We start from the raw sequence: 121896 nt of genomic DNA, 5'->3' as shown, positions 1-121896 counted from the left end.
TCTGGAGTGATTTCATTGAGCTCAGTGGGGTGGGACCGGGTATTGGGTCAGACCAGAGTCGATCTGAAGTGATTCCCCAAAGCTCAGTGGACTAGGGACCCTGGGTTGGGTCAGACTGGAGTGAAACTGGAGCGAATCCACTGAGCTCACCCGGTTGAGACCCTATATTAGGTCACAGAGTGAAACTGGAGCGATTCCACTGAGCTCAGTGGCGCGGGACCCTGTATTGGGTCAAACTGGAGTGACTCCAGAGTGACTCCTGAGCTCAGAGAGCAGGCCCTTCACTGGGTCAGTGCAGAGTGACTCTAAAGTTATTCCAATGAAGCGTGGGGTGGAACCTGCTCTGGGTCAATCCAGAGTGAATCCAGAGTGACTCCACTTAGCTCAGCAGTGTCCTTTGGGTCACTCCAGATTGACTCATAATTTGCCCCCACCCCACTTTGAGGGAAGTGATAAACCTCAGGGATTTTTTTGGGGGGGTGGGGGGGATGGATTCCCTCCCCCCCCCCATTCCTATGCCCTCTGTGGGCAGGCAGGAGCTGGGCAGCGGGAATTTAGGATGAAGTAATTGGCTTCAACTCCTGTCAGTCATTGAGTCGGTCCTGAGGTAATTCATGATCTGATTGGTTCTCTTTCCTGTCCGTCACAACCTACCTCCCGCCTCCTCCTCGAAGGTAGGAAACCTGCCGGGTCCGCTCCATGCTAATCAAAAAAATTCCCGCCCCCGGGGGAAGATTCGATGGCTGATTGGCCTCGAGACACGTCAATCACTGGCTGTTGCCTTCGGCATGCGGGAGGCGGAGCCTTATTAACCGACCGTTCTGAGGCGCCTTCCACGCTCTACTCAGGCAGGCCTGCCTCGCCTAAAGCGGATTCGCCCTCACCTCCTGTCAGTCTCTACGTATTCTGCGGGCTCCCGGCAAACGGGGGAGCGGATTGGCTCTCTGTCTTGTCATTCCTCACTCCTCCCCCACCGCCCCCCTGCCTAAGCCCCGCGATTGGCATCAACTTCAATCGATCGTTCTTTCTCCAGCCCTACGCCGAACGTAGGGAGACGCTCTCCCCGGATTGGCCGGCCGGCCCGACTTTCACCTTGCTAAGCCCGCCCTCGTGGGCTATTTCAGCTCCGATTGGCCGTCGCTCTCTCCCTGTAGGAGGAGCGACGCCAAAGCAGGCAGGCGGGTTTTCTGCTTTTCTCTCCCCGCCTCCCTCCCCCCTCTCTCTCTCTGTCTCGCGCGGCGTGCGTGTGCGCGCGCAGCTCCCCTTGTCTCCCAGGCTTTGTGCAGCGGGGCCGTGAACGTTCCATCGCCGTTAGCGGCGCGCGCGCGGCCCTCGCGGCGAACGTCCCTCCGACTTGGCGGCGCGAGCGCGTGCGGGCGCCCCTCCCCCCTCCGGCGACCGTTGCGCTAGCCTCGCGGCGACCCTCCCCCCCCCCGCTTCGCCGGCAGACGCGGGAAAGGAGGAGGAAGGGGGGCGGCCGCCATGTCGGGCTCGGCGGCCTCGGCCGAGGCGGGCGGCCCCGGCGGGGAGAAGCGGCCGGAGGCGATGGAGCTGCTGGAGAAGTGCGGCGTGTGCCGCGAGCGGCTGCGGGCCGAGCGGGAGCCCCGCCTGCTGCCCTGCCTCCACTCGGTCTGCCGGGAGTGCCTGCGGGCCGAGCCGCCCGCCGACGGGGAGGCCGCCAACAATAAAGAGGGACAAGGTGAGCGCGCGGGAGGTCAAGTGGGGGGGAGGGGTCTTGCGCATTGTGGGGGCAGAGAAGGGCTGTGGGGGGGCAGGGGGAAGGGCACTGGGGGGCGTGTGCATTGTGGGGGGGAGGGGGAAAGGGCACTGGGGGGGCCGTGTGCATTGTGGGGGGGAGGGGGGAAGGGCACTGGGGGGGCCGTGTGCATTGTGGGGGGGAGGGGGGAAGGGCACGGGGGGGCCGTGTGCATTGTGGGGGGGAGGGGGGAAGGGCACGGGGGGGCCGTGTGCATTGTGGGGGGGAGGGGGGAAGGGCACTGGGGGGGCCGTGTGCATTGTGGGGGGAAGGAGGGAAGGGCACGGGGGGGGGTGCGTGGGGGGAAGGGGGGGGCACGGGGGGGGGGGCCCCGTGTGCATTGTGGGGGGGGGGAGGGCACGGGGGGGCCCCGTGTGCATTGTGGGGGGGAGGGGCACGGGGGGGGCCCGTGTGCATTGTGGGAGGGAGGGCACGGGGGGGCCCCGTGTGCATTGGGGGGGAGGGGGAAGGGCACGGGGGGGACCGTGGGGGGAAGGAGGGAAGGGCACGGGGGGGGGCCGTGTGCATTGGGGGGGAGGGGGAAGGGCACGGGGGGGAAGGGCAGGGGTGGCCATCTCCCTCTTGCAAGGGAGGGAGGGGGTGTGCATTAGGTGTATGGCCTCCACAAGGCGGCGTCCCTTCTGTAGTAGGTGGGATTAGGAATGGAGGGTGTGGGTTGAGGGCAGGAGAGCTGTGTAGTGGGCGTGACACTTCTTCCCCTGGAGTGAGATGGGTGGGGGAGGAGGTCCTTCCAGGGGGGCCCTGCTTGCCATAGTACCTAGGCACTTCCCTAGGACAATGTCTTCCCCCAAACCACTGTTTCAACAGACCTCCCTGAATGTCTGCCTCACCCCCTAGCAAGTCCTTCACTATCTCCAGGGTCCCATTCATGCCTCCTCAGTCTCCTATGGCAGCACACTCCTCCCTAAGTGCATCAGAGGAGTGCTCCCAAACTTCCTTCCCTGACTTGCTCTGTCCCCCTTAGTGCCCTGAATTAGTGGTCCTGTCTACCAGATCACTGTGTCCCCAGATTGGTTCTTAGTCTGCCACTCCTACCCCACCCCATGTGCTACTTGCACTAGCTTCCCTAGCACTATTCTCCTCAACCCATGCATCCATACCTGTCTGTTACACTACTAACCCAGTGCTTACAGGATTCTGACTAGATAATGGGGCAAGGACTTGGAGGAAATTCCTATATGTTAGTGAATACTTTTTGGCACAGGAAGCCTCAGGTAAGTGCTGGGTGAAAAGAGTAGCACTCCAGAGGGTTTCACACTTGTCTGCTCTTGGTAGGGAGCAGGGTTTCCATGAAGGAGGGAGACCTTTCCAAAATGCTCAAATGATTTAGATGCTCAAATGCTGTAGGTTTTCAGGCCTAATCTACACTGGGAAGAGTTGACTGGTCTTGTTTCACAGTAAGACTTCCATTATGAGGGAATGGAGATGTTCTGAGCATTTTGATGGTTCTTTCAAAAGTTTACAGGTGAACATTAAGTAAATATAACTTTGAAACTTAGGTATGCAGAAGAGATGCTGCTTTTTAGCCATGTCCGTTTAAATGAAGCAAGGATGAACAGTTTCCATACCTTGTCATAACTTTTAAAATGGTACTTTTTTAGTTCACATTTAACACATACAGTAGTTTATTTTGGTTTGTCTGCTGCTGCCTGATTGCATACTTCTGTTCCAGGAGAGGGGTGTGGTTGACCAGTCAAATTGTAACAGTTATATATAATTCTTAGAGGTTCTACTCTATTGGCAAACTCTCCTAAATACAGATGCACCTCATACCAGTTAACTATAGTTGCATCATATGATTTCCCAGTACAGAAATCATACCCTCAGCCAACATTACTATTCCAGTAAAGGTTTCTAGTGTGGACCTGGCCTCAGTGGGATTAAACTGATGAACTGCCAATCCAGTTCTGTTCCTCTAAGGGACTACCTGTAAAAGTGGGAGAGATGATTCAGACCTGATTTAGGCACTTGTTTTGTATGAGGATAACATGGAGATGGTGATGATTATTTTAAAGAACACTGATGCAGTTTCCTCATTTGTGTACAGTTATACCAGTATAATGGTGCCTTACTCTGCCATAATGTATTCCTGATTGGCTGTGGAGGTACAAAGGACCTTTACACTAGGTATAACTGCATGCAAACGGGGGGAAGGTGGTGTTCTGCTTTGTAGCAACGTAATGCCATGGTTACAGCAACTCTGTCCTCTTTTTGACATCTAAGTGCACCCATTTTATTTATTTTGCTAGAATAAATAGGCCCCAGAATGTTAAAGGTGTTAAAATAATCATCTCTCTGTCCATTAAGGAAACATGTTTTGGTGGTTTGTATGCAGAGATCCTGGGACTACTTAGTCGTATGACAAACAGTGCATTAAATTCTTTAAGAGAAGAGAAACTACTAAAGCATTAGAAATGTTAAATATTAAGTCTGTACAGGCAGTCCCCGACTTACGTGGATCCGACTTATGTCAGATCCGCACTTACAAACGGGGCTTTTCTTGCCCCGGAGTTCACGGGCGGCGGGTCGCCACCCGTATCCTCCGGGGCGAGAAAAGCTTCTCCCGGTCTCTCTGGTCTGCTGGGGGGGGGGGTCCAGTGGCTTTTCTGGACCCCCCCCCCCCAGCAGACCAGGGGGACAGGAGCAAAGCCGCCCAGGCGGCGGGGGTCCCGCTGCCTGGGCGGCTTTGCTCCTGGGCAAACGAGCAAAGCTGCCCAGGCAGCAGCTTTGCTCGGGTGTCCCTGGTCTGCTGGGGGGGGAGGGGGCGCAGCTAGTGCGCCCCCCCCCCCCCCCAGCAGACCAGGCTTTTGTTGCGGAATGCCTCAGGTAGAGCTGTGGGAACCTACCGGGCAGTGCCCCAGCTGTTCTGTCCCAGGCTCCAGATTCAGCAGCTGTTGAAACTGATCAGGCTGATTCCAGGAAGCTGGGGGCAGAGCAACTCTGCCTCCGGCTTCCTGTAGTCAGCCCCTGGTCAGTTTCAGTGGCAGCAGCTGAATCTGGAGCCAATTCCGACTTACATACAAATTCAACTTAAGAACAAACCTATAGTCCCTATCTTGTGCATAACCCGGGGACTGCCTGTACTAACAAAATTCCTTGTTTACTTGTGCTGTAGAGTTTTTAACGAGGAAACTTGTTCATCTTTTTAGTAGATATTAAAGATGGTAATTGTCTTTGAGGACAGTTGTTTGCCAGGTTGGAGGTGTAGGTAAAATCTGATCCTACTTCCAAAAACAAGACAGACAAATGTGGAAGGAGAGAAAAATAGGGAAGATAGAAAATGCAGCTACTTTGGTGCTGACTTATATATACAACCACATTGCTGGAGAAACACAGGACTACTCTGGTGTCTGATCAGCCACTTTGAGAACAGGCAAACTTGTAACAGCAATCAGGCTAGTTAGAATATGGCATTGCTTTCAGTTGCCTCTGTGGTCAGGGGCATATAGGTATTAACAGGGCTTGACAAATCTGCTTATCTACTTGCCCTTGATGAGTAGATTTGAGCTGGTCGCCCATTCACTGGTTCGCTCATGCTCAGTGCGGGGCTGGTGAGTGGTTTTCACCGCGGTTTCTCGAGCCCTGGGTTTTAAAGATGGTAATTGTCTTTGAGGGCAGTTGTTTGCCAGGTTGACAATACAAAATATGTTGCTTTGATTAATCCAGACTTACTAAACGGGGCAAAAGGAAAGAGGAGAAGTTGAAAGGAAAAGGATACCTGAAAAAGGGGGATAGCAGTAACCAAAGTCTTAAAACTCAAGCAGTGTTTGTGTTGAAATAGGTGAGAGATAGAAATGTTATCTTTGTTGCAGCCTCTAGCCTGGTCAGGACATTGAGTTCCCAAGAGACAGTGGGGGTGGCAGCCATAATGGTAAATTGTGCCCATTACATTGTCTCTTAGGCCATGTCTTCACTAAACAATCTATCTTCTGGAGTTTGATTTAGCAAGTCTAAATCAAATTCTGACAGCACCCCTGCTGGCTGCCGGTACTCCTGCTTCTGGGAGGACTAAGAGAAGCAGATAGAAGTTTGCTTCTGTCCACTTCCCACTGTGAGGACAGCAGGGAAGCCAAAACAAGGTATGTTGACTTCAGCTATGTAATTAACATAGCTTGAGTTGCTTCATATCTTGGTTCCACGTTCCCTTTCAGTATAGACCTAGTCTTAGCTAGCAAGCTGACTTCCCCTTTCCTGAAGTCTTTTTAAGGACCCCAAAATGGAAGTGGTGGATGTCATGTCCCATCTTCCCTATTTTGTCACTAGCTAGGTGTGACTTCTGACATCCCAATTTTGTTTTGATTTCCAGTCCTACACTTGTTTTATCAGAGAGGTGATCTTCAGTGCAGTCTGGCCTTGTCTACCCTGGCAAGTTTTGTTGCCACAATGTCCTTTTGTCAACAAACCCCAGAGAGTGTTCACATTGCAACACAACAAAAGTTGCAAAAAGTGCCCAGGTTTGGAGACAAAACTTCCACCTCTGAAAGGGACATTTGTGTCTTCCCCTCCCTTTGGTGCAGACAGTCATGCAGTGTGTACTACAGTAGGTTTTTTATCAAGTTTATTGACCTCTAGCCTGTTTCCCTCAGTGCCCGCTTAGCGACATAAACAGATATGCCCCTCCCACCTCTGAACCCTGGGAACTTTAAAATCTATTTCCTACTGTCTACTTCATTGTGTGGTGGTCCCTCATGGTATCACCTTAGGGAGTGCTGTCACTCAAGACACTTTCCTGTTTGGGGAACCCCAGAGCTTTTGGATCTTATTAGTGAGTGGTGTGAAGAATCTGCAGTCACAGCTGCAAGTGACCCCTAGCAACTGGGATATGCATTTCTCGAGCCCTTTGCGCAAAGGGGTACAATTGGAATACCTTACAGTGCAGAGCCAAGATAAATTCTGGCAAACATACCAGAAGGCTAAGGAGGGAAACAGCCAGTCTGGTGCTGCACCCAAAACATTGTTTTTATAAATCACTGAACACAGTTCTGGGTGGGGACACCACATCCACACCCAAGGAGAACATGGATACTTCCTGTAACAAAGAAACAGGAGTTAACTTCTCTCTGGGCTATTGATGAAGAGATGGAAGTGGACGAGGAGGTGAAGCTTAATCCAGTGACAGCCTGCATGCCAGGCAGCAAGGAATTGTTCTCCAACCCCTGAGGTTTGAGGACTCAGCAATTGGACGTGGAACATGAAGCAAGGGAAGAGATGCCGGGTAAGTTGTGCAGGTTGGGGGGAGGGAGCAGCGACCATGCAATTGTTGTAGTGTAGCTGTGGAGAGGAGTGGTGGTAGCATGGGGTGGGTAAGTTGCTGTGTATTGCAGTGCGGTGGGTGGCGCTGGCATGGGAAGTTGCTTTTACAGCTGGAGGTGCTGATGGCAGTGATGTGGGGCAACTGGAGCCTGTATTTGAGTTGGCTAAGCTCTGCTGGGTCTACATTATGTCCAAATAGAGTATTGATGTACACAGATAGCCATAGAATCTGTTGGGAGATTGTGTTGAAACTTTGCCTGATGTCCTTTCTCACAGAGAATGTGGCAGGGCTGCTGTTTCCTCACTGCCACCATGGTACAACACTCTCCAAACCATTACTCCTACTGTGCTGCTGGAACCAAGCTGGCAGAATTGACTGCATATGGATTGTGGCACCTTCCTCCCTCTCTCCCTGCCTCTTTTACATCCAGAATCAGAGTTCGGGTTTGCCAGTTTACCTTCTGCAGTGATATGTCAGAGTAATGGCAGCCTGTGGATAAGTTTAGGATTATTACAGATGGTTTCCATGTACGCTCGCTGCACAAGTGCAGACTGTACTTCCTTGGGGTCCCATGCCCAACCCTCTTCTCTTTTCCTCACCTTTAAAATTCACTCTGATCAGATCTCTGCAGACATTCTGAATTTGCCTCTAGGGCAGGTATGGGCAATAATTTTTGCCCGAGGGCCACTTCAAACTTTTTTGAAGTAGCCCCAGGCCACCTGGAAGGGGCGGGGCAGGGCCTAAACAGGAAGGGGTGGGGCTATCCCACCCCCAAACCATGATTGGTTTGGGGGAGCCCCTTTGCTTCCCCTTCCCACTATGCACCCATGTCCTAGAAGAGGCATGGCATGCTCCCCCATCCCCAGGCCAATCAGGGTCTGGGGGTGGGGGAGCATGGGAAGCTGCCTCCTGCCCTGCAAGGAGCATGAGGTACTTCAAAGTGCTGTGCGCTCATGCAGGGCAGGGGCAGGGCAAAGGTTTCATGCAGCTCCCCCACTCCCAGGCCCTGATTGGCCTGGTGGCAGGGGACCGGCAGGGCCTCTGCGGGCGGGATCCACCCGGTTGGTGGGCGGGATCCAGCCCGCAGAGGTGCTTTTCCCCACCCCTGCTCCAGGGTAACAAGAAAAGTGGCCATTTTTCCCAGAGATGTGCATGTTACTGAAATGTTACAATCTTTATCAGGAAAAGTACAGTCACTCTATTGTTAATGGTTACTTTTCCAGAAGAGACCTTCAGGTTCCCTGCAGACAGAGGAAAAACTCTGAGGACAAGGGAGGATCTGGTCAAGAATGTTGCAGCATTCAGTGCTTCAAACAGAAAAGGGAGAAAGAGCTAAGGAGATGTGAGTCAGAACAGAAGCCACTGAGCACATGCTAAAGCTCACAGAAGATCAAAATGAGATGCTGAAGTGTCTTTGGGATGCAGCGCGAATGGAACCAGAGGCTTCCTTGTCAGCAAATGCAGAACTCTTGTCACAGCAACCCCCCCCCCCCCCCAACACCCACACACTCATTTTCACAGTCAGGTAATGCTTTCCCCCACCACATGCCTTTCCCCATCAAAGCAGCTGTGACTTTGACAGCTGGACCTTAACACCATTGTGAGGTTTTCCAATAACCCATACCATTCCTTAACCCCAAGCATCCTGATTGAAAGACCTCAATAAAGACAAATATGATGTAGGTTTCTGTGAGTTTAATTTGAGACACAACCCACACCACTCATTCTGGCTCCAGTGGAAGCTTGTAATATTCCTTGGTTTCATGGGAATGCTTTGCTCAGTATGGATAGTGGGAGAAGGCAGAGAAGCAGCCCTACCACACAGAAATGCAAGCTGCATGGAAACTTTTCAGACACCATAATAGAGGCCCAACTTAAATGTATACCCCAAATTAAAAAACATAGTAAGATACCTAAAAAGAGTCACCGTGGCTTTACCATGTAAAAAGCAGAGAGAAAAAGCATCTTTTAAAAAGTGGAAGTCCAATCCTAATGAGGTAAATAGAAAGGAACATAAACACTGCCAAATTAAGTGTAAAAATGTGATAAAAGCCAAAAAAGATTGAGCGACAGCTAGCCAAAAACTCAAGTAATAGCAAAATGTTTAAGTACATTAGAAGCAGGAAGCCTGCTAAAAAAAAAAAAAAGTGGGGCCCCTGGATGATCGAGATGCAAAAGGAGCAAGATGATAAAGCCCTTGCAGAGATACTAAATGATTTCTTTGCTTCAATCTTCATGGCTGTGGATGTTAGAGAGATTCCCAAACCTGTATTGTCCTTTGAGGGTGACGAATCTGAGGAACTGTCCCAGATTGAAGCGTCATTAGAAGAGGTTTTGGAACAAATCACCCGGACCGGATGGCATTAACCCAAGGGTTCTGAAACCTCAAATGTGAAATTGCAGGATTATTAACTCTGGTTTGTAACCTATCCTTTAAATCAGCTTTTGTACCCAAGGACTGGAAGACAGCTAACATAACACCAATATTTAAAAAGGGCTCTAGAGGTGACCCTGGCAACTACAGACCGGTAAGTCTAATGTCAGTACCGGGCAAATTAGTTGAAAAAAGTAAAGAATAAAATTCAGACATATAGAAGAATGTAATTTGTTAGGCAAAAGTCAACATGGTTTCTGTAAAGGGAAATGATGTCTTACTAATCTATTAAGAGTTCTTTGAAGGGGTTAACAAATGTGCAGACAAGGGGATCCAGAAGATACAGTATACTCTAGATTTCCAGAAACCCTCTGACCAAGGTCTTTCACCAGAGGCTCTTGGGTAAATTAGGTTGTCATGGGATTAGAGGGACGATCCTTTCATGGATTGAGAACTGGTTAAAAGACAGGAAACAAAAGGGTAGGAATAAATGGTAAATTTTCAGAATGGAGAGGTGTAACTAGTGGTGTTCCTCAAGAGTCAGTTCTAGGACCAATCCTATTCAACTTACTCATGAATGATCTATTCTAGAGAAAGGGGTAAGCAGTGAGGTGGCAAAGTTTGCAGATTATACTAAACTGTTCAAGATCGTCAAGACCAAAGCAGACTGTGGAGAACTTTAAAAAGATCTCACCAAACTCAGTCATTGGGCAACAAAATGGAAAATGAAATTTTAATGTGGATAAGTATAAAGTAATGCACACTGGAAAAAATAACCCCATCTGTACATACAATATGATGGGGGCTAATTTAGCTACAACTAATCCGGAAAGATTTTGGCGTTATCGTGGATAGTTCTCTGAAAACATCCATGCAGAGTGCAGCGGCAGTCAAAAAAGCAAATAGGATGTTAGGAATTATTAAAAAAGAGAGAGAAAATAAGACAAGGAATATCTTACTGCCCCTCTAAAACTACGGTACGCCCATATCTTGAATACTGGGTACAGATGTGGTTGTCTTGCCTCAAAGATATTTTGGCATTAGAAAAGGTTCAGAAAAGGACAGCTAAAATAATTAGGGGTGGCTAGAGAGACTGGGACTTTTCAGTTTAGAAAAGAGGAGATTGAGGGGGGATATGACAGAGGTATAGAAAATCATGACTGGTGTGGAGAGGGTGAATAAAGAAGTTATTTACCTGTTCCCATAATATAAGAACTAAAGGACACCAAATGAAATTAATGTGTAGCAGGTTTAAAACTAAAGAAAGTTATTCACATAGCACATAGTCAACCTGTGGGACTCCTTGCCAGAAGACTGTGAATGCTAGGACTATAACAGTTTAAAGAAGAGCTAGATAAATTCCTGGAGGTTAGGCCCATAAAAGGCTGTTAACCAGGGAGTAAGGAATGGTGTCCCTGGCCTCTGTCAAAGGCTGGAGATGAATGGCAGGAGACAAATTGCTTGATCATTGTCTTCGGTCCACCAGCTCTGGGGCCACTGTCGGCAGACAGGATATGGGGCTAGATGGACCTTTGGTCTGGCCTACTATGGCCATTCTTATGTTCTTAAATGTCAGGGCTCATTGTCAGTGGTTCCTCACAGCCACCTTGTTATTGAAGGCTACTGTGTGGGCTCCTCTAATAGCATGTGTATCTGACAGTTCAAACTCTGTCCAGGTACTGTCTCATTGTTCCATGCATAGGCGGACACTTCACCCTTACTTTCACACAAATTATGTAAGCAACAGCAAAGGCTACTACCTTGGGGCTATGATCCTCCAAAAGGTCCATCCTGCCATAAATACCTCCATCTCCTTTTCAGTCTGACAGAGGCAGCTCATGTGACATCTGTTTAGCCTGTTGAACCGCACCTTACTGCAGTCCAGCTGCCCTGTGTAAGGCTTCATGAGCCAGGGCTATAAGGCATACCGTATCACCTTGGATCATCCTGGGCATTTCTACATCTCTCACTTCCTGTTTTCTGGTCTGGAAAGAAAAGGTGTGTGCATTGTGCAACTTTCCAGACCATTCTGCATTTGTCTGTGAAATGCCCATGGTGATCCACAAGCACTTGAAGTGCCACAGAGAATCCTAGAGCTGGAAAAGTGGCGAGGAGTCCAGAGTGCTGTGGCACCTTATAGACTAACCGAAGTGTTGGAGCATAAGCTTTCGTGGGCAAAGACCCACTTCGTCAGATGCATACTTCTAGAGCTGGAAGAGACCTCAGGAGGTCATCAAGGTCAGCCCCTGCCCAAGGTAGGACCAGTCCCAATTAAATCAACCCAGCCAGGGCTTTGTCAAGCTGAGAAGTACCTGTTTGGATTATTGTACTCTGAGGCAAGGTGGGGTGGGGTATGATGGGAATGAGACACATTGATTGCCCTGCCGGAGTTTAGAAAGTCCACTTCAGAAAAGCCAGCTACAATCATCCACGCTTCCCAGAGTCAGTCCTATGGAGCAAAATGCGATTTATTGCCCTGCACACTTGCAGAAGTGCTGCCCCGACAGACTTCCAAATTGATCTGCGACTGAATGGTAGCAACTGATAGTTGACATATTCCACAAAGCAATTGCAACATGCTTCCGTACCAAGCGATCATCTCTTGTTCTTGTGGTCTTGCGCTGCAGTTCAGGGGCCAGTTCAGCACATGGTTCCAGGAACATTCCTATATGTATGTGAAAGTTTTGTGGCCACTGATCTGCAATCCACATCCACATGACAGAGCTGTCCTATCGCTCAGTGCTGGTTACTTCTGCCTTGGCCCTGTGCCACTTCTGAAAGCAGCTGGCATGTACAGCAATGGCTCCATGTGCTGGCCCTCATCTACAGACACTGACCCCCCCAGCTTCTCTTGGTGACAAAAGACATGCTCCTGTGCACATCTGCTCTATGATAGCACAATGCAGTGCCGCTTCGTTGCTGTCCTTGTCACTCATGTTTTTTGCATCAGAGTCTTCTTCCTCTACTATTAAGTGCAAAAGTAGCTGTGCTGCAATGTCCTAAGGACACCTAACACAACATGGGAGAGAAGTCTGGGATCCATGATTTGTGTCAGCAGATGGAGTTCACAAGCAAAGACTGCTCAAGTGCACAAAAGGAAACAGTAAGCCCCGGAATGCCTCCGAAGCAAACAGGTGGCTAATGGGAATGTGAAAAACATGCCAAAAGTCCCACCGGGCTTAATGACAGAAGGCGACTCCAAGCACTGTGGGATGCATATCCACATTGCTTTGATCTTTGTTCATGGGGGAAGCTAACAATGTGGCCATGATATGTTGACAAAGGGTGGCAGGAAAAAGTTTGTTTTGGCGACCGTTGCATGTCAACAGTACTTTTGTCGCCTAGTCTTTCCAGTGTAGACATGGCCTTTGTGTCACAGCAGTAGACCTATTTCTCTTTCTTTTCACACCAGTTATCAGTGAATTCTGTTTTCCACTGTCCAGCTCATACTTAATCTGGGGTTGACAGTCTTTCCCTACTACCATACCCACTTCAGGTTACTTACTTCCGGATGGAATTTTGCAGTTCTCTACTCTAGGATTGGGACCCAGTCTTCAATTACCTGTGTGTCATTCTTACCCTTATTAGGATTCTGTTGTTTTATTGTTGTCAGCTAGTCTAGTTTGTTTGTGTTCACACAGCATTGTTCTAATTACATTGGTTGCTGTATATTGGAGAAAAGGTAGGTGAGAATACCTTTTAATTTGATTAGCTTCTCTTAGTGACAAAAGTGTTTGAGTTTGTATTCTGTGTAAACTCAGAAGTTTGTCTCAACAGAAGCTGGTCCAGTAAGAGTACTTCACCTACCTTGTCTATCATCTAGGTCAGTGGTCACCACCCAGTAGATCGGGATCTACCAGTAGATCTTGGAGCCTCTGACAGATGATCTTGACTGGTTTGGCCAAGAGGCTGTCAAGTGCAACACTTCAACTGCCCCCTCTCCCCGCTGCTGCACATCTCCTGCCCTTTGCCTTGGAGCTGTTTCCTTCTCCCATCCTGCATTCTATCTCCACAAACAGAGGGAGTTTGTAGGCTGCTTTTGAGAGTGGTGCAGGGGCAAGCCTTCCATAGCCCCACTGAACCACCACAGAGGAGCCACCTGTGGTAAGCAGTATTCAGCTGGAGCCTGTATCCTGAATCCCTGTCCTAGTCATGTACCTCTCCTGCGCCCCAAGCCCCTTCTCTAACCCTGTGCCCCCTGAACTCAAACTCCCTTACAGAGCCTGAACCCCCTCCTGTACCCCAACCCTCTGCCCCTCCCTGATGAAAGGGGGAAGGATGGGGGAGGAAGAAGGGATGCAGTGAGCAGAGGCGGGGCCTTGGAGAAGGGTCACAAAGGAGGTGGGGCAAGGGTGTTTGGGTTTGAGGTAGATCCTGGATTGCACTTAAATTCAAAAAGTGATCTCATACCTTAAAAGGCTGGAGACCACTGATCTAGGTGTTCGGTCTGTCCCAAAATATGAGCAAACACTTTGTATGTCATACTTATTTCTGGTTACCAGTTTCTTTTGTTTTAATGTAGTATACCAGGAGTCACTAAAGTGGTGGACCTTTCTAAAACCAGTTTTGCAGGCTAGTTGGAGGCAGAATCATCAAAGCTGATTGCTCTGGCATTGTTCTTGTAAGAACTCTTAAGCATTTGTGAACAATAATGTGTTCACTTTTTTCATTGTATTCCTTTGGTATATATGGTCATACCAGTTCTCTTCCAGAATATGATCTGAGGAAGTGGGTCTGTCCCACGAAAGCTCATCACCTATTAAACCATCTTGTTAGTCTTTCAAGTGCTACATAGTTTTTCCTTTTGTTTTAGCAAGATCAGACTAACATGGCTTCCTCTCTATGGCTGAGAGGTGGATTGAGCATTTCTTTCCTGCTTGTTTTTTTCCAGGAAGACTCCTGTTGAGTTAAACTAATGTAGTAATTCAGAAAGTGTCCCAGTAACCAGCCTGGCATAACATTGTATGTAAATAGATTCAAGTCCCATGTCCATGAACTAGCTAATGTAGCACCACTCTTGTGTGTAAATGAAGCCTTGGTCTTAGATACCCCATTTTTTGATCATAGATTAGCTTACACAGCTGTAGTGCCTAAGGCCTAGGTTTTCAGAAGCCAAATACTGCTTTGGATGTTTTGAAATCTCATTGTCTGGTTTCCAGAGGAAAGGGCAGGTGGTTGAGTAAGACCTTTTTAAGCATCCAAAGGAGTCTCTCAAGCATCAATCAGCTAGTTGCTTTTGAAAATGTAGCCTTGAAGTGGCATTTCTAAAGTATTTGGGGGCTGTACTTCTGCAGATCAGATTCTTCTACAGCAGAGGTGGGGAACTTCAGGCCCCAGAGCCAGATGCAGCTCCCGACTTGCATGGATTTGGCCCATAAGGCTCTGGGCTGTCCCCAGCATTGGGGAGCCCATGCTGGTGCTCTACTCCCCCCCACTTCCCCTTCTGTGGAGCTGGAGTACACAGTCTACTAGCATGGGTCCCACTGTACTCTGGGGTGTGAGGAGAACGTGGAGTGTCTTTCTCCTCAATTGGGGGCCATGTCAATGTGGGTTATTATTAATATTGCTTCTCATTTGTGAGTGGCACCCAAATGATTTTTTTTCTGGGTCAGTGGCCCCTGACCCAAAAAAGGTTCCTCACCCCTGTTCTTCAGAATCATTATCCAATGCATGTTTACATGCCAATACTCTGTTTTATCTGGATGCTACTCAGTGGAATACTTATAGTTTATCCTCTTTTGTGTCTTTTTGGCTGGTTTTCTTTTGCAAATTAAAGAAGTCTTTTACCACATGTTTTAGCAGACTTACTAGCAGATTTCCTTTCTTCTAGAATCCTTCCTTAGTTCAGTGGTGTTTTTTGTCCTTCAATGCTGTGAGTTGAGATGGAGGGAGAGATTGTTTGGGGTATCTGTTTACTTATTCTTTTTCTGTGAAAATTATTTCCTACTGAGGTTTAGGGGACAGTAAATCTGTGGGGATGATCTGCTGCTTTGCCAAAATATAGATTTTGTTTTTTGGCTCATCCTTTTTTCTGACAAAGAATATGCAGGTGATATGCATTTAATTTTGTTGACACCTAGCTGAACTGTTTTGACTTTTGTCTCAAACTGATTTGTGCTTGTTTTTCTAAACTTGGAATATCTCATCAATGTCATATGGTAGATTTTTTTATTGCATTAGAAAAATTAAAACCTGTGCCCTGCACAGCAAGCAAGAGGCTCTCAGGGCTTGAGGGGGTGGCAGCTCCAAGGCAGAGAGCAGGAGCAGCACAGCAATGCTGAGAGGGGCAGGTGAAGTGCCTGCACTTGATAGCCTTCTGGCCAAACCTGTCAAGATCACCTGTTAAAGGCTCCAAGATCTACCAGTAGATCCTGATCTACTGGTAGGTGACCACTGGTGTAGCTAATTCACCTCTCCGAGAGGTGGATATGTTAATGGGAGGAGCTCCTATTGACATGTTACTGTCTATACAGGGGGTTGAGGTTGGTATAACCAGGGCTCGACAAACTGCGGTGAGAGCTACTCGCCAACCCCACACCGTGCATGTGCCAGACTGACACTAAGCATGCGTGCAGCGCCGGCGAAGGGGATGCATGGAGCGACCAGCTGGAAATCTAACTCGCCATGGGCGAGTAGAAACAGTGGTTTGTCAAGCCCTGGGTATAACAGTCACTCAGATGTAGATTTTCACACCACTAAGCAACGTAATATAAGTCTGTAGTATAGAATTGACCGTCAAAGGGGTGTTTACTACCTTTGCATCTATTTGAGATGGTTAAATTATGCTAGGTTGATAATCAGACCTCAGTGGTTCAGGCGCTAAATTAGCAATCAGCATTATACAAGAAGCCACAGAAGGGTGAATTGTTTCATTTACCGTAGTAGTATGTATTAAGTAACATGATTGGAAGTATTTGTGTAATCACAGCAAAATCATCAGGTATTACTATTTTATGAACATACATTGGTTAAATCAGTGAAATATATGCTTCAAAGAACTGCAGCACATCCTAAGTCTTCTCCTTCTCCATTGATGTAGCATGGACACTGTTTCTGCTTGGATTACTTAGGGCAGAGCTACTCAACTTTGGAATCCCTGGGGGGGGGGGGCACAATGTTACAGCACATGCTGAGGACCACAACTTAAAATGTGGTTGCATGAAGGGCATGAATACAAAGATTAAGGCAAGACTACACAACACTTAAGTCAGTTCTGCTGATATGAATAAAATGCAGTATTTACCTGATTACTGCTCAAAAGACAGTCCAGGAATTTAACTACTAAAATACATATCAACAGAAGACCATTATATTCACAACTTTTTTGTTCTGGCTTCATAATTTTAACAGTGTTGCCATTTTTAATGTTTCTTATTTAAAAAAAATCGTATACCAGTGTGTTAGGTCTTTAGCTTGAAGCTTCAGGTTGTGCATTTCTTGGAGTGATTTTACTATAAAAAGAAAAGTTTCTAAGCCAGAGCGCTTCAACCTGCGGTGGGCAAATCAGGCTGGAAATGCAAAAAAAGGATATGTGCCCAGGAGCTCTGTCCTGGATTCCCAGCAGGGCTGATGTCCCTATGTTGGAGTCCGTCACTCCATGAGAGACTGAGGCAGGGTGCCCGGCCACAGTGCCGGACCCAAATGTGGCCACCGTGATCCAGTCAGCACCTCTCAAGGCTCTGCCCACAAGGCTAAGCTTTGCAGCAGTCTCCTATTCCCCTTTCTGCCTTTGATAGAAGCAGTGGGGGGGGGGGGGGGAGGGGCAGGGCAGCACTGTGGAGGGAACCCACTTTTAAGCTGGCTCCCTCTAGCACCAGCTCCTGTTTCCCCAAGCGAGTAGTCCATATTCCAGTCAACTACTCTGGAACATCCCTAGTTATCCTTAGTCTCCCTGAGGATAGCTGATGAAGTCGACAGCTAGCTGGTGGCTGCTTTAGCTGCTGGATGAGAGTAAGGTGAGTTGCCAGTTAAGTCCAGTGACCTTGTGACTGAGAGGCACTAATATCTGTAGTTGTGGATTAATCTGTATAAATCAGTTTGCAAGTAAGGTATTCCTTTTCAATTTTAGGCAACCAAATGGAAGACTTGTGCATGTGTGGCTATTCTAGTGGTCTGTGCAGTGAGAGGGATTGGTATGGTTGATGGGTTTCTGCTGCTACTTATTTGCACTAGGTTTATTTTTGTACTATTGTAGCTGCACTAATGAAAAGCCTTTATGTAGGCATAGTGCATCAATGTAAAAGGCTTGCACCCATGCAATTTACCATGACTTGAGTCACTAAGTGTACCAGGGTAGATTTATTTAAACCCAAGTGATTTAAATTCCCCCAATTGATTTAAATCAAGTTACCAAAGCTAAGTCTGAATGCTTAGCGTGCCCTTAATTTTGGAATAAGTCTCTCTGAACTCACTTCTGTTTCTTGAGAAAATAAGTATAGAACTGGTTCTCTTGGCAAATCTTAGTTATGCTGAAGTAAAATAGGGAATCTATTGTCTTCTGTCTTAAGACAATGTATCAACTAACTCCTGCCGTGCTTGGCTGAGGTCCACCACCACATAAGCACGAAACAAGAACAAACTTATCCAACCGGTGTCTCTTTGCACATGTTATTTTTAGTCTGCTGAGAAATAGAAATTGGAACCGTAACTTTCAAGAAGCATGAGCTAATAGGTTAGACAGACCCAAGCCATTAATTCATTTTTGAGATTAAGTGTATGTATAGCATGTTTGTGTTTAAATTTAATTATAACTATTTTTAAATGAGAAATTTAGAATTTTATTGATTTTAAAATAATCCAAATGAAATAAAAATTGATTTTATTTTTTAAATCTATTTTTATCCACCCTGAATTGCACTGGTGCTGCACTTTTGCAGGATAGGGGCTTGTTCCAGTGTAGTTACACCAGTGCTTTGGGCCATACTCTGTTTTGGAAGCTAAATGCTCCATGGGTTTTTCAGCCTAGTTTAATGTCTGTCCTTTCAGGTTGGAGTGGGTGCTCATCTGCTGAATTATAGGGATGGAAATGGTTTTGTGGTGTTGAAACTGGAAGAATTTGGATGTATTGAATTCTTGCTGAGAAGCAGGAGGTTTTAGGGTGCTCTGTGTACTAAAGATCTGCTGAATGCATAGACTAGCACCTGCGCACCCAGTTCCTTCAGCAGGTTTGGGCTGGCTTTTGTGATTGTTCCCTTGTGTTCAGTTTTGGCATTTGTATTCTTGGAGTAAATATAAGGTTGGCCTAAAGGCCTTCTCTTAATTCACAGTTAACTGGTTAACTGGTGCAAAACACTGTAGGCACTCCTAATCTGATTTGAAATACTTTATATTGACTTAGCTTCAGGATCTACTTGAACTAACTCAGTACAATCCTGGTTGAAATTGGATTAAGTGTCTATACCATGCTTTGTGCTGGTGTGAGTAAATTGTTTAATACAATCACTGTCAAACTGATGCCACGCTGATTGTACACAGGACTTAAGGCAAGGGTCTCAAACTCTTACTTTAGGGCCAGTCCTAAAATCCTCCTAGCAGGCCAGTGGGCACCCTTTAGCAGGACTGGAGGAGGGGGACTTTCTGTGAATTCCTCCCCCACAGCCCTCCCACCCCCTGCCTGCTACCCCTAGACAGTTTAAAACCAGCTGGGGGCCACAATAGGGTTAGAGCAACTTCAGACTGGTAACTCCACGTGGATGCTAGCATGTCCCAATGGCCTCTGGGAGGGGTGTGCATATTGCAGAGCTGGCAATAAGATGTGAAACTATTAACTAACTTTGTGAAACTGACTAGATATCAGTTATGCCCACTTTCATGATTTGATCCCAAGCATTGATAATTGGGGCTGCCCCCCTAGAAAGATGAAGCCACCTTTTAGAATTTAGGGATGTGAAGGACTAGTCAACTTGCTTATCTGGCTGGCTCTCTACGCATGCTGGCTCCATGGACCTGCTTGCTCCCCATTGCTGCCTCTTACAGAATCAGTGGTGGGAGGGGGGAAGGCTGCCACGAAGCAGCCTCTGGTGGTGGTGGGCCGTGGGCTCACCTTGGACAGGGGCAGCTGCCACGGAGCAGCCTCTCCATGGGGAGCTCGGGTCCCCTGCGGACAGGGGCTGCTGCCACACCACTGGCTCCTGCCTGCCATCCCATCCCATCAGAGACAGCAGTGCAAGGTGGCGGGGGCTACCTGGGAGTGGGGCTGGGAGCACACTGGCTCCCACCCCTATGGACTGTCGAATAGTTGTTACCAATATTTTGTGTGGTTACATGATTCAGTTACACACTATCTCACATCCCTAGTATATGGGGGTCCAGGGCGTGCTGCCTTTGGGCTGGCAGCTGTGGGTCTCATTAAATAGCTTCCTCAAAATATTTTTCATGACTGATTCGGGAAGTGCTTGGGCTGTAGATGACCTGTGGGCTAGGGGTTTGAGACCCCTGGCTTAATGCCGGGGGAAAGGGGGGGCACAAGTACATTTCAAGCCACTTTTTTCCCATTTGCTGCTTTGACTTAAGACCTCTTAAGTGCGAGGGAGGGACTTAAGACCCTCCTTCAGTGCGAGGGAGGGACTCTGATACAGGCAGAGTCTGGCATTCAGACACTATGCAGGGAGCTGAAATAGCTAAGCCTAATGCCAGGCTGCTATGCTATTGAACAGCATCCTCTTCTGAGGGAGCTTTAGGAGGGACAGGTCTTTTGGAGAGAAGTCCAGTCATCTGGACACATGTAGCTGAATGTATCCTGTGATTTGTATATTTTTGGCAGCTGTCCCCAGGGGTACTGATAGTGTAGGGAGGGAAAAGCAGGGGTGGGGAGGAGAAAGCTCAGAGGGTAATTGCTATTTAAGTGCTAGCATAAAACTTTCTCCCCCATCCCCCTTGTCCATGGAAAACATCCATTCTTCTGTCTCAATCTAGAATTCTGGTAGAGCCATAAATGTGAAGGCATCATTCTCTAGTACAGTAATTACTTGTTTAACACATTCCTGCTTAATGTGTTTTTGCAATCGCACGATTTTTTGTTTAGGGAACTTTCGAATAACACGACCGTCCCCGAAATAACACAAAAATAATCAGGTGGGGGACTACTTCACGCGGTGTTATAAATTGGTGAAAACAGTGGTAATATGTATGAGCGGATGAATACACGTGGTCACAGTGCTCCTCCACTCACTCATGTGTTTATATTTGTGTTTATATAAAATGCAGTAACTTGTGTTGCTAGATATCTAATGTTGATGTTGACGACCCAGCACCAACAGAAAATTGACTTTGCCACCACCACCTGAAATGCAACCACCACCATCTTTTTCCATTATTTTTAATGGGAAAATTGACCCCGCATAGCATGTTTTCGCTTAGCACGAACATTTTCAGAAACGCATCTATAGTGTTAAATGAGGAATTACTGTAGTCCTACCTAGCTTCTCCATTCCTCTAGGAGACTTGCAAGTCCAGCGGGCACTCAAATGTGTTAGCTCACCAGGCTGGCCATCAGTTAGCGTGGGCAGCTGGCCTGCTTCATTCATGTAACTCAACTGTTGAGGCTGAGCACCATTCTGCAGGCAGGAAGCTTTCCATTCAGCTGGAAACTGGCCATTCCACATATCCTCCCTGTGGTAAACTCTCCCTGTCTACAGTAATTCCAAAGTAGGTAATTTAAGGAGTGTTGAATTCCCAATCCCACTTTCCCAGTAAGGTAGCCTGTCTGGCTCCTCCCTTCCAAAAATATTTTTGGGGAGACTATCTAGGCTATTGTAAATACTACTTTATTTGGTTGCTGTGCTTGTTCCTTGCAAGTCTGTAGTGTGTGCATGTGGAAGGAAGGGGAAGCTGGGCTGGCTACCACTGCTTCCTGGGATGGAGATGTGAGCAGTGTCTGTCATGGCCTTGTACTTTCAATGGCTGGGAAGTCCAGAGTAACTCCTCCCTAAAGTGCTGAGCATGTCTTACATGGTGGTTGGCTGGGTGCTGCAGGCCATGTGCTCCCATACTGTCCTGACTTTGTCTGCCTGTAAGCACATTCCCTTTGCACTGAGAAGCTGTGTGGCAGGCAGTCGTGCTGTTTTTCCTGTTAGGCTTCGGAGGGGTAGCTGAGTTAGTCTATTAGAGGAGAGGCATCTCTGCAGTGCCTAATGCCCCTGTCTGTATCTTGCAGTTTTATTAGTAGCACATAGGAGTCCAAGGCATGCTGGGTGTTGTACAGATCCAGAACAAGGTCCCTGCCCCAAAGAGTTGACTCCAGTAGGATAATAGTGAGAGAGCTAATGGAAATTAATTATACTGCTGTAATCACACTTCTATGGCAGTGAAGACATGGCCACAGATGCAGGTGAACAGGTGTAGGCTGTTGGCAAATTGGTGCCAACATGGAGAGGAGGTGAAAGTGGAGCACTGTAGGGGAGTTGGCAGTGGAGGTAAGTCAGCAGACTAGAGAAAGCTGGCAAAGTAGCTGCTGGTCTGGATCCTAATGGTAGAAGATACTCTGAGTGGGGGACTTCCAGTGAGCCCCTGACAGTGCACCCTGTCTCCCAATCTTTGATTCACAGTGCTTCTCCCTACTCTTATTTCCTATCCTATCCCATGGACCCAAGGGCAAGGAGGTGACCCTTACTGAGGTGCTGGCTATACCGAGCCCACCCTAGGCTATCTCAGCCAGATCTAGGGGCCTACCTTAGGAGTTAGAGTTGAGGCATGCTTCTAGTTATCTTGATCACCTACTTGTCAGCCCTATTGTACTCTGGAAGTAGTACCCTTAAACAAGCAAATGGTTGGGGCCCTTTTTGTCTGGATCTTGGCATCTGCCTTTGGACCTGATGCAGGAAATGCTCCTTAAAACAGTTAAAATCCTTCCCCTTGCAGAGGAAACCGCACTCATTTCTATGGCACCAATGATACTGGGGCTTCCTGCCTTCATGGTGGTCTTTCTTTCCTAATGGAAAACTAGTTTCGTGCAAATACTTAAGAGTTCACACCTATTTAATGCTGTAACAAAGTGAACTTGGCATAGTGCTGTGGGGAGGTAGAGGCACAGTGGGAAATGGCATGAGTGGGGACTGAAGCAGTCTTTGCTCACACCACTTCTGCAGGGCTTCTGCTACAGTTCAAAGGCGCTTATAGACAAATCGAATAGTCGATGGAAATCCCATTGACTATTCAATTAATCTAAATTTAACATCCCTAGTTGTCAGTAGCCTTGCAGTTGTGGTACTGGCAGCTGACTGGTTTTCACTCACCTTGGGTCTCTAAACTTTTTATTGGACCAGCTTCTGTTGGTGAGAGGCAACCTTACACAGAGCTTTTCAGTAAGCTCCAAAACTTCTCACCAACAAAAGTTAGTCCAATAAAAGTTCTCCGCCCTACCTCATAGGATCCACATGGCTACAACAATGCATTAAACTTGGTTAGTGCCTAAATGCCTTCCTGTAGGATTGTACATGTTTGAGGATTGTTTTTAAATTGTTTAATTCTACTTATTGTGATCTTTAGCAAGCTAATGAGTTAGCTTTGTTCTGAGAATACTCAACGATGGGGCAGCTGCTCATGTGAGCAGGAAATAAAACTTTCATTGGTTCTGACATACATGAAAAAGGAAAACTAAAATCATGGAAACGTCAAATGATCTAAAAGTTGAATGCTGTGTTTGAGAGTTGGGAATGTTACCACCACTGGCAGGTCCTAGACTTGGAAATGGAATGCTGACAAACGTGTCAGTCTTATGTATAGACTTTCAGCTCTACTTTAATACTTAATTCAGAAGGCTTTGAAACGGGAACTTCAGGTCCGTGGTGTGGGGGAAGATGATTTAGCTTTTAACTCCTTCACACATTTTTACTCTAACGGCCATACGGGGTCAGACCAAAGGTCCACCTAGTCCAGTATCCTGTCTTCTGGCAGTGGCTAATGCCAGATGCCCTAGAGGGAGTGAACAGAAGAGGGAATCAAGTACTTCCTTGAGTATCTTAAGGATGTGAATGAGTAGTCACTTCCCCCTCTTGCCTCTATCAGAAAGAGGGTGGTGGGGGGGGAAATGAGGGGTTGCTTCAAAGCAGCAGCACTGCTTGGAGCCCAGGATCAGCAGGGGACTCGCGCTGACCCTGGGCTCTGTGCAGTGCTGCCTCTTTGAAATGCTGTGTGGAGCCTAACACTGGGGTCCCCATGTCATTTCAAAGCAGCAGCGCTGCCCCCAGCTGACTCCAGGCTCCCCGCGGTGCTGCTGCTTTGAAATGCCATGTGGAGCACAGGGCCAGCTGGCAGCTGCCTCAGTGGCCCCATGCTCCCATCAGTGCTTTTGCCTTTGAAGTGTAGTGCAGCTCTAGGGCTGTTGCTTTACTTCAAAGGTGGAAGCATCCTATCAACTAATAAAATAGTCCAGGGTGGCCAACCCATTCTGGACAAAGAGCCAAGGTATCAGTGGATCCAGCGCGAAGAGCCGGGCCAAAGTTGTCGAGCAAAAGAAGAAGAAGAAGAAGAAAAAAGGCTACTCCTTTAATTAAGAAAATGTGTTTAGAGCAGTGTTTCCCAATTTTATTTGGCTAGGGAACCCTTTTCAGCTTTTCAGAATTTCAAGGAACCCCTAAGTTTGTCAAGCAGAAAGAGGGGCGAGGGGACCCACCAGTGTATGAAAATCACATTCCTTCCCCGAGGTCCCCCTCCTCTCTGTTCCCCTCCTCTCCATTACTTGCTATCTCCAGCCTTTATATGCTCCCGCTGGGTTGAGACAGGAGGTTTGTGGGCTCTGGGGTGGGAATGAGGGATTTGGGTGTGGGAATGGGTGAGAAGTGCAAGCTCTGGGAGGGAATTTGGATGCAGGAGAGGAGGATGCTGGCTCAGGGATGGGGCTCCAGGCTGAGGAGTGTTGGACTCAGGTGGAAGGTTGGGGTTCTGAGCAAGCCACTGGCTTGTGGATGTGAGGGTGCAGGAGTTTGGTTGGATATGTGAGGGGCTCAGGGCAAAGAGGTTGTGAGTATGATGGGCTCAGGACACAGATTTGTGATGTGTGGATGATGTAGGAGTGTTGTGGCAGAAGACTGAGGATGTGGGGATTCAGGAGTTTGGGGATGTAAGAGGTTCAGGATGGGGTTCCAGTGTATGATAGGCTCAGATTTGGGGTCAGGTGGTGTTTGGGGGCTTGTTGGCCAGGCTTCATTTTAAAATAAAATACTGTCAAACTCAAGGTTTTAGCATTGTCTTTATTTGAGGGGCAGGGAACCTGTTTTGAGTCAAGGGTCACTGACCCACAGAAAAGTCAGTTGGGGCCACACAAATGAGATGCAAAAAAACCTGCTCCAAAACCCCCAAGCCTCACAAATGTGGTTCCAACTGTGCTGGTGGGGGCAGGGGAGAGGGTGCTAGGGGGTGCTGGGGCTGGGAGAGGGTGCTGCTCAGTGCTAGGGTGGGTGGTAGGATGCTAGCACAGATGTCTGGGTGCTGGGGTCAGGGACATGGTCCTGCTGGGCACTGGGGTGGGTGGCAGGGTGCTGGGACCAGGGTCCTGGGGTAGGTGGCAGGGTGCTGAGGCCAGGGACACAGTGCTGCTGGGTGCTGGAGACAGTGCTGGTGTGGGGGCAGGGGACAGGGTACTTATGGGGGGAGGGGGAGCTGGACAGGGGCAGGGGAGGGCAGCTGGGACCAGTATCTGGCAATCCTGCAACACCTCTGGGTTCCGGGAAGTGTGTGACTGCACTTCCCCTCCCCAAACAGCTGGCGCGCATTTTCGCGATGCCATCCTGCCGGGGGGGGGGGGGGAGGGGGGGGGGGGGAGAGGCGGGTGTGGGGAGTCCCAGGGCAGATCGTGCTGCCTGCACAGTTAGAGCTGCGCAGCCCTGGGTCTCCTGACACCCCCTCTCCCTCACCACGCAGAAAGGCCACAGAACTAAGTTGCTGGGTGCCACAGCCCCAGCTGTTCAGGCAGCGCATGTTAGCTCCTTTGGGAAGAAGTGCTTCTCTCCCCACTGTGGGTCACGTGGGGTCACCCGTGTCCAGCACCCCCTAGTATGACAGCCGGGAGCAACTGTTCCCCTCTGCCCCCGCCTTACTACACATCTGTGTCACCAGGGAGAAACGGGAAACAAGTGTGCTGTTTCTTTAAGAAGTTGGCTAGCTGGCTTTCTCTCTTTCAGAGGGGGCAGGGGAGTGCTGGCTCCTCACGGAACCCCAGGGTTCCGCGGAGCACCAATTGGGAAACACTGGTTTAGAGGCTTTTTGGCCACATCAGGCTCCCGCTGGCAGATGCCATTTTTAATTCTCCTTCTTAAAAAGCTTTGCAGGATGGTACCCCTGCCCAGGTCAGCACAGGAAGTGAAGAGTAGGAGTAGGAGAGGGCTGTTTTTGGGGGTGGGGGGGGGGGGGGGGTTGGCCATGGCTGGAAAAGTTGATGTAAATTGCATTGACTATTCAATTAGTCAATCAAAATTTAACATCCCTAGTGTGTCACCCATTCTCACCCTCTGACAGGCTAGGGACACCATTCCTACCCATCCTGGCTAATAGCTATTGATGGATGTAACCTCCATGAATACATCTAGTTCTTTCTTGAACCCTGGTAAAGTACTTATCTTCACAACCTCCTCTGGCAAGGAGTTCCGCAGGTTGACGGTGCATTTTGTGAAGAAAAATTTTGTTTTAAACCTGCTACCTGTTCATTTCATTTGGTGACCCCTAGTTCTTATGTTATGGAGATCTAACTTAAAGCAAGGTCCCCTTCCAGCAGCAAACTTGAGTTTCTCTGGAGCAGTGTCTGCATGGCTAGCAGACCTAGAGCTCATGATGGGATGGTTATAGCATCACTTGTTCAGCTGAGCTGTGCAGGTCTGGAAGTTGCCCATCACACCCTGGATGTAGTAGGCCAAAATTATCCTTCTACTGTGATAGCTAGATAAAATGAGAAGGTTTGGCCAACGACAACCCATGTATCTGGAGTATATATTCTTTGCTGTATATGTGTTATGAAGTACCTGATTTCAACATGAATATTCTCATTCTGCCTCTCATCGTCTTTTTAATTGGTGGCTCTCTTCATCCTGGTATCCTTTCCCATAAGGCAGGGCTACTCAACTTTGGAAGCCCGGGGGCCACTGATATCCACAGCACATGTCGAGGGCTGCAACTTAAGCGTGGTTGCATATACATGCAAATATATATGCAATAGCTTCTTTCACAGCGACGGGCATTACTACAAAATTAAGGCAAGACTACAATGCCCAGGCCCCCCATTTAAGTCAGTTCTGCTGATATTAATAAAATGCAATGTTTACCTGATTTCCACCCATATGACAGCACTTTTAGGGTATGTTTAGACTACATGACTCTGCCGACAGAGGCATATAAAATAGGCTACCCAACATAGTCAATGAAGGTGGAATTTAAATATTCCTGGCTTCATTAAAATAAAAATGGCCACCGTGCTGATTGTCGGCACAGCACGGCAGTCAGACACGGATCAGTCGACAGGGGAAGCCTTTGTCGACTGCTCCCTTATGCCTCGTGAAACATACACTTAATGAGCAATGACAGCCCAGGAATTTAACTACTAAAATGCATATCAACAGAAGACTACTATATTGACAGCTTTTTTGTTTTGGCTTCATAACAGTCCAGGAATTTTAACTACTAAAACACATCACCTAAACTGCATAGTAAACCCAAACTGCACCGCCAGCTGCAAACAAAGGTGCCGAGGGACACATGTGGCCCGCGGGCCGCATGTTGAGTATCCCTGCCATAAGGGTTTGTCTTGTAAATTAGGAACGGAGTGTTCTGGATGGATATTTCCCAAGGTATAGTATTCATGCCAGACACTAAGTGGATAGTGGCAAACATACTGTTCCTTCTATATCTAATTCTGCCACCCCCACCAGGCTGGCAACAGAATCAAGCAGGATAGTGCACAGGCTGGAAAACAGTTGCAATGCATGTGCAACTGATTTTGGATGGTTTTGGTCACTCATTAATTTTGTCAGTGCTTTCCTGTTATCTCCCCTAGAGGGAAAGTTGTGTTGCTTAGTGGAGGAGTTCCCATTGTAGGACACGAGGTACTCCAGTTGGCTGACACATTTGATGTATGCTAAGCCTACAGTGTGCTGAAGCGTGTAGACTGACACCTCCTACACTCTTCAGGCATGTTAATGCTTGCTTCTGACTAGCTAACAGGTTCTAATTAGGGATGTTAAATTACAGTTAATCACCTAATCAGGCAGTCAATGGAATTTCCATTGATTAGGGGTGGGAAAGTGGAGTGCTTGCTATCCCAGCTGTGCCTCTGCCTTTTGAAATGTAGCAAGAGCCCCAAAGGCAGAGGTGCAGCAGTTGGGAACTCCTCTCCCTCCTCCCCCTCCCCCCCTCCACCGCCATAGAATCATAGAATAATAGGACTGGAAGGGACCTCAAGGCAGGACCAAGCTCCGTCTACACCATCCCTGACAGATGTCTATCTAACCTGTTCTTAAATATCTCCAGAGGGAGATTCCACCACCTCCCTTGGCAATTTATTCCAATATTTGACCACCCTGACAGTTAGGAATTTTTTCCTAATGTCCAATCTAAACCTCCCCTGCTGCACTTTAAGCCCATTACTTCTTGTCCTGTCCTCAGAAACCAAGAAGAACAAATTTTCTCTTTCCTCCTTTTGACACCCTTTTAGATATTTGAAAACCGCTATCATGTCCCCCCTTAATCTTCTTTTTTCCAAACTAAATAAGCCCAGTTCATGAAGCCTGGCTTCATAGGTCATGTTCTCTAGACCTTTAATCCATTCTTGTCGCTCTTCTCTGTACCCTTTCCAATTTCTCCACATCTTTCTTGAAATGTGGCGCCCAGAACTGGACACAGTACTCCAGCTGTGGCCTAACTAGTACAGAGTAGAGCGGCAGAATGACTTCACGAGTTTTGCTTACAACACACCTGTTGATACAACCTAGAATCATATTTGCTTTATTTGCAACAGCATCACACTGTTGACTCATATTCAACTTGTGGTCCACTATGATCCCTAGATCCCTTTCCGCCATGCTCCTTCCTAGACAGTCTCTTCCCATCTTGTATGTATGGAACGGATTGTTCATTCCTAAGTGGAGCACTTTGCATTTCTCTTTATTAAACCTCATCCTGTTTACCTCTGACCATTTCTCTAATTTGCTAAGGTCATTTTGAATTATGTCCCTATCCTCCAAAGAAGTTGCAACCCCACCCAGTTTGGTATCATCTGCAAACTTAATAAGCCATGGGGTGTTGTGGGTGTTGCTTACATCCCTAGTTCTAATGCTCACCTGTAAATTCCGCTCTTGATGGAGCTTCACAGGGCTCATGGAGGTATGCTTTGGTTGGCTGTCTAGCATGTTGGGGTTATTTGCTGAGTGGCCCCTAGTGGATCTAGGCTCAGGAATGTTAGGCTGTCTGCCTGTTCCCATGGAAACTTGTCTGGGCCATTTGGCTTGCTATAGAAATGCAGTCAGTGGAAATGGCTGAGATTAGAATCTTGCAGCTGCCTCACTTAAATATGCAAAAAGCATGGCTCTCCAATACTCCTTGGCAGAGGGTTCTCTGGCAGGTGGCCCTTGCAGTGTGGTGGAGATGTTGAAGAGACAGTGAGATGGCTTTTCAGCCCTGTCGGAAAGATGTAGAATCTTCTAACTAAAAGGGTTTATAAGCGCCTGCTTAGGTTGGAATCCTGTAGAGAGCGTACTTTTTATTGGCTGTTCTGTAGGAAGTCATGCAAGTCATCCTGGGAGTATGGTTTGGCTAACATGTTCCTGCTTATTTTTCCTGATAATCCCCACCACGTTAAATATCTTCATACCATTAATATCCCAATAAGCAGGTCAACACTTAACGTATTACAGAGCCATTACAGGTGCTGTGATGATGGTTTCTGTAGAAAACTGTTGTAGTTCGGAAAAATGGGTGTACTTCTACACATCTGAATTGCCTATAATGCAGTGTATTCATGCACCATATTGGGGAAACTGAACTAGTAATTATGCTGTAACCTGTTTTGTACATGCAGAATATATTAAATGTATGTTGTGGTGAAGTTTGCTAAACTGGGGAAGTTAAAATGCGATTAATTGGCATTTCAAAGGAGGAATGCTGAACTCCGTACAGCCCAGGGCTGGTGGGAAGTCCCACTGACTCTTGGGCTGCATGCGGGTGCCTGATTTGAAATGTACAAGAGCCCCCAGCAGGGGCTCTTGTGCATTTCAAGGCCATGCAGCCCTGGGTCAGCGGGGCTCCATGATACTCTGCTCAGGGCCTGGGCTCCACAACTGCCCCTTGGAAACGCATAGAGGTGGTGTTTTAAAGGGGCAACCGCGTTGGGGTTCAAAGCGGTAGCGCTGCACAGCTGTGCAGTGCTGCCACTTTGAAGTACAGGCAGTCCCTGGGTTACGTACAAGATAGGGACTGTAGGTTTGTTCTTAAGTTGAATCTGTATGTAAGTCGGAACTGGCGTCCAGATTCAGCCGCTGCTGAAACTGACCGCCAGTTCTGACTTACATACAGATTCAACTTAAGAACCCGAAGTCAGCTGCTGCTGAAACTGATCAGCAGCTGATTCCAGGAAGCCCGGGGCAGAGCAACTGTGCCTTGGGCTTCCTGTAGTCAGCGCTGGTCAGTTTCAGCAACGGCTGACTTGGGGATGTCTGGGGCAGAGCAGCTGGGGTGCTGCTGGGTTGCTCCAGTGGCACCGCTCCTCGGCGCTACTGGACCAACCCAGCAGCACCCCAGCTGCTCTGCCCCAGGAGTCCTGATTCAGCCGCTGCTGAAACTGACCAGACCAGTAGTGCCCAGAGCGGCGCTGCGGGACCAACCGGCAGCACCCCAGCTGCTCTGCCCCAGGGTCCACCACAAAAGCCTGGTCTGCTGGGGAGGGCACACTAGCTGCGCGCCCCCCCCCCCCAACAGACCAGGGACACAAGGAGCAAAGCGGCGGTGGGGGGGGAGGGTGTCTCGCCTCTGAGGCTTTGCTCTGGCGCGGGACCGCTTTGCTCCCGGTGCCCCTGGTCTGCTGGGGACCGTCTCCAGCAGACCAGGGGCACCCCGAGCAAACCCGCCGGGGGCTGCGGCTTTGCTCCCGACGCCCCTGGTCTGCTGGAGACGGTACCCAGCAGACCAGGGGCACCAGGAGCAGCGTTTCTCGCCCCGGAGGTCGAGGTGGCTGACCGCTGCCTGTGAGCTCCGGGGCGAGAAAGCCCCGTTCATAAGTGCGGATCCGACATAAGTCGGATCCGCGTAAGTCTGGGACTGCCTGTACCCCGCTCCCTCCCATTTGCTGCCTCCATCTCATACAGGCAGCAAGGGGGGGGGGGGGGGAATCAACAAGGCGGGAGTGAGGCAGGTGCTTAACAGATAGTTGACTAGTCCTAAACATCCCTATGCTAAATGTGTAGTGTGCCCTGAATAGATGTCTGTTCTACTAATAACTGGAATTCTTTTTGAAGAGATAAGAAAAGGTGGATAAAGGTCTGTGGAATTTAATTCTCTGTAAATCAGGGGAATATAAATTAGGGATGTAAATTCCTGGTTAATGAGTTAACCAGTTAAACCAGATCCCATGCAGGTGGCTGGCAGCTCAAGTGGAGGATGGGGCACAATGGTTTCTGCTACACTCCACGCTTAGGGCTGCCAGCTGCCGGTAAGGGTGATGCTTACCGAGTAACTTGGTTAACCATTCACATCCTTACTGTAAATGAGCAAAATTGGTTGGGCTCACAGCTTAGAACAGTGAGAATGTAACAGCTGCAAGACTTTTCCCCAGGTTGGTAACGTAGTCACCTTTCTGTTCACTGCTAGACTTTAATAAGATGGGCCTGGTTGTCTGCTACAAATTCAATACTGGAACTGAATCCTTGATACTTTGATGTTCCACCATGATCTCAAACCCCAGGCAGAACCAAAAATATCTGCTCTTCAGTTCCTCACAAGTACTCCAACCTTTCCATGTTAATATCTACTCCTCAGTCTTTCTGCTCCCCGGGGGCAAATTCTGCAGTTTTTTGGTACTTTATCCATTGCGTTGTGCTCAGGCACAGAGGCTATGCCCTCTGATGCGACATTTGGGAGACTGTTTTTGGCAGAGGGGAATGGCTCCATCTCCATATTGTACTACTGTAAGATGTGTAGAGCCCCTATTGCTGCTGTTGGAATATAGGAACCCTTAATATTATGACACTTTTAGACTGGAGGAACCTAACTAGTGGGAAGGAAGGATGAGAGCCTATTAGCATGATAATAGGGTAGAAGTTTTTCAGTGTATGATGCAGAAATACCCCTCATATCTCTTTCATTCCTGCAGTGGCCATTCAGACACAAGTATTAGGGTTCACCAAATGACATAAGCAGCAGTTTAAAACAAAAGGAAGCATTTCTTCACATAACATACTTTCAACCTGCAGAGCTCTGTTAGAGGATATTGTGAAGGTCAGGACTAACAGGGTTAAAAAAAAACCTTAGATAAATTAATGGAGTCGTGTGGTTATTAGCCAGGATGGTGTCCCTAGCCTCTGTGTTCCAGAAGCTGGTACTGGGCAAGAGAGGATGGATCATCCGATTACCTGTTCTGCTCATTGCTTCTGAGGCACCCTGGCACTGGCCACTGTTGAAGACAGTATACTGGGCTAGATGGACCTTTGTTCTGATCCATACATTTCAGTATCTTAGCCTTGATCTACTGTACAAATGTCAGAATACCTAGGCCACTCGGGTGAATTTTCAGTGGTGAGTGACAATTATACCAACCAAACTCCCAGTGTAGATGATGTTGTGTCATTGACAGGAGAAAAGCCCTTCCCAGTGTAACTACTGCCTCTTGAGGAGAAGGATTAACTGCACTGGGGTTGGCCCCCAAATATTAGCTACAAATCTGATGCTGCTTCCTGTGTGTGACATGTTCTCTTCTTCTCCCCTTCCCTTGCAGTTGTGGACTGCCCTGTATGTAAACATCAGTGTTACCTCAAGGATATCGTGGAAAATTACTTCTTGAGAGACAGCGGGGCAGAGGCAGCCACAGATAGCAAGGATGCCAACCAGGTAGGCATTCAATCTTCCTACCCCTTCTTCCATTGGCTCTGATTGACCCCTCTGCAGAACAGTTCTCCCCACCCTGCCATTCCCAATTTGCCATGCAACCTAGCTAGTGGTGGAGGGTGGCTTGCAGTCTTTCTGACGATAGGCCAGTTTGGTTCTCATATTGAAAGGAAGCAGTGCAGAGCACTTGGCCCTTCCTTTCCTGGCACCATGCTCCAGCCACTCCTGGCCACTCAAGTTCTAAGTGGCTGTCTCATCAGATGTCAGGGCACCCTGTGTGTGCCCTGCCTGGAGCAGGCAGTTGCACTTTCTCTGGCCCCTTTGAAAGCACATAACTCAGTGACTCCTGGGTCTGTCACCATAGTAACCCCAATGGGCCACCAATCCTCTTAGGTTCAGTAAATTGCTCATCCTTTATCAGCAATGCATTTCTAGTCATAACAATAACACTTGTATGCCAGACACTCAGAAGCAAGCCGTGGCCAGTCACACTTCTTCCATTCTCAACTCTATCCCATCTGCCCATTCTGATTAGCAGCATTGTATACATGCAGCTGTTCGACCTAGCCCCTCAAAATCCTGTCATTTATTCCTAACTATGTAGTATTTGGTTTTCTACTAATGGTGGCTGGACACAAAATGGCTTCAGTTAGATTATGTTCAGTTCTGCCATTAACAAGGCCTGCCTGCTTGAATAAAAGCCCTTGTTTTCATACTCACTTTTGAGCTATGTCTGAGCTACAATGCCAGTATCTCCTGTGAGTTATACCCACCTAAACACTGAGATAGTGTTATCTCAGCCTATTGTATACTGGAAAGTGCTCTCCCATCAGCTTGCAGCGTCACCAGAAACACTACACTGCACAGCTGCACCTCTATAAATGATGTATGGAGCTAACCTGTACTAACTTATTGTCTACTTTGCTCTAAGACTATAGCACATCTGTAATCCACCTACTTCCATTCAGGCCTACTCTACACTACCGTAGGCCATCCATCTAAGTTATGCACCTAGCTGAAGTCAACATTTATATCTACTCACCATGGTATCTTCACTGTGATAAGTTGACAGCTGACTGTCTTGTCAGCTCACCTATGCTGCTAGACCCACTGGAGTACTGGAATAGACATGAGAGCAATTAGTGGTCAATTTATACTAGACAGGATAAATCAACCCCCATTGGATTGATCACTGTCTGTTGAACAGTTGGGTAGGGAAGATACACCTGAGTTGGAAGACCCCAGGGTCATGCTCCCAGAGTCATCTGCTCTGTGCAGTACCATAACTACACTGGGAACCATCCTTGAAAATTAGCCGTCGGGTCTGCCCTTGCCATTTGCCTCAGGCTTGCCTCTCACCATTTGAAGCACTGGGGGGGGAGGGGGGGAGAGGTTGTGGGGCAGGTGTGTTCCTGGCACTAACCTTTCCTCTATCTCTCAGTGCTGCACCAGTTGTGATGACAATGCCCCAGCTACTAGCTATTGTGTGGAGTGCTCAGAGCCACTGTGTGAGACCTGTGTAGAGGCCCACCAGAGGGTGAAGTACACAAAGGACCATACTGTCAGAGCCACAGGTCAGTGCCCCATTCCTGGGAGGGAAGTTTGGAGTTAGCCTGGTACTGCATGCCCCTTACAGAGAGGTGGGAGGTGGAAGTTGGTTATACAGGTTGAACCTCCCTGGTCCAGTAGCATCTGTGGTCCTGCAGGACCATAAAAGCTGTTAGACCAGAGAGCCTGCTGCAGGGGTTGAGTGGCTGGGAGCAGAGCCTGTCTTGCTGCTGGCAGCCTGCAGAGACAGTGACCTGCAGGTAGAGAGCTGCTGTGTGGGGCCAGGGAACTCCAGGAGAAGATGGGGACAGAGTTTATGGAGCAGAGTCCTGGGAGTGGGCTGGGAGCAGCAGAGCCAGGCTGGTGGGTTGGAGGTCAGGCCTCCCAGTTCTCCCAGTGCAGCAGCCAGGAGGAGAGCCCCAGGAGAGCCCAGACACCTGACCTCCCCTGGTCCAGCAAATTCCCTTGTTCAGGACCACACTGGTCCTGAGGGTGCCAGACCAGGGAGGTTCAACCTGTACTCCATGACACTACTTCTTGCCCACCCAGAGTGCTACGCTCTGGTGTCATATGCATGAGAGATTTGCTTTAAATCCGTTTGAAACTGATTTTACTAAATCAGTTCAAAATTGTTTGCTATGTTCTGTTCAGCTCAGTCTGTCCTCTGGTGGTGCAGTCAGCTGAATGAGAGCATCCATATGGGGGTGTACTGCTTAACTGAATTAGTTGGAGTTCTGCCCTATAGGGATGTACTAGTGTAGTCGATTAACCAGTTAACCGATAAGCAAAAGCTTATAGGTTAATACTATAGACCAGTGTTTCTCAAACTGTGCTCCACGGAGCCCCGGAGCTCCGCAAGACATCTCCAGGGGCCCCACGAGGTTGACAAACTGGAAACATCGATAGATACAACACACACAATCAGTGGACCGCTGGGACTCTGCATACCTGTATGTAAAGGGCTCTGGAGCCCAAAAAGTTTGAGAATCACTGCTATAGACTACACACCTTTCCCTCCCCCAGCCCTTGCCAGTTAACTTTTTAGCAGGCTGGCCAGCAGCCTGGCTCAGTTCAGGCTTATGTCAGGTCCAGAACCTATCCCTGTGGCAGCTCTGCATTTAAAGTGTATTAGGAGCCAGGTGGGTACGCAGCCCGGCTTAGTTCTGGCATGCACTGGGTCCAGGAGATCAGAACCCCTCTTAGGGGCTGCTGCCATCCCACTCCGCTGCCTCTTTATCAGAGGCCGCAGCAGTGGGTGACAGGCAGCTGGTCTACAATGAGACAGCTTTTAAACTGGCTCCCCTTGTGGACCAGCTCCCAGTTGGCACCCTGTGCTGCTGCTTCTGATACAGTGGCTGCTGGCCCCACCACTGGGTACTATGGAATAGTTGACTAACTGATACAAATTCATGAGGTTACTCAACTATTCAAGTTAACTGATATTTAACATCCCTACTCTCCTGTGGGTAGCCTGCAACTTCCTCATGTGGACATGGTTCCAGGGGCAGAAAACTGGGCCTCTTGTCCCCATTCTGCCACTGACAAAGGGAGAGGGCTTTAACCAGGTCCCATGCAATATCCATTCCCTGGTAGCGTGAGCTCTGCTGCCCATATCCCAGATTCCCTCAACTGGGCTTCCAGTGCTGTGGCCAAGGGAGACACCTGGACATAGGCTGTAGTTGGGCATGTTGTGCCAGACAGCTGAGTAGGCTTCCTTTTCAGCTCTTCCAGTGCCCCTTAATCCAGATGTGCAGTCTCCCTGGGCCAACCCCAGCAAACAGCTTTGCCATTACCCTTCAGTCCCAGCCCTGTCGCTCCCTCCCCAGCAGCTATGCTGGTGCCCTGCAGGCCACTCTAGGCTTCTGGCTGGCTGATGTAATTGGGGTGCCTCATGGAACCTTGGTGAGAAGAGGAGGGTAACACTTGTACTCTGTTCTAGGTCCAGCAAAGACAAAGGAGGGTGAGCGCACTGTCTACTGCTCTGTGCACAAGCATGAACCCTTGGTGCTGTTTTGCGATACCTGTGACACACTGACCTGCCGGGACTGCCAGCTCAATGCCCACAAGGATCACCAGTAAGCATGCACACTTGCTGGCTGTACTCTACCATAGGCTACTAGGATGCTCTTTGATACTCCACCCCTGCCCAGTCTGGGGCAGGGCTGCACTGCCCTCTACCTCTGCTCCTAGTTATGTGGCTGGCCTGAGCCAGGCTCTGCCTCCAATACTGCTATGCTGGAGACATGGAAACCCTCTGACAGCCTGTGCCATGTTTTCTTCCAGGTGGTAAGGCCACAGCAAACCTTTCAGCTAGCCTGTGCGTCCTCTCTACTGCATGGCATGGCTCTCCTTTGTCATGTTTCTTGGCTGCTGTTGGGCTTGAGGCAGCTAGACCAGCTCCTCTTGGGGGTGTTTTGGCCCCTGTGTTAGTTCTCAGGGTAGCCTAGACTTAGTCATTTTACACTTCGCCTTCATTTCCATTACCAGCAGCCTTGCCTATCAGCCACCCAAGCAATCTCCTCTGGGCCATGGTAGCCTGCATTTTCTGTTATAGGGATAGTCTAGTTTGTGACAGTCAACTCAGAATCTGCACCTTTTGTAGTCCTGCAGCCCTGCGGGGTTTTTATTGAAAACACAATCTTATCAGTAAGGCCAACAGTGAGTGAGGAAATGGAAGCAAAAGATTACACACCCAACAAAATCCTAACATGTTTTTGAGAGACTTTGCTTAGGAGGCTAACATGCTGTCTAAAGTTCAGCACACCTTTGTGACATCAAACTGCATTGTTTCAATAGAGCAGGGGTGGGTAAAAGGGCCTCCGTGGGCTGGATCAGGCCTGCCAAGTGGCTGGATCTGGCCTATGGAGGCCCTGCTGCTCACCTGACCCCAGGCTAATTAGGGCCTGGGGGCGGGGGTGTGCCTAAAGCCTCCTGCCCTGCCAGGAGTACATGGTGCTTTGAAACCCTGTGTGCTGCTTGCAGGGCGGGGGTAGAAGGGAAGGAAGGAGTCTTCGGGCATTCTCCCACCCCCAGGCCTATCAGGGCCTGGGGCGCGGTAGCTGCATGAAGCTTCCTTCACCCTGCCCTGGCCCTGCGAGCAGCACACAGTGCTTCAAAGCACCACATATTCCTGTCCAGGGAGGGAGTGGAGGAGGCTTCGGGTGCTCCCCAGGCCTATCAGGGCCTGGGGGTGTGGGAGCTGTGAAGCTACCTTCGCCCTGCCCTGCCCTGGCCCTGCGAGGAGCCTGCTGCACTTCAAAGTGCCACATGCTCCCCTCAGGGCAGGAGGAGCTTTCCTGCGCTCCCCCACCCCCAGACCCTGATTGCCCTGGGGGAGGAAGCATGCCTAGCCTCTTCCAGGCATGGGTGCTTAGTTGGAAGGGGTGGGCAAAGGGGCTCCCCCACCCCCAAACCAATCATGGTCTGGAAGTGGGGTAGCCCTGCCCCTTCTAGGGTGGTTGAGGCTTCTTCAAAAAATTTTGAAGTGGCCCCAGGGAAAAATTATTGCCCACCCCTGCAGTAGAGGCTGTCTGGAGCACCTGTTTTCTTCATCAGAGTGCCTGCTTGCTTCCTGGTTGTCGGAAGATGGTGGGTTGCCTTTGTTCCTCATGCAGTTATGCAAACCTTTGATGTTTAACTCAAGATAAAGGTTCTCTCCCCCCTTCTGTATTCTTCCCTTTTGGCTGCCTAATGTAGGCATACCTTTGTTAGCTTACAGTGCTTAATTTACTTGGCTGGCCAAAAGAGTGCACATTTTGCAACATTAATAACCAATGCGGCCCTGACTTTTGAGTCCTCCTATAATGTACTTACGTGAGCCAAAATGTACATACCAGAATAGGAGATGGTTGTAATCCCTGGCCAGTTGCTCTTGAGGGCTCCATAGGTCACAGCCCCTGCAAATGTTCCCTGGTTGGCCAACTCCTAGCGTGTTCATTCCCATCCCTACAGGTACCAGTTCTTGGAGGATGCTGTCAGGAACCAGCGCAAGATGTTGGCCGCTCTAGTGAAGCGCCTCGGGGACAAGCATGCCAACCTGCAGAAATCCACCAAGGAAGTGCGCACCTCGTATGTAGCCTTGCAGAGTGTCCTGACCACAGGGAGGGGGGGACCCTGCCCAAGTTGCTGAGCCCCAAAGATGCACAGGGAAGGGAAGTCCTTTCTAGTCATGCGAGAGGGAGGGGATTAAGAGATTTCTTCTAGTGCTGGACCCTGTGTGCACTCTGCTGTGGAATATGCATGTGCTTAGGGCCAGAGTATCTCTGCAAGCACTGTTTGGCTGCAGTCCATCTCTCCTCATGCACTGCCAAGGGCATGAAGGGGCAGGGCAAGACTGCCTCTTCTGGTCATTCTTGATGCTACGTGGTTAGTGTTAGAAACCTTGGCATTGCCAAACAGATTCCTTTTAGCTTCTTGTATTCCCCATTAGCCAAAGAAGGGGTCCTAACTGGCAGGCATGGTCAGAATGGGAAAGAAGCAGTTGGGGTAATCAGAAAGGTGCCCCCTTCCAGAAAGCAGTTGGGGGCCCAAACTCCTTGTGAGGAGCACTTTGTGTAGTTATTGCTAAGGCAGGGAGCACGTCCATCCCTATCCAGTTTAAGGGATGGGATATGGAAGCTTGTGCTATTCCAGAACCCCTTAGCTGGATGGATACCTTATCTGGCTGACATGAAGAAAGCACAGGGGAAAGCAGTGGGTGTATGGGACACTCACCATATGGCTCTGGCTGGCTACTCAGGATTCGTCAGGTGACAGACGTGCAGAAGCGGGTGCAAGTGGATGTGAAGATGGCTATCCTGCAGATCATGAAGGAGCTTAACAAGAGGGGCAAAGTCCTGGTCAGTGATGCACAGGTGAGTGTATCTCCTAGGAGCCCTCCCAGGATCAGACCCTCTCACCTGTGGATCAGACCCTTTTGCTGCCCTGGTAGGGTTTTGAATAAGAGGAGTTCCTCTGAAACACAAGGATGTTAGCACTGAAACCTGCCCGTTACCTATTCCCAGGGCAGTAAGGAGGGGCCATCCTTTGGCTCCCCTTCTGTGGCCCCCCATTATCTTGCCTCCACATGATCTATGCCACATTTTAGCCCTTAAATAGCCCTTTGGGGGCTGGTGCACTAGAAAGGTTCTTCCAGAGGGTCCCACTCCTCAGAGGTAGGCCTCCTTGGAGCTCTTGCCTTCCTGCTCCATCCCATGCTGAGAGTGCATCCAGCTGAGACGTTTGAGCACCTGGCTGTGTTGCAGAAAGTGACTGAGGGGCAGCAGGAGAAGCTGGAGCGTCAACACTGGGCCATGACCAAGCTGCAGCGCCATCAGGAGCACATCCTGCGTTTTGCTTCCTGGGCCCTAGAGAGTGACAACAATACTGCCCTGCTGCTTTCCAAGAAACTGGTGAGTGACTGAAAGGGATATGTTGTGGGAGGGGGAAGCACAGCACAGTGGAGCCCCCGCTAATGCTGGCTAACCTTTGTTGCTGGCTGCTCTCCAAGCCTGGTTCTAGTGGGGGTCTTCTCTCCGCTTCCCTTTCTGAAAGGGATGAGGCTGGTACTGTGGTCAGTTCTTGCAGGTGTATATGGCGTATCACAGCCCAGGGCAACTGCACCTGTGTTTCTCCTCTGTGGTCCAGCAATGACAACCTACTCCAGGCTCCCCACGTGTCTGCTCTTCTGAGCAGAGACCCATGTCTCTCCCTCCTGCCTATGCTGTGAATCCCCCCAGGCAAGTTACATCTGCACTTTATCCTCAGCATGGTTGTCTCTTGTGTCCACTCAGTTCTGAAGAAGCACATTTGCTCCTAAGATGAAAACTGTAGAAAACATTGAATCTCCATCCCTAGAGGTTTTTAAGTCTTGGCTTGACAAAGCCCTGGTTGGGTTGATTTAGTTTGGTTTGGTCCTGCCTTGGGCAAGGGGCTGGACTTGATGATCTCCTGAGGTCTCTTCCAGCTCTGATTCTGTTATTCTAATACAAGAACCTGCATATGTGCTGATAGTTTTAGCAGTGATCATCCCAACTCTTGGAAGGGTTCACTGGTGAACAGTCCTTCAAACTCCAGCAAAGTGTTTTTTTGGGAGGTTGAAAGTTCGTAATAGCAATGTTCCCTCTAAATCTTCCCGTTTATGTGCACCGAGACAAAAAACTTAGTTGTGAGCACTTTGCAGAGATTTCATTTGAATCTCTGACCACATAAGCTCACAGGGAACACTGCATAACAGCTTTTGCTGAGAATAGGCTCCCCCACGTATAACTCAGCCAGTCTTTTAATACAGCTGCAGTCTTCAACCTTGAGATTCCCTAAGCACATGATCAGTACACAATGATACTTTTCCTCTGGGTGTAGTTACTTAAGTTCCTGGAATAGGTCCATCAATGACTATTAGCCAAGATGGCCAGGAATGCATCCCCATGCTCTGTGTTGTCCCTAGCTTCTGCTGGGACTGGATGGCAATGGATGGATCACTCAATTGCCTGTTTTGTTTGTTCTGAAGCACCTGGCACTAGCCATTGTGGGAAGACAGGGTACTGGGCTAGATGGACTATTGCTCTGACAGTGTGTGGCCGTTCTTTGAGTGCTTGCTCATGTCCTTTCTGATCAGGTGTACATGTGCCGCGTGCACGGATTCTGGAGCTTTTTTCCCTTAGTAGTATCCATAGGGCCAGCAGAGAGTCCCCTGGAGTGGCGCCGGTATACCGGTGCATATATACCCCTGCTGGCCCCTCCACCCCCTCAGTTCCTTCTTACCGCCTGCAATGGTAGCTGGAGCGTGTGTTAGGGCTATCAGCCTGCCCCATAGCAGTTTGTAATCTTATCTGTTGTTGTACTGTAGTTAAACTTAGTTGTTAAATACTCCCCATCCGGGGAGGGGATGCCAGGGCTCCAGGGCTTTAAGCCGTGTGGTTCCTGCTCGAAGCCTATGCCCTGTGGCGACCCGCACTCTTTCTGTTTGCCTCAGAGAAGCCCATCGAGCGGAGAGCTGCTCTATCTGTAAAGGGTTTAAGCCCGGGACCAAGAGAGAAAGGGACTCTCATTTAAAACTCCCGTTGGAGTCAGTGCTGCAGCCTCAGAGCGAGGAGCGTCCCCACTCCGTCCACAGCGCACAGTCAGCTACATCGGCGTCACCAAGCAGCCATCTCGAAGGCACCCAGGCACAGATCGCAGTTGCTGGCACCGAGGAGCTCCAAAGGCTCGAGGGGCCGGTCGACAGAGAGGCATGGTCACAAAGTGCGCCCTAAGGACGGGCATTTGACTTTCCAAGGCACCTAGGAGGAGGCGCAGCCCGAACAAGGCCCGGGGCAGGAAACTGGGATGGGAGATATTCAGTGTCCCTCTACCCCAGAAACGGTCAATGCAGCAAGGGATCACATCGAACTGACTTCAACAAAGGGGGAGGTCCCAGTGCCGCACGCACAGGCCGCACCTTCCCAGGGCACGGGTACCCTCCTACTGGCACCGCCATTGGGGTCATGGGACCCGCAGCTGACAATACAGACTCCAGCCCAGCAGCTGTTTCAAGCACCGGCATCAGGGCAGGCACCAACGCAGACACCGGCACCGGTTCCCAGCCTCATGCCTTCAGCGGCACTGATGCTGGGGCTGCCAGGGACAACTCCAGCAGCACTGGGGGTAGCACTCTTGGAGGCAGCACCGCTACTAAGACCTCAGATGGTGCTGGCCTCCGTACTGAGCCATCTACTGGCCATGCCAGCACCGATGCAATCGGCGCCTTACGGTGCACCGGCATTGATGCCTCTTCCAGCACCGAGTCAGTTCCAGATGACACCGGCGGTGCAGCACCCTTCGGTACCGCAGACAGCCATGGTACCGCAGGGGTATCTCCTGGCATACCAGATGCAGTTGGACTCTAGGCAGACCCAACAGATGCCTCCCCCGGCACTGTGCTCAGGACACGGGCAAGCCATCAGCCATGGCTGCGCACCAGAGAGCAAATTTTGATGGCCCCACCTTGGTCAGCACCAGACTATTCTTCAGAGTCCAAAGCGGAATCAGTGAGGTCTGCAAGATCGTCTTATAGATCACGATCTCTGCACCGATCATGATCAAGCCTTAGATCTGGGCACAGGGAGTTGGCTGACCAACAGTGGCAGGCACAGTGGTAGTACCAGCCGCAGTGGCCATTCTGGACACCGTGGGCCTGCCACCAGGCTCAGGGGGCCCCTCCCGTTGGGGTCAGTTGCGTGGTCATCTCAGAGGAGCAGTGCTCCTTCCGCCACCCCTTTATAAGCCCCATCACCAGAAGCAATGACATCGGTTAGGCCGCTGGTGGTTGGCCAGGGTCAAGGTGCCGCAGTCCCATCAGCAGGCTCGGTGCAGGCAGATCCATTGCCCATTGAGGATACAGGGGCACCTGTGGGTGAAGAAGAACATGTGCCACTGAGAGAGTCGTCCTCAACAGATGAGGTGCTGGCGGATCTGGCACCCCAGCTCCCTTCCATGGATGCCAGGGCTCACCAGGACCTCTTAAGGAGGTTGGCTTCCAACCTGGCAGTGCAGGTAGAAGAGGTCCAAGAGGATCTGGACCCCATGGTAGATATTCTGTCGGCGTCAGGTCCGGGTCGAGTGGCACTACCGCTAAATAAGATGGTGGATAGATTGTCAAAGACCCTGTGGCAAATGCTGGCGTCGATCCCACCAACACAAAAGGGGGATGGAGAGACGTTACTATGTGCCCCAAGCAGGGCACAAACACCTTTTTAAACCCAGCCCGTCTCGGGGTCTATAATGGTGCAGGTGGCAGAGCAAAAAGAGCATCAGGGACCTCTGGGACCAACACCAAAGGCCAAGGACCCTAAAAAGCTGGACCTCCTGGGTAGAAAAACCTATGCCATGGGAGGCCTGCAGCTCCATATTACGGACTAGCAGGTGATGCTGAGGCGCTATGGCTTTAATACCTTGGCATCAGTGCAGAAAATTTGGGGAGTGCCTTCCCCTTGAGTCCCGTCACGAATCCCGTCACGATCGTGGAGGAAGGAAAAGCGGTGGCGCGCACAACCCTGCAAGCGGCCCTAGACACAGCGGACTCTGCGGCTTGAACCATGGCCACAGCGGTAGTCATGAGGTGTAGCGTGTGGCTACAGGTGTCCGGCTTCCCATTGGAGGTGCAAACTACTATACAAGACCTACCATTTGAGGGGTCGGGGTTCTCTGACCCTGGGACCTTAATCTGGTCCTGACCAGCTCTATGAAGCTCCCTTTTGAGCCACTAGCTTCATGCTCACTAAAGCACTTGCCCTACAAGGTGGCTTTTCTGGTGGTCATTACCTCAGCTAGGAGGGTGTCTGAACTCAGAGCATTCATGTCAGAGCCCCAGTACACTGTCTTCTTTAAAGATAAGCTGAGGATGCAGCCTCACCCAGGGTTCCTCCCCAAGCTGGTCTCGCATTTTCATCTCTCCCAAGACATTTACCTACCGTGTTTTATCCCAAACTGCACTCCACACCCAAGGAACAGGCACTGCACTGTTTGGATGTTAGGAGAGCATTGATGTTCTATATAGATAGGACACGAGAATTCAGAAAGTTACCACAGTTGATTTCAATAGTAGCAAGAATGAAGGGGTTACACTGCACGGAGATGGGTATCTCTTTGTGGATCACATCTTGTATCTGGGAGTGCTTATGATGGCTCTGGTAAACCTCTGCCACCTATAACTGCTTATTCCATGAGGGCACAGGTGGCCTCGGCAGCATTCCTGGAGTATATGCCAATAATGGAAATCTGTAGGGCAGCCACGTGGTCATCCGTGCACACTTTTGCAGAGCACTATGCGATCACTCAGCTGGCTAGGGAAGATGCAGCAGTAGGTGCGGCGGTACTGAGGTCTGCAGAGATATAGTCAGGAGTCCACCTTCCAACCCCACCTCCAAAGGAACGGCTAGGGATTCACCTAATCAGAATGGATATGAGCAAGCACTCGAAGAGGTTACTTACCTTGTAACTGTTGTTCTTCAGGATGTGTTGCTCATGTCCATTCTACATCCCACCCACCTCCCCTTGTTGGAAGGAGCTGGCAGGAAGGAACTGAGGGGGGCTCCCTGCTGGCCCTATGAATACTGCTAAGGGAAAAAAGCTCTGGAATCCGTGCACGCGGCGTGCGTACACCTAATCAGAATGGACATAAGCAACACATCTCGAAGAACAACAGTTATGAGGTAAGTAACCTCTTCTTACGAAGGCTCTGATTTTGCATAGCTGCAGGAGTGGGAGTTGAGTTGTTTAAAAGCTCATTGATGTTCATGGTATGATCTACTCTTTTTTGTAATGGAAGTTAGATTCTGTGACTTCCAGAGAATTCTGCAACATTTTCCACTTCAGCCCTGGGGCAGTGGCCCTGGTGATGCCAGCTGCTGCGGGGTGTTGGGGGGGGGGGGGGGGGGAGAGGAGCTGTTCCCTTCCTTGCGGGCTTCTGTTTAACTGCATCCTAGACTGTCAGTCTTTTGTCAGTTCTTGGACTGAGTGGGTTACCCATTTCCCAGCTCAGAGCAGAGTTTTGATGATTGGTATGTGTACACTGTCCATGTATTTACTGTGTAAAACCAAAAAATGTTGTCTATCCTGTTTAATCAATTAACCTGTGTAATCATTTAACTAGTTAACCAACTAAGTGGGATCCTGGACAGAGGACTGCTCCAGCTCTGCTGGGGGCTTCCAGTGGGGCTGGAGCAGTCTGCAAGCCACGGGGGGGGGGGGGGGGGGACTGCTCTTGGTTAACAGGTTACACATTTGTATCCCTGATGTAGACACAGCCTAAGTTTTGAGCCAGGTCAGACCAAGCAGTGCTATGAGGAAGCATCCCTATTTGCCCTCATGGCTCTTGTGTGTATGTTTACAAGACTGGCCAGCAACTGATCCCAGCTAATTGGACAATGTAGTCTCTGAAATTTCTGTTTCCATAGCATTGCATCTGTTGGAGTGTCATCTTGTTGGTGATCTCATCATGTGACGATTACGGGGGGCTGGGACCAGCATAGGCCCCTCTATCCTTGTGAGGTGGGATCTCTTAGATCAGGGCAATAACTTTTGACCAGGAGTCACTTCAGAAATTTTTGAAGTGGCCCCAGGCCACTGCAGAAGGGGCAGAGCCTGGACACTTCTGTACTTCCCCATCCACAGACCCAGATTGTTCTGAAGGTCGGGGAGCATGCAAGTCTTTGCCTCCCAGAGAGAACTGCCAGCTCTTAACAGTTGGTGGTTCCCTCTAGGTACCCATGCCTCTGGCAGTGAGGGGGGAGCACGTGAAGTGCCTTGCTCTGTGCCCTTGCCGTGCAAGGGAGTGCCACTCTTAGTCAACTACCAGCTGAGCAGCAGCTGAGGGTTGACTTAGTGCTGAGTACCTTGCAGGGTGGGAGGAGACTTAATGTACTCCCCCTGTCTCCAAGCCCTGATTGGCCTGGGAGCAGGGGGAGTGGCAGGGCCTCCATGGGCTGGATCAGCTTGCTTGGCAGGCCGAATCCTGCCCACAAAGGCCCTTTTGCCCACCCTGTCCTAGACCCTGCACAGAGATCCAGAGTCCGTGGGGTTACATGGGAGGAGAGGGCAGGATAGGTGACCCAGCTTCCTGGGTTTTAGGTGTGATTATTCTGGGTAAAAACTTAAACAAATAGTCTGGTAGCACTTCAAAGACTAAGAAAACACGTAGAGGGTATCGTGAGCTTTCGTGGGCATAGCCCACTTCTTCAGATGACGGGAGACTTATTCTTGGTGTGGCCATCTGTTCCCCTCCCCTTCCCCACAATTCAGATCTACTTCCAGCTGCACCGTGCCCTCAAAATGATTGTGGACCCTGTGGAGCCCCAAGGGGAAATGAAGTTTCAGTGGGATCTTAACGCCTGGACCAAGAGTGCGGAGACCTTCGGTGAGCCATGGGGCCCAGCACCACAGAGGCTTGGAAGAGTGTGGAGGGGGGGAATCACTGGTTCTTCGAGTGATTGCTTATGTCCATACAATATAGGTGTGTGCTCACCACATGCACTGATGCTGGAAGATTTTCCCTTAGCTCTACCTGTATTGTGAGCTGGCTCAGGCACCCTTGGAGTGGCGCACACATGCTGCACTGTGTAGGGTACCTCTGGCCCCCTCTACCCTCAGTTCCTTCTTGTGGCTAGCGTTAGCTGTAGCACATTTCCCTAGTTGAACTTTGTTTTCCCTGTAAATAGTTACTGTTAATCAATTTACTGTTAGTTAGTGTGGAGGCCCACCATCTCCTGTATGCAGGAGGTCTCCTAGGTGATCAGTTTTCCTCTCACCACAAGTGGGTTCTGTCAGATCGTGGCCATGTTTTCCTGGGGCACTTCCCAGGTGACCTCTTTGCCACAGTGGAGTACAGTGTTGCAGCTTCTGCTCCAGACTGAGTGGACGAGGGTCCATGGCAGATGACTTCCTCATCCCATGGTTGGGTGCCCTGATCTACTCACTTCTCCCAATCCCACTCATCAAGATTCTGGGGAAAGTCAAGCAGGACAGGGCCACAATCATTCTTATAATGCTGGCCTGGTCCCATTGGCATTTGTATGCCCCACTGCTGAGACTTGCAGTGTGGCCCTTGCTGCTTTGCCCAGACCTGCTCTCAAGACAAAGGCTGCTGCCTTTATCCAGACCTGTTGTCTCCACATCACAGTGTGGCTCTTCTTGGATTCAGCAGGATCCTGAGGGGAAGCTGTAAGCCATTGATCAGGCAGATGTACATAGCCAAATGGACTCTGGTTTTTGGTGTGGGCGGGGCAGCAAGGTCTCACCCCTACAGAAGCACATGTCCAATCCATTTTTTACTATCTTTTGCACTTGAAGGGGAAAGGCTTGACACTTTCATGCCTCTGTCAAAACTGTTCCCCACTTTAGCACTCTGAGTGCAGGAGGTGGGGGCCTGCAAGAGACTTTATAGACCTTGCCTCTATAGCAGCGGTTCCCAACCTTTTCTATTTTGACAATTCAGGAAGACTTGATGACCCAGGGCAATTCCAAAAATGTGTGAATGGCTCCTTAAGAGCCACCTGGGGAGGAGACTCCTGGAGACCCTTTTGAAATGTAATGGCAACCCATATTTGGGTCCCAACCCATAGGTTGGGAAACCCTGCTCAATAGGCTTCTGCTCAAAGCCCCACAAGGCCACAGATCCCCTGGCCTTGGGAGGTAGCTGCCACCACCAAGTGAAACAAAAGAAAACCCCTTTCTTCTTGAAGCCAGGAAGTAAGCACTTGGACTTCTTCCAACGAGGTGCCCCACGCTCTTTTACCATGAGAGATATGGGACTTAAGAAAACAAACTGCAATCTCGGATGGCTGCCCTCAATGTTAGGCATGCATACACTGACCTTCTATTACTGTCCAAGACACAAGGATCAAATCATTGCCTTAAAAAGGTGATTTTATTAACAATACAAAAAGAAATACTTGGTAAAACATACTTGGTTGCAAGATGTTAGAGCAACTGAGAAAAGAACAGATTAAAACGCAGAAATTGTCTGGGATACAGCTTAAAACTGGGAGGGCATATGAACTTAGCACAGAAGTTTAACCAAACAACAAAACAAATAAACCTGATAGTGACTAAATAGGAAAATGTCTATCTGCTTACAATCCATGCTTCTAGGTCCAGTCCATTTCCATGTCCGGTATTCCTTGTAGGCATGGTAGCTCTGCCTGTTTCAGTTAAGTATATTCCCCCAACTTCTGGCTTAAAACTCACACAAAGAAAACAGCAGGCAGGTATGTCTTCAACACTTTTCCCTTTGGCTTTCTTGGCTCCCTGCCAGCACCCCCTAGCTACTTGAGTGTAACCCTTTAGTAACCAAATGCTGACCAGCACTCTTCCTATCTATCACATCTGAGCGCACTTGGCAGCAGTCTTGGTTTTTCACCTGCCAATTCAGGGTCAGCCAGTGTTTTCCCATGATATGATGGCTAGATTTGAGTCCTTGAGGCTCTTTCTGCTTATGTCCCCCTCCCCACTCCCTCAATGGAACTATAATCTAGTCCTCACTAGTCCGCCCTTTGAACCAGTGACCACATGGTCCCTTTAGCACCTGTCCTAGCACCCACCTTACAACTATTACATTGGATAGGGGCATTTCTGAATTGTGTGCCTTAACTACAGAGCCCCATGCATGATCTTCTGTAAGAATACAGTACAACTGCAACCACACACCCTGCCTTCCTACCCAAGGTGATCTCTGTTTCACATGGGTCAGGATACATCTGCCTCCTGGCTTTCTCCCTGGAGCCTCATGCAGTCCCTGAGGAGAGGTGACTGTATGCCCTGGATGGTCACAGGGCCCTTGTTGGTCTACATTGACAGAACAAAGCTGTTCTGTTATGCTGAGCAGATGAAAGCAACCATCTTTGTTGCTTATGCTGAGCAGATGAAAGGACTACGGGTATCCATGCAAAGCAACTCTAATTGGATGACTTCCTGCATTTGGAAAAACTTAAATTGTCTAGTAGCACCTTAAAGACTAACAAAGAATGTAGATGTTATTTCCTGGGTACAACCCACTTCAGATGGAGTATTAAAAGTCCAGTTTCAAAATAAATAGGGAATGGGGGAGAAAGAAAGGCAAAATAGTGAATTAGTGTTCCTGTTGCAAGAAGCTGATAGAGAAGGTGCAAATCGTTCTTACGTACCCATTGTTTGGTTAAGTCATTAGGATGTGGAAGGCAGTGTGCTAGCCAGGTAACGTCTTTATTCATACCTTTGTGATGGCTCCCAAACTTGTAAATGAAGTTAAGGTTCAAAGCTTAAGTTCCATAAGTTAAGTTCCTGCATTTGGTCATGCTGTCAGCTTGCTGGTGCTCAGCCACTCCTGCTCTTCAGGATTCACTCAACCAGAGCACAAACCTCCTTTGTGGCCTTCCTCTCCAGTGTTCCTATCCTGGACGTTTGTAAGGCTACAACGTGGTTGTTGGTGCACATCTTTACCACACGCTAAGTCCTGCTGTAATAAGCCAGAGAAGTTGTGGTCTTCAGTACAGCTGTGTTGCTGTCAGCATACCAGTGAACACCTCCCACCTCCAGACATACTGCTTGCAATCACCAGCATTGAATGGACATGAGCAATCTCTCGAACATTTCTGTAACGGATTTTTTTAAATGTGTTGCTCACGTCCATCCTGCCCTTCCTAGTCTGAGTTGTCAGACAAGAAGGAACTGAGGGTGGAGGGGGTACCCTATTTGTGTGCTCCAGGGGATGCCTGAGCTGGCTATCCTATTGGTACTGCTAATGGAAAATCTTCCAGCACTGGTGTACGTGGCAAACACACATCTACATTGAACGGACATGAGCAACACATCTAACACTAGTTATGGAAACAGGTAACTGTCTTTGACGTGGTGGGGTATGTGTTAGAGGGAAAGGGGATTGCATAGATCCTGGAACCTAGGAGTGTGTGTTGGCTCTTCTGTCCCTTGTCCCTGGGGAGGGATTAGATGTTGGCAGGTGAGTCACTTGTGAAAGGACAGCAGGGGAAGCTGTGTATGCAGGTCTTGAGCCAGGCTTCTGTCCCATAATGTTAAGAGCTGGGGATGGTGCAGAAGTAGCTGGTTAATTGCATGTGTGGGGAGGTGCTGCTGCATTTCTAGCCCCATGTTCGGGTTCAGCCAACCAAATGGCTCCTGCCCAGTTGGGTACAGCTGAGTTGGTGCTGGGTGGAGGTAGGGTGGTCGATCAGAGAAGCTGTTCACCCATGCCTCTTTGTGGCTGGACTCTGGGTGTGTGTGGTCTCTAGACCCCCACCCATAGTTCTAGTCCCACTGCTGCTTTCTGACTATGGGGTCCATCTGAAATCTGCTCTCTGCATTAGGGCCAGCCTGACGTGGTGTGCCAGGATGTGAGCATTAAGCTAGGGCGCAGAGCGCTTTGCTTGAGCCGTGGGAGCAGATCCTCAGCAGCTCCTTATAATGGCATTGGAGACACCCTGTTCATTGCAGATTACATTGAGGGTGGGGAGGCTGCATAATAGGTTCAGAGGGCTGTAGAAACCAAGAGGTGAATCCAACTCAGGCTTGTGTGCCCTGTTCCTGTGTTCATGTGCTTCAGTTTAAATGCCTCCCAATGTGCTCGTCCTCTCCCCAGGAACAATAGTCTCAGAGCGGAGTGGTGTCCCGCAGGCCGCGGCCCCCAACGCGCAGATCCAGCGTGCCAACGCCACCGGCCCGGCAGCGGGAGGAGGGGTGAAACAGGTCTCCGGCACTCCCCAGGTACTGGCTCCTCTTACGAATGTCCCTCCCATGGTCCCGAACCGGCCTGGGGCAGCTGTCTCCCAGAGCCAGCCTCCACCTCTGCAGCCGCCAGTGCAGCCCGCCCGGATCCTCACGGCCCCTGTGGTTAAGAGTGGTGCCGGCAGCACCTACGTACAGCCCATGCAGCTCCAGCTGGTGCAGCCCCGCGGCCTCCTACAGATGAACGGCCAGCAGCAAGTCATGGGCCAGCTGGTGCTTCTGCCCCAGGTCAATGGGACTCAGGTGGGTGCCACACTCCAGCGGCTACCTGGCAGGTGGTAGGGGGAGCCTCTCCCCAGTGGTAGTGGGAGTGGGGTGGCCCGTGCGCCTGGCTCTGCCCTTCCTGTGGAAATAACATTCCCTTTCCCTGCAGGGTGTGCAGCAAGTCGCAATGCAGTCCACCATTGTCAGCAAGGGACAGATGGCCCCAGGAGCCCTGCTTCAGCCTACCAACAGCCAGGATTGCTTCATCGGTGATGGTAACCTCTTGCAATCCTCTACTGTGCAGGTGAGCGGGGGCAAGTACAAGTTCACTTAAATGCTCCAAAGGCTAGCCAGCAGATACTGTTATCCCAATGCACATTATCCCAGTATTTAACACCCTTTCTGAGCTTTGTTGGCAGTAGGTTTACTTCCTTGGTGAAGGATCCAAAGTGAGCCTTACAGGATAAAAATCCATGGTCTTATCTTGCAAACAGGGCAATCCTACCTGCTTGTGTTTTCCCGTCTAAAATCTTACCCAAAGTTTGCTACCAGTTAACATTTTGCTCAGATGATAAGTATTCGTTGTAAACTGTACAAAAGTTATTTTTACATGTAGGCAGATGGAGAAGAACACTTGTGGTCTGAAGGAAGCTTGTTGATCATTTTCTAGTAATTGCCCCCCCACTCAGATTCAAGAATATTTTCAGTATCGCATCATACATCTCAGGGCGAGAAGACAAACTGAGTGAGGTCTCATCTTTGATTTGACCAGCTTGTGGTTCCAGTAAACAAGGCTTCTCACAAGCTTGTCTCTATCCAACAAAATGTGTCGAGTCAAGGATCTAACCTCATTTTACCTTGTCTGATATCCTGGGACTCCAGCTTGGCTCCACAACAAATCGATGCATGTTACAAGACAAAGCAGCCTGAGAGAGGCATCCAGTAGAAACCTGACATGACTCTCTGGGAAGCTAAGGAGTAAATACCTATAACTTGTGTGACGTAGTGGGGGTACCTGGCTAGTTTCTATGCTGCTGGCTCTGGGGTAACCTCCACTGGCTGCCATGGGTACCATGACCCAGCAAAACAGGATGAGTCACTATGCAAACCAGTAGGGCCAGACACCCCCCATGGAGAGGAATAAAGGAAGGTGGAATGCTGCCCTGGCTGGGGGACAGGGCTGGAAGAGGGTTAGTGAGTGGCTGTCTGTGAGCATGGAGGATACAGCCTAGGGAGAGGGGCTGGAGTTTAGGGGCCCAGTCTCCCCCCAACTCAAGGAGGCCTGAGGCATCCTAGCCCAGCTCTGTGACCAGATTCCATCTGTGCTGTGCTGTATCCTGGAGAGGCAATAAACTTCCTCTATTCCACCGGCTGGTGCAGTCTGTTTGTGCCATTTCGGGGTGCAGGAGACGGGGGACCCCCAACGCGCCGTCACAACTTGTCCCTCCTGTGGCGGTGCTGCAGAAGTTGTTTGATGCTATCTAGGTGTGAGGCCCTGTGCTACTAGTTGCTGAGTGTGAGGAGTTGACTGCGCTTGTTACAGATCAGTGTTCTCAACTGGAGGACAATGGGCCACTTGCAACCCAAATAGCACAGAGCTGCAACCCATGTGACATCCTCAGGGCCATACAGGTCACAATAAATAGCTGAGAAACTGCTATAGAGTATCCATAAGAACAGTCACCCTGGGTAAAACCAAAGGTCCATCTAGCCCAGTATTCTGTCTTCCAGCAGTGGCCAATGCCAGGTGCCTCAGAGGGAATGAACAAAACAGGTAGTCAAATGCTCCATCAGCTGTCCATTTCCCGTTTCCCCTGAAACCACTAGCCTCTAGCAACCTCCTGCTGTCCAGACAAATCTGTGGGCTCATACCAACTCTGAGGCAGAGCATATCCAGCCCCTTGTCCACTGAACACTCACCAAATCACCAGACCTGCTGGTATCTTCCAGCTTATAGGATGTAACGCAGGGCCAGTCCTTGGCTTAACACCACTGCCACTTAGATATACAGCTGTAGTGCAGACCTGACCTATATAAATAACTGTATTGCTCCGGGGTGTGAAGCTGACCTAACTTCTTCATGTAGGCAGCATGATGTGGATGGGCTGCTTCTGCTGACAAATACTGCCTTTTGGGGAGGTGTTCTCTGTGCCTCCCAGATAATACACGTCTGAATATCTGCAGATGGGGTTTCCCCAAGCTGTTGCTTCCTTCCTTCCTGTATGTTTTCTTACAAATTCTCACAAGCCTTCATTTGTTGTCAGTCCAGATTGGTGGACGGTGACCTGTTGTGAAATGCACAATACTGAATTTACATTTTAAACAGACAGCTAGATATGCGATTTGCCTGAGACAACCTGTTCACCTTTTGACTGCTGATTAATAGCTTGCTACAAGCTTTAGCAATATTTTCAGCAGATATTCATACTATTGTGCATCCATTCACTGTGTGATAGTGAACACCAATGCTGACACCAGTTTCCATTTGAGACCTTTAATATATGTGCCAGAATCACACCACCCCCTGGCACCCTCTTGTCATTTGGCATTGAGTGATAGGGTAGAGATGTGGTGGCATCTGGGAATGGGGAGGGGCTGGGATCTGTGTGGCAGGATCTGAGTTCTCCTTGATGTGTTCCCCTTTTCATTACTTTGCAGCCCATGGACACCCAGGAGGAAGGCTTTGGAGACATTGGTAAGAGGTGGTGGGGAGCCAGTGGGGAGGGGTGGCTGTATTTCTGGGCAGGACAGAAGTATCACCCTGCCCATGCCTCCTAGTTGGCCCCAGAATGAGAGGCTGGGGGCTTTGTCAGAGGGTGTGGCCTGGTACCATAGGGGAGTAGCTCCTCTGGTCTTATCCTCCCTCTCCACTTGTTGGGGACAGCCACCTATCCCATTGTTCTTTCAGCTCCCATGGGGATGCTGTTAAAGTCTCTTCAATGTTGCCCATTGGTGCCCCACTGAAATTAATTGGGGAGATGCACTAGTCACCATTTCCTGCATGTTCAGGCAGGTGGTAGGCTCCTGGAGGGCTGCTTTTCCCACCCATGCCAGGGCCAGAAATGGACTGCCTCTTCCGGTTCCTTTGGGATTCCTTGTGGTAGTGTGACTGGAGCACCTGTCACCCCAGGGAGATAGGCAGGGACACCAGGCTGCATGCAGACAAGGCCACCTGACTTGTGCCTGGCTTCTCTCTCCTCAGCCGACAGCACTGAGGCCCATGTTTCAGGAATGAAGAGGTAAGTCAACTGAGCCCTTGCTGTGGTGGGGGAAATGACTGTATATATCTGCCAGCCTGCTGCAGGCATCTTTCCTCTTTTGCTCCCGGGCATCCCCTGTTGCTGGGGCCTCCCACCCCAGGTGGTGGTCATGCCATGAGCCCCCACTGTGCTGCGTTGCAGGCCCAGGTCCTCTGACGGCAACGTCATGCGCAAGGTGCCTAGGGTGAGCTTGGAGCGGCTGGACCTGGACCTAACAGCCGACAGCCAACCGCCTGTCTTCAAGGTCTTCCCTGGCAACAGTAATGAGGACTACAACCTGATTGTCATTGAGCGTGGGGCCCAGCAGGCTGCCACTCAGCCTCCTGGTGCTACCCAGCCCGGAGCCATCGTCAAGGTCAGTGCTGCTTTGGGGTACCCGCCCGGTCTGCTCTAGGGGCTAGTGTGGCGGTGTCCTGTTGGTGGTTGGCACCTGGGCCCTGGGGAAGCCAGCCCTGATGTGTCCGTGTCCCACCAGTGCTGATCTTGTGCTGTCGTATTCTCTCCTCCCACCCCCAGGAGGAGCAGATGGAGGCGGCCATCGAATATCCAACTGAGGAGCCCAGAGACACCAAGCCCATTGTTCTGCCTCAGGACGCCCTAGCTGCCGAGGGATCCATGTCCCGCCTCATCTCCCCCAGTGGCAGCGGCGGCTCGGGTCTGGACGTGACAGCCAGCCAGAACCCGGAGGGGGGCACGGGGGCAGCGAACGCTGCCCACTGCAGAGTGTGCCGGAAGGCCGGCTCTGTTGTGATGTGTAACCAGTGTGAGCAGTGCTACCACCTGGACTGCCACCTCCCTGTGCTGCAGGAGATCCCCAGGTACTCATCCCCTTCCCCAGCCCCCCCGAGTTCTGCACTTGCCCACCCTGTGATTGCTTCATGCCTTGATTTCTGGACCACAGCTCAGGGCACTAAAGCCCAGCTGAGGGGCAGCATGAGTTCTAGCCTTTCAGCTGGGCTTGTTTGGTAGCCAAGGGGCAGCTCAGTGGTTGTCCCTGGGAGGTGGTTGGTCCTTGAATAGCTTGGGGTAGAATACAAGGTGGAGGCTGCGAGCCAGGATGGCGGGGTTCTATCCCTGACTGAGTGTGCAGGGAGAGAGTGGGCTCTAGTGGTTAGAGGAAGGGGGTTTAGGAGCCAGGACTCCAGCGTTCTTTCCCCAGCTCTTCTACTGATACACTGCAGAAACAGATGTTCCCTGCTCGCACTGTCTGGCAGTGTGTGGGGGCAATGCTCACTCCTTGTTTGCTCCCCCAGTCAGGAGTGGAAGTGCCTGCTGTGCCAGGAACTGCCAGAGGCCGGTGATGAGGATGGCACCCATTTCTCCATGTCCGAAGATGCGAGTCCCAAAAAACTCTCCCCCTTGGAGCAAAGGGTTAGTGTGTGGGTTGGGGGCCAAGCAACATGGGTCTGTTGGGAGAGCGAGCTTTCTCTCCCTGCCTCTGGGCGCCATGCAGGGGAACATGGGCAAGGCGCTTATTCTCTGCTCTGTGGGCTGAGCCAAGAACCTGGCCAGCCTTGAGACTGGGCCTGGCCTGGTGCCCCACAGCCTGGCCTTGCCACCTGCATTATTCTGTGGGGTTGGGGTACGGGATGGGAGCGTCTGGTCTGACCCCAGTGGGAGGGTTGGTGTCAGGATCCCGTCTCCCTGCTCTTGACCCTGCTGTGTCTCCTTTGGCTTGACAGAAGTGTGAGCGTGTCCTGCTGGAGCTGCTTTGTCATGAGCCGTGCCGGCCTCTCCACCGGCTGTCAAACGCCACAGTGAGTCTGGGAGTGGCAGGGAGCTGCACTCCGCGGGGGCAGGGGCATTGTGGGTGGGGACGCTTCCCTTGATACATGGGTTATGGGGAGCCCAAGGGATGTGGGGGGAGGGATGTCTCACCAGTGCTCAAGTGCTGGGCCCTATTCTGGGAAGAGGGTTTCTGATATGGTGGGTTGGGGGGGACTGGGGCTCAGGGAGGGCAGGGGCCTCTGGTGGGTGGGGCCAGGCTTGACCCCTGCTATCTTCCCCAGGAGGGCCAGAACACTATTGACCTGACCCTGATCCGAGCCAAACTGCAAGAGAAGCTCTCCCCGCCCTACGGCTCCTCCAATGAGTTTGCTCAGGATGTCTGGAGGATGATCAAGCAGTTCAACAAGCTGACAGAGGTGAGAGGTGACCTGGGCCCCTCTTTCCCTTGCTTGGCTTGCAGAGGCAATGTCCCTTCTCCGGCAGGGCTGGGGCATGTGTGCTGATTACAGTGCACCTGGCAGGAGACTCCTCGCTACCTCTCAGGGTGAGCATGGACCCCCAGCTCCATGGACCACCTAACCCCCCTCTCTCGACTAATGTGGGATAGGCATGCTCCAGCCCCGAGTATCCCCCTGGACACCCACAGTACCCACCCCAGATCACCCTTTGGTTTGTTGCTCAGCATAAGGCTACAATTATCCTGAAAACAAGTGCAACAGAAGGGATTCAAATGACAGCAAATGGAGGTGTTGGGAATTGTTTCCTGGTGTCCCTTTGAGACCCTGAACTGTGCTCATTACTCTTCTGTCTTACAAGCGAGGTGTCACCTCCAGAGTCCTTGTGTTAACAGCCTGGCTGGGCTGTGTTCTGTTCATGAGACACGGGCCCCCTTCAAGTTTCCTTCCCCCAAACAGCCTCCCTTCCTGCTGTTTTGTTTGTTCCTGTGACTTTCCCCATCTCTCAAATGGTATTTGGCCCAAGTGGTAGCTGGGCCTCGACTGTGAGGCAGTTGATAGGCATGTGACTAGCAAGGGGTGGGAGAAAAGCAGCATCTCTCCTACCTGAAACAAAATACAGGACTAGGTAGCACTTTAAAGACTAACAAGATGGTTTATTAGGTGATGAGCTTTTGTGGCCAGAAAGCTCATCACCTAATAAACCATCTTGTTAGTCTTTAAAGTCCTACATAGTCTGGTCTAGCTGAAACAAAAGACAAGACTAACAGCCACATTTCTATTACTATTCTCCTACCTGAGGCATGTTCATCCCTGTATGGTGACCTGCCTTCTCCCCCATCCCTGAGTGCACAGTTTCCAGCATAGAAATGCTTAACACCAACCATACGCATATCTGTGTGACCAGGTGGCCAGAGTTGCTGGGGCTATTAGTGTGTGAATTGTTCTGCTCTCCTCCAGTTTGCAATTGCAGGTTGCTGGTTCTGGAGCACGTGGGTAGGGTGGAGAGACTCTGAGAGCAGGTCTTGGGCCAGTGGGTGATGGGGGGAGATTTCTCTGCTTTCATCTCCTGACCCCTAGTCTCCCTTCCCCCAGGACAAGGAGGATGTCCAGTCCATCATCGGGCTGCAGCGCTTCTTCGAGGCCAAGTGGAGCGCCGCCTTTGGCGACCGGAAGTTCTCCTCTGTGTTGGTGGAGCCCATCCCACTAGATGAGCAGCGGAGCGAGAGCAGCAGCAGCTTCACCCACCGCAGCTCCCCATCTGGCTCCCTGGGGGATGCCGCCACTGTCTCTGCTGGCGCTGGAGAGGAGGAGTGAGGGGCTGGCCAGCATAGACCAGAGCAGCTGCCTGGCATTGCGTGGGCAGTGACCAAAAGCGACTGGGACTTGCCCCTTGCCCCAGGTCGCATGGCGGCAGGGGGCCATCCTATCCCCCACTCCAGTTAAATTGTTTTGTAGATGGGGAGTCTTTCCTCTCCATGCCCGTTCCTCTTTGCCATGAAGTCTCTCTCACGGTTTGCATTGAGGGTATCACTCACCTCCCCCTCCAGTGCTGCCTTCTGCTTTGGCTCCAGGGCTCCCCCATTCTCTGGGATTTCATGCAGGGTGTGGGGGGAGCTGACTGCAGGCAGGGCCAGGGCAGTGGGGGACACGGCTGGGTGTAGGGGAGAGGTAAGCATCACTCCCTCATCCCTGCCCACACTGGGGACCTAGCCCAGTGCCTGGACTCACCTGCCTAAGTTGTGGGATCCTGGACAGAGGTGTTGTGCTCTGCTTCCATGTGTTCTCTGGGCCCTGTGGGGGCAGGTGGCTCAGTGAGGAGAAAAGGAGGCTGGCAGGGGAGTTGCCCAACAGCTTGTCCTGCTGGGATACTTCTCTGGGTTTGCTCCCTTACTGCCCATCACAATATCCCGGGCACAAGCTATTCCAAGCCACTGTCGGTCTCTAGCTGCGTCCCCTCCTCCCCCGCTTGCAATGCCAGTGTACTCCCTCCCCCATCCATGCCAGGGGAAGCTACAGTTCAGTGGTTTTGTAACTGACGCCCAAGGCAGGGCCATTCCAATTTCTGTGCCTGTCCTGGCAGGGCAGCTGCTTTCTGGCTCGGTTCCTTGTGTCTCCATCATGCAACGAAATCCCAGGCTGGGCTTCGCTTGTATATTTTAGTTGGCTTCTTTCATGTCCCCAATAACTGTTTGCAACCTGTGCGATGGAAACTTGTTTCTCTGAGAACGGAATAAATCTGGGTTTTATGTACTGCTCTGCCTGATGCCTCTTCCTTCCTGGATCTTGAGTGCTCCATGCTGAAAGGGGGTGGCCCCTGTCCCCAAGAGCTGTACAGGAAACACAACGCTAGTATTGTGGGTGTGCCCAGACAAACACCACCACCTAGTGCGGTGGTTTTCAAAGTATAGGTCAGGCACTGGGTCGCCTTGCTGTAGTAACCAGCAGGTGTGCTAAGATAGGTTTCCTACATGTGCTGCACACCAGAAATGGCCAGCAGCAGATCTGATTCCTGGCGGGGTGGGTTTGGCACGTAGGGCTCTGCACTACCCCTGACCCAAGCACTGGCTCCACACTTCCATTGGCTGGGATCCACAGGAGATAAGCCCATGCCCTAATCCCCAGCTCAGCCCTGTCCCCTCCTGTAGCCTATAAACAACTCACCGCATCTCCGCCTCCGAGCCCACACTCTAGATACGTTGAGTTGGACACATCAACCTTTAAATGGGTGGGGGGAGAGTTTGAAAACTACTGCTATTGCATTGGTTCCCAAACCAGTGTGTGCCCCCCTGAGAGGGCTGTAGAGGGACCTGGGCCAGCCCACATAGGCTGTGCAGAGGGAACCCCCATCCAGATCTACTCTGCCATCAGTTCTGGCTGTTGCCACTTCTGGTCCTGCCACTAGTCTCTTGCCTCAACCTTTTGGGTTGGCAGGGGAAGGGAAGGAGAGGGTGCAGGGGTGTTACAAGGAGGAGGGAGGCAAATTGTTCTCCTTGACCTCTGAGGATAGGCCAAGAAGCAATGGCCTTAAATTGCAGCAAGGGAGATTTAGAATGGACATTAGGAAAAACTTCCTGTCAGGTGGTTCAGTACTAAAATAAGTTGCCCAGGGAGGTTGAGGAATCTCTACCACTGGAGGCTGAGCAAGTTAGACAAACCTCTCTCAGGGATGTTTCAGTGGGTGCTTGGTCCTGTGGTGAGGGCAGGGGGTTGGACTTGATGACCTCTGACCTTGTTCCTTCCAATTCCAATTAGCCTTCATGGTGCCCCAGGACTCCTTGTTGTTTGTGGGTTTACATCTTTGCTCCACACATGGGGCGCGGGTGTGCATAGACCATGGTGCTAGAGAAGCATGCTGGTGCTCTTCTGCATTTCCATCTTGGTTTAACTTAAATGTTTCATCCCTCCCAGCTGCTGCAGGACAGACCCACCCTCCCATAACAAGCAATATTCAGTTTGCTTGGTGAGCCTATAACCCAAGACTATTAACCACCTAAAATCCAACAGCCTTGCTGAGCCTCAACTCCCAGTTCTTCAGGACCCCGTTAACTTCTGGGGTCTGAAAATGCTGGGCCAGGGGCCCAGATGTATCTGCGCAGCAGTAACTGCAACAGCCTGATTCCTGCCACTAGAGGGGGCAGCTAATCCATGCTGGTGCACCTGCACCACCAGTACCCTGGAACTTGCGGGCCTGTACTGCCTGGAGGCTGTTGAACCCTCCCAGAGAGAGTTTCATGGGGTCATAGGCCCCTCCTGCATCTCATTATTTAGCTGTGGTGTTAGGAGCTCCTAATATGTCTCAGAAGCTGATTGGTTTGTTTGAGCAGCGCCCAGCACAAAGTGACAACCACTGCCTCAACCAACTTCCACTCCAAGTGAGATGACAGGATGTGTTAGAGCCGGGGACAGGGGAGGGGAACGGGGACAGGACCTTTTTTGGGTCAGGGGCTGCTGACCCACAGAAAACTCAGTTGGGGGGGCCCACACAGGTGAGAAGCAAAAAAACCAACCAAACTCACTGACATGTGGCCCCTGACTGAGAAGGGGAAAGCCATTCCCCTCACACACCAGAGCCTAGGGGGGGCCAGGCTAGTAGATTTTCTGTGCTCCAGGTCCACAGGAGGACAGTGGGGGGCTGAAGTGCCAGTATGGGCTCCCCCGTGCTGAGGAGGGAACCTTGAGCCTTGGGGCCCAGACAAGCCAGGGGCCACATCTGGCCCCCAGGCCTTTGGTTCCCTGCTGCTGTGCTAGACAAATAGCTGGGGGAGACAAAGGAGATGGTTTGCTGAGCCCCCTGCCCATTATGCTAACAGCCCTCTAATCTGCACTCACTGAGCTGCGCTCTCCCCCATGCCCCCATCCCACCGCAGCCACTGGGGCATACCCCTCCCTGCTTTTCATCAAGATCCTTTCTGGCCTCCGCCTATGAACCTGCATTGTCTGCCCCTCCATCCTGCTGCTTTCACCAGGCCATCGCTTGCTCTGTGGCTCACCACTGACCCTGCCTTCTCCAGGCACCAAACAGCAGCTGCTTGGTTTTACTTCCAAGGCCCGGCTGATCCCCCTCCCCCACCCACCTGATTTCCCCCTTATTCATGCTTGTGTCAGCTGGCATGGCTGGTGACAGCCACCTCCCTTGTGTACTCGGGATGTTTTTGAATGGTGCATTCTCCCTTGATGGGCAAAGCTTCCTGTCAACACCCACAAAGCCACCTCATCCAATGCCCACCCCTGCCTCGATGCTCCAATCTGCTGGGGTGCCTTCAAGCAACATACCTGCCCCCCACCTGGACCCATGTCATCTGCTTCCCTTCTGCCTGTCTCGACTTATATGTGGATTGTTGGCTCTTGGGGCAGGGAGCAACTTTGTTCTGGGTGTGTACAGTGTGTGCAGCCCCTAGCGCATCAGGGTCTGGGCAGGAGCTCTGGAACCTGTCTCAGAATTGGGGGCGGGAGGGTTCAGCAACTGAGACTACCCCATGTGCCTCGTCTTCCCCTGAGGCCCTGCCCTCAGCCCCCCTATTTAGCCTGAGGCCCTGCTCTCCTGTAATCTTTCCCCAAGACCCTGCCCCAACTCCTCTTCAGTCAATAGTCCCTAGCACGATGCCAATAAAAGGCCTTCTGCCCTTTCTGCTCCAGTCTTTCCCGCGCTCCTACAGAGAGCGCTAACGTTCAGGGCTTTCCCTTCTGGGACCTGGCAACCCTACAAACACTCAGGGTATGTCTACACTACAGTGCGAATTCGAACGAACTTAGTTCGAATTAGTTAATTCGAACTAAGCTAATTTGAACTAACGCGTCTAGAACTAAAAACTAGTTCGACTTAGCGTTTTGCTAATTTGAACTAGCAAGTCCACATTGAGTGGACCCTGAACAGGGCTTAAGGATGGCCGGAAGCAGTGCTGGCAGGGCATCAGAGGAGGACTTAGAGCGTGGAGATGCTGTCTCAGGCTAGCCGAGGGCTGCGCTTAAAGGGTCCCGACCCCCACCCTGGACAGACAGTTCTCAGGGGTGCCCCGCTTGAAAACCTGGCTTGGATTGCCCGGAGTGCCCACACTGGGCACATCACACCACTCGGCCATCAGCCCGGCTGCACTTGCCGCAGGCTGCCATCTGGGGAGAGGGGGCAATCGGGGGGCTGCAGGAGAGTTTCCACCCCCAGAAGCCTGCAGAGCCAGCCCAGTCCTCCCCATCGGGGGCTCGTACCCCATTCCTCCCTCACCTCCTTCCACTTACCCTTCCCTATCCCCCCTTCTTATTGATGTACAAAATAAAGATAACGTTTCTTCCAACATTGACTCTGTCTTTATTGAACAAAACTGGGGGAGACTGGGAAAAGGAGGTGGGAGTGGGGAAGAGAAAGGCTGGGAGAGGGGAGGGCAACTAACATGATCAGGGGTTGGGAACAGGTCCCAGATGAAGAGAGGCTACAGAGACTGGGACTGTTCAGCTTAGAAAAGAGGAGACGGAGGGGGGACAGGATAGAGGTCTCTAAAAGCAGGGGTTGGGTGGAGAGGGTGCATTCAGAAAAGTTCTTCATGAGTTCCCATAAAGAAGGACTAGAGGACACCAAAGGAAAGGAATGGGTAGCAGGCTTGAAACTAGTAAGAGAAAGTTGTTGTTCTTCCCAAAGCAAAGAGTTAACCTGTGGAACTCCTTGCTGTAGGAGGCTGTGAAGGCTAGAACTGGAACAGAGTTTAAAGGGAAGTGAGATCAAGTCATGGAGGTTGGGTCCATGGAGTAGTCTTAGCCAGGGGGTAGGAGTGGTGTCCCTGCCCAAAGTTTGTGGAAGGCTGGAGAGGGATGGCATGAGACAAATGGCTTGGTCACTGTTTTCGGTCCATCCCCTCCAGGGTCCCTAGGGTTGACCGCTGTCGGCAGACAGGCTACTGGGCTAGATGGACCTTTGGTCTGACCCAGGACGGCCATTGTAAGCTCAGGGCTCAGTGTCGGGGGTCTCAGTGGACCCCCTTGATTTTCATGCACACCTGCTCCTGGGTGGCCAGGCTGGCAGCTCTCCTGCCCTAGACGGCCACTTTCCTGTGCCTAGTGCGGAGATCGTGGACGAGGTCCACGATGTCCGCACTAGCCCAGGAAGGTGCCCGCCTGTTGCGGTCCAGGGCAAGCTCCCGGGAGCCGCCAGCCTGGTCCCGGGAAGAGGGGGTGGGCTGGGGGACAGCGGGTGGGTGGCTTGTGCCGTGCCAGGTGCAGGGTCTGCTGGCTGGGTGCTGGCAGGTTTGCACCTGGCACGGGCACCGTAGCCAGCCCGTGCCCCTTTGAGGGGTCCGGGGCCGGGAGGGGGGCATAGAGTTTCCCTAGTGTTGGCCAGAGTGGCCACCAGGGAAACCTGGGGAGGGCTAGCCTCCCACTAGTTCGAATTAAGGGGCTACACACCCCTTAATTCGAACTAGTAAATTCGAACTAGGCTTAATCCTCGTAAAATGAGGTTTTCCTAGTTCGAACTAAGCGCTCCGCTAGTTCGATTCAAATTCGAACTAGCGGAGCGCTAGTGTAGCGGCTATGAATGTTAGTTCAAACTAACGTCCGTTAGTTCGAACTAATATTGTAGTGTAGACATACCCTCAGTGCCTGGCCTCCTCCCTGGCTCCCAACACCCCCAGCCCCCTGACCCCAGCCCCCCCATGCTTACTTGGTTCCCCAAGGCTGCTGGCACCTAGGGGAACCAATGCTTTTCCCTGGGGATCTTTGGCTTAAGTCCTTGGAGTCCTTTTTTTTTTTTGCTCAACAACTTTGGTCTCCCTCCCTTTTTTTTCCCCCTTCAACAGAATTTTTTCCTGTTTTTTTTGAGGGGGGGGTGGCATTTTTGTTTCAACCATCTGGCAACTCTAGGTGGAGCAGGGGTGGGAAGAGGCAGAGGGGAGGTGGGAAGACGTGGGGTCTTGGGGGCAAGGGTGGCTGAAATACGGATTGGGGTGGAGTGGGGCGCAAGCAGCCCCCAGCATTCACAAAGTCGGTGCCTCTGTTTCACTTGGATGCATGGGGCCTGGCTCACATGCAGGTGTCAGCTAGTGTCAATGGTACAGTCTCTTGTAGTGTGACGTCTTTAACCCATGATTTCAGGGATGCCGGCACCTCAGCCGGAGGTTAGGGGTCTGGGACAGGAGCGGGTGGGTGAGGTTCTGTGGCCTGCAGCATGCACGGGGTCAGACTAGCTGCTTCTAAAGGTCCGTTCCGGGCTTCACGGCTGTGAGTCTGCGGTAAGGCTGGGGTCATGCTGGTAATTTCCCCAGCCAACCCTTTTTCAATGGGAAGGCGCCGCATCGTGGGAAGCGGGACCCTCGCTGGGAACTGGAACCAGTTCGGCCCCTTTTCCAACCGGAAGCCTTTCAGAGCGACTTGGGAAAGAATGGTCACTGGGCCTGGGGACATGTTCCAAACACAAACGTCACCCGGGCTGGGTGGCAGCAACGTTTCCCTTCCAGATTGACCTGGCGTTTAAAAAACACCAACCTCGTTCAAAGGCTCGAAATCCCGAGGAAACAGTTTGATTGGCCCAAATGGGGCACCAAGATCTGGGGTCGGCCGCCGTCTGGGATTGTTCCGGGCAGAGCCTGGTCCGGGCGAGGTGTGAATGGGGGGTGGGCACTGAGGGGGAAATCTCGCTCCCCTGGGGTACAGAGCCCCCAGAAGGGTTCGAGGCCGGAGGTCAAATCAGTGAGGCAGGAAAGAAACTTAGAAGAGAAAACTTTATGATGCATGCATGCAGGCTGTCACTTCCAAGAGTGAAGCAGCAGCCCTGACAGACAGATTCAGGTATCCTATATACAGAATGCTTAGACAGTTCAGTTGTGGATTGTTCTTCTTTAACATATCAAAGTCTCAGCAGAAGTACTCTGAGACTTCTGTTCACCCCAGGAGTGCTAGAAGTAAGTTTTTACAGTACACAAAGCCACATGAGAACTTGAGTGGAGGAGTCTACAAGGCAAACCGTGACAAAGATAAGGGTTTACATGACAAATTGTGACAGACTAGGAGTATCCATGAATTTGAGATAGTCATTTGTAAGGGTCTTTGATTAGAGCTAATTTGATTTCTCTCTGTTACAGGGAGAGAGGCCTGGAAAACTTTTTAACCCTTACAGCAGTTTTCTTTTAGAAAGTTATGATTTCTGCACAGTCTCCCCTTAGACACAATTGGAGTTATTTGATTTTCCCCACAGCACAGAAGGTTGGGGGAAGGGACGACACAGAGGCTGAGCTGGGTGCAGATCGAGGACTCCTGCTAGAGAGGGGAATAGGAGGTCCACAGGACGATGGGGCGAGCCAAGTTCTGTAGAGGCCAGAACATGCCCAGTGCTGTAAGAGCCAGTGAGTTAATGCACATAGTCCTTCAGCTCAAGCACCCACAACCCAGGCTCTGGAGGTTCCCTGTATGACAGGGTGAATCACAGAGATCTCTTTAGAATTGTCCCTCAATGCACTGATCATGCCGCTGTGTCATAAATGGCAGCTGCAAAGGAGAGGATAACTTACCTGGAGAGTGAGGAAAGGGTTAAGTTCTGCACTTGAAGCAGGGGGCTTTGGGCATGGGCCAATGAAATGCAGCTAAAAAATTTCAAGCTCTTGTCTGAGAGAGGGGGGAATTTTCTCCAGGCAGGGAGGGAAGAAACAAACTCCGCACCCCCGCAAAGCGGATCCCCTGGATTCATCAGAATGTGTGAGTAGGAAAAAATTTAGGTAGTCCATCAGGTTTATTGTTTTCCTTGTTTGAGGTTTGAAAATTCTGTCTGAGCTGGTTAATTGTCTTTTATTTTTCCGTCTTGTAACCAAAAATTAATCCCAGGGAGAGTCCCTGAGTTTTGTTTCAATTCATGGCTTTTAACACCCAGTCATTTACTATGCTTGCAACAATAGTCTTGTTTTAATACTAAAAGCGTTTTCTTTTTTTCTGGTTCTGTTAACTGCTATTGGTTGATCTTTTATGTCCTTAAACTTAAGTGCCTGGCTGCAGAAATGTTACCAGAGAGAGAGAGATAACAGGCTCATTGCTCTCTGCAGAGTGCTCTTGTTCGTTTTCCAACTCCTTGGGGAAATGAGGTGGTGGAGGGTTGACCTCACGGGAGAGATTCCAAGCAATTTCTTCCCTGGAAAAAGATTTGGCCACTTGGTGCTGGCAATACAGAATGGATTTCAGGGGAAACTGAAATCAGGAAGACTCTTTTTGTCTCTGGGAACTGCAGAGTCAGGATCTGACAGTGGTTTTATTTTACTAGCCAGCCCCCATTATCTACACTCAAAGTGCCAGGTTGGGGAATTCAGCTGTGACACACTGACACCCACCTTCCTGGCCTCTGGGGCTCTCCACCACCCTGTTGTCCTGAGCCAGAAATTCTGGTCTCCGCTAGGCAAAGAACAAAGTTGGGGTTACCATCTGCCCTCCAGAGCAAGACAGGCACAGAATTCAGGAGTGCTCAGCTGTAAGGACTCACCTCCCAGAAAACCAACTTGCAAAAGGGGCCAATCCCTCCCCGCAAAAAAGATCTGTCTGATTTTGTACAGGTTTTATACAGAGAAAGCTCATAAGATCAGCCTTTTTTACCAATGAAAGAGAGAGATGCACAGTGGTTGCTTCCCTCCAGGTAACAATTAGTTACACTCAGCTTGGTAATTAACAGAAGTGTTTTTGTTAAGTATAAAAAAATAGGCTTTAAGTGGTTGCAAGTGAAAATAGATCAAAGTACGTTATTAAATTAAAATGGACAAAAACTGGTTAGCTAGTAAGAAACTTGCTAAGGAACTTGTTACATGCAATTTTTTACCTTAAACAGTTGTTCTTATCTCAAGTAAAGAGCTTCAAGTTGGAGTTGGTGTTTACCTGGCTTGGGTCTTCTACAGCTTTTCAGAGCTTTCTAGGACCAACCGAGGTTTGGACTTACAGGACAAACAAGTCAAACAAAAGGAAGTATTTCTTCACAAAACACATAGTCAACCTGTGGAACTCCTTGCTGGAGGATGTTTTGAAGGCCAAGACTTCATCAGGGTTCAAAAAAGCACTAGATAAATTCATGGAGGATAGGTCCATCAGTGCTTATTAGCCAGGATGGGTAGGAATCGTGTCCCTGGCCTCTGTTTGTCAGACCCTGGGAACGGGTGACAGGGGAGGGATCACTTGAGGGTTTCCTCTTCTGTTCATTCCCTCTGGGGCACCTGGCATTGGCCACTGTCAGAAGACAGAATCTGGGGCTAGATGGATGATTGGTGTGACCAAGTATGGCCATTCTTATGTTTTAAGACTATTCATAGGTCGTTGATTTGATCACAATTAAAATTTCTGGGGCATCAGTAATGGCCTCATTAGCATTATAAACAGAGCCTGACTTCACAGACAAGAACGATACATGCACCAAAACAGGATAAATACACTCCAGGGATTGTAACATTAAAATGGGTAGTTGACACGTGACATTTTGTCTAAAGTGTCTTAGAGTGATGCATATTTGTATTCATAAGCCAGTTTGCATAAGGCATGGGGGAGACACAGCACCCAGTTTAGAATCCCCCATGGGTGTCACTGTGCAAGATTGCCCTCCCTCGATGCACACGCCTGCTTGCGGGGGTTGCCACAACGGGAGACCCTGATGCTGGCCTCGATGTAGCCGGTCCCTGCAAGTCACAAGGGAGCTGGAACATGGGGGCCACACGGCAGAGGAATCAGGCTGAACGGGGGCGCACTCAAGGGGCCAGGAATGGGATACCTTGGACCGTGCCTGAGACTGGAGATCAGAGCCCCAGTGAGGGAGAGCTGAGCAGACTGGCTGGGAGATCAGATTGGGATGGGAGAAGGAAACGCCAGAGATAAACCACATTTTGGCCCCGGTGCGTTTTTTTTTTTTTGCTCAACAACTTTAAGCCTAGAGGACCAGCATCTTTTTTCTTACAAAAAAAAAAAAAAAAAAACACCCACTGGATGCAAGCAACATATCTCAAAAAACAATAGTTACCACAGTGAGCAACTGTTTTTTACACAGGGAATATCAGGGTAGTCGGGTATTTTCTTCCTTGCTTTGCTTGAAGCCTTCCTTGGAAAAACCACAGAAGCAAATATTTTCTTAGTCCTTCAGCCAAGGAGCCTGGGGATCTGGAGATTACAGCTTTACAAAGAACAATCAACCGAGATATCTTTTCTCCCTAATGTGGCTCTGGCATTTGAGTTAAATGAAGAAAAACAATCCAAGGGGTCAAACAGCCTAAAACCAAATCAGATGCTGTCTCAGCTAACCACTTTCAGGAAAACCAGGGCAGGGGAGATGCACCTCTCTGGGGTGCACCCAAGTGTCTGACTTATCCAGTGCTCTAGATCAGTGGTCACCAACCAGTAGATCGGGATCTACTGGTAGATCTTGGAGCCTTTGACAAGTGATCCTGACAGGTTTGGTTGGGAGGCTGTTAAGTGCTGGCATCTGTGCTGCTCCTGCTCTCTGCCTTGGGGCTTCCCCACAGGCTTGGGAGCCTCTTGCTTGCTGTGCAAGGCACAAGAAGAAGAGGAGGGGGGATGCTGATGTCAACATCTCCACAGAGCACAGGGGGGCAGGGATGGAGAGAGTTTGCTGGCTGCTTTTGGGAGTGGTGCAGGGCCAGGGGAGGGGTGAACCACCCTTAGGCCCCTGCGCCACCACCCAGCAGCCACCTGTGGTAAGCGGTGCCCAGCTGGAGCCTGCATTCCAAACCTTGGGCCCAGTCCTGAACCCCTCCTGCACCCCAAACCTCTGCCCTAGCCCTGAGTCCCCTTGGACCCAAACTCCCTCCCATATCCTGCACCCCAACTCCCTGCCCCAGGCTCAGCTCAGAACCCCCCCTACACTCCAAATCCGTTAGCCCAAGATCAGAGACCACACCCTTGCACCCCAGCCTGATAAAAGAGAGGGAGGGAGGATGGAGTGGGCAGGGGCAGGACCTTGGAGAAGGGGCAGGAAGGAGGCGGGGCAAGAGTGTTTGGGTTTGAGGTGGATCCTGGATTGCACTTAAATTCAAAAAGTGCTCTCATGCTTAAAAAGGTAGGAGACCCCTCTAGATCAGTGTTTCTTAAACTATGTTCCCTGGAACACTGGTATTCTGTGAACAACTCACAGGTGTACCGCCACCTCTTCTTTGTTTTTGTTACTTCTTTGTGTTTGTCTTTTTTTTTGTCTGACAACCATTTTTTTTTTGAAGAAAATGTGCATACAAAATACTATTGTTTGGTGCTCTGTGGTCTCAAAAAGTTTAAGAGACATTGCTCTAGAGCAACAAAAAACAGACCCAGAAATAAACCGGAAATTCTGCGCCTCACCAGCTGGACACTGGAACCTGGCGGGAGGATTCTAGTGAGTGGCATATTAAAAAGCAGTGGTTATGGAAGAAGGATTACAAGGGGGAAGGAATTTGATAAACAGCATAACTTCTTTCTGAGTCACTAACAACTCGGAAGCAACTGGTCTTAAATGCTTATGGATCGGTGGCCTAAGAGGTGGCATGCAAGATGAGCTACTAGTGGGGGCTTTGACCATTTGTTTATTTTTGTGACAGTTTCGCTAAAGATCCATATTTCTTTTAAACTGGTTATAGATTTGTATTTCTTTAAATGTTCAGAGTTGCAGGAAATAATGGTGGGGTGGGGGGTCAGATAATTATATAACATCAGTAGAGGCTGAGAGTCAAAAAGTTAACACTTTACAAACTGTTAAAATACGAGGGCTATGTCTACACTAGCGGCGTCTTGCATGAGTAATATGCAAATGAGGCTAAGCATGGAATATTGTGGAGCCTCATTTGCATGGCTAATGAGCCACCATTTTTGCAGAAGAGGCTTTTGCACCAGAAGGAGCCTTGGTGCACGTAACAAAATTTATTCTGCACGTGGATGGAAAAAATTAGAGGGAATATTGGCCAGTAATGAGGAGGAGACAGAAAATATGCCCATTTTTAACGAGAAGTTGGGACACTTAGAAGGGGAGTTAAAGGGACTATCCCTTTAAGAACGGGGGGGACGTCTGGTCACCATGGAGATAATGCTGTTCCATTCTAATTGACAATGCCACCAGAATGTGACACCAGGCAGTCACGTGGGTCTGGCCAGTTGGCGTGAGTTCGGTGACCTTTGACCTCGGCCTTGGTGGTATGGTGGGCAGAAGAGCCCAGTCTCCCCCCCAAGACAGAAGCTATGGGGGTGTATGTCCAGCAACCTGGGGCTGAGGCATGTGTGGGCCCTGGGGAGGGGGAATCTTACAAATTCCTCTCCCAGAGGCGCTGACAACCCTTCCAAACCACAGGCCGGAAGTCATTCTGCCCTCAGTAAAGATGGCGGCCGGTGGACTTCCGCCCTGCGCTATACCCGACCCTCCCCCAGTCCTTTGGAACGCTTGGTCTTTCCCGCACCAAGGAGGCGAGCGTCGGGCGGAAAGAGCCGAGCGCTGGGTGGGCGGGGCCGAGCGGCGTGACGCCACGAGCCGAGCGCTGGGCGGAAAGGGCCGAGCCCTGGCTGCGCGGCAGCGGACGTCTGACGTCACATGCCGAGCGTGCGGCGGAAAGGGCCGAGGCTGGGAGCGGGCGGGGCCACGCGCCGGGACGGAAAGCGGCGCGGTCCAATCCGCCGGCGAGGGGCGCCGCCGAAGCGCTTCCGGAAAGGGCCGAATCCCTTCCGGAAGGAGCCGAGCGGGCCGGCCGTTGCCGACGCGCACCCGCAGCGGCAGCAGCCTGGGCGGCCCCGCTCCGCTTCCCCCGGGCCCGGCCGCAGCGAGCGACTGACCCGGCCCGGCGCCGGGACCCGCACAGGCCGCGCCGAGCCCCGCCCCCGGGCCCGGCCCCTCGGCCCGGCCGCCCGGCAGGATGATCAAGCTGTTCTCGCTCAAGCAGCAGAAGAAGGAGGAGGAGTCGGCCGGCGGCACCAAGGGCAGCAGCAAGAAGGCGTCGGCCGCGCAGCTCCGCATCCAGAAAGGTACCGCCCGCCCCCCGCCCCCCCCGCACCCCCCCCCCCCGCCCGGAACCGCCCCTCCCCCCCTGCCCCCTCCCCCCCCCCCGCCCGGTACCGCCCCCCCCCCCCCCCCCCGCCCCCTCCCCCCCCCCGCCCGGTACCGCCCCCCCCCCCCCGGTACCGCCCCCCCCGCCCGGTACCGCCCCCCCCCCCCGGACCGCCCCTCCCCCCCCCCCCCGGCCCGGTACCGCCCCTCCCCCCCCGAAACCCCCCCCGGCCCGGTACCGCCCCCCCCCCCCCCGGAACCACCCCCCCCGGCCCGGTACCGCCCCCCCCCCCCCCGGCCCTCCCCCCCCGCCCGGTACCGCCCCTCCCCCGCCCCCCCCCCTCCCCGAACCTCCCCCACCGGCCTGGTACCGCCCGCCCCTCCCCCCCTCACTGGACCGGTACCGCCCGGCCCCGCCCCCGCCCGGCCCCCCCCCCCGGTACCCCCCGGACCGGTATCGCCCCTCCCCACCGGCCCGGTACTGCCCGGCCCCTCCCCCTCGGTGCCCCCCCCTCCGTGCCCGCCCCCCCCTCCGTCCCCCCCCGGACCGGTATTGCCCAGCCCCTCCCCCCGTGGTACCCCCCTGGCCCGGTATCGCACAGCTCCTCCTTCCTCAGTACCCTCCCCCGGCCCAGTATCGGCCCCCCCCCCCACCAGACCGGTACTGCCCAGCCCTTCCCACCTCGGTACTCCCCCAGTCTGGTATCGCCCCTCCCCCCCGGCTCGGTACTGCTCGGGTCCCCCCCCCAGCCCGGTACCGGCCCACTCCTTCGCCACCGGCCCGGCACTTCCCAATCCCTCTCCTCTGGCCTGGCCCAACTCCTCCCCCCGGTCTGGTACCTTCCGCCTCCTCTGGCCCAATCCCCTGGCCAGGCCTGGTACCGCTCCGCTTAGCGCCTTCCCCCACGCCGGCCTGGTACCTCCTGCCCTAACCCTCCCCAGCCTGGCACCACCCAGCCGGACCCTCACCCCTCTTCAGTCTAACCCCTGCCTGTGCCCGATACCATCCCCAGATGCTTCCCAGCCTGGTACTCCCTGTCTTATCCCCTTGCCCCACTGCCTGGTACCGCCTGGCCCGCCCCCTTCCGCGTACTGGCCTCACCTAAGTTCCCCCCTTTCCTTGGCCCAGTCCAGATGCTGGTCTCGATCTCCTGGTACCATTTGTCTAGCCCAGGCCCCTCTCTCCTAGTCTGGTATTGGCTGACCTGGTCCAAATGTTGATTGGTATCACCCAGCTGAGACCCTCTGCACCCTGGTACTGACCAGACCCTGATTGGTACCGTCCGGCATCGATCCTCCCCAGCTCAGTGCCACCCAGACCAGACCCTGGGCCTAGATCCCTTCCCATAATGGTACCGCCCAGACCAGATCCCACTCCAGTACCACCGAGATCCTTATGGGTACAGCCCAGCCTACATCCCTGCCACCCTGGTACCACAGAGATCAGACCCTCATTGGTACTGCCCGGCCTAGATCCCCACCCCATTTTGGTATGGCCCAGATCAGAACCTCATTGGTAGCTGGGCCAACCCAGATGCTCTGACCATGCCTGGTGCTGTCTGCTGAGGCCCAAATCTTGGTACCAGAAGTTGCAGTGTTTTGCCCCTCCCCATCTGGCCCAAATTCTCTATCCACCCAGTGTGGTGCCACCCAGTCCCACTGTTGTGTAAATCCAGTTCACTGGTGCCACCTGGTCCACGTTCCTCCAGCACCATCCACCCAGAACCATCCTCTGGTGTGACCAGGATGGGCTCGGAACAGTATAACCAGCTAACCCCCGACCGGTGCTGCCTGTGCGTAGTGCTAGGACCGAGACCTGCTGAGACTCAAGGGAAGCCCCTCTCTGAAAATTACCAGCTGCTCAAAGCCTGGGGCGACCCATGGAGCCCCCACCTTTGCAATAAGGCACCACCTGGCCCAGGCAGATGCTGGGATTGGGGGGCCAGCCTCCTTCCTCCGCTCTGTGCCCACAGTCTGCATTGGTGGGAAGAGACGCCTCCCATTCACTGGGAGGATGCCCCCACTTGGACCCCACAGACCCCTCCCAATGGGGGGAGTGCAGTCGGGAAGTTCCCTCTTTGTCGATGCAGACCCCCATGTTCTCCTGCCCTTTAGAGAATCCCCTTGAGCCCCCCTCCCCCACACAGGTACTTGAGATGCCCCTGCAGGAATGGGGCATTTTTCCTCCCCTTCAGGGGCTTCCTGCTCATTCACCCTCACTAGGGCTTAGCTCCACTTCACTCCTGGGTGCCACCCCCCGTGGAGGTCTTCCCCAACGGGACCTGCACCCTTCCCCACTGAAGGTTCATACAGCCTCTCCAAGACACACCTATAGAAATTGACGCCCCCTCCCATTGGGGAAACTCCAGGAGACACCCCCTGCAGATTGGGGGGCTCCCTGCTGGAGAAACTTCAGGAGACCCCCCTCCCACTCATGCTTTCAGGCTCCCGCACTGTGGAGCGCCAGGAGACCCCTGCTTGTCTTAAGTGTACTGCCATCTAGAGTCCTGCCCCACTGGCCAGCCCTTCCCTCATTCCCATATCTCCAGGGAGTATTCCTTCTCCCATCCCACTGGGGAGCCCCTCAATGGGAACCCATACTCATGGGGTGGGGTGTATGTCCCCAGTGGGGACCCCAGATGCAAACTCCACCATATAGTTAATCAGACATCCCCGCAGGTAGCCTCAGCTGAGCAGTGCCCTCAAAGGGCAGAAAGTGGAGTTCTCCCCACTTCCAGCTGTGCCCAGAGAAGTACCAGGGAAATACAAGTACCAGAGGGAGGGCATCAGGGATACCTGCTCGGTTCTGGGGCACCTGGAGCCTCTGTCCCTGGGCGCGGGTGCAGCCTGTTCCAGCAGGGGCCCAGTGAAAGGAACGAGGGTCTCAGTTTGATTCCTCTGGCCGGCAGGGATCTCCTAAGCTTCCCTGAGCTGCTGGCATTGGTGCCCGTGCTGCGGTGTCCCCGGTGACTGCCGGGAACACCAGTGGTTCAGGGCAGCTCCGGAGTCTGGTCGGTTTCAGGCCCTGCTCGTTCTGTGCAGGCCAGTTTGAGGCACAGAACTCACCTGATGGAGCTGGGAGCATTTTCCTCATCTGCAGTCTGACTGTACCTCCCTTCCCCTGCTCTTCCACTCCTGGGATCCTCCCAGCTCTGCTCATGCCCCCACCAACCCATCCCTCTGCCCCATTATGAGCTAATGGGGGATCCCGGCTATGCTCCAGGGCTGAACCCAGACAGATTCGGCTTGTGTCCTGTTGGATACGTGCCCCCTACCTGGCACGCGTCCATTCAGCACGCTTCGCCACGGGCCAGATCCTGCTGGGGCCTCGCCCACGAGGGAGGGCAGTCAGAGACTCAGCGCCGGGCTGAGGGGGACCTGGGCAGTGCCATGGGGCGAGTATCTCCTGGCATAAGGCATCTCCCCCAACCTCAGGGTGCCGGAGAGGATTCTGGTCTAGGAGAGGGGCATATGAGGGGGTGCAGGGTCTGGAAGGGAGTTGTGACCTGGGGGAAAAGGAGTACAGAGGGTTTGGGTGGTGGCCTGGGGCACGTAGTTGGGAGGGAGAAGGGGGTGCCAGAGGCATGCTCTGGCTAGGAGGTGCTTACCTAGGTGGCTCCCAGCCAGCAGCCCTGCAGGAACCTGAGGCAGGCTCTCTGCTGAAGTCTGTCAGCTGGCTGTGTCATGGGGGGTCTGCTCCAGGCATGGCGGGGGGAGAAGGCTTCCCACGCTGACCCTGGTCTCGGCAAAATTTCTCAGCTCCCATTGGCCGGAAACTGTCCAATAGGAGCTGAGAGAATTTTCTGGGGGGGCGCGGAAGGCCGGGTGCAGTGTGCGAGATCTCCCCTCCCCCGGGGAGTCCAGAGTGGGGAGCTGCCCGCTGTTTAATGAGTGAGCATAACGGTTCTGGAGAGGCGGCCGCGGGCCAGATCTGGTGGCTTGGCAGGCTGGATTCGGCACACTGGCAGCCTCTTGCTCACCCCTGGAGTGATGGACATGTGGTTCCTCTGTGTGGGGAGGACTGTAGGGTTATCCCCCCCCCTCAACTGATCCCTCCCTCTGCTTCCCTCCTGCCTCCCAGATATTAACGAACTGAATTTGCCGAAAACATGCGAAATAGATTTCTCCGACCAGGACGACCTCCTCAACTTCAAGCTAGTTATCTGCCCTGACGAGGTGAGGGGGGTGCGGGCGGGAGGGAGGGGTCCGGCGTGTGGCTGGGGAACAGGGACTCCTGCGTGCCAGGACTTGCCTTTCTATTCCTGCCCTGGGGAGGCCCCAGCTACCGCTCAGCGGATGGGCTCAGCCAGTGCCCGGGCTCCGGTTGCTGCTCCCTGCTGGGTGGCCCCAGCTCAGGCCTGGGCGGGAGGCAGCTTGAAGTGTGTGGGGTGCTGGAGCCCAAGCCAGTGCATCAGTGAGCAACACGAGGAGCGGAGGCTGCACAAGCTTCATGGATCTGCCCGTGGACTTACTGTGCCAGCCTCAGCTCTGGTCCTGGCAGTGCCCCTCGCTCCTGATCTGCAGCCCCTTGCAATCCCCGTTTTCCCCCTGCAGCTCTGCTGGCGGCCGCGCGGTGCTAGCTGAGCCGGATGCTGCGGGGGGTGGGCGGCTCTGCTCCCTGCACTTGGATCCCAGGCCTCTTGGGGTGCTGGGGACCCCTGTGAGGATGCCTCCCTCACTGAAAGTCTTTCCTCTTTCAGGGTTTCTATAAAGGGGGCAAGTTCGTCTTCAGTTTTAAGGTAAGTCCCTTCCTCGCCCCTGGGCAGAGCGTGGCCTCGCAGCGGCCTCGTCTGGCCAGGGATGGGGGTGCCTGCACAAGCTTTTAGGGGCACCCCCTATCGGAGTCTCCTCTCGCTGTGTCTGAGAAGGGAGCGTCAGCCGGCCCCTCAGTCTGGCGGCCCCTCTCCTGGGAGGGAGGAAGGTGCTGTGTCTGCTCGGGGGGGGGGGGGGTTGGGGACTTGCCCACAGTCCCCCACAGCTGGGGAGGGGACCCAGGAGTCTGGGCTGCTTGCACCTTCCTGCAGTGAGGGAGGGGCATCGGGGCCCAGCTGTTCTCCTGTGGAGGGACCTTGGGAATGACTCTTCGGTCCGTCTGTCTGTCTGTAGGTCGGCCAAGGCTACCCTCACGACCCTCCCAAGGTGAAGTGTGAGACCATGGTGTATCACCCCAACATAGACCTCGAGGGCAACGTCTGCCTAAATATCCTCAGGTAGGGAGTGCGTCTGGCTGGCCCGCTCCGGCACTGCCAGGCCGGAGCATTGCCCCACCCACACAGATCGGGGTGGGGGGGCGCCCCTCTCCAGCCCCGGGATCCTTCCCTTGCCTCACCCACACAGCTCGGGGAGGGCAGCGGGAATCCAGGAGTGTGACCCGCTGCCTACAATGGCCCACACCCGAGACTGCCACGCTCAGGGCAGAGTGCAAGCAACAGGGCCGGTGCGCCCCAAACTGGGTGAGTTTTACTGTCATTGGATGCCCCAGACCAGCAGCAAAAGAGCTTGTGCAGCAGCATCGAACTGGTTCCCCTTGATCCTTTCCAGCCCTTGCTTCTCCGCCACGCAAACTGGCGTAATCCCCTGTGAGGCTACTGAAAATCCAGTTCCCTGTACGTGAGTGTCCGCCAATCCCAGCGGGTCCGGCGCCTACCCCCAGGTCAAGACGTGTCTCCAGTCTTACCCGCGTGGTCAGCCAGTCCTGGGTAATTGAGGATTTATTAATGAAAAGAAGAGTTCTCAATGGTAAAAGAGCCTGCCTGTAGAAATAATCGCCAGGGCCTGTTATTCGGGTCACTGCTACCAACCTGATAAATAGACTGTTGGCTTGTAAAATGTCTCCAGTCACTGCCATTGGCCGCTCAGCCCCATTCAAAATACTTTGTTGGAAACCCACAGCCCTGAGAAGTGGAGCAGGAACGAGGCAAACCGGGCTCTCCGGGGGTTCTTTTATATCCTCTGCCATGCGCCTGGAGCAAAGCCCACAAGATCCGAGCAAAGATGGAGTCTGAGGGCAGATGTCCACGTCACGTGCCCTGGAGCGTGGTCTGCTGAATCACGGGGGTGGCCGCAGGCTCTCCGGGGGGGTCCACTGGAAGGGAATTTGTTTTTTACTGGGCCGTCGTGCTTGGGAAGCCTGTTCGCGGGGGGCTGGCGAGACGGCGCGTGAATGACTTTGGGGGGCTCACCCCGGGACAAACGTATGTGAGAAACAAAGGCCTCGCCAGGCTTCCCACCGTCAAATGCAGGGATGCTCCCTGAGCTTAATCCGGATCATTCTGTTTGATCCGGTTTCCACTGACCCCTCACGTAATTTGCTGCCTCTGAGGAAGTGGCTTGTGCCCGCGGAAGCCCGTGATACTATATACTCTGGTTAGCCTCTAAGGGGCCACAGGACCACGCGTGGTTTTTAGTGGTAACAACAGTGATACAGTCATCTTCAGTCAAGCATGGCCAGGACATTCCCAGTGGCCTGCCTGCAGCGAGCGAGGGAAGAAGATAGGGGATCCCCGTGGCCTGCCCACAATGAGCAGGGGAAGGGTTGTGGCCGCCTCCCACCAGCTCCATGATCCCTGTCTCCTTCGTCAGATTCTGATGGGATTCACCACCCCAGGTCCCTCCTCCCCTTCCTGCCAAAAAACTCCCCCCAGCCCATGGCACCTGTCTGGCTCTCTTCCCTGGTCAGATCCTAGGATGATCCCCCTGCCTCCCTAGTGGGGTGTGGCTCATTTCTGAGCTTGATCACCCGGTTTTCACTCATGCCTCTTTTCTGCCCCCACAGAGAGGACTGGAAGCCTGTACTAACAATAAACTCTATAATTTATGGTCTGCAGTATCTCTTCTTGGTGAGTACCGGGGGCGGGGGCAGGTCTCACCTGCGCTGTTGTGGGGTGTAGGGTCATGGCTGGTGGGGGCCCAGTGGGGAGGCCATGGGGCAGGAGGTGGGAGGGGCCAGGTGTCTACTGCACTGTTTGGGGTGGAGATAGCTCTGGTGTTTCAGCTGGGGCGGGGCTGCAGCCCCCTCCCACCATGTGTGTTTGGGGGCTGGTCGTGGCGTTCTGCTCGGCTTGTTCCCTTGCTCTGGTCTGCATGGCCTGGGGCGGCCCTGGTGCCTGTTTCCATCTCTGCAGGTCCCTGGTGCTTTGCATGGCCTCCTCTGGGGCTCCCTCGCCCTGGTGCAGGCTGGGTGCCCCACAGCTCTTTCTGCGGACATGACTGGCTGCCCTGTTCTGGGGGGTGGAGCTGCTGCCCGCTTTGGGGCAGGTGCCATGAGTCCATTACACACCAGTGGGATGCGTGGTCTGTGTGTTGGTCAGCTTCTGCGTCCCTGCTGCCTTGGGCTGACGCTGACAGAGTTGATGGAGCTCTTGGGGATCCCAAGGCTCTGGGAGAGCTGATCGAAAGGGGATGGGGCAACGGGGTGAGCAGCATCTGCCGGCAGCCTGAGATGGGTCAGCTTGGTGAGTTGTTGACTCTTAACCCTACTGACTGTGGCTGTCAGTGGCAGCACAGTGACCTCTTTTGCTGCTGCTCTCTTGAGCAGAGGTGTTCAGTGCGTGTTCGTCTTCCCCAGTCTCTCAATTGTCCCTTTTTTGTGTGGCAGTTCTGCAGTTGATCAGACACCTGTGGACAGGGGAGAGAGTTCAATGTAATATTAAAATATATCCCACAGGTGGACGTCAGTATGAACCAGGGCTGGGGAACCCCCGGCTTGCCTGTATCCAGCCCTCAAGGCTCGGGGATCCCCCCCGCATTGGGGAGCCCGTACTGGTGCTCCAGCCCGCCTGCCACCCACCCACAGGACTGAAGCGCACAGTCTACTAGTCTCCGTCCCCCTAGGCTCTGGAGTGCAAGGGGATTGTGAGGAGTGTGTCTGTCTCTTTCTGTCAGAGGATTCTCACTTGTGTGCGGCCCCTGACTGATTTTTCTGAGGCAATGTCCCCCCGAACCCAAAAAGTTTCCCTACCCCTGGTATAATCCTTCCTGTCTATTCCACTATCACTGCAGTAATCGGGCACCCCATGGATTTATCCTCCCATGGCCTTGTGTGCCAGGGCTGGGCTGTTTATACCCATTGTACAGATGGGGCAGTGAGGCACAGAGATGGTCATGCAAGGTTAGTGGCAGCACGGGGAAAAAAAGGTGACTCTCTCCTGAGTGCTCTAACCACTGCGCTTCGTTGCCTCGTTAGCCACTCAGTGGTCTCCAACCTTTTCACACCCAAGATCACTTTTTAAATGACAGTCCAAGCCAAGATCTACCGCCCCGCCCCTTCCTTGAAGCCCCGCCCTCTCTAGTCTCCTCTTTTCCATCACTTGCTATCCCCAAGCCTTATACTGCTACTTTAAAAAAAAAAATTCCCACCATTCCTCGCAGCTACTCACCTGTGCTGTTGCTCGGTGAGTAGCTGCTCCTCAAATGAGGAAATCTAATGTAAATGTACTTCGCAGGCGCGCAGTTCAGAGAGGGCTCAAGAGCTACTCTTAGAGCCTCCGAGATCTACTGGTAGATCACGATCTACTGGTTGGTGACCACGGGGCCCTACATTAAGCAGTGAGGCTGCAGAGCACAAGGGGATTGGGTCTGATTTCTTCCCTGTTGCATGTATTTCGGAGCAGGCATCAAGATAAAAGTGCAGCTACCGTCCCTTGACGTGCTGGCTTGTAAACACCCCCTCCAACTTCCTTAAAAAGAAACTGACGCTTCTAGTCTGAGCTCCTGTGCAGAACGTGGTTGCTGGCTCTTTGGAATTTGGATGGCTAATATAGTTGTGTGTGATGCTTTTTTTCCCCCCTATTGTTATCCATGGAAGTGTTCATGCTTTTCCAAAATTTGGGGATTTAGGCATTTATCCCCTCTGCCCCTTTATTGTTGTAAATGATCACCCTGCGGGAAATGATTGGCGGAAGGTCAGACACTTATGTACTGATGTTTAGGGGTGTTAACGTCACCACTGGGCTCATTGGTTAGCCATTAACTGGGGGGGACTGGAGCAGCAGCCCCTTTCCTGCTGCAGGCAGGAGGCCGCTCCAGCCCTCTGGGAGCCGCTCCAGCCTGCCCAGAGCAGTCCCCGTCCGCAGCGGGCCCGGGGCGCACTGTGGGTAGGGGGCTCCAGTCTGGCCAGAGTAGCCCCTGTCCATGTCGGGGGGGGGGGGAAGGGCACTCCAGCCCCCTCGCTTACCCCTGTTGAATCAGTTACCTGGTTAAATGTAACATTTAACCACTCAACTAATTAAACAGGATTTTCCATCCTTAGTGACATTTGATGTTGAGATGCAATGTTATCACTTCAAGCCCAGTTGTCAAAATGTGCCAAACCAAGTAAATAGCCTTCAGTTAAACTCCAGCGAGTCCTCCAGCAACACTTCTCTTTCTTTGCCTCTGAGTTCCGATATGTTTCAGTGTTTGGGGCAGTGTTTCCTCAAACTCAATCCTCTCCCCCCTTCTCCCCCCACCAAGAGATAGCGGCTCCTTCTCTGGTTTCCCGGGGGGGTGGGGGTGTGTGTGTGTGTGTGTGTGTGTGTGTGTTTTTCCTCGACAAATTCCCCTCCCCCGGCTATAGGGGTTCCTCAAAATTCTTCCGAGTCTAAAAGGGTTCCGTGGCCAAATGAAATTGGGAAACACTGGGTTGGGGAAAGTAACATTTGCTGATAAATGGTGTGATCCTTCCGCGTTGTTACGTTCCATCCCCTCGCAGCTCTGCTGAATCTTGAGTTTGACTAAAGCATCTCCCAGGAAAGGGATCGAGTCTGGATGTGAAACCATCAGGAGATGGAGAATCCGTCACTTCCCTTGAGTGTTGGTTCCAATAGTTCGTGACCCTCGCTGTTAAAAGATTTGTGCTTCATTTATAACTGGGATTTGTCTGGCCTCAGCTTCCAGCTCTTGCTAGATTAGAACATTAGATAAGTGCCAGGGGTTTTCTCCCCAGGAAGATGCTGGAGTTTTGTCTCTGTTATAGGGTGGTGATTTTGGGGAACAGTCCATGGAACAGCCTCCTATCGTCCCTTGTCCCGGTCTTGTTTCTAAATCAGCACCCCACTCACACCCAGAACTCCCGCTGCTTCAACAGCTGTTTGAAACCTGATTCTGTGTGGGCTAGGAGTCTCTTCCCCTTCCAAAGTGACTGGTAAAAGAGTTTAAAAAACAGAAATGGGGCGTGTTCTCCCTCTCCGCTGACCACTTAGAGTGAATATTTGTGACTTCCTTCTTTAGAACATGGGGAATGTCTGATCTGGTCTTTCCTGGTGTAGCTGGAGGGGTCTTGGGAAGATCTTGGGATGTTTCTTTTCTGGTGGTGCTAAAGTTTTAGCAGTGCTGTCCTTTCTCCAAAATGGTCATCAGACTTTGAAGTTAAATGGATCTTAAATACTTGGCCCTGGCCACATGGTGGTAGCGGTGTTGGCTGCAGGACAGTGGAGAGACAAGGTGGATGTGGTGATATCTTTTATTGGACCCACTTCTGTCATGAGACAGACAAGCTTTTGAGCTTACACACAGGTGCTCTTCAGGTCTGGGAAGGATGCTCAGAAATTGACAGCTACACACGGGGGAGGAGTTTGTTTAGCATGAGGAATGAACCCATTTCAAGGGACCATTCGCAGTGAAGTTGTCCAATAATGTCTCTGCATAGAACAGAAAAGGGAAGTTAGTGGGTAACTGTTATAATGAGCCATAAATCCAGTGTCTTTGAGTTACGTTTAATGTCTAGCAGTGTTGGGAATTTACGCTCCCAGGTTCAGTTTTGGAAGGTGTTGGGCACGTTTCCAGTGAGGAGCAGGCGATGGCTGTGAGCAGCGTTTGCCCACAGGTGACAGGGCGTTCTGGTCTCCTTGCTTTGCTGCGTGAGCTCGGTAAGGAGTAGAGGGAGTGTCCCGTTGCACCCATGTAGTTGCTGCTGGACACTCAGTGCACATGTGGTAGGGGTGTGTACGACCCATGGATTGTAACAGAGGGGTGTGTGCCGGGGATGGAAAATCCTGTGTAATTAATTAACCAGTTAAACACGTTGAACTGGCTAACAGATCAAATGGAGATGGGCCGAAGCAGCCCCCTCCACCAGCTGTGGCCAGGCTGGAGCAGCTCTCCAGCCATGGGCAGAGACATCTCTGGCTGGGCTGCAGCTGCTCTCCCTTCCCCCCACGCTGGTTATCCATAACCAGTAGCATCACCCTGCCGGTTTTGCCTCAGTTGTTCTGGGAGGGTGTGGCGCTGTTTTGAGTTTGTGATAGGGATGTAAGCGAGTAGGTCACTGGTTTATTGTCTGATAAGCATAAGCTTACTGGATAGTTGACTAGTCGCTTCCCCCCCCCCCCCTTTGCTGCCTCTATCGGAGGCAGCAAGGAGCGGGGGAGTAGGAGCCATCTTAAAAGCCGGTTCCCCTGAGCATTGTCTCCGTGGGGAGCAGGGGGGTAGCGGGGACCGGGCGCAAGCCAGGAATCAGCTGAGTCCCGGCTTGTGCCCAGTCCCAGGACGCTGCACCTCTGCTTTTTAAATGTATTCTATCACTATTTAAAAGGCTGGTGCACGCGGGGTTCGCTCCCGGAGCCGTCGCGGTTTCTGCGCGTATCGACTAGTCGATGGAATTTCCATCGATTAGTCGATTTTAGTTGATTATACCAAATTTAACATCCCTAGTTTGTGAGGAACTTTCTCCTGCTGAATGGGGGGCTGTGTGAAGGCCAGGGGTTGGGGACAGGTTTCTTTCTGAGTGTGGTTCCTATGCAGGCTGTGTGGTGTTGTGATATCCCATCTGGGCTCTGTGGTGAAGGGTAGGTGACAACCCAGCGTGTGCCGTAGGCGTGTCTTCGTGAGACACTGAAAATCAATAAGGGCGTTGGGTTTATGGCTCATTACAGCAACTGATGACGTGCGAACCCTCCTTTGTCTTACGCCGGCAGAGGTGTGTTAAGTGCTCACTTCACCTTGAACGGTTACCACATAACTAGCGGTAACCCTGCAGGGTTTCCAGTGAGCTAACTGGGCTGCCTACGGACATTGTACTGTCGGAACGCCGTTGGATAGAGGGGTGCCGTGGGACCCACGCACTTAAGCTGGTAGGCCCTTAGCCGGGACACAGTTATACCGCTAGAAAGGTGCCTTGTTCTGCGATGATTGTATTGGCTGTATGCAGAGGACTGCGTTAGCGACAGTGGGTTGATACAGTCTTCCATTGCTACGCTGGCTGTGATCTAGAGCTTGACAAAGGAGGTCAGTATCCATCCTGATTTTAAGGGTGGGGAAACTGAGGCACAAAGGAGGGTGTGGTCGCCCAGCGGCAGCGAAGCAAGGCTAAGAACCGAGGTGGCCTGGTGCCCAGTTCAGCGCTCTGCCCACAGTAGGTCATGGAGTTCCCTGTGGCTAAAATGGCTGAAGGTGGAGGATGCAGCGAAGGGCCCTCGGAAGTGAGGCTAAGGGCTGTTTTGCAGCTGGTGTTCTCCTGGAAGGATGGGGATGTGCGGCAGGGGAATGCAGCCCTGATTGGGGTGGGGGCATCCGGGGGCCTGGGCAGCCTCTAACCCCATCTTCTCCCCACCCGCAGGAGCCAAACCCCGAAGACCCCCTGAACAAAGAGGCCGCCGAGGTCCTTCAGAACAACAGACGCCTGTTTGAGCAGAACGTGCAGCGCTCCATGCGAGGCGGCTACATCGGCTCCACCTACTTCGAGCGCTGTCTCAAATAGAACTGACCAGCCGCCCCGCCCCGCCCCGCCGGGGACTCTGCCAACACCGCTGCCTTTGGCCACCGGGGGGCACGGGAGCCTGGCACTGGCAGGGCCCCCCTGGCAGCCTTCCCCCCCCCCCCCACTCCTGACCCCTGGCTGGAGGGGAGGTGGCGGCTGAGGGATGGGGCAGGGTTTACATTTGTATCCCCCGCCCCACCCACGCAGCCCTCTTGTCCCTATTGGCTGCTCTGCTGCTGGTTTCCCAGCATGCTCAGCCCATGATTGAGCGCCCTCTAGCCTGCGGCCTGGTGTGAGTGCTCTGGCTCCTCCCCCTGGCTTTGTGGAGCGCATCTATTTATTGGGCAGGGGGGCTACGGCAGGGGTGCAGGGCAGGCCAGGGGTGCATGCAGTCCTGCCGTGGGGGGGGGGGCGGGCCTGCCCTCCCCTTTTACATCCCTTGTGTGTCTGGTTTTTAAAAACAAAGCGCCCCACTTGCAGCAAAGCGAAGGCTGCTTATTAAATGGGACCGGGCCGGAGGCGGGGCTTAGGCTGATTGAGCCCCGCCTCCCTCTGGCCCAAGCCACACCCTCCAATGAACTGGTTCTTTGCCATGCAGGGGCCTCCTGCCAGCCCCGGGGCCATGAAGCCACTGTACTCTAGCGTGTCGGGTTATTAAAGGGGAACGTTAGCGCACCTCACCGCCCAAGGCCTCTCTGTGCCTTATTGCTCCGCCGCCTCCCTCTGGTCTGGAGGGGTGTCTCTCCTGCAGGGGACCCAGGAATCCTCATCTCCTCCCAGTCTCTCCAGTGGGTCCTAGCCCGTCACTCAGGCCTCTGGTCTGTTGTGCTGTTTGAAGTGGTGTGCGGGTTGACCCTCATCCTCCCCAGTATGGAAGGAAGCTGCTCCCTCTCTGCCCAGTTCTGCAGCTGGCTCGGAAACCTCCAAGCCTCATCAGTGGGTGCTCGCTGCATAGCAGGTGCAGGCCTGGGGAAGGTGTGCGGAGGTGGGGGGGGTAAAGCCCCAATACAGACAGAGGAGACTAACTGTTGCCCCCTTTGGCTAGGAGGGGAAGGGCCAGTCAGGCTGCTGCAGAGCCCTGCCAATAGCTGCTGATGTGGATATCTGGGGCTCAGCTGCCTGGAGGTGGGGGATGGGCATCCAACCTCTGCCTGAGTCTGAGCTGGTGCTCAGTGTGGAGGGAGAATTCCCCAGCAGAGGGTAACTGGCGGGTGGGTGTACGTGGCCCCCATCTCCCATGGCTCAGCGGCAGCCAGTTCCATTTTAATATGGCCCCCCCTGCCTGGGTCTGCTGCAGCTTCTGTGAAATGCTCTGCCCTGTGTGTGCCTGGGAGGGGGAAGCATGGAGCCAGCCACGCTGGGGTGTGTTTGCTGTCAAAGCTCCTTCAACTGGCCCTGGTTGGCTCTGAGCCTAGGTCCCCCCAATCCCCAGCTGAGATGGGGGAGGGACTGTCATGACAATTTCCTGCACCTGTGCTCAACCCCCGCTGGAGTTCCTGAGGTGGGGTGACCTTGAGGGAGCTGGGGGCCAGCACTTGTGTTGCTGTGGGTGGGTGGCCTGGGTGTGCAGCCCTGGGACGAGGGGCTTCCTGTCCTAGGGACCCAGGGACTGCTGCTGCAATAATGGAGCCACCAGGCTGGGGGAGCAGAGCACTGCAGAGGGATGTCAGGACCCAGCAGCCATGTTTCACAGTTGGAGGAAGGTCCTTGCCAGGGAATGCAGAGTGTGTGTACAGCCCAGGGGCCATGTGGCACCACTTAGGAGAGGAAATGGGGTTTAGAAGTCTCCCTGGAGCAGGTGCAGTGAACAGGAGGTGAAAAAGTGAGCATGGATGGTGTCCCTGTAATATCTGTCCAATAGTTACCACCCTTTTCTCTCCCCCACTCATCCCCCCCCATCACTAACCAGTCTCCTGCTTCCCACCTGCACTTCCACGTAGCCCCCACCTCCCTGTCCCCAAACCAGCTTTTGCTGCATCATGACCCACTATTCCTCCACCCCCATCCCTGGACCCATTTCAACCCCAGCTCAACCTGCTTCCCAGACGGATGGTTGCCCAATCCAGCCACCCCCAGTGCAGCCCCTGCCCCATACCATCCTCGCCTCCCCCAGCCCCAATTCTGCCCCTCCCCTCTGCACCACTCTGGCTTCCACCCCCCTAACTCTGCCCCACTTCCCAATCTCATGCCAGCCCCACTCTAGCCCCCTGCCCAGTCACCTAGTGGTGCCAGGTGCCTGGTTTTCCAGCAACACCCGACCCAAAAGGGACCCTGCTACCGCTGGTCCGTGTGGCTGCCCGGGCTGCGAGAAGTGCAGGGGGGCAGGGGTGCGGAGGGGGTTGGGAGGGTGTTCAGGGGGGCAGGGATGTGGTGGGGGTCGGGAGGGGGGTGCAGTGGGGTAGGGGTCGGGAGGGCGCTCAGGGGGGCAGGGATGCGGTGGGGGGGTCGGGTGGGGGCAGGGGGAGCCTGCCTTGACCCCACTGCACCCCCTCCCGACCCCCCCACCGCATCCCTGCCCCTCTGAACCCCCTCCTGACCCCTACCCCTACAGGGGGTGCACTGGGGTCAAGGCAGGCTCCCCCTGCCCCCACCCACAGGCACCGCCCCCAGCGCCTGCTCCGCAGCTCCCATTGGCCAGGGGCGGTGTGTGGGGGCGGAGCCACCCAGGGAGATGCTGCTGCTTCCAGGGGCTGCCTGAGATCCGCGCTGCCTGGAGCCCCCTCCCCCCCTTTTCCTGTGGCCCCTCCCCCCACCGCCCCGTGCTCCCACCCTGAGCCCCTCCCCCCACGGGGAGGGGCGGGGCAAGCCTGGTCTGTTTCCTGCCGTGAGAGCGGAGTTGGCCCCGCCCCCCGCGCGCCCCGCCCCCGTCTCTCCTGCGGGGGGCGGGGCTCGCGGGCGCCGCTCTCCGCCCCCTCCCACCCCGCCCGCGTGATCCGCCCGCGGTCGCTCTGGCCCCGCCCCCCCCATGGTGACTTCCGGGCGCAGGGGGACGCGCTCTCCGCGCGCCCCGTCCCCTGGCGCCCCGCCCCTCACGTGCTCTGTGACGTCAGCTGAGCGAAGCGGAAGCGAGAGAAGGAAACAAGCCCAGAGCCGCCGCGGGTGAGACCGGGGGGGGGCAGCGCCCAAGTCCCCCCCCCCGCCTGGGGGGCCTGGGGGGGCACAGTAGGGAGGGTTGGGGCTGGCGTGGAGCGCGGTGGGGACGGGGGGCGGGGCGCGGTGGGGGGAGGGGGGGGGTGGGGCAGGGTGGGGGGCTGTGGGGAGGGGGTGGGGAGAGGGGGGAGGGGCTGGGGGCGGGGTGGGGGGCTGTGGGGAGGGGGCGGGGCACGGTGGGGGGGGTGGGGCAGGGTGGGGGGCTGTGGGGAGGGGGCGGGGCATGGTGGGGGGAGTGGGGGGGTGGGGCAGAGTGGGGGGCTGTGGGGAGGGGGCGGGGCACGGTGGGGGGAGGCTCTGGGACCTGGCCAGGAGGGGTGGCCCATGGTCACTAGACGGGTAACAGCGAATGCAGCTTATTGAGCTGTTAGTTTCCACCTCCCACCAGAGCGTAGGTGCCGGACACGCGGCGTTTTTATGCCGGGGGGGCTCCCTGTGACTATAGACGTTTGTTTTAGTCACGGTAGCGTAACAGCGGCAGGTTGTTCTTAATTAATTGGCTTGTTTGTCTCTATTAGCACATGGCGAATGCCAAATCGCTTCTCTCCTTTTGCTGGTAACTGGTGTTTCCCTGAATGGACAAAACATGGAAAACGCACTTTTAGTAACCAAAACAACCCTAAACGTTTTAGATGCAAAATGTTCTCCTATCAGAACCGTTTCCATGTTTCCAGCGAAATGATTCGTTACTAACCAAAGGGTTTAATTGTCCTCGGTAAATCCAGTTGATTATTTCAGATCAGTCTGAGGAAAATTTTCAAATGTGCCCAAGTTCTTACTTGTGCCTCTTGAAAACGAGGCTCCTAAACAACTAGCAATAGCAGATCTAGCTCTCTGGTGATGGGACGCTACCTCCTGTTGGCTCCTCTGGCTCAGAGTTACTACAATGAATTCTTTCTCAGGTCTGACAGACTCTGAGCCTTTGAACAAGATCAATCTGATCACTGTATTTACGGTGAGGAAGGAATTTTCCCCAGAGGCTGGATTGACACAGACCATGTTTTTTTTTGCCTTCCTCTCCAGTCTGAGTCATGGGTCATTTTCAGGTTAAACCAGTGTAAATGGTGGAGTCTCTGTAACTTGTAAGTCTCTTAATCATGATTTGAGGACCTCAGTAACGCAGCCAGAGGATAGGGGTCTTTTACAGGACCCGGTGGATGTGGGTCTGTGGCCTGCAATCTGCAGAAACTCAGACAGGATGGTTCCTTCTGAGCTTACAGTTTGCGGCTGTGACTACCGTGGCTGAGCTGTTTATCAAGCTTGACCTCAGGCATTTGATATTCCCCTCCTGATGCTTTGTACTGAAAATCTATCTTGAGTGCAGCGTTTTCGGTGCAGGCTCTTGGCGCCAGCATATTTATTTCCCATGTAGTTGTAGATGAGCATGCCTTTAAATTCAGGCTTTGTTTTAAAAAAAAAAATAACGCCTAGTCTAAGGGACCTGACAAAACACATTCTGGTTGAAATTTTAAAATGCCAATTTCAGCAAAAATGGCTGATTTGTATCCAGCCTGGTGTGGGGGCTGGAGCACTGGGGTATGTTGGGGGCTGTGCACTTCCCTGGAGTGGCCCTGGGCTCCTTTCCTCTCTGCGGGTGTGTCCGGCCAGAGCAGTGCCCAAATCCCAGGCAGTGGAGAGACCCTCTCGCCCTCCCTGACCTTCCCCTCCTGTCCCTGCAGCTCGCTTTACGTGTCCACCTCAGTCCAGCATTTGCTGTCTCCTCCAGCCACCACCCGCTGTCTCCTGGGTGAGTAGTGTGCTGGCCCAGGCTTGGGGGTGGGGTTCCCCCTACACTCTGTAAGGCCATGCTGATGGCAGCTGGTATTAGCTGTGGCTCCAAATCAGAGGGAAGGGGTCTGTGCTTGGCTCCTGCTGAGCAGCTTATTCTGTGAGTGGAGGGGTGTGGCGGGGTAGGATCTTCCTGGCATGTGGTTCAGGGGGGTCCCTCCCTCTGAAGTAGCTGCCCGCTGCTCTGACATCTCTCCTCCCTAAGAGGCAGCCAGCTCCTTCCATTAAGCCGGTCCCCAGTGCATGTGCAGCTTGGAGTTGCATCTGACTCCTCACTCGGGGTCTGCGGGGCTGGGGAAGAAGGCAGCTAGGTGTGTGTAGGGAAGGTTGGACTGCCAGTAGGAAGGACACAGAAGTGGAGGGGGAGAGGATGAAGGAGTGAGAGCCCAGAGAACTGCTGCAGGTGGGTACAGAGGGAGACCTCTGTGTCCCCAGGACAGGCATGGAAGTAGTGCCTAGGGTCGCCTGGACAGTCCATTTTTTCAGGCCCTCGTTTGGTAAAAACCCCAGAAAATACCAGACATGTAAAATGTTGGTTATTTTCTGTTTCTCTTGGATGGAAGGCCGGAGGGGACAATCTTCCCCTGCCATGTCTGGCATGGCCGGGGGGAAGCAAGGAGCGCGGGGATTCTGAAAAGGCGCAGCAACTTTTTTTTTCCTCAACAACTTTTGGTTCCTTGGTTTTTTTGCTCAACAAGTTTGGTCTCCTGTTTTGTTTGTTTTGTTTTGTTTTTTGCCATGTTCAGGACTTTTGGTGAAAGCATCTGGCAAGCCTAGTGGTGCCAGTCCTCCTACTCCTGCCATGACCCCAGAGAGTGGGGGGCTGACTGGCCCAACTCGCATGGGGGGGTAGTGCTGCCCTACCCTCTGGGGTGGAGTCTAACCCTGACCAGTCTCCCGCCCCACGCACTGTCAATCCCAGAGGTTTGCTCATCACCTGGCTGCTCAGCCCCCCACCCAGCGGTCCCTGTCCTGCCAATTCCTGAGCTGCTCTTCCCCATAGTCGCAGGCCGCCCCTCGTCCCGCTCAGGATGGACTTGCTGTTCGGGCGTCGGAAGACGCCGGAGGAGATGCTGCGGCAGAACCAGCGGGCCCTGAACCGGGCCATGCGGGATCTGGACCGTGAGCGGCAGAAGCTGGAGACCCAGGAGAAGAAGATCATCGCAGACATCAAGAAGATGGCGAAGCAGGGGCAGATGGTGAGTGAGGATGGGGTCCGGGGAGCATCTGCAGCTGGAGTCCACCCTGTGCCCTGCAGGCCGCAGTGAAGGTCATGGGGTGTGTGTGTGCATGTGCACGCGGTTCCTTGTTGTAACCCACTTCCCTGGCAGGACGTGGTAAAGGTCACAGGGTAAGGCCTGGGGAGCAGGGCTGTCCCTAGCAATCCTGGGGCCCTATGCAGCCCAGCACCTGCACGTCCTCACAGGGAGCCATTCCTCAGGGGCTGACCCCTCCCCTGGGGGGGCACAGGGGCAGAAGCTGTGGGGTGCAGGAGCACTGCAGAGCAGGGAGGGCTCCCCTGCCACTCCAGAGGAGCAGGTGGGAGTCAGGGCCGCCCACTGCTCCTCCCGTGTCCGCTGGTCCGCAGGCTCAGGCCCAGTGAGTGGCAGGTGTGGCATGAGGCTTGTGGGAGGGGATGGAGCTGGGTGCCAGAGCCGAGAGCTGCTAAGGGAATCAGTTTGGTGGCCCAAATGCCGGGTTCCCCACGCAGCTGCGTATCAGTAGGGACGGCCCTGGCGGGGAGCGTCGTTGCCGTAACCCCTCGCCCCCCGCAGGACGCGGTGAAGATCATGGCCAAGGACCTGGTGCGAACCCGCCGCTACGTCAAGAAGTTCATCATGATGCGCGCGAACATCCAGGCCGTGTCGCTCAAGATCCAGACCCTCAAGTCCAACAACTCCATGGCCCAGGCCATGAAGGGCGTCACCAAGGCCATGGCCACCATGAACAGACAGGTAGGGAGGCTGCTGGGCCAGGAGGTGGGGGGCTCCCAGCTAGGCCAGCCTGGCCTCTCCCAGCAGGGCCCGCTATGGGGCCAGTCCACCAGCTTTTGCCCAAGGCAGTGACGGCGTCTGTTCCGCCCCCCCTTCCAGCTGAAGCTGCCCCAGATCCAGAAGATCATGATGGAGTTTGAGAAGCAGTCGGAGATCATGGACATGAAGGAGGAGATGATGAACGACGCCATCGATGACGCCATGGGGGACGAGGACGACGAGGAGGAGAGGTGGGGGGGCCGGGCTGGGGGGACTGGCTGGTTCAGTGGGGGCGGGGAATAGGACCTGGGGCCTCCCCCTGCCAGAGGGTGCTGGCACCCAATCAGCTCCAGGACTGATCAGCTGGACGGGCGAGGGACTGAGCCACCCCTGGGGGGATTCCCAAGGCAGAGTGATGCTCTTGGAGGCTGGGAGTTCACCGAGCTGGGGCCTGCTCCGGGGTGATCTCCAGGGGATTATCTTGGCCAGTTTCCCCAGCTGTGAGCACTGGGCTACTGTGTGCGGGGGCTGCTCTTTCCGGGTGCAGGAGGGCGGTCTGGGCTGGGTCCCTGCTCTCACGTGTCTGTCTCTGCCCCCAGTGATGCGGTGGTGTCCCAGGTGCTGGACGAGCTGGGCCTGACCCTGACGGACGAACTCTCCAGTGAGTATCTCAGCAGCCGGGCAGGGCTGGGGGGAGCCCAGGGCTCTGGCGGGGGATGCTCACGGGTCCCCTTGGGGGGCTGGGTCAAGGGGCAGCAAAGCTGCTGGGGGCGCTGGGCCGTGCGGAGGGAGGTCTCTGCTGCCTCACCCTGCCAGTCCCTGGGAGACGGGAGGCGGCTGTGGGGTGCTCCAAACGGGCTGGCCCCGTCTCCCTGCAGACCTGTCCTGCTCAGGGGTGGGGCGTGGGGCCTATAAGGTGCTCTGGGTGGGCTGATTCCCCCCCCTCTCCCCGCAGACCTGCCCTCGACGGGGGCTTCGCTCAGTGTGGCGGCTGGGAAGAAGGCCGAGCCCTCTGCGGCGCTGGCGGATGCTGATGCCGACCTAGAGGAGCGGCTGAAAAACCTGCGCCGGGACTGAGGGGCTGGAGCTGCCCCATTTCCCCCCCCTGGACACCCCTCCCACTGCTCTCAACGCCCCCCAGGCCTGTGGCTGCTGCCTCTGCCCTTCTCTGGGCACCCCACCCCTCTGCCGATGTGGGATCTAGGTGGTGGGGCCGGGGTCCCTGCCCGTTTCGAGGGCAAGGCCCCTTACCCCAGAGCGTGGGCAGCAGGGCCTGGCTCTGGGGCTGCTGGGGGGGATTGTTTCTGGGGGTCTGTTAACCCTTTTGCTTCCGGCTCTCATACACTACAGGGGCAGGTGTCTTTTCTGCAATGGCCATCACCCCCCAGCAGCTGCCAGCTCAGGCTGGGCCCCCCACCCACTCGCAGGGGGAGGGGCTGGCTCTGGGGAGAAGCACAGCGGCCCTAGCCCAGGAGTTGTGTGGGGCAAGGGGCTGGATTTACAGGATGGGGGCAGCCGGGCTCACCCATTTGACTGGATTTGGGGGGCATGGATGGGAGCTGCCCCCCGACTGGGGGAGAACCCCCTCCCACCTCCTGCAGAGCTCTCCATCCCATGCACTGGGGGTGTGTGTGCTGCGGTGAGGTCCCCCTGCCTCTGTCCGGCTGGCTGGCAGGGGGAGGGGCTGTAATAAAAGCTTGTAGATTTGTATCCAGGGTATGTGCTGGCTGGTTCTTGTGCCACAGCGTGAGCTGGCCGGGGGGCGGGGATCAGAGGGGGGATGGGGCAGCTGGCCCATGCAGATGCCTCTCTCTAGATGTGTGGGGAGAAGGGCTGGGAGATCTCCCCCCCCCCCCCCGCCCCCAACCTGCTGTGTGTGCTCTGCCCTTTTCCCCTGGTTGCAGTATGCCCCACATCTCTCTCCAGGGGATCCTGGAGTCTCTCCCTCACCCCAGGGTAAGATGGTGCAGCCAGCCTAGCACTGTCCCTCGCCTCCTGCCATCTACTAGGGGCATGTGGGGGCCCAGCGGTGGGTGGAGGGGCAGTGCTGCAGGGGGAGGGCTGCCGCCCGAGGGGAGAGGATGTGGGGTGCCAGGGCTCACAGATCAAGTACACTTGGCCCCGGTAAAATGCTGCCAGTTTATTGCCCTGCCCCCCACCCTCCCGGATCCAGAGCGGATGCCTCCTCCCCGGCCGGCGGTGCTGCTCAGCTGGGCTTTGCCTTCCTGGCCACGGTGCCCGGGGCCCCAATGCCCCTCAGCCACGCCAGCACCTGCAAGAGATGAGGAATTGCTGAGCCTGGCACGGGGAGGGGAAAGGCCTCCCAGTGCCCTGGCGAGAAGCCCTGGCTGCTCCAGCCCCAGGCCTACTGAAGCTGGGGATTTGTGGGATATTGGGCTTTTCTCCTACAATCCTCCCCCAGGCTTGCCTGGCCCCCCTGGAATCTCCCACGGCACTTGCTTGGGGGGGGGAAGCAGGCATATGCATCTGTTCCATGCAGCCTGGGCACCCTGGATCCCTTTATGTTCCCTCTCTCTGGCTGTCACTGGGCTGGGAGGGGCCTTCAGGGCAGGGTAACCCCCGGCCCCTTGCTCCCTATGGGGTGTCTCAAGGAAGCTGCCCAGCCCTCCCTTTCCAAACTTCCTCCAACCCCAGTGGTGCAAAAATTGCCTGTGGGCTGGAAATGCAGCTGCTCAGCATCAAGGGGGTGGCAAACGGTGGAACAAAAACTATAAAAATCTGAGCCTGGCTCTGAAAGAATCTGTGTCTGCCCCCAAACGAGTGTGTGTAAATGGAGGGGGAGGCATTGCTGGGAGGGGGAACTGGCCAGGGGTGAGCTGACTGTACCCAACACCTTGTCCCTCGGCAGGAAGATTTCTACTCTCTTGTCCTTATTTGCACTGCCATACGCTGTGAATATGAGCCAGGGGAGGTTGGAGGTGTGAACAAGGTGTAAATTAAACTGGTTGGGTGTGGGTGTGAACCAGGGGGTGTAAATTGAGAGCGGGTGAGGGAGTGTAAATTGAGATGGGGTGTGGGTGTGCACCGGGGGGTGTAAAATGGGGTATGGGTGTGCACCATGGGGGTGTAAAACTGGGGGGATGGGTGTGCACCAGGGGGTGTAAATTGAGATGAGGTGTGGGTGTGCACCAGGGGAGGTTGGAGTTATGAACCAGGGGGTGTAAAGTGAGATGGGGTGTGGGTGTGCACCGGGGGTGTAAATTGAGATTGGGTGTGCACCATGGGGGTGTAAAACGGGATGTGGGCGTGCACCAGGGGGGTGTAAATCGAGATGAGGTGTGGGTGTGCACCAAGGGAGGTTGGAGTTGTGAACCAGGGGGTGTAAATCGAGATGAGGTGTGGGTGTGCACCAGGGGAGGTTGGAGTTGTGAACCAGGGGGTGTAAATCGAGATGAGGTGTGGGTGTGCACCAGGGGAGGTTGGAGGTGTGAACCAGGGGGTGTAAAGTGAGATGGGGTGTGGGTGTGCACCGGGGGTGTAAATTGAGATTGGGTGTGCACCATGGAGGTGTAAAACTGGGGGTGTGGGTGTGCACCAGGGGGTGTAAATTGAGATGAGGTGTGGGTGTGCACCAGGGGAGGTTGGAGTTGTGAACCAGGGGGTGTAAATCGAGATGAAGTGTGGGTGTGCACCAGGGGAGGTTGGAGGTGTGAACCAGGGGGTGTAAATGGAGATGAGGTGTGGGTGTGCACCAGGGGGTGTAAATCGAGATGAAGTGTGGGTGTGCACCAGGGGAGGTTGGAGGTGTGCACCAGGGGGTGTAAATTGAGATGAGGTGTGGGTGTGCACCAGGGGAGGTTGGAGGTGTGAACCAGGGGGTGTAAATGGAGATGAGGTGTGGGTGTGCACCAGGGGAGGTTGGAGGTGTGAACCAGGGGGTGTAAATAGAGATGAGGTGTGACTAGTTACCATGTAAGATTAAAACAAATGATGTCAAAAACAAATTCTCCCTTTAACACCAGCTGTTCTCTGCCAAACCTGGGCTCGCTCTGTGCCCACTGGACAGGGTGTTTCCTGCAGCCACATGCCCCCCAGCCCAGGTAGCTCCGATGCCATCACTGTGGACACACTTGCCTGGCAATTGTTGTTGGGGCCCTGAGCCTGCCTCCCTGGGGCGGGGGTTGCTTTGGGGAGGTGGAGCCAAACTCAAGCACCAGGTGCCCAGGGAGGAGAAGGGGCCGTGCTGTGGCTGCCCAGGGAGGCAGGTGCTCCAATAGCCCAGCCCTGGCACCCCCCATGCAGCTGGAGGGGAACTCACCGTGGGGGGGAGGGTGCTAGACCTTGATGCCCAGGGCACGTAGACACTCGTGGTACGATTCCATCAGCTCCTTGCACGACTCCTCCCCCTTCTCCTTCACGCTGCGGAGACATCCCGGGGGCTCATTAAACGGGGGAGGGGGCTGCCTGGCTGACACCCAAGGGCTCCTCTAGCTTGGTATCCCAGTGCCCCACCTGTGGATCAGAGCCGTGAGCCTGTCTCGTCCGGTAGCCTTTGTCCCCACCTGCCTGAAACTGAACCAGGCGGCTGCGAAACCCACAAGCCCCTTCCTGCTTTCTCAGCCCTGCACATGCCTCCCTCCAGCCGGCCCCCTGTCTCCGAGGGCTGCCTGGGGGGAGAGCTGCAGGTGTGTGCATGTGGAGGGCTGCAAGGCTGTCTATGGGGAGGGCTGGTGGGTACGCATGGTGGGGTGTCTATGGGCAGGGCTAGTGAATGGGTTACGTTAGCCAGACACCCCCCGCAGCCCGTCCGGAGATCCAGCCTGTACCTTGTGGGGCTGTGCCACTAGGAGGGTGGCAGGAGCGGGTGCTGTGCTCGGCACAGGCCAGGGCTGCAAAGGGCCGGTGTGGGGTGTGGCTGAAGGTGCCCAACAGCAGGGTGCTGGGCCATTCCCAGGGTGTGGGGGTTGGGTGGGTGGGTGGATGGGAATCCTACCATATTACACCTAATAACGTACAGCGCCTAGCACTGTGGGGTTCTGGGGCTGTAGGTGCTACCGTAACACCCCTAGTAAATACTAATACATGGTTTAGCGGGAGGAGGTGTGGCCTAGCTGAGAGAGCACAGGCCTGGGATTAACCTGCTGGATGACAGGGGGTGAGTCATAGCCTCCTCCCTCCCCCGTTGCCTCAGTTTCCCCATTCGTCCAATGGAAAATACCTGACCGCCGTAAAGAGCTCTGAGATCTGCAGGTGGCCGGTGCCACATGAGCTCTAGGGTTGGTGAGAGGGGACCTTGCAGGTCGCCCTGGCTGGGCAAGATGAGGCAGGCCGGGATCCCTCCCGTCCCAAACTGGGGCTGCTTTGGAAGTGGGGGAGGGGATGTTGCCCGGGAGGGGAGAAGGCCCTGCCAGGCTGTTAGGGCTGCAGGTTGCAGATAAGAGGCAGCTGCAGGGAAGGGTTAGGGAGGTCCCAGGGCAAGGGTGGAGCCCTAATGAGCCACCACCGGAGAGGCGGGGGAGGGGTGGGGGGCTGGAGCCGGGTGCCTTTTGGAGCAGATGCAACCTCTCCCCTCCCCACTGTGCAACTCCCCCTACCCTCGAGCATCACCCTAGTGCTGCTGGAGGCCCAGGACCCCCCTGGCTGCTGGTTTGGGGGGTGGCCCGAGTGGGAATCAGGAGGCATCCAGCTGCCACCACAGCTGGGGCAGGGCTGAGCGGGGGATGGGCCTGAGTTCCCAGGGTCCCGGTTCCCCGTGATCATGGGCTTGGACCAGGTCCTGGGTTCTGGGCCTGGCGGGCGGGAGGAAACTCTGGGGGGAAGGCGACGTGAGGCCAAGCCCGTCGTGGCCCCGTTCGCCTTCACCCCTGATGCCAGGGAGCGGGGGGGGGGGGCTCTGTGGAGTCTTCCGAGGGCCCCAGATTTCCTCACGGCAGCCCTGGAGGAAGGGTGAGTGGCTGGACCCCAGGCCGCCCCGGCCAGCTCAGGGGGAGCCCCAGGCCTTGCTGTGAATGCTGGGTGCTGCCCAGGAGGGGGAGCCCTTCTGTGGGGTGTGATGGAGCTGGGGGGCAGCTTTAGCACCTGGACTGGGACTAGAGGGAGGCTGGGAGCCAGTCCCCGGAGTTGGGACAGGGTGGGGAAGGGCTGGGGTGGGCGTGGCAGGGGGCGAGGGGCAGGGAGGGGTTACTGGTGGAGGAGGGGCAGTGTTTCCCCAGGCACCGAGGGGTTAATGCCGGCCCTGCGCCCGCGCCCCCGCTCTCGGCCTCCCGTTACTCCCGCCTGGCTGCCCCGGTAGCGCCTTTCTCTGGAGCTAATGAGGCCGGGGCTGAGTCAGCACCGCGCCCTCCTGCCCCACGGCGGCCTGCCCCACCAACCCCGGCCATGGCTGCTGTGGGGCTGGCGAGGGCTCCAATCCTCCAGGAGGGGAGGGGGGATCTGTGGGGGAGGGGGGGCTAGGGATCCCTGGGGGGTGGCAGGTGGGTCACTATGAGGCAAGCAGGGGGGAGGACTCATCTCTTGGGGGGGCCCTGTGAGGCAGCCAGGATGGAGGGGGTGTCCTTAGGGGTCCATGTGGGGTGGCAGGTGGGACCTGTAGGGCTGGAGAGGAGTGGGGTGTCTCTGGGACACTGAGGGGCAGGTAGGCTGTGGGGGGGGGGGTGTCTATGGGGCACCGTGGGGCCAGCAGGGGTGGAGGAGGCATTGATCTGTGGGGCATATGTGGGGGGGGGTCTCTCAGGGGCACCATGGGGCAAGCCACCATCCCCTCCCCCTCCTGTGGCATGCCCGCTCCCTGCTGCCATGGGAACGGGGTGGCAGCCGAATGTAGGACACCGGCCTGCTGGCAGCGGCTTAGCCGGCCCCACGTGTCCCAGCGGGTGCCAGCCATGGGGGGGCATCTGCCCCGTGGGGACGTGTGTCTGAGCAGCCATCGGGTCGGGGTCGCTGAGACCCGGGAAGGGGGTGGAAGCAGCGTGTGTGTGAGCAGGAGCGGCCGTGGGAGCCAGAACTCCTGGGTTCGCTCCCTGGCTCTGGGAGCAGGGACTAGTGGTTAGAGCCGGGCACCAGAACTCCTGGGTTCGCTCCCTGGCTTGGGGAGGAGGGACTAGTGGTTAGAGCCGGGCACCAGAACTCCTGGGTTCGCTCCCTGGCTTGGGGAGCAGGGACTAGTGGTTAGAGCCGGGCACCAGAACTCCTGGGTTCGCTCACTGGCTTGGGGAGCAGGGACTAGTGGTTAGAGCTGGGCACCAGAACTCCTGGGTTCGCTCCCTGGCTTGGGGAGCAGGGACTAGTGGTTAAAGCCGGGCACCAGAACTCATGGGTTCGCTCCCTGGCTTGGGGAGCAGGGACTAGTGGTTAGAGCCGGGCACCAGAACTCATGGGTTCGCTCCCTGGCTTGGGGAGCAGGGACTAGTGGTTAGAGCTGGGCACCAGAACTCCTGGGTTCGCTCCCTGGCTTGGGGAGCAGGGACTAGTGGTTAGAGCTGGGCACCAGAACTCATGGGTTCGCTCCCTGGCTTTGGGAGCAGGGACTAGTGGTTAGAGCCGGGCACCAGAACTCCTGGGTTCGCTCACTGGCTTGGGGAGCAGGGACTAGTGGTTAGAGCCGGGCACCAGAACTCCTGGGTTCGCTCACTGGCTTGGGGAGCAGGGACTAGTGGTTAGAGCCGGGCACCAGAACTCCTGGGTTCGCTCACTGGCTTGGGGAGCAGGGACTAGTGGTTAGAGCTGGGCACCAGAACTCCTGGGTTCGCTCCCCAACTCAGGGAGAGGAGGGGGTCTCTCAGGTAGAGCAGGCCCGTGGAAAGCTGGACTCCTGGGGTCCCTGGTGCTCCCGTCGCCCCTGGGAGCTGCGGGGACCAGGCCGGATGTGGGGAGGGCACAGCGGCCTCGCCCCCCTGCACTAATTAAGCAGCCTCCTCAGTGCTGCCCGCTCACTGCCCCCGGCCCGGCAGGGCAGATGGTGCCGGGTGCGGGTCCTGGCGCGTCCCTGTCATGCCCCATTAGCCGGGCCCGGGAGATGGAACGGGCTGCGGGGGAGGCATCGCCCTGCAGCCAGCGTGCCAGGGAGGGGTGGGGCCGGGGTGTAGTGAACCTGGCGGGGGGGGGGGGACTCTAGGAGGAAGAAGGTTTGTGGCCAGGGGGAGCCCGGGGATCACGCTCAGCCCGGCCGCAGGTGCCGTGACTGGGGGATTTATAAATCATAGTAATAATTCCTGGCAGCGCCGTGAGCAAAGCGCCTTACCCCGCGGGGGGTGCTCATCCGGTCGGGTGAGGGGGGAGGCACGTGCCCAAGATCACATAGGGACAGAGGTAGGGAGAGAACCCAGGAGAGGCTCCCAGCCCCCATTGGCTCTAACCACTAGCCCCCACTCTCCTCCCAGAGCTGGAGAGAGATCCCAGCCTTGTCTCCCTGGGGGTCTCCCCTCTTGCTCTGAGGCCTGGAGGGGGGGTCCCTCGCTGGTGTGGCCCTCGAGGCCCTGGACTCTGGTATCCTCCCCTGGGTCCAGGCCCTACCCCCCACCCTCCATGGCAGCGTTAGCTGTAGAGGTAATTGGGGGTGAGGATCCAGCAATGGGGTCAGCTTTCCTGTGGGGAGGGAGGGGGAACCAGACGCGCTGGGGCCAGAGGTGGGCAGGGCCCCCCCAAGGCCAGCTGGGGGGGATGGTGCCAACCCTGAGGGGGTTGAATGGGGGGGGTCCTGGGAGACAGTCACGGCCCCAGGCCTGTGACCCCGAGGGACTGATCTGGGGGATGGAAACCCCCAGGGACTGCCTGGGCCCCCTGCCCAGCCTCCCCAAGACTCCTGCCCCCTGAGTCCCTACTGGGATCTCAGCTCCCTCAGCCCCCTCTACAGTCCCTGCCCCCCTGGACCCGCTGCTCTGAGAGCTCCCCACTGAGCCCTCCCTGTTTCTGGCTGACAGTGGGGTGGGGAGTCTGTAAGGGGTCACTAGGGCCTAACAGTACCTGGGAGGGGCACGTCATCCACCCCCATACACCCCTCTCCATCCCCACCCCTCTAGCCTTCCATCCCCATACACCCTGCTCCATTCCTATACACCCCCCCTCCATCCCTATACACCCCTTCTTCCACCTCTCCCTACCAGCACCCCTCCATCCCTATACAGAGACTCCCACTAGCCCCATACACACAGCGCTGGCTTCTTCCATCTGTCCCCACACACACACCCTCCAAACATCCCCTCCAGATATCCCAACGGCTCTGCCACTGCCTCTTGCTGCCTTCTTTCCCCTCCCGGCAAGCCCCCCCACCTTCACCCCCTCCCCCGTAACAAGGCACAGTTCCTGATGCTCACTGGCCCCCGTTCACACCCTCAGCCATCACATTCACACCCTGCTGCCCACCCCATTCACACCCTACTGCCTACCCCCTTCACACCCTGCTGCCCACCCCATTCACACCCTCAGCCATCACAATCACACCCTACTGCCCACCCCATTCACACCCTTGGTCATCACATTCACACCCCTCAGTCATCACTAGTCACACTCCATAGCCATCCCAGTCACACCCTTCTGTCCCCAACATTCACTTCCCTCTATCAAACCGTATTAATTACCCCCCAACCAATACATTTCTCTCTCATCTGCCCCGCCCCCACAGTTTATCTGGGGCTAGCGGGGTGAGGCCTGGCAGGGCTGTGTTGGGGGCTCGGCGGGTGGGGCTCATCCTCCCCATGGGGTCGGTGGTGTTGGCCATGCTGCTGGCTGCCTCTTGGGGTGTGGGGGGCCCTGGGGCTGCTGAGCCCCCTCCAGGCCAGCGCTGCCCCCAGGAGCTGGCCCAGGCCAGGTCCTGCTGCTCCCTTCCCGGCCCCTGCGCCACATGGCCAGCGCCTCGGCCTATCCCGGCCCTGGGAACCGCGGAGCCAGGGCCCTGCCGGCCCCCCACCCTCCTGCCTCACCCAGGCTGGGCCCCTGCCCTGCACCCCAGGACTTGGCACAGCTCCCTGTGCCCACCCCATGGCCCCCCCAGTGCAAATCCACTGAGCCCTCCCACCCCACTGAGCTGCCCCTCCCCCGCCTCACTGAGTACCCCTCCCCCACCCTACTGAGCCCTCCTCTGAGTTCCCTGCCCCACGGCACCCCCAGCACCCACTGAGCCCCTCTGTCCTGCAAATGCCTCCAGCTCCTGCCCCACTCAGCCCCACCTGGCCCACCAAGTTCTCCACCCCACTGAGTCACCTGCCTCACAAAAACCGTGAATCCTCACCCCACTGAACCCCGCTTCACTGAATGGCACCTCCCACCCCCATTCCCTGCAGTGGCGCCCCATGGACAGGATCAGCCCCCCCCCCAGCAATTCCCTTCCCCCCCCAGCCCCTCATCGCAGCAGCTGCACCAGGACTCACCATTTCTCCATGGCTGCTTTGAGCTCGGCGCAGGGGGGCTGCCCCTCAGGTTCCTCAGGGGGCCCCCCCTCGGGGTCCCCTCCTGGGCTGGGGCTGTCGGACATGCTGGTCTGTGTGTCCGTCCGTCCGTCCGTCTGCGGAGCCCGGGCGGCAGCAGGGGGTGGTGGATAGCGCGCGGGTATTCGAGATATGTCATAACTGCTCCGGGGTTAATGCACCGCGGCTTAGCCTGGGCCAGACGCCTCCCCCCGCGCCCTGCCCTCCCCTCTCACCACCCGCTGAACCCAGCCCGGGAGCAGGGCGGGCGCGGGGGGGGGGGGTGTGTGTGTGTGTCTGTTCCTCACTGGACGTGAGGTTTCATCACACGCCAGGACCTTTCAGTAACGATTAATCTTTCATTCCGGGAGACACCAGGGTAATTCTGGAGGGTGGCGACCCTCTTGGGGCTCTGGGGACCTGCCCCCCCTGATGCTTATTCCCCTCCATGAACTGGAGGCCCCCCCCCCCCATGCTGGAAACAGGGAGCTCTGCAGGCCAGGATCTCGGCCATAGACTTGCTGGACTAAAGTGTGTGTGTGTGGGGGGGGGGGGAAGGCTTCAGCCTTTGCCTTGTGGGCACAGGGAATCAGGCCAGGCTCCCTCCCCATGAAAGGGAGTGTGTGTGTGTGTGTGTGTGTGTGTGTGTGTGTGTGTGTGTGTTGGGGGTGAGATTTAGCATGTGTGCAAGGGGTGGTGGGGTTTGCAGGATGCATGTGTGTGTGTGCAGTGTGCATGGGCGCGTGTGTGTGCATAGAGGGTGCTGGGTATGTGTGTAGTGGAGGTGTTGAGGGAGGATTGTGTGAGTGTGCGTAGTGAGTGTGGGGGGGTGCACGAGTATGTGTAAACAGGGTGTTGTGGTGTGTGTGCAGGTTCTGTTGGGGGTGTTTGTGTGTATAAAGGGCGTTGCAGGGTCTGTGTGCGAGAAATGGTGTGTGTGTGTGGGCAGCTGATTGTGTGCTTCATGGAGGAGGTGTTGGGGGGTTGTGTGAGTATATGTGTGTAGGAAGTGTTAGGGGTGCACATGTGTCTGTAAATAGGGTGTTGTGGTATGTGTGCAAGTCCCATTGGGGCGTGTGTGTATGGAGGGTGTTGGGGGTGTGTGCAGGAGATTGTGTGCTCTGTGCAGGAGGGTCTAGGCAGAAGGAGGGTGGGTTTTGGTGAGTCTGATGAGGCCCGGGTGGTGCTCAGCGAGCTCCATGGAGGTCAGCTCAGACCAGTGGAGCTGGGCAGGTCACAGATGGGGCTGTGTGGGAATCTGGTGGCTGCACACTCTGATGGCCTGGGATTTGCTTTCTCCTGGACCCCCTGCTACAGGGGTTCCCTGCTGCCCTCCCCAGAGACCTGCTGCCCATCCCTGGCTCTGACCCTGCAGTTGCCTCCGCTGCCCTCCAGGGACAGGAAAGTGCTCAGAACCAGCCCCCAAACACAGACCCTTCCCACACAGCGAGATCCATGGCAGGGTGGCCGTGCTGCCCAGTACCACCCCCCGGCCTTGCTTCCCCATGGCACAGGAAGGCTGCACCATAGTGCAGAGTGCAGCAGGGGAGCAATCCAGGGACAGGCAGGGAAACGGGGGGGGGGGGGGGGCAGGATGAAGAGCTGCGTCATTTGGGGATTATGCAACATTGCCATGCACACAGACAGAGCTAATGTGGGCGGATGCAGTGCCCCCAGTGGCCTTGTTGATCACATGCAGTTTGGATGCTGTGGGTGCTAATGGAGAGCTGTAGTGCCCCCCAGTGGCCATGCTGAGCACATGCAGTGTGGATGCTGTGGGTGCTAATGGAGAGCTGTAGTGCCCCCCAGTGGCCATGCTGAGCACATGCAGTGTGGATGCTGTGGGTGCTAATGGAGAGCTGTAGTGCCTCCCAGTGGCCATGCTGAGCACATGCAGTGTGGATGCTGTGGGTGCTAATGGAGAGCTGTAGTGCCCCCCAGTGGCCATGCTGAGCACATGCAGTGTGGTTGCTGTGGCTGCTAATGGGGAGTCACGGAGCCCCCCAGTGGCCATGCTGAGCACATGCAGTGTGGATGCTGTGGGTGCTAATGGAGAGCTGTAGTGCCTCCCAGTGGCCATGCTGAGCACATGCAGTGTGGATGCTGTGGGTGCTAATGGAGAGCTGTAGTGCCCCCCAGTGGCCATGCTGAGCACATGCAGTGTGGTTGCTGTGGCTGCTAATGGGGAGTCGCAGAGCCCCCCAATGGCCATGCTGAGCACATGCAGTGTGGAGGCTGTGTATACTAATGGAGAGCTGCAGTGCCCCCCAGTGGCCATGCTGAGCACATGCAGTGTGGTTGCTGTGGCTGCTAATGGGGAGTCGCAGAGCCCCCCAGTGGCCATGCTGAGCACATGCAGTGTGGATGCTGGGTGCTTTTGGGGAGCTGCAGTGCCCCCCAGTGGCCATGCTGAGCACATGCAGTGTGGAGGCTGGGTGCTTTTGGGGAGCTGCAGTGCCCCCCAGTGGCCATGCTGAGTGGTTAGCTGTAATCACTAGCAAAATCTTGGAGTCATTGTGGATAGTTCTCTGAAAACATCCACTCAGTGTGCAGTGGCAGTCACAAAAGCAAAGAGATGTAGGAATAATTTATAAATGGATAGAGACTAAGACAGAGAATATCTTATTGCCTCTATATAAATCCATGGGATGCCCACATAGAATCATAGAATACTAGGACTGGAAGGCCTTGCATGTAGAATAGTGATAGAGATGCAGCCTGGTCTAGCTGAAACAAAAGACAGGACTATGTAGCATGTTAAAGACTAACAAGATGGTTTATTAAGTGATGAGCTTTTGTAGGCCAGACCCACTTCCTCAGATCAAATTGTGGAAGAAAATAGGCATGATCATATATACCAAAGGGATACAATCAAAAAAATGAACACATATAAAAAGGACAAATCAAATTTCAGAACAGAGGGGGAATGGGGGGGGAGGTTAATGTCTGTGAGTTAATGATATTAGAGGTGATAATTGGGACAGCGTGACAGGAGCTGCCCAGTTCCAATAAAAGGAGCAAGCACGTGGCAGAAGCCCTGTTTATGATCTGCTGGCTGGCTGGGATGACTGGAGGCAGACGCTCCAGACCTGCTATGCCTTGGCTTTCTCTGTCTCCCTGCAGCCCTTTGCCAACCTAAGAGTGTGAGTGCCCGAGGGCATCAATGAATGTGTGTGTGCGTGTGTGTGTGTGATAGTTGTTCCCCTTGAGTTTAACCCCTACAGTGGATTGTTAATTCCTCATTTCAGACTGACACGGCTACATCTCCATTAATAAATCCATATGAGTGTAACTCTGGGCTACGTCTATACTGCATCCTTCTTCTGCAAAAGCTTATGCAAAGGAAGCATGGAGTAGACTATCACCACAATTCATTTGCATAATTAATTAGGGGCCATTTTTGCACAAGAGGCTTTTATGCAAAAAGGAGCTGTGTAGATGGCTCCTTTTTGTGCAAAAATCCCCTTTTGCACAAGAGCCGTTCTTCCTCATTTTTTCAGAAAAAATGTCTCTTGTGGGACAGGGTTTTTTTGTGCAAAAACGGCCGCTAATTAATTATGCAAATGAAGTGGGTGATATTCTACTCTGTGCTTCATTTGCATAAGCTTTTTCAGAAGAAGGATGCAGTATGGACGTAGCCCTGGGGTAGACTCCAGTGAAATTTGGGGTAACATTAACAACCCATTTTATCAGCTTCATTTACAATGAGCTTCAGGGGGTAGCCAAGCTAGTCTGTTACAGAAAAAAACAACCAATGGTCTGGTAGCACTTTATAGACCAGTGTTTCCCAAATGGTGCTCTGTGGAACCCTGGGGTTCCGCGAAGTGAAAGTAAGAGTTCCGCGAGAACCCGAACGGTCCCACCCCCTCGCCCTTAAAGAGACAGAGAGGAGCCCGGCGCGCAAAGACACTGGCTCCTTCTCTGGTTCCTCACTGCCCTTTCAGACACCTGCCATCCCCCGCTGCCGCTCTGTTTTTACCACTGGACTTAGCAGCAGCAACAGCTGCTTGTCCTGCTTCTCCCCATCAACCCAAGAATCCTCTCTCCCGTCCCCCGCTGCGGCTCTGCTTTTTCCAAGGGACCTAGCAAGTGCTGCTAGGTCCCTTGGTAAAAGGAAAGCGGCAGCAGGGGATGGGGGAGAGGAATCTTGGGTTGATCAGGGAGAAGTGGGACAAGCAGCTGTTGCTGCTGCTGCTAGGTCCTTTGGTAAAGGCAGGGTGTGTGTGTTGGGGGGGATACTATCAGTGAGTGGAACACCAGAAATCCTACTCACTGTGAAGGATCAGAAATTCCCATACACACTCCTGTGTGCGACTTTAAGAATTCAAGCTAATATCAAGATTCCCCATGGATCATTGGTTAAAAGAAGGAACTTCAAAGAAAAAAATGAGTACTTCAAACTCCCATAGTTTTACTGAAACCAGCAAGGAAAATACTGAGGCAGTTCAAGTTAATTATGAAAAATGACAGCCAACTAATAAGAAACGCAGGTGTTGTAAGGACTATTTGTCATTTTGGATTCACAAGCAATGGAAATGAAGATGCTCCAGGTGCACTGTGCAACAAAATATTATCTAATAGTTGTTTAGTACCTGCTACATTGCGAAGACATTTTGAAACAAATCATCTAGACTACAAAGATCAAGACATTAGCTTTTCGAAGCAGAAGCTTGAAAAAAGTAAACTCTGCATGTCAAAAATTGCCAAATTTGATAATGAAAATGCAACAGAGGCGTCTTACAAAGTTAGCTATCGTTGTGGAAGAAAACAAGCCTTCCCTCTGCGTTTGTGAGCAACAAGTAATCAGAGACAGTTTATTCGAGCAATATTGCAAGGGAAGAAGCTGCTGCTAGGCAGATCGTCGAATACAAGCAATTATGAAGCAGTTTATATACTGTCCATTAGATATAATAACATGAAACAATTAGTCTCCTTCTCATTACAAACAGCAAAGACTAACAGTTATTTTAGTTCCACCCAGATGCTCCTTATCTCAAGGTCCCTGCCAGAGTCAGCATTCTATCCTTATCTCCATATAGAGGTGAGAGGCAAAGGCAGCGTCTTATTACAGCTCTCGCGTTGTCAGACCACAAACTTAGCCTGACTCTTGCTCTCTTGCTAACAAGACGAAGATGGCTGCAAATTCCCTTATTCCCTTTTCCCTGCCTCCACACGGATATCGCTCACCAGAGAAGCACACACTATTGGGGAAACAAAATACAGGACTATGTAGCACTTTAAAGACTAACAAGATGGTTTATTAGGTGATGAGCTTTCGTGGGCCAGACCCACTTCCTCAGATCAAATAGTGGAAGAAAATAGTCACAACCATAATGGGGAGTCACTCATAAAACCATGTGCAGAAGATACTGTAAGGTATCAGGAGTCTTGTCCAAAAGTTGAGGCTGTGCCACTATCAAACAATACGGTCATACGTCGTATTCACGATCATGCTGCTGACATCGAGAAAGAGCTTATTTTTCAGCTGCATTTGTGTGATGCATATGCATTACAATTAGACGAGTCCACTGACGTTGCAGGTCTTGCAGTTCTGCTTGTATTTGTCAGTTATGATTTTAATAGTTCTGTTGAAGAAGACTTGCTTTCATGTGAATTTTTGCAAACCAATGCTCCTGGTGAGAATATATTCAATTGTATCGATAACTTTACGAACACACATCAAATAAGCTGGGAAAAATGTGTTGATGTGTGCAGTGATGGTGCTAAAGCAATGGTAGGAACAGTGGCTGGCGCTGTAACACGAATAAAAAATGTAGCACCAAACTGCACCAGCAGTCATTGCATTCTCCACAGACACGCTCTGGTAATTAAGAATATTTCTCCCTCTCTTAAAAATGTGTTGGACGAAGCAGTACAGATTATTAACTACAGATTATAAACTCAACCATTACAATCAAGACTGTTCAAAATTAGGTGTGACGATATGGGTAGTCAGCACACAGTTCTGCTTCTATATACAGAAGTCAGGTGGCAATTGTAAGGCAAAGTGCTGGGTAGATGGTCCTTTGTTCTGACCCAGTATGGCCGTTCTTATGTGCCAATGGAGGTGGCAGTGCCACACAATTATCATGCGGGGAACATGCAGTGGGGTGCTGTGTGCTAATGGGGAGCTGCAGTGCCATTCACTTGTTCAGATGACCCCCTCCCTCCTTCCCTTATTTATTCTTGGAGCTGGACTTACACTCTGCTCATCTGAAGAAGTGGGTGGTGCCCACAAAAGCTCATGATCCCATCGACATGTTTTGTTCGCCTTTAAGGGGCTACTGGACTATTTGTTGTTTTTTTAAGTTTTTCCCGTTACAGACTAACTCGGCTCCTTCTCCGAAGCTTTTGGCGATATATCGTGTGTGTGTCAGGGACTTTAACCCGGACGGCCTCCGTTCGTTGTCTGACCGCAAAGAGACAGGCAACACCAGCAAGATCCAATCACGAGCTCTTTATTGAATAGTGCGCACTACAATAGAGAGCGGCCCGTCTCCCAAGGGAACCAGCCCTGATTTCAGTAACAAGTAAGATTATATAGACAGTTCCGTCGCATCATAAAACATTTGCCCAAGCATCTCAGCCCCCCCTTAATTAATTTGAAGCTTCTAGTGTTAATGCGTATACTTCATGGCCTTAAGCAATTCATAATGCGTCAACAGCTGTCTTATCAGCCTAGAAGGCAAGTACCAAACAACAAGGAGACAGGGAGTTAAAACAAACAGAGGGCAGAGACAGTTCGTTAAGATCAGGGTGAGAACAGAAACAGGGAGTTACCTTATCAGTTCTCAAACTAGCTGTTCTCATCACAGGTGCAGCCTTTCACTTACTTTATTTTGCAACTTAAGCAAGTACGTAGGGATTGCCCCTTGCTTGAGCCATATTTCTAGTTCTGTTCTGTTCAGGAACTACCCAGAAACCTTTGTTAACCTCTTTCCTTGATCTGTCTTAACATAACTGCACTAGGCCCAATTCTCTAGGGCCTAACATGTGCCAATGAGGAATTGCAGTGCTACCCAGTGGGCACATGCAGTGGGGATGCTGGGTACTAATGCGGGCTGCAGTGCCACTCAGTGGCCATGCTGAGCACATGCAGTGTGGATGTTGTGTGCTAATGAGGAACTGCAGTGCCCCCCAGTGGTCAAGCTGGGTACATGCAGTGTGGATGCTGCATGCTAACAGGGAGCTGCATTGTCACCCCGTGGTCAAGCTGGGTACATGCAGTGGGGATGCTGTGTGCTAATGGTGTGCATTCAGTGGTCCTCTAGGTTCCCGATATAATGAATGGAGTGAGAGAAGTGGGAGCAGGAGCCAACAGACAGCCCCCGTGCAGGGGCTGGAAGCGGGAGACTTGTGGGCTGGGGGTCTGGATCAGTAAGATCCCCCTAGTTGGTTAACCATTTAACTGTTATATAACATTTAACCAGTTAACATATTAACTGGGATTTTACATCCCTGGGCTAAGCCCCATCCCTCTCACGGAGACAGGCACCTCCCTGGCCTTGCAGTTCAGGATGGGGTGTGTTCTGTCAGACGTGTCCAGTGGCCATGTAACTCAGCACAGAATAACTGGGGGACTGAGGAGCAAGACGGCCTGCTTGGTTACCTTTAGGACAATTGTGGAAGATCCTTCGCTCAAATCCCCCTTCCATCTGGTGAAGTGAAAGGATTTGTCAACTCGCCGAGGAGTATCCTAGCCAGAGAGCTCCTCAGCCAGTCGGTCCCCATAAAACAGTCCCACTGTGTAGAAACCTTTCAGGGCTGTTCCCCACTCTGGCACTCCGAGTGCAGAAGATGGGGGCCCGCAGGAGACCATAAATACCTTTCTTCTGTAGGCTCCGCTTACAAAAACTCCCCAGAGTCACAGATTTACTGTCTGGGGAAGTTCTAAATTTGACTGCGTCAGCACATTTTGGAATTCCTCGTTCCCTTGAGCCTGGAGAAATAAATCCAACTCCTCTCTCAATTGAAAAACTCTGTTGAGTACATTCCCTGCTGATAACCACCGTACAGAAGTGTAACCACTGTCTCCCATCCTGGGTTGTTATCTCTATGATGACCTTTCTTCAATGGGGTAGGTGAAGGGGGGGGGTTACCATCATGTACTGTCTTCGTGTGCCAGTCCCAGACTCCAAATTTAGAACAGGGGTTCTTAACAGAATATCATAGCCTGCCTCAGAAATTTTTACCCTACACAAATGAAGAGGGGATTTAAAGGTTTCCAGGATCTTTTGAAAAAGCCTGCCGTTTTCGAAAGAACCACGCCTAGACTGCAGTTTTACTTTCGAAATGGCTCTTGTTCGAAAGAGCACCGTGACACAATTATGCAAATGAGGCACGGGATATTTAAATCCCCGCTTCATTTGCACTTTCGAAATGCCTCATTTACATCCCCCTATCGACAGAGGGATTTAATCTAGATGTAGCCAAACAGACCAGCTGCGAGCTGTGTGACACTTGGCCACGGGGTTCCTTGATTTGTGCAGTGACCACATTAGATTTTGCCTGCAGATCAGAGATAAGGTGCGATGGACACAGGAAGACACGAGACACCGTCCCCTTCCTGTAGCTGCAGCCAGCATCTGAGCTCCTTATTTGCGACTGGGTGGAGCTGGGCACCGGGGCATTGGTGGCAGCGCTGAGAAGCCCCTCTTTGCCCATCATGGCATCTGCTCTCACCGTCCTCGTCCTCGGTGAGTATCAGAAACACCCGGGACACATGCCCATGGCAGGTGTGTATGTGGGGTAGATCCGAGACCAGGGTGTGGGATTCAATTGCTCCAGGATCTGGTCCCTAATGAGCTGTCTCCTCCCCAGGCTGCTGGCTGGGGGAGCAATTCAGGGCACTGGGACGTGAGTATCTCTGTTTGGGACAGGTGGGGGGGGAAGAGTTTCTGATCCCTGAATGTTTGCCCCAAAGGTGAGTTCTACCTCCTTCTTTTGATACTGGGGGCCTAGTTCAGAACCCAGCTCTGCCTCCAGGGCAGTCAGGGGTGACTCCAGATTGACCTGGGTGGTGGGGCAGAGATCATACCCCAAGCTGCAGAGCCCCTGTGGGTGCAGGAAGGTGTCTGTGAGCCCAGTGGCTGTCCCTGGGGGTAGGTGCTAAGGGCTGGTCACACACACACACGGGGAGGGGTTTGTGTCTCCCTATCTCACTCCTCTCTGTGTGTAAATGCAGAGCTCCATGTGCCCAGACCCTCCATCTCCATCAGCCCCAGCGGGGTGGTCGCTGTGGGGGAAGCCGTCACCATCCGCTGTCAGTGTTGGTGCCGGGGCAGGAAAGAGCCAAAGTCCTGGGAGAAATCAGGCCCCATGTTCAGCTCCGGGTCCGAGTCCCACAGACACAATCGCCCCAGGGTGGATTCTTCAAGTGTTAATGGGTCTAGTGCAGGCCAGAGGCCTTGCTGGGATGCGTTAGGGCAACACCCAGGGCTGGGGCCAGACGGGAGCCCGTGAGAGGCAGCGGGGCGAGTGGGAGGCTCTTACTCTTGCTCTTGGCCAGGAAGTCCAGTGCTGGGTGACACCAAGGCCATGTCTACAGTGCAGGCATTTTGCTCAAGAACAAGTGTTCTTGTGGAAAAACTTGTGGCACGTCTACACTGCACGTGAATTCTTGTGCAAGTAAATTTGCAGTGAAGCATCAGAAAAGAGGGCTTCTTGCACAAGAGTTATTCCTCTCCCCACGAGGAATAAACCCCTTTTGTGCAAGAGCTGTTGTGCAAGAAGGCAGCGTGGATGAGCACCAGGGGCTTCGTGAGCAAGACACTTTTATGGCTAAAATGGCCATCAGAGCTTTCTTGCACAAGAGAACGTTCACACTGCCATGGACGCTCTTGTGCAAAAGCACATGGCAGGGTGGAAGCGCTCTTGCACGAGACCTTTTGCACAAGAACTCCTGCGTGAAACAGTTCTCGTGCAAGAAGCCTGCAGTGTAGGGCAGGGAGCAGCCTATGGGGCTACTGGAGCTTCTGGCTGCAGGATGCCCAGTCAGGGAGTGGGGGGGACCCCTAGGAATGGCTCCAACTTCCCAGGGGGGTGGTCAGAGGCAGGACATTTGCCTGGCAGGGTGAGGTGGGGGGGCAGTGACCTCACAGTGGCTTTGGGCAGCCCTCAGCATATAAGGCAAAGGACAGGTGGGGAGGTGGTGACCTCACAGAGGGACCCACATCTCAGGCTGATAAAAGCGGGGGGGGGGGGCGGGCCCAGGGGACTTTGGAGACCCCCGGTTGCTTTAGCTCTGGTGCGTCTCCTCCTCACGGGTCCTTTGTGCTCTGTGAGTTCCACATCCCGACAGCTTTGTGCAGAAGGTAAGAGCCCCCAGGGGTTGGATCCCGCCCGGGGCCGGCTGGGTTCCAGGCAGGCCCAGCCCTCGGTCAAGGGCCAGAAGGTGATTCCTCCCCTGGGCTGCGTCCTTAGCGCCACTGGGGCTTTCTCCTGGTTGGTTTCCCTTTTCCTCCATCCCACCCACATTTCTGCTCTGTTCTTGCCTCTTCTGTGTCCTTCCCCTGCTGCCCCCCCCCCCCAGCTTGTGACCCAACAGACTAGCTGAGGGATGGGGTGAGATTTGCAGGAGCCGTGGGGCGGGGGATGCAGCCCCCGTTGTGAGGACTGGGGAGGTGGGGCTGGACCAGGTCTATGCCAGTGTCGTTGGGGAGAACGCTCCACCCCCCATAGCTTAGACTCTCCCCTGATTGGCTGAGCAGGGGCTGTTGATGGGCAGGAGACTCAGGTCCTTGCAGTGCCTGTGCAAGACGGAGCCAATAATCAAGGGGCCATTTGGGGGCTGGGGGCAGTCGCTTTGGGAAGTGGGAACCCCTGGATTTCGTTCTGCAGGCTGCGCCCCAAGCTCCCCTTTGCTCCTCTCATTTGCAGAATGGCCAAACGCTTCAGACAATTCTTTAAGAACACCCTGAAGATGGCCCCAGGGCCGGTGGGGAGCAGCTCCTCCGTCCCCGCGGGCGGGGAAGCTGAATCCCACCAGCTCGGGGCGACACGCCCACCGGCCAGGCCCACCCAGACCTGGCTCCAGGGGCGGCTGGGAAGGCGGGACCCAGCCCAGCGGGGCAGCCGGGTAGGGTGGCTCTGGGGCCTCCTCCTCTGTGGAGAGAAACACCTGCCCCGGGAGCCCAGCCCCCATTACCACCAGGGGGCATCGCCCTGCCCGGCCCCCGGGGACCTGCCAGTCTCTGGGAGCCCCCAGCCCGTCGCTCCCCGCACCAGCCCCTGTAGCTGTGGGTCCAGGTCCGTCAGCAGCAGCGCCTGGGCCTCCAGCTGCAGCCGGGCCACCTCCTGCAGCCGCTCAGACCCAGGTGAGGGGCCGTGAACACGCTGGGCCCAGGGGCTCACCCAGTACCCGGGGGGGCGGGGAGGGGCAGCCCCAGTGTCTGCCCTGCAGCCAGGGCAATGGATGGGGGCGGGGGCTGCTGCTTGGCTCTCTTGTTCCTGGTGGGGGCTCTGCTGAGGGCGTTGGCAGATGTGAGGGTGGAAGGGGGGTGGGTCCCTGCGAGGGGCGTGTGGGGCCCAACCGAAACCCCCTGGGACCCTGACATGGGGGGCGCGTGACCCCTGCTGGCCGCTGGAGTCACCCTGGTCCCTTCCCTCCCGCACAGAGTCCCCCTGCGCCTCACCGGAGCGCTGCCGGGAGCGGGTGGACTCCTGGGTGGAGGACGTGTCCGTTTATGACATCGAAGAGCAGCTCCACACCCGGGACACGGTAGGAACCTTCTCCACACGGGGGGGACCCGAGTGTGTCCGGCCCCTTCCCAGCACGTCCCCCCCCTGGGAGGGGCTTGTCCCTGGGGATCCCCCTGAGGCTCCTTCTCCTGCATGACATGGGCCCCCCAAGCTGGGGTCTCTTGTCTTGCAGCAGCTGGGCCCCCACAAGCCTGGGGCAGCGCGTCCTTACCTCTCCCACCCTCACGCTGTTGCTGTGAGCCAGGACCCACCTCTCCTTATACCAGTGCCTGCACCACAGGTCCTCTGCCTGGTGGATGTTGAGGCCTGGAAGAGACACAACAGGGTCATTCTGCTGGCAGGTCTGAGCCCTTCCCCTCCCACGGGTCCCTGCAGGCATCCCTGGGCAAATGGAGGGGCACAGGGGGCAGAAGGACGGGAACACAGAGGGACGCATCCCCCCTTGGGCCAGACTGGGGGAAAAGGGCTGGGTCCCCTCCCCCCGCCGCCGGCACCCTCAGGGTGTCCCTGGGGCCCACTTCCCGGCTGGGTTCCTTACCCCTGTGGTGCAGGACTAGTTGGTAGAGGCTGTGCACCCCCTCCCGGGCCAGCCGGCTGACGTCCTCGGAAGGGTCCGAAATGAAAAGGCCCAGCTGGGCCACGTGGTGACCCATCCTCGGCCAGTCGGCGGAGTTCTGAGGGGAAAGAAAAGGGGGGGTCCCTCAGCATCCTGGGGCTGCACGTCCCATGCAAACGGCCTCTGAGGGGGACGGACAGAGACACCTCCCGGGGTGGGGGCGGGGCCGGTCTTGCAAGGAGACAACCCTGAGCAATGGCCCCGACTGAAGGGTCACTCCGGGGGTGGAACAAGGGGATCCACTAACGGCCACTCCCCAGGCCCAGTCACACAAGAGTCCCCCTGAAAGGCCCAGGGTCGCCCCTCCCCGGGGAGAGGAGAACACGGATCAGTCCCGGCCCATTCCCAGCCCTGCCTCTGCCTCCCGGGGACGCTCCCAGTCCCGCGCCCTGCAGCCCCAGACCCCCCAGCTCCGAGGTCACTGACGTCAAACCCCGGGAGGGTGGTGGCGACTCGCAGCAGGGCCGTGGTGCTGCCAAGGGCCCTGGCTCACTCCTGGGGCAGGCGGGAATCCAGCCATGGGCCAAGGTGCTGGGGGGGAAAGAGGCAGGTCGGGACCCGTAGGGAGGCGCCGGTTCTGGGCAGAGCCTGGGGCTCCTCTCAGACTGTGCCGCCCCCCAGGCACTGACACTGCTCCTCTCTCGACCCCCCGGGGAAGCAGGGACAATGGCCCCGTCCCTCCCCACGGGGCTCACCTCCATTATCAGCTGGAGCCGGGTGGTGTCTGGGGACTCGGCGAGGAGATTGCCTGGCTGAACTCCAGCAAGACAAGGGGGAGCCCTGGGTCAGAGGGAGGGCTGGAGTTGGGGGATCCCCAGACACTGCCTCTGTTATTGCCGCCCTCAGCAGGGGGCTCAGGAGCTGGGCCTGCAGGGGAGGCTTCAGGGTGCTGGCAGGAGAGAGGGGCAGAGACTGTTAAGTCAGCAGCAGGAGACAGAGACTTTCCCACTCCCTTGTCAGGGGGATTTGCTCAGGGGGGAAGGGTCGGAGGGGGGGGGGGTGGTCGGTACCTGAGGCTGCAGGCGGCGCTGAGGCAATTGGCCAAGACCAGCGGTGGGGGGGAGTCCTCCATGATCTCCTGGGAGACCCAAGGAGACAAAGGGGCGTGTGAGACTGGGGCCCCCAAGAGACGCTCACGCGGCCAGCGCCCCCCACCCAGCAGGATCCAACCCCACTGCCTCCCGCTGCCCTGTAGCCCCCCTGCCTGACACAGGGCCCCTCCCAGCACCCCCCTTCCCGAACCAGGACCAGCTCAATCCTTGTCCCCTGGCCATCTCCTGCCCCTCACTACCCTGGCGACCAGCCTCTGAATCTCCTCATCCCTGCTCCCCAGGCGCATCCACAGCAGCCCGCTCTGCTGCCTTCCACCCCCCCATGGCCCGGGGAGACCCCTCCCTGTCCCGAATCCCCCTTCCTGTCCAGCACACCAGACCTGCCCCATTTCTCTGTCTCTCCCATAGGACTCATAGGGTATGTCTACACTACAGCACTAATTCGAACTAACTTAGTAAGTTCGAACTAGGCGTTAGTCCTCGTAGAATGAGGTTTACCTAGTTCGAACTAAGCGCTCCACTAGTTCGAATTAAGTTCGAACTAGTGGAGTGCTAGTGTAGCGCCTATGAAAGTTAATTTGTGCACTGACTGATTTGTGTTAATGTGTGCACTGACTGTTTGTCTGACCCTACAACAACAAAGCAGCATGCGCAGCACCCAAAAGATAATGACAAACTATACAAGCCAGCACATAAAAGAAAAAGAATGTTTTTCAAGCTGCATTGACACCCAGAATTGGGCACCGTTCAGTTCTGAGGAGAGCAGGGCGATGCCATTCCTCACATGTGACACTCCTGTTCACACTGCCCAGAATGACTTTAGTTTCTTTTGTGACTACATGACATTATTAACTCACATTGAGTTTGGGATCCACTGTGTTGGTCTTAGCACCCTTTGAACCCAAGCATACAGAGCACCTTAGCCACCAGCTGTCCCTTGGTCAGCCCAGGCTGGGCACCCAACCCAGGGTAGAGCAGACATCGCAGGGGAGGCCTGCAAGCAGAGCAGGGATGCAGAGACTTCATGCTCAATTCTCATTATTGTAAGAGGCTTGAATCCTCCCTGCAGCATCCAATTGGTAGGGAGCTTTTAAGCTTCTTGTGGTGACCATGTGCCTTCACTGGTGACCCAGCAGCTGCCTCCTCAAAAAGAAGTGACAGCCCATAACCAAAAGGGACAGTGGCACACAATAGATTAGTAGTCTAGGGCCTTAACTGCTCAGCTTTCTGTATGGTGTGGCTGTGGCACGTCTGTATGCCAGCTAACGTTTCCTTCTCTACATTCATTGGATGTCTGGTCTGCGCTGACGAAATTACAGGAAAGATGCCCCAGTAGGTAAAATGGTGACTGAGGAGCTTAGGGCTACTCCTTTGTATTTGGCATGGGCAGGTCAAAATCCCACTTTTCTCCAGCCTTCCCTTGGGTGGTGGCGGCCACTGTCTTTCCCCTTCAGGCTCTCGCTACTCCAGAATGTCTTTCCATGACAAACACTGTTCTCTGCAGTGTTGGAGCCGTGCAGGTCCCAGGACAGCAGAGCCGTGTGGCTGGAAAGCGTCTCTCTCCCCAGCAGACGTTGCTGCAAGAGAAACTTTGACCTCACCCGCCCTGCCTGGCTAATAAAACCCAGACACACCCACAGCCTGGGCTCGGCAGCCCCGGGGCCAGCTGGGCTTCCAGCCGGGTCCCAGAGCTGGGGAGTTTGCTGGGGCCTCTCCAGCGCGAGCGCCTCAGCAGGCAGAGCCTGTCTGGTCTCCGCGCTCGCTCGGGCATCTGGCTGTGGCTGGGCACTGCCAGTATCACCCGCGTGTTGAATTGCAGAGCACGGGGACGTCACGAGGGGAGCAAACACCCAGCAGCTCTGGGGCCCTTTGCTCCAAGGGCTGGAGACTGGCTGGAGCCTGGGGGGAGCCCCTGTGGGGACAAGCCAACCCCCCCAGCCCTGGGTGCAGCGAGTGTGGGGGGTGGGCTGGAGCCACCCGCAGCAACTTGGGAACCTGCTGTGGGGGGAGGGGCCTGGTGAGCAGAGTCAGAGGGAAACAGCCAACTGCCACCAGGGGGGGAGGGGACAATGGCCAACTGTCAGTTGAGGATGGGGGGGGGTTCCAACTGTTGCCTGCTGCGGGGCCCAACTGTCACCTGAGGCAGAAGTTCCATTCAGTGGCAAAGGGGCTGGGCCAGGTTCCCTGTCAGCACAGACCCAGTGCCCCATGGGAGCTACCGAGCCACTAACCCGCGTGTGCCTGGGGCGAGGGGCCGGCTGGAGCAACAACCCAGGGCTGGGTCTGGGCTGGTACAAAGATGCCTCTGCCACGACGTCCCCTGTCGACGCGGCTAGAAAGCAGTCGCCTGTTCATGGCTGGTGGTTGAACCACTAGTTTCCATGGCAAACAGAGCCCATCCCCCACTGCGACTAATGGCCTCTCCCTCAGGCTAACGCACTCGGCTCCCCCACTCACAGCCCTGGAGTGCAGGGCAGCTCGGCTCCAGAGCCCCCCTTCAGTCATGGAGCGCCAGGCAGTGCGGCCCCAGAAAGCTGGGCAGCATAGTCCATAGTCCCTGGCTGGCATGGACCCCCGCTACTGAATGCCCCTCCCAGCCCCAGTGCTAGGGGTTGCCAGCTGGGAGTCAGGCTAGACAGCATGGCCCTGGGGGAAGCAGCCATTAGGCCTGGGCTGGACAGACGCTCTGACTAGATGGGCCCATTGGTCCTGTCTAGCTTTTAAATGTACAACTATGAAAATAAACTGCCCAGAAACCCAACAAGAGCAGTAAATGGAGAGTGTGGAGGGAAGGTTAACCTAGGAAGACAAAAATAGCAGTGGGTTAGCCAGTCCTGCATCATAGCGTGTGATACACCCCATCCTCCTGGGCTGCTAGTTCAGGCTGAGGCCAGGGGAGAGCTCACTGCTGGACAGGGGAAGAAGAGCCTGCAAAGATGACTCTGCAGATGCTCAGGGAGCTGCCTGCCTGTACTGTGGTTTCTTTGCTTTGCAACTGCACGAAACAGCCAGGCTGTGTGTGCAGAGAGTCACTGAACAGGGGCTGCTGCTTATGACCTGCTCTCCTCTCTCTTCCCTCTTTTGAGCAGCAGCCGGTTGCTCGCTAGTCCTGCAGTGTGTGACTCCAATGATATCCCCACTAGGGCTGGGGAGATGGGTCTAACTGCACTGCCAGCCGTGGGGTTTGGGCCAGCAGGAGAGAGGCAGGATCTAGCCCAGAAGCAAAAGAGGGTGGGACACTCTGAGATCAATTACATTCTCTGGGACAGATGTCCCAGCTTGTGTCTCTGACTTTTCTCTGGATTTCCAGTCTACTGGTGCTTCCCTTCTTTGGACAAAATAGCCCAGGGTCACTGGCCTTCCAGGACAGTAGACAAGTGCTCTAGATCCCTGGCTTCAGTCCCTGACGCAGCTGCAAACTCCATGTGCCCTGGGCTCAATCACTGAGTCTCTCTGTTCCTCATCTGCAAAATAAGCAGGAGCTGCCCTGCCTCTCCAGGAGGAGAAACTCACCAATGGCAATGAGGGGCTCAGATGCCGCAGTGACAGAAGGCAAACCAGGACAGGCAGGATATTGATTGAAAGAGCTGTTAATTCCAGAGTTTCCCTATACATGAGGAAATTTACCAGTATAATTAAATGGCTCTAGCATTGCTGGTACAGCTACCACAGGGATGCTCGTATGCTCAAGTCAGAGGCTTTCTCAGGTTCATTGCCCACTGTGATCATCTAGTGTGACACCTCCCCCACTGTATACCAAAAGCCAGAAAATGCTCCAGAAGAACTCCTGTTAAAACTGGAACATCACTGTGACAACAATATCCACCTTGATTTTAAAATTGACTAACAGTCCATGGTTAATGTAACTCACGTTTAAATGTTTATGCTGTATAGTTTATATTGCTTCTAAAATAACATCAAGCAGAAAAGGGCTTTTATACTGCAGGATGGGTGTGCTCAGGGACTGACACTGATGTAACTGCAGCACTATAAAATCACCCCTTATCTGATACCAGCCAACTTCCCATGAAGCACTAGAGTGGCAGGGGCTGTGGGGTTCATGGGGGCAAGTGCTGGGTCTAGTGTCCATCTGCACTGGGTACACGGGAGCAATGCTCACAGCTGCCCCTGTTGGCACAGCAGGAAATAAGAACATAAGAACATAAGAACGGCCATACTGGGTCAGACCAAAGGTCCATCTAGCCCAGTATCAAGTCTGCTGACAGTGGCCAGCACTAGGTGCCCCAGAGAGGGTGGACCGAAGACCATGATCAAGCGATTTGTCTCCTGCCATCCCTCTCCAGCCTCTGACAAACAAACAGAGGCCTAGGACACCATTTTATCCCCTGGCTAATAGCCTTTTATGGACCTAACCTCTATCTAGCTTCTCTTTAAATTCTATTATAGTCCTAGCCTTCACAGCCTCCTCTGGCAAGGAGTTCCACAGGTTGACTACATGCTGTGTGAAAAAGAACTTTCTTTTATTAGTTTTAAACCATTAATTTCATTTGGTAGCAAATGATCCATGTTCACCATGCCAGGAAGGCTCGGGCAGCTGAGAACTGGCCTGGCTGATCAGCGTCCATGCAGGGCAGTTGTGCCCGAGGAGCTTGATCACAACATCCTCTGGGTTGCAGTCTCACCCGAAGGCCAAGGGCAGACTGGTCCATTGAGACACAGCCCCTCACAACACTACAACTATTTTCACTCACAGATTCGGTATGGGCATAATTACCATAAGCACTTCTGGCCAAACCTTCCACAATGGCCACATATTTATGGAGTCCAACATGAGCCACATTAAGGGGCGACAGACAGACTGAGCTGAGCGCCACCTGCTGGAAATCAGCCCCTTTAAGGTGATTTAAATGGAGTCCCATAATCACTAATCATCACTAGAAGACTTATGTTCATATGTTCTTATGGATTTTCCTTCCCTCTATTTTTACCATTTTGGCACCAGGAATAAGGGGAGAGAATGTAAATAAAATATTCTCCACAAATGAATGATGATTTTTTTTAAAAATACAAGACATATTTACCCTTTTCCACCCTGTCATCATCTAGGCTCTGCTTCTGACCAATAGCGTGAAACTGCTCTGCTTCACCCTCCCCTGAGCCGCACTGGTCCTCCCTCCAGACTCTGAACACTCCTGAAAATCCCCCAACCAGCTGCTCTGTGGTGCTGCCTCCACCCAGGGTGAAACATGCCCAGCCTCCATCCCAGGACAATCCACTTCTGTGTCAGTTGCTCTGTAAAACTGCTCTGCCCTCTGCTCCTGACACATTTCCCTTGAGGCCCTCAGCTGTTTGACTTTCTGTAGAGGTGCTAATGTCTATTTCCAAGATACCTTTAGTTCCCCCACTGTCTTAGCAACACCGATTCCAGCTCCCACTGCTCAGAGGTCACTTCTAGTTGCTCTTTCTCAGCTGTCTTGTGTTCTTTCCTGTCTTGCCATGCCCTGGCGCCCATCTCTCTACATGAAACAGGAGTGGGGCAGTGAAGGCAGGAGGGGCAGAAGTGGCTGGAGCTGGCATTCGAGGATGGGATGGAGAAGACTAAGCAAGGGGGGAAGCCAGTGCAGCCCTGTGGTAACTGTTCTCTGGGGGCAACATTCACCCCTGTGCAGAGGGTCCCACATGAGGCTCAGACCCCATTTATGTGCCCTTAAGCCCAGACAGAGAATTTTCCTCTGGGAAAGATGGGTCCTTAGAATCATAGAACCATAGAGCTGGAAGAGACCTTAGAAGGTCATCAAGTCCAGCCCCCTGCTCTAGGCAGGACCAATCCCAACTAAATCAACCCGTCCAGGGCCTTGTCAAGCCGATACTTAAACACCTCTAGGGATGGAGACTCCACTACTTCCCTAGGTAACCCATCCCAGTGCTTCACCACCCTCCTAGGGAAATAGTTTTTCCTAATATCCAATCTTGACCTCTCCTACCACAACTTGAGGCCATTGCTCCTTGTTCTGCCATGTGACACTACTGAGAACAGCCTCTCTCCAGCCTCTTTGGAACCTCCCTTCAGGAAGCTGGAGGCTGCTATCAAATCCTTCTCACCAGGGACTGGAGACCAAGGTGGAGGGAAAAGGTTCAGGCTCCTCCAACATCCCAGTCCCACCCCAATCACCCAGTGACCTTTCACCCTGGCCCAACAGTGGTTAGCCAGGGGCTGTCTCAGTCCCCAGGCAGTGAAATGGGATGGGAGGCGTTTCCTCAGTGGTATGTTTAGACTTAAGCATGTAAACCAGGCCTCTTTGGATCTCAATCCTGCAGCCCTAAATAGAGACGCTGTGGCCAGTGCGGGGAAGGGGGGTGACATAGGACAGGAAGCGGAGCGGAGCGGTGATGAATATCAGACCTGAGGAGGGGATAGAGAAGGTGTCTCTGCTGCCTGAGCTCTACTGACCCAAGGAGGCCTGGGAGCCAAGAGAGAAGCTGGTTGAATATCCAACCTGAAGGAGTGGGGGAGACATGGGCAGATTGGAGCAGAGACCGACACTGGAGTGTCTCTTCTCCTGAAGTCAGACAGGACAAAGGGGGCCGGTGGGATCTGGGTGAAACTGTTAATTGTGCCCTGCTGCTGACACCCATTGGGAAGAGACACTTCTGGGCTGTTTCCATCAAAATTGGTTCTCTCCACTGACCTGATGCTGCTGTCTCTGTGCCTCTTGCTGCAAAAGTGAATATGTGGGAATCCTGGGCTAATTCAGAGCAGGGTGGGAGGAAATAGAACCGAGAGCAGTAGCTGGCCCAGACTGTCAACAAATCCTCTTCAGTGAAAGAAATGGGAACCGGGTAAAAGCTTCTGGGCCACATCCCCAACTCATATGAACTGGTGTTGCTTCACTGGAGTCAATGCAGATTCACACCAGTGAGGATCTGGCCCCCTAGAGAGCTGAAGGGAAAGGTGACCCCAGCTCAGCTGAGGTCTGTGCACACGAGGGATCTGCCCTGCCCACATCTAACATCCTGCCTGGTTTGTTTCTTCAGCCACACACAGATCAGGGATTTATTTTTCAATTACAGGCAGGTTTTGTCCCTGAAAAGGGGCCTCAGAAAGGGGGGATTTTATCTCCAGCACTAACCACATGGCATTTTCTGTTCCTAGTGCTGAGTCCCAGTAGCCAGGAGATCTGCTCAGCTCTCAGGGAGTCCCTCTGTCTGTCTATCTTCAGACATGCTTATGCCAAAAGGGAGGTTGATGATTGATGACAGGAGACTAGCTGGTCTCGTGGGGGTGCCTGGGGGGGAAGTTTCTAGGATGCGGGAGATGGGGGTGGGATTTGGACGGGGGGCACAGGCAGTGGTGGGCTGTGTGTGCACTGATGATACAGGATGCAGGGTTAATAGGTAGAAAATCTTCACACCTGGCAGCTGGACCAGCCCAAGCGGTTTCTGGTGCTTCCTTTGAGCATCCCCTCCGGGAGCAGGTGGGGCTGTTGGATTCACTAGTCTGATGAGGATGATGATGGCGGAAATGTTGCAGTTCAGCTGAGTGTGAGCAACACACACGCCCAGGAGAAACCACGTCCTAGTTCCAGTGCCCCAGTGCCCCCCTCACATCCCTCTTTTAGCCTCTAGGCCTTGTGCTGCTGGGAACCTCTCCTGGGACCCCACTCGCTGCCCCTGTGCAGAGTCCTAGTATCACTGGGCGGGAAGGGACCCGAGGAGTCAGCTAGTCCTGGTCCTACTCGGAGCAGGACCCAGCCCAGCTCAGTCATCCCAGCCAGGCCTTGGGCGAGTCTGGCCTTAAAATCCTCTCAGGACAGAGATTCCCCCCTTCCCCAGGCCTCCCGTTCCCGTGTTTCCCCAGCCTCCGTGACATCGTTTCCCCTAATACCCACCACAGAGCTCCCCAAGTGCAATGCGAGACAGTCGCTCCTTGGGGATCCCCTTTCTGGCCATGGAGAGACCCTCTTAGGCCTCTGCCTTGCCTGCATCCTCGGCCTTACCCACCCCCAGCACAACGGGCTGTGAGCCCCAGGCCGGACCTCCCCCCTCAGCCCTCGCTCTGGTCACACAACAAATCGCCTGGCAGCACTTGAGAGATGAATAAAACATGCAGATGGGACCATGAGCTTTGGCGGGCACAGCCCACTTCTTCAGATGACTGGGGGGGGGGGGCCTCAACCCTGCCCTGAGAATCAGCCCCCCAGTCCTGCTGGGCCTGCCCCCAGAGGGAGCGGAGTAGAAAAGCCTCTGGAGCCGCTCAGGCCGGGCCAACTGCAGGAGGAGGTGGATGCACAGGGAGCTCCGGGCCCAGGGGAGCAGAG

General features: G+C 53.8%; 3 protein-coding genes and 1 long non-coding RNA gene across 5 annotated transcripts; 3 read left to right on the top strand and 1 right to left on the bottom strand.

Annotated features, from left to right (window-relative positions):
- Positions 1 to 1169: 1169 nt before the first annotated feature.
- TRIM28 (tripartite motif containing 28) lies at positions 1170 to 58099 on the top strand. Its single transcript, XM_075915529.2, has 18 exons — positions 1170 to 1699; positions 32312 to 32424; positions 33863 to 33995; positions 35909 to 36044; positions 37921 to 38037; positions 38708 to 38822; positions 39213 to 39359; positions 45727 to 45841; positions 50054 to 50442; positions 50573 to 50707; positions 53062 to 53098; positions 53606 to 53642; positions 53805 to 54018; positions 54180 to 54481; positions 54917 to 55034; positions 55346 to 55420; positions 55673 to 55807; positions 56942 to 58099. Exons 1-18 carry the CDS (start codon positions 1483 to 1485, stop codon positions 57161 to 57163), a joined length of 2757 nt encoding a protein of 918 aa, XP_075771644.2. The 5' UTR covers positions 1170 to 1482; the 3' UTR covers positions 57164 to 58099.
- An 11838-nt stretch (positions 58100 to 69937) lies between these two features.
- On the top strand, positions 69938 to 83652 carry UBE2M (ubiquitin conjugating enzyme E2 M). The gene is made up of 6 exons (XM_075915047.2): positions 69938 to 70279; positions 74383 to 74477; positions 75002 to 75040; positions 75408 to 75511; positions 77077 to 77140; positions 82837 to 83652. The coding sequence occupies exons 1-6, from the start codon at positions 70171 to 70173 to the stop codon at positions 82975 to 82977; spliced, it is 552 nt and encodes a 183-aa protein (XP_075771162.1). The 5' UTR covers positions 69938 to 70170; the 3' UTR covers positions 82978 to 83652.
- Positions 83653 to 85938: 2286 nt separating this feature from the next.
- CHMP2A (charged multivesicular body protein 2A) lies at positions 85939 to 91598 on the top strand. 2 transcript variants are annotated; one of them, XM_075915054.2, is made up of 7 exons: positions 85939 to 86076; positions 87807 to 87874; positions 88919 to 89114; positions 89691 to 89870; positions 90009 to 90139; positions 90488 to 90549; positions 90844 to 91598. In XM_075915054.2, the coding sequence occupies exons 3-7, from the start codon at positions 88947 to 88949 to the stop codon at positions 90963 to 90965; spliced, it is 663 nt and encodes a 220-aa protein (XP_075771169.1). In that variant the 5' UTR covers positions 85939 to 86076; positions 87807 to 87874; positions 88919 to 88946; the 3' UTR covers positions 90966 to 91598. The 2 variants fall into 2 exon arrangements, with proteins under 2 accessions (XP_075771169.1, XP_075771170.1); XM_075915055.2 differs by lacking the exon at positions 87807 to 87874 and having other exon boundaries at positions 85946 to 86076.
- Positions 91599 to 92008: 410 nt separating this feature from the next.
- Positions 92009 to 100445, bottom strand: LOC149523358 (uncharacterized). Its single transcript, XR_016347164.1, has 3 exons — positions 100214 to 100445; positions 94168 to 94268; positions 92009 to 92160 (listed from the first exon to the last, which is right to left on the bottom strand). It is a non-coding gene; the product is annotated as an uncharacterized LOC149523358 (long non-coding RNA).
- Between the last annotated feature and the right edge of the window lie 21451 nt (positions 100446 to 121896).

The sequence above is a fragment of the Pelodiscus sinensis genome, chromosome 18 (genome assembly GCF_052426305.1).
Source record: "Pelodiscus sinensis isolate ZL-2025 chromosome 18, ASM5242630v1, whole genome shotgun sequence".
NCBI lineage: Eukaryota > Metazoa > Chordata > Testudines > Trionychidae > Pelodiscus > Pelodiscus sinensis.
This window is presented reverse-complemented; position numbering and strand designations above follow the sequence as displayed.

Excerpts from the sequence above, each read along its gene's own strand:
- CHMP2A (XM_075915054.2), top strand. The coding sequence starts at position 88,947 with ATGGACTTGCTGTTCGGGCGTCGGAAGACGCCGGAGGAGATGCTGCGG. Across the intron at positions 89,871-90,008 it reads TGGCCACCATGAACAGACAG|CTGAAGCTGCCCCAGATCCA; the intron begins GTAGGGAGGCTG and ends CCCCCCTTCCAG. Across the intron at positions 90,140-90,487 it reads GAGGACGACGAGGAGGAGAG|TGATGCGGTGGTGTCCCAGG; the intron begins GTGGGGGGGCCG and ends CTCTGCCCCCAG.
- UBE2M (XM_075915047.2), top strand. The coding sequence starts at position 70,171 with ATGATCAAGCTGTTCTCGCTCAAGCAGCAGAAGAAGGAGGAGGAGTCG. Across the intron at positions 70,280-74,382 it reads GCAGCTCCGCATCCAGAAAG|ATATTAACGAACTGAATTTG; the intron begins GTACCGCCCGCC and ends CCTGCCTCCCAG. Across the intron at positions 75,041-75,407 it reads AGTTCGTCTTCAGTTTTAAG|GTCGGCCAAGGCTACCCTCA; the intron begins GTAAGTCCCTTC and ends GTCTGTCTGTAG.
- TRIM28 (XM_075915529.2), top strand. The coding sequence starts at position 1,483 with ATGTCGGGCTCGGCGGCCTCGGCCGAGGCGGGCGGCCCCGGCGGGGAG. Across the intron at positions 1,700-32,311 it reads CAACAATAAAGAGGGACAAG|TTGTGGACTGCCCTGTATGT; the intron begins GTGAGCGCGCGG and ends CTTCCCTTGCAG. Across the intron at positions 55,808-56,941 it reads AGTTCAACAAGCTGACAGAG|GACAAGGAGGATGTCCAGTC; the intron begins GTGAGAGGTGAC and ends CCCTTCCCCCAG.